Source organism: Heterodontus francisci, chromosome 41, assembly GCF_036365525.1.
Source record: "Heterodontus francisci isolate sHetFra1 chromosome 41, sHetFra1.hap1, whole genome shotgun sequence".
In the NCBI taxonomy this organism is placed as follows: Eukaryota; Metazoa; Chordata; class Chondrichthyes; order Heterodontiformes; family Heterodontidae; genus Heterodontus; species Heterodontus francisci.
In genome coordinates, this window is record NC_090411.1 from 15,952,335 (window position 1) to 16,096,513 (window position 144,179).

At 43.4% G+C, this 144,179-nt stretch overlaps 3 protein-coding genes across 6 annotated transcripts in view; 2 read left to right on the forward strand and 1 right to left on the reverse strand.

Moving 5' to 3' along the window:
* Nucleotides 1-19,545, forward strand: part of ddx59 (DEAD (Asp-Glu-Ala-Asp) box polypeptide 59) — a 43,362-nt gene extending 23,817 nt beyond the window's left edge. Inside the window, exons 4-9 of the mRNA XM_068019346.1 lie at nt 5,107-5,289; nt 10,278-10,367; nt 11,659-11,910; nt 14,731-14,883; nt 16,981-17,109; nt 19,005-19,545. Coding sequence (XP_067875447.1) covers nt 5,107-5,289; nt 10,278-10,367; nt 11,659-11,910; nt 14,731-14,883; nt 16,981-17,109; nt 19,005-19,274 — 1,077 coding nt within the window. The 3' untranslated portion in view covers nt 19,275-19,545. The remainder of the gene's footprint in view (nt 1-5,106; nt 5,290-10,277; nt 10,368-11,658; nt 11,911-14,730; nt 14,884-16,980; nt 17,110-19,004) is intronic.
* Nucleotides 19,546-34,070: 14,525 nt separating this feature from the next.
* LOC137353267 (putative RNA-binding protein Luc7-like 2) lies at nt 34,071-114,651 on the forward strand. 4 transcript variants are annotated; one of them, XM_068019347.1, is made up of 13 exons: nt 34,071-34,364; nt 35,569-35,657; nt 60,508-60,578; nt 67,406-67,500; nt 81,700-81,798; nt 85,482-85,592; nt 87,484-87,627; nt 90,448-90,486; nt 94,076-94,252; nt 99,009-99,097; nt 106,853-106,882; nt 110,681-110,893; nt 112,367-114,651. In XM_068019347.1, the coding sequence occupies exons 2-13, from the start codon at nt 35,572-35,574 to the stop codon at nt 112,506-112,508; spliced, it is 1,296 nt and encodes a 431-aa protein (XP_067875448.1). In that variant the 5' UTR covers nt 34,071-34,364; nt 35,569-35,571; the 3' UTR covers nt 112,509-114,651. The 4 variants fall into 4 exon arrangements, with proteins under 4 accessions (XP_067875448.1, XP_067875449.1, XP_067875451.1 ...); XM_068019350.1 differs by lacking the exons at nt 35,569-35,657; nt 60,508-60,578 and adding an exon at nt 65,100-65,154 and having other exon boundaries at nt 34,350-34,364; XM_068019348.1 differs by lacking the exons at nt 35,569-35,657; nt 60,508-60,578.
* Nucleotides 114,652-126,278: 11,627 nt separating this feature from the next.
* mb (myoglobin) overlaps nt 126,279-144,179 on the reverse strand; it is a 25,997-nt gene continuing 8,096 nt past the window's right edge. Inside the window, exons 2-3 of the mRNA XM_068019966.1 lie at nt 127,270-127,489; nt 126,279-126,667 (exon numbers count right to left, since the gene is read on the reverse strand). Coding sequence (XP_067876067.1) covers nt 126,521-126,667; nt 127,270-127,489 — 367 coding nt within the window. The 3' untranslated portion in view covers nt 126,279-126,520. The remainder of the gene's footprint in view (nt 126,668-127,269; nt 127,490-144,179) is intronic.

Below are 144,179 nucleotides of genomic sequence, written 5' to 3' on the forward strand. Positions count from 1 at the left end.
TATGCAGAAGATGTGGGCAGGGTTCTTAATGAGATTTTGTCTCTGTCTTCACAAAGGGTTGATGCAGACATTGTAGTTAAAGAGGAGGAGTGTGAAATATTAGATATAATAGGCATAATGAGAGAGGAAGTGTTTTGAGGGTCTGACATCCCTGAAAGTGGATAAATCGCCAGGGCCAGATGGATTGCATCCCAGGTTGTTCAGGGAAGTCGGGGAGGAAATAGCGGATGCGCTGAGGATCATCTTCAAATCCTCACTAGATACAGGTGAGGTACCAGATGATTGGAGGTCTGCAAACGTTGTACCGTTGTTTAAAAAGGGTGTGAGGGTAAGCCAGGTAATTATAGGCCAGTCAGTCTAACCCCGGTGGTGGGTAAATTGTTAGAATCTATTCTGAGTGACAGGGTAAACTGTCACTTAGAAAGGCACGGATTAATCAGGGCTGGTCAGCACGGATTTGTTAGGGGAAGGTCACGTCTTACTAACTTGATTGAGTTTTTTGAGGAAGTGACAAGGAGGATAGATGAGGGTAGTGCTGTGGATGTGGTTTACGTGGATTTTAGTAAGGTATTTGACAAGGTCCCGCATGGCAGACTGGTCAGTAAAATGAAAGCCCATGGGATAGAGGGGAAGGTGGAAGGTTGGATCCGGAATTGGCTCAGTGACAGGAAGTAGTCGACGGATGTTTTTGTGAATGGAAAGCAGTTTCCAGTGGTGTTCCACAGGGCTTGGTGTTGGGTCCCTTGCTGTTTGTGGTATATATTAATGATTTGGACTTAAATGTGGGTGGCATGATTGGTAAATTTTCTGATGACACAAAAATTAGCCCTGTAGTTAATAGTGAGGAGGAGAGTCGTGGACTCCAGAATGATATCAGTGGTTTGGTTGAGTGGGTGGAAAAGTGGCAAATGGAATTCAATCCTGAGAAGTGTGAGGTATTGCATTTGGGGAGGGCAAATAAAGCGAGGGAATATACAATAAATGGGAGGATATTGAGAGGGGTAGAAGTGAGAGACCTTGATATGCATGTCCACAGGTCCCTAAAGGTGGCAGGACAGGTGGATAGAGTGGTGAAGAAGGCATATGGAATGTTTTCCTTTATTGCCTGAGGTATAGAGTACAAAAGCAGGGATGTGATGTTGGAACTGTATAGAGCGTTGGTTAGGCCACAGCTGGAGTGCTGTTCTGGTCACCACATGACAGAAAGGACATAATTGCTCTGGAGAAAGTACAGAGGAGATTTACAAGAATGTTGCCAGGGCTTGAAGGTTGCATCTATGAGGAAAGATTGGATAGGCGAGGGTTGTTTTCCCTGGAACTGAGGAGGCTGAGGGGTGTCTTGATTGAGGTATACAAAATTATGAGGGGCCTAGATAGAGTGGACAGGAAGGACCTGTTTCCCTTGGTGGGGAAGTCAGTTACCCAAGGGCACAGATTTAAGTTGATTGGTAGAAGGAATGAGGGAAAACCTTTTCACCCAGAGGGTGGCGTGCGTCTGGAATTGCTGCCAGGAATGGTGGTGGAGGCAGAGACCCTCAATTCTTTTAAAAGATACCTGGACATGTACCTGAGGCGCTGTAACATGCGGGGCTATGGACCAGGTGCTGAAAGGTGGGATTAATTTGGGCGGATAGTTTATTCGGGTGGCGCAGAATGATGGGCTGAATGGTCTCCTTCTGTGCTGTACTTTTTCTATGATTCTATTTGTGGAGGAGTCCAAAACTAGGAGGACCATTAATGTAAGATCAGCACCAATAAATCCAAAAGGGATTTCAAGAGAAACTTCTTTTCACAGAAAGTGGGTAAAATGAGGAACTTGCTACCACAAAGTGTAATTGAAGTAAATACCATGGAGGCTTTTAAGGGGAAGCTAGATAAACACATTAGGGAGAAAGGAATGGAAGGATATGTTGGTCAGGTAGGTGGAATCTTGTGGAGGATGAAGACTGGTATGGATCTATTGAGCAGAATGGCCTATTTCTGTGTTGTAATCTCCAACCTACACCTATTTTAGCTCTCCCCTGGTGATTTGATATTTTTAGGATATCACTCAATATTTCTATTATTATATTGCTGAGGTTTCTGCTCCAGTAACCTGGGGTCTGTAACCTGGCTGTGCTGTTCAGTACTAACCTGGCTGGTACCTTTAAAATCACAGCTCTGGATCACCAAGTCCAGTTAATTGTAGCTAGTTATAAACTGATGAGGTCAGTCAGAGGGCAGTTGGAATTGGTTAGAAATTTCAAACTCCAGGTCAAAGACTGGCTCTCTCTTTAATTATTGATTTGTGATTAACAAAGTGAGAGACTTTGACGTTGTGCCCTGTCTGGGATGTGACAGACATGTGTTCAATGCAAAACCCTTTTTGGTCCAATGAAATACTTTTGAAGTGTAATCACTGTTGTAATATAATATAGCATGGTAAATCATCTTGCTTGTGCACGCAACAAGAATAACTTGTATTTATTATAGAAAAACACCCAAAGCAGTTCACTCACTTCTCCTGAAGTCTGATTCGAAGAACATTTTTGGGGCAGAGTAGAAGGGGTTTATTCTGCAATTCACATGTCAGTGTTAAAGTAATCAGAGCAATTAGCAAGGGTACAAATATACCAGGTAAATATACAAATTAAAAAATAGAATTCAGCAAAAAGGATGAGACAATGAAGGAATAAAGGAAGTAGAGGAAAATCAAATCAACCAGTTAAAAGCAGAAAAAGGCAGATTCAGGAAATGTTAGTTTTCACAAAAAAAAATCAAGGAATAGGGAATATCATTTTAAAAATATTAAGTTCATGGAATGGCTACAGCACAGGAGGAGGCCATTCAGCCTGTCGGGTTCATGCCAGCTCTCTGCAAGAGCAATTTAGCTAGTCCCTTTCCCCATGGCGCTAGAACATAAATAGAAGCAGGAGTTGGCCATTCAGCACCTCGAGCCTGTTCTGCCCTTTAATAAGATCATGGCTGATTTGATTGTGGCCTTAACTCCACTTTCCTGACTGCCCCCATAATCCTTGGCTCCCATGTAGATCAAAAATCTGTCTAATTCAGCTTGAATATATTCAATGACCCAGTCTCCACTGCTCTCTGGGGAAGAGAATTCCAAAGATTAACGACCCTCAGAGAAGAAATTCCTCCTCATCACCATCTGAAAAAAGAGACCCCTTATTTTGAAACTGAGCCCCCTAGTTCTAGATTCCTCCACGAGGGGAAAATTCCTGTCAGCATCTACCCTGTCAGGTCCCCTCAGAATCTTGCATGTTTCAATAAGATCACCTCTCCTCCTTCTAAACTCCAATGAGTATAAGCCTAACCTGCTCAATCTTTCCTCATAAGACAACCCCTTCATCCCAGGAATCAGCCGACTGAACCTTCTCTGAACTGTTTACAATGCAAGTATATCCCTTCTTAAGTGAGGAGACCAGAATTGTATACAGTATTCTAGGTGCGGTCTCATCAATGGTGTGTACAGTTGTAGCAAGACTTCCCTACTTTTATACGCCACCCCCACCTTGCAATAAATGCCAACATTCCATTTGCCTTCCTAATTGCTGTACCTGTATGGTAACGTTTGTGATTCATATGCAAGGTCACCCAGATTCCTTTGTACTGCAGCATTCTGCAGTGTCTCTCCATTTAAATAATAATCTGCTTTTCTAATAATATTCTGCCAAAGTGGACAACGTCACATTTTCCCACATTAAACTCCATCTGCCTATTTTTTTTCCCCCACTCACTTAACCTATCCATATCTCTCTGCAGACTGTTTGTGTCCTCCTCACAACTTGCTTTCCTATCTATTTTTGTATTGTTTGCAAATTTAGCGACAGTATGAACAGCCCCAGTTTCTCCAGTCCATCCATGTAACTAAAGTTCGTTATCCCCAGAACCATTCTCATAAGTCTTGTCTGCACCCGCTCTAAAACCTTCACATCCTTCCTAAAGTGTGGTGCCTGGAATTGGACACAATACTCAGTTGAGGCTGAGCTAGTGTTTTAAATAAAGGTTCATCATGTAATGTTCAGAGTGGGGGGAATTAGAAGCTGTTTTGCCACAAGAATTTTAATAGCACAATTTAATAGCATAATTGCAACTTGGCTGCAAACTTGGCAGGAATGAAAATAAACATATTGGTCACAGTAGATAAGAAACAGGTGGGTTTAGGAAAGAGGGAGTTATGGGGGGATTTGATAAAAGTGTTTAAAGTTAATGGATGGCTGAGAGTGATGACTAGATAGATAGAGATCAAGAGATACAGCACTGAAACAGGCCCTTCGGCCCACTGAGTCTGTGCCGACCAACAACCGCCCATTTATATTAATCCTACATTAATCCCGTATTCCCTACCACATCCCCACAATTCTCCTACCACCTACCTACACTAGGGGCAATTTACAATGGCCAATTTACCTATCAACCTGCAAGTCTTTGGCTGTGGGAAGAAACCGGGGCACCCGGCGGAAACCCATGCGGTCACAGGGAGAACTTGCAAACTCCACACAGGCAGTACCCAGAACCGAACCCAGGTCGCTGGAGCTGTGAGGCTGCGGTGCTAACCACTGCGCCGCCCACTGGAAACATTCCCGTTTTTGAGGAGCTAGAATAACGATAAATGAGATTAAATGCAGCAGAATTAGGACAGGGGGCATAAGAAACCTATTTTTTTTACATAGAGGGTTGTGAGGATGTTATTGAAACAGAGACTATGCCAATATTGAAAGGAAAAGGGTTAAAAAGATGTGGGAACAGTGCAGGGGTTAGGACTAATCCTGTGGATGATAAACATCAACATAGATTGGGGCGAACGGCCTGATTCAGTGTTACAATTTCTATGTAATTCTGTTTCTAACCATGTGATGCCTGACCTTGGAGTGTTTGACTCTGTGTATCTCACTGTTAGATTGACCTGGGAATGTTTGATGACACTGACTGAACATGAGAACATGTTTCTGTCTCCAGCAGTTGCAACCTCTAAATTGATGAGTTAAAAAAAAATCACAACGAAAAATTCAGAAGCGGACTTTTTCCTGTTGCACATCGTAAAGATGGAGTAACACTTCGACTCGGAGTTTGAATTGTCCCATCTTTTGTTTTCCTGTCTGTCAGAACAAGAAGACATCACCCCACCAGCCCGTGGGGTTAATACTGACTCCAACACGTGAACTTGCCATTCAGATCGAGGGTCAGGCCAAGGAGCTGATGATGGGTCTGCCCAACATGAGAACTGCCCTGCTGGTTGGGGGAATGCCCTTACCTCCCCAACTCCACCGCCTCAAACAAACCATTAAGGTAAGATGTGCAGCCCACACTACCCTCTCCAACTTGTTTCATCAATGATCTCTGTTCAGGGATACTTTTATTTGTACTGCAGTTTCTTTCAGTTTTCACCTCCTTGTTGCCCCTTCCCTCTTGAAGATATTAACTTTGTTTGGGATGGTGTTTCACAGGTGCTGGCTGCCCTCGTGGCCACAGGCTATTTAAATTCTTAGGGCATCACATCTGAAACTAATCCTTTCCTCGCCCAGATTTCGTACACTTTGTTTCCAACAGGAATGAGCAATAAATACTGGCCTTGCCAGCAATGCCCACATTCTATGAATGGATAAAGGAAGGAGTCATTGGATCAGAAGTGCTGGCTGATGTTTTTTTTCTTTTCTGTTTGTTTGTTTTCCTTTGTGCTAACGGAGGGTGCTGAAGCCAACTGCAGCCCTGGCTGAGATCTACTAACAGCACAAACCAGAGATCCAACCAGGACCTCTGGCCTGTATGGCTCAGTCCCACCCTGGTCCATTTAACCATGACACCATTGGGTAGCTCTGTTTGCATTGCTTTCAGATGTACAGTCACTATTTCAAGGGCATCGTGCCACAGCATTGGCAGTGAGCAGCTAATATACATGAGGCAGAATTAGAGGAGCACAGAGATCTCGTAAGGTTATAGGGCTGAAGGAGATTAGCTCCAGCATCCTGCCAGTCTATTTATTCAAATAGTCCATTCCCCCAGCCCCACCCCCACCCCAATAATCCCACAGTCTCTGGACCCCTCAATTCCATACTCTTTTCTGACTATGATCCCCTCCAATAGCAGCTCTGGACTTTCTTGGCTGCATGTCACTGCCTGGGCTCTTGAAGTGTTGCCAATTCCTAGCAAGAGTTGATGCTTCAAGGACACGGAGGACACCGGGTGGGGGAGAAATGTGTGTGTCATAGGTACAAGAGAAACATTACTTTGCTGTAGTTTGGGAATGCTGACTTGTCACATTTGGGATTGGTGTGCCAGCCACACAATCAAGGTCACTCTCCATTTCACTAATTCTACCCAACTACATTCCACATAGGTTTACAACCTTGCCTTTAGCTTCTTCACCACCCCGCTTGCTTCCTTCACTGCCTCTCGTGTCATGCTGTGCTTTGCTGACATACAGTAATGGATGGGCAAAAGTTTCCTCCAATTAAACATTGGGAAGACTAAAAGCATTGTCTTCTGTCCCCGCCACAAACGCTATTCGCTAGCTTCATGCCTCTTCCTGGCCACTCTCTGAGGCTGAACCTGACTGTTCCCAACCTTTGAATCCTGTTTGACCCCGAGCTGAGCTTCCGACCACATATTCTCTCCTTCACCAAAACTGCCTACTTCCATTTCCATAATTTCGCCTGTCCCCGCCCCACCTCAGCCCATCTGCTACTGAAACTCATCTATTCTTTTGTTACTTCCAGACTTGAGTATTTCAATGCTCTCCTCTTTGGCCTCCCATCTTCCATCCTCTGTAAACTTAAGCTCAGCTAAAACTCTGCTGTCTGTATCTTAACTCTCACCAAGTCATGTTCACCTATCACCCCTGTGCCCACTGACCTACACTGGCTTTCAGTCCAGCCATGTCTTTTTTTTTAAATTCTCATCCTTGTGTTCAAATGCCCCCCCCCACCCCATGGCCTTGCCCTTCCCTATCTCTAACCTCATCCAGCCCTACAGTATTAGAATTCTCCACTCCTCCAATTCCTCTTGTGCACCCCCAATTTCCTTCGTCCCACCATTAGCAGCCTTCAGCTGCCTCGGCCGTAACGTCTGGAATCCCCTCCTTAAAACTCTGTCTCTACCTCTCTGTCCCCCCCTCTTTAAAATCGACCTCTTTGACCGATCGTTTGATAACCTGTCCGAATATCTCCATGCAACTCCGTGTCAGATTTTTTTCTGATGCAAAGCACAATGGGTCATTTTACTATGTTAAAGGTACTATATAAATGCAAATTGTTGTAGTGTAGCAAAATGTTCTGGAGCGTTTCCCAATGGGGATCAGACACTGAGGAGGAGATTGGAAACATAGTCAAGGGAGATGACTGAAATCCGGGTGAAAGAGGTTGGTTTTGCAGCAGCTCTTGAAGGTGGGGAAGAGGTACATAGAAGGATGGGTTTAGGGAGAGAGTTCCAGATAGCAGGGCTTCAATGGCTGGATACAGTGTCACTAGTGGCAGAACAGGCTGGGAGGCTGCACAAACACAGGGAGTGAGAGTTGGGACAGGGGGCTAACAGCGATTGCAGAAGTAGCGATGAGCAAGTATGCAGGGTGGATTAATGCATTGTTCCGGAAGCATGAATGATGTCACAGGGTACTGGCCAGGGCGGCGCAATGGTTAGCACCGCAGCCTCACAGCTCCAGGGACCCGGGTTTGATTCTGGGTACTGCCTGTGCGGAGTTTGCAAGTTCTCCCTGTGTCTGCGTGGGTTTTCGACAGGTGCTCTGGTTTGCTCCCACATCCAAAAGACTTGCAGGTGATAGGGAAATTGGCCATTGTAAATTGCCCCTAGTGTAGGGAGGTGATAGGGAATATGGGATTACTGTAGGGTTAGTATAAATGGGTGGTTGTTGGTCGGCACAGACTCGGTGGGCCGAAGGGCCTGTTTCAGTGCTGTATCTCTAAACACTAAACACATTGCTGTTCCAAGGTAGTGGAGCTCCTGTGGCATCAGGTGGTGGGGTTGGGGTAACATAATGTCACTGAGACTATTGGGAAAGAAGGTCGTAAAATATAATGGAGACAGTGCAAAAAGTGTTTCTTGATTGTTTCCTGGGGGAAAAAAAGTTGTTCAGTTTTCGAGATGTGTTTATCATTGGCAAGGTTGGCATTTACCTTGAGAGGGTGGTGATTGGATTTCTTTCTAAACCACTGGTAGCAGTTTGCTACAATTTAGTGTCTTGCTGGACCATTTCAGAATGCAGTTAAAGGTCAACCACTTTAATGTGGGAATGGAGTCACAAATAGACCTAGTCCGGATAAGGACAGCAAGTTTCCTTCCCTGATGGACATTAGTGAACCGATTGGGTTTTTACTACAATTTGACAGTTTCATGGTCACTTTTACCGATACCAGCTTTTTGTTTTCAGACATTTTTTAAAAAGAAATTGAATTCGAGTTGAGAAGGCTGCTAAAGAAGCACATGGGATCCTTAACTTTATAAATAGGGGCATACAGTACCAAAGCCAGCAAGTAATGGTAGGCCCCAGCTGGAGTATTGTGTCCAATTCTGTGCGTTATACTTTAGAAACGATATCAAGGCCTTTGAGAGGGGGCAAAGGAGATTTACTAGAATGGTACCAGGGATGAGAGTTTTCAGTTATGTGGAGAGATTAGAGAAGCTGAGGTAAGAACAGAAAATATTGGAAATATTCAGCAGGTCTGGCAGCATCTGTGGAGAGGAAAAACAGATTTAATGTTTCAGGTCTATGACCTTTCATCAGAACATGGGTTGTTCCCCTTAGAGCAGAGAAGTTTAAAAACAGTTTTGATAGAGGTGTTCAATATCATGAATGGCTTTGATAGTTTCTTCTTCTTTGTACTATTTCCAGTGGCAGAATGGCCAACAGCCAGAAAACACAGATGATATTTTTCATGCAGCGACTTGTCATGATCTGGAATGCACTGTCTGAAAGGGTGTTGGAAGCAAATTGAACGGCAGCTTTCAAAAGGGAATTGAATAAATACTTGAAAAAATTTCCAGGGCTACAGGGAAAGAGCAGTGGAGTGGGACGAATTGCATAGCTGTTTCAAAGAGCCAGCACAGCCGTGATGGATCATAAGGCCTCCTTCTGTGCTGTATGTTTCTATGAAATTCTCAAACTGGGATTTGAAGTCCTGATCTTTAGATTACTCGTCCAGTAACATAACACTACACTACCAATTTAAGATTTACTTTGTGTCCTTCAGCTGTGTAATAAACGCTTGTAAACATGAAGTTTTCATATGTACCTACCACCTAAAGTACTGAATGTCTAGCATCCGGTATGCACTTCCTGTTTGTAACACTTATTTCCTGTGTCATGCTTGGATGTAACATCGTTTACTTTTAACTATAAGGCATGTTAGAAGAAAGGCCTGACCTCAGGGTGTCCCTAAGTCTTTCACAGCCAATGAAGCAGTTTTGAAGTATAGTCACTGTTGTAATGTAGAAAACATGGCAGCCAATTTGCATACTGCAAGCTCCCATAAACAGCAATGAGAGAATGACCAAATAATCTGTTCTCAGTGATATTGGTTAAGAGATAAACACTGGCCAGGACACCAGGGAGAGCTTGGTCTTGGAGTGGGACTTCAACCTATGACCTTCTAACTCAAGAGGCAAGACTGTGGATAATTCTATTGAGGGCCTCCTGCAGGCGTGACAAGGAAAGGCAACAGCCAACTGTTGACTGTTAAACATTGGAAAACCTAATAGGAGATTTTTGCCCATCTCTTGAATGGAGCATGCATCACACATATTGATTGTAATATATTATTCAAATTCTTTTACTACTCCAGGATGATCCTGGAGGACAACCCAAGCTTCCTTTCTAAACAACAAATAACTCCAGCCAACTGCAACCCCACCCATCTTGTTTATCCCTTCAACCACCACATATTGGATGGATCTCTTCATCTCAGCAATGGACACCACCTACCCAGCTGCCTCCTCCAACCTTGCCTTTCCTCCCCTCCCTCTCCCGTTCTCACACCCTCGCCAACACCTCACCACTCTCGGACTTCTCTCCCTTCCAGCCCAAAACAAGCTAATCTCTGTCAGATCCACCATATGTTCCCTTGACCCATCCTGACTCAACTCCTCATCACACACTTCCCCAATGCGCTGTCATGTCATCAATGACTGCCTCTTTTCAGGCTCTGTTAACCACCCCACACCAGCACCCATCCCCCGCCATCCCACACTGCCTCTCCTCTGAATGCCCTCCCTGCGGGGTATCGTCTGCAGTTTAATGAGACTTTGTTTGTTGTTCTATTCAACAGGTTATTATTGCAACCCCAGGGCGGCTGCTGGAAATTTTGAAACAAGAAGCAGTTAGCCTGTGCGGAGTGCAGACTGTGGTGGTGGATGAGGTAAGTATTAATGAGGAAGTAGCAGCATCCCTTTAAAAACACATCTGGATTCAATGTGATTGAAGGAAGTGTCCTCTGCTTCTCGCTTTCTAGCTAGAATGAGTTTGACCAGTATCAGTCCCATTCCCCGTGACCATGGCTGCACAACACCAAAGTGTTATCCTGAGAGAGGCCACTAGGACATGATATCAGGAACTGTCCTCGCGCAGTCGTGGCATTCTTCTAGGGTTGAACCAGTTAAAAGGAGTTTTACTCTGAATGTAACCCATGCTGTACCTGCCTGATGGTGTTTGATTAGTAGCATAGAGGGAGCTTTAAACACATAGAAGTTACAACATGGAAGCAGTTCATTCAGCCCAACCAGTCTGTGTTTACACACGAGCAAATAGTTCTAATCCAATGCCTTTTCTACTGTCCCTTCAACCCTTTCTCCTTCAGCCACCTATCCAATCTAATCTTCAATGTGGACAGTTTTTGCCTCAACTCCTAGCTCTGGAAGTGAATTCCACAATCTCATACCTCTCTGTGAAGAAGTTTCTCCTGCCCTCTGTTCTAAATGTCTTACATTTAATCTTGCATCTGCAGCTCCCCCCATTCCCCCATTCTTAATGCCTCAACTACTGGAAAGAGTCTGTTTCTATCTGCCCTATTTCATTCTTTCATCATTTGAAATATTTCTATCATATTTGGCCTGGATTCCTGCTTGAAAATGCATTTGTATAGACTTCAAAAGAGGACAGGATTAGCCTTGGCTGCGATGCTCCACACAGTTAAATAGCCTTCCAATCTTTCACTAAAGGCTCAGACATGCAGAATGAGCACCAGGGTGAGGTGGGGACAGCAATGTCCCCACCAGACCCTCACAGCAGCAGGGGTAAGCATCTTCAGAACAGGTGATCATTTTAATAAGTCAATCAGGCTTTTTGTCCTATCTGTTGATGGTAGCCTTTCGCTAACGCTCCTTTAGACAGAAGCTCCCAAACCTGCAACCTCTGCCATCTAGAAGGACACGGGCAACAGGCGCATGGGAACACTGCCTCCAAGCTCCCCTCCAAGTCACACACCATCCTGACTTGGAAATATATTTGCTGTAACTTCATTGTCATTGGGTCAAAGTCCTGCAACTCACTCCTTAACAATACTGTGAGAGCGCCTTCATCTATAAACGACAGCGGTTCAAGAAGGTGGCTCAGCACCACCTTCTCAGCTGCCCATTTCCCAAAAGTCAATAATTAGTGTGCATGTTGCAACATTGCTTACAATAAAACTAAAAGTTGTTATTTTTGTTGAGGTCGACACCATGCTGAAGATGGGATTCCAGCAGCAGGTGTTGGATATACTGGAGAAAATGCCCGAGGAACATCAAACAATTCTGGTCTCTGCCACAATCCCAGCAGGCATCGAGCAGCTGGCCAGCAAGTTCCTGCAGGACCCAGTCAGGATCACAGTCGGAGAGATGAACCAGCCTTGTTCCAATGTCCGTCAGATTATCCTGTGGGTGGAGGAGCCGTCTAAGAAGAAGAAACTGTTTGAGATTCTGAACGTAAGTAGAATTGGAGCTTTCTGTGTGAATGAAAAGTAGAAACTCTCCAAGTGGCCCCAGTACCGTGAACAGGGACGGGTGGAGCTGGAACTGGCTCGTAGTCACAATCCAGAGAGGCTCCCTCGTGAATCGGGTGTGAAGTGTGGAACTGAACCACTGCCAACAGGAAGGTTCCAGGTTCGGGCCCCCAATCTGTGCATTATTAGGTGGTCTCAATGGCATTAGTAATATGCAAGTTGTGAATTATCATAAGATCATAATCATAAGATCATAAGAACTAGGAGCAGGAGTAGGCCGTCCGGCCCCTCGAGCCTGCTCTGCCATTCAATAAGATCATGGCTGATCTTTTCGTGGACTCAGATCCACTTACCCGCGCTCTCACCGTATCCCTTAATTCCTTTATTGTTCAAAAAGATATCTACCTTAGCTTTAAAAGCGTTTACTGAAGAAGCGTCAACTACTTCACTGGGCAAGGAATTCCATTGATTAACAATCCTCTGGCCAGTTCCGAAGAAGGGTCGCTGACCCGAAACGTTAGCTCTGCTTCTCTTTCCACAGATGCTGCCAGACCTGCTGAGTGATTCCAGCATTTCTTGTTTTTGTTTCAGATTTCCAGCATCCGCAGTAATTTGCTTTTATTACTCTGGGTGAAGAAGTTCCTTCTTAATTCAGTCCTAAAACTGCTCCCTCTAATCTTGAGGCTATGCCCTCTTGTCCTAGCTTCACCTGCCAGTGGAAACATCCTCTCTACTTGTATCTTATCTATTCCCTTCATAATTTTATATGTTTCTATAAGATCCCCCCTCATTCTTCTGAATTCCAATGAATATAATCCCAATCTACTCAGTCTCTCCTCATAAGCCAACCCCCTCAACTCCGGAATCAACCTAGTGAACCTCCTCTGCACCCTCTCCAGTGCCAGTACATCCTTTCTCAAGTAAGGAGACCAAAACTGCACACAGTACTCCAGGTGCAGCCTCGCCAGTACCTTATACAGCTGCAACATAACCTCTCTGCTTTTAATTTCAATCCCTTTAGCAATGAAGGACAAAATTCCATTTGCCTTCCTAATTACTTGCTGTACCTGCAGACCAACCTTCTGCGATTCATGCACAAGGACACCCAGGTCCCTCTGCATAGCAGCATGCTGCAACTTTTTAACCATTCAAGTAATAATCCTTTTTACTGTTACTCCTACCGAAATGAATGACTTCACATTTATTAACATTGTATTCCATCTGCCAGACCTTTGCCCACTCACTCAATGTATCTATGTTCCTCTGCCATGTTTCACAGTCATCTGCACACTTTGCTCTGCCACTCATCTTAGTGTCATCTGCAAACTTTGACACCCTACACGTGGTCCCCAACTCCAAATCATCTATATAAATTGTAAATAATTGCGGTCCCAACACCGATCCCTGAGGCACACCACTAGTAACTGATTGCCAACCAGAATAGCACTCATTTATCCCCACTCTCTGCTTCCTGTTAGTCAACCAATCCTCTATCCATGCTAATACTTTACCCCTAACGCCATGCATCCTTATCTTATGCAGCAGCCTCTTGTGCGGCACCTTGTCGAAGGCCTTTTGGAAATCTAGGTACACCACATCCACTGGGTCCCCATTGTCCACCTTGCTCGTAATGTCATCATAGAATTCCAAAAGATTTGTCAAGCATGACCTGCCCTTCATGAACCCATGCTGCGTCTGCCCAACGGGACAATTTCTATCGAGATGCCCTGCTATTTCTTCCTTGATAATAGACTCTAGCATCTTCCCCACTACAGAGGTTAAGCTAACCGGTCTATAATTCCCCATCTTTTGTCTACCTCCCTTTTTAAACAGTGGCGTCACATCTGCTGTTTTCCAATCAACTGGGACTACCCCAGAGTCCAGCGAATTTTGGAAAATTACCGCCAGTGCACCTGCTATTTCTCCCGCCATCTCTTTTAGTACCCTGGGATGCATTCCATCAGGGCCAGGAGACTTATCAATCCTTAGCTTCATTAGCTTGCCCAACACTACCTCTTCCGTAATAATGATTGTTTCCAGGTCCTCACCTACGTTCGTCTCTTTGTCAATTACTGGCATGTTATTGATGTCCTCCACTGTGAAGACCGATACAAAATACCTGTTCAATGCCTCGGCCATTTCATCATATCCCATAACTAAATTCCCCTTCACATCCTCTAAAGGACCAACGTTTACTTTAGCCACTGTTTTTCGTTTTATATATTTATAGAAACTTTTGCTATCTGTCTTTATATTCTGTGCTAGTTTTTTCTCATGTTCTATCTTACTTTTCTTTATAGCTCTTTTTGTGGCTTTCTGTTGACCTTTAAAGTTTTCCCAATCTTCTAGTTTCATGCTGTTTTTGGCCACTTTGTATGCCTTCTCTTTCAATTTGATAGCCTCCCTTATTTCCTTAGACACCCATGGCAGATTACCCCTTTTCTTCCTGTCTCCGGGATAAGAGAATCAGCCAGAGCTTCTGCTCACTCTCTGGTGGTAACTGCTGCAATGGGCATGCATGTGTGTGGACAATTTTGGCTGAGGGCATCATTGGGCTCCAATGTGATGTATCTACAGTTAACTAGCCCGCTTACACAAATCAGGGCTCATACCTGAAAAGTATCTTTTGAGTGAGGGACTGGAGGTCCCTTTTGAACTGCAGGAATCCGTAGTTTCAGGATTGGAGGGAGAAAGGAATGAGTGGAGATAAATGCCTGTTTAAACTTCCTCAGCCTCTTTGTTGCATTTATAAACGCTTTCTAATGTGTAATTTTTAAATCCATTTTCTGTTTCTCTCATATAGGATGGCAAGCTCTTCCACCCCCCTGTGCTGGTGTTTGTGGATTGCAGACTGGGAGCTGATCTCCTGTCAAATGCCGTGCAGATGATCACAGGGCTGAAAACAGTAGCCATTCACTCGGACAAGGCTCAGTGTGAACGGAATCAGATTTTGCAGGTAAAAGGCTGGTGAAAACCAATGAGTGGGTACCTGGATCAGCCCAGTGTCTTACTGAACTGTACAGCCCAGAGTTCCCAGCATCTGCCTGTGCTCTGTACTATTTGAAGCCAGGGTAGTGTTTGGAATGCCACAGTTGGGCTCAGTACGACTGGGTTTGGGAGAGGAAAATTCACTCTCCTGACTGCTGTTCACACGTATTACAACACTTTCGGGTATGATGCCTGCTGTAGTCCAAGGGCCTGCCAGTGCTTGTCTAAGTTCACATCTTAACAAAAACAAATCGCATTTAAATAACACCTTTAATGTAAGAAAACATCCCAAGATGCTTCACAGGAGCTTTATAAAGCAAAATGTACCACGGAGCCACACCATGTGATGTTGTGGCAGATGGCCAAAAGCATGGTCAAAGAACACCTTAAAGGAGAAAGTAGTGATGGAGTGGTTTAGGGAGGGAATTGCAGAGTTTAGGGCCTTGGCAGCTGAAGGCACAGCCATAAGTGGTGGAGAATGAAAATCGGGGATGTTCAAGAGGTCAGAATTAGATGAGCGCAGATATCTCTGAGAATTGTGGGGGTGGAGGAGATTACAAAGATAGGGATGGGTGAGGCCATGGTGGGATTTGAAAACAAGGATGAGATTTTTTAAATCGAGGTGTTGCTTAATCAGGAGCCATTGTAGGTCAGCAAGATGGGTGAACAGGACTTGATTCAAGTAAAGATATGGGCAACAGAATTTTGGATGACCACAAGTTTAGAGGGTAGAATGTGGGAGTGCGTTGGAATAGTCAGATCTACAGGTAACAAAGGCATGAATGAGGAGTTCAGCAGCAGGTAGGATGAACAGAGGCTTGGGCAGAGTCGAGCAATGTTACAGGGGTGAAAATAGAGATCAGCCACTTGATAAGAGATACTGGAAAGACTTACATTTTTAACATGCGTTTTACAACCTCAGGATGTTTCAAAGCACGTTACAGCCAATTAAGTATTTTTGAAGTGTAGTTAGTGTTGTAATGTAGAACGTGTGGTCGCCAAGTGCACACAGCAAGATCCCACAAACAGCAAGGGGATAAATTATCAGATAAGGAGTTTGAAGGATAAATATTGGCCAGGACATGGAGGAAAACTCCTCTGCTCCCCTATGAAAAAGTGCCATGTAATTTTTACATCCACCTGTGAGGGCAAGCGGGCCTCTGTTTAATGTTTCATCAAAAAACCGCATCTCTGACGTTGCAGCACTCCCTTAGTACTGTACTGGAGTGTCAACCTAGATAATGTGGTCAAGTCTCAAGGTTGTCACTTGATCCCATGACCTTCTGACTCAGAGGGGAGAGTTCTACCTCTGAACTGCAACTGGAGGGCTGCCAATGCCCATGAATCCCTGTCCAGCAGGTAGACGTCCTACTGAAACCCCAAGAAAGACAATCGATGAGAAAGCATTGAGAATTGACTAGATACATGTAAGCCAGAGCAGGTAGGGGTGGCAGATTCTCTATATGTGATTCCAGTCTACTCTATGTAGTTGGTTCTTCACACCTTCTTGTTGAATGACTAGTATTTAATTCAATCCCTGAAGGACATGAATGGGTTTTTACACCAGATCAGCAACTTTCACCGCCATTTTTATTTCTGGGTGGGGCCAGCATGTAAACAATCAGATTTATTCAGTTCAGTTTCCCAGTTTCGTGGGAGCTGAACTCTCAGCCTCCAGTGCCGTAACCACAGCACCATCCTACCATCCTGAGGTTGCTGGGAGTGTGTCAGTATTTGCAGGAAATAAATTGCCCGACTTATCCTCAGTCACCTGAGGAACAAAAAGAAGCGAGGTTGCTGCGGCTCCAACAGTGTCCCCAATCAAACTGACCACCTTCGCTCCGTTGTGGATGCTGAGCCCTGGAACATGCCATTTTGGCACTGCCTACTGCAAACCTCGCCACCCCCATCAAAAGTTCAAAGAGCAGCAAGGCCGAGTCCCGCCCTTACCTGGGCGGGGAGGGGGAGTGGTCATGTAAATGATAGAGAAGAGGGCAGCTTTGTGGGGGAGCAATTTTTTCCCATCTCGTCATTACCCCAAGGCCTGTTGATCCTGTTGTTCCAGGGTATGCTTCAAGGCGACTACGAGGTTGTGGTCAGCACAGGGGTTCTTGGCAGAGGGCTGGATCTCGTCAACGTCAAACTGGTTGTGAACTTCGACATGCCATCCACCATGGACGAATATGTGCATCAGGTAGAGAAGTTTTACTCTCTGAATTCTTCGCCTCCTTTCGCTGTCTCCTGCTGCTGACACATACTTTGAAATGCAAAGCTGGCACAATGTGGGAAGAGCCTTCAACCCAACCAGTCTGTGTTGGCACGGATAGTTTGAGGGGTCCTCGTGTTAAATTATTATTGTTGATGCCATTTGAACTGTTTCTTTTCCTGATCCGATTCCCTTTTGAATGCTTCAGCTGACTCAGTATTTGCTTTTCTCGGTGGCATCCATTTCACTAATTCCTTTATTTAAAAACAGAATTGGGCTGAACGCTCTACCTTTGTGCTGTTCTACGATTCTTAATCATTTATCTCCTTGATCGTTCTTTCATACCAATGATTTGATCGTCTTTTCATAACTGAGTGACCTGAAACCTGCAATCCTCTCTTCCCTTTCTCCTGCTGTTGTACCTCTATACAGTGACCACAGCTGATACAGCACTCCAAGTGTGGGTTCCCCACTACTTTATGGAGTGTCAGTAACACTTCCTGGGGATCTGTTCACACTGCCCATAGTTCACTTGTCTTTGCAGTTGCTCCCATATGCTCTTAAAATGTTTCCAATATGTGGGGTAAAATTCTTCCCATTAATTGATTTTTGGCATAAATATACAGCACAGAAAAGGGGCATTTGACCCAACTAGTCTGTACTGGTGTTTTTGCTCCACATGAGTCTCCTCCCACCCTCTTCATCTCACTTATCAACATAATCTTCTATTCCTTTCACCCTCATGTTTATCTACTTTCCCCTTAAATGCCTCTATGATATTCACCTGAACTACTCCACATTATAAATTGTCACTAGTATAGGTAGGTGGTAGGGAAATATAGGGATAGGTGGGGATGTTTGGTAGGAATATGGGATTAGTGTAGGATTAGTATAAATGGGTGGCTGATGGTCGGCACAGACTCGGTGGGCCGAAGGGCCTGTTTCAGTGCTGTATCTCTAATCTCTAATCACATAGTAGCAAATTCCACATTCTCACCACTAAAGAGAACAATCCCAGCTTCTCCAGTCTCTCCACATTACTGAAGTCCCTCATTCTCGGTACCATTCTAATAAATATCCTCTGCATCCTCTATAAGGCTTTGATGTCCTTCCTAAAGCTTGGTACTCAGAATTGAACCCTATTCCAGCAGAAGCCTGTGATTAGTAAAGGATTAGAATAACTTCCTTGCTTCTGCACTCTGTGCCACTACTTATAAAGCCCGGGATCTCATGTGCTTTTTTTAAATAGCGTTATCAACTCATCCTGCCGCTTTCAGAGATTTGTGTATGTGACCTAGTTTGTGAAAAAAAAGACTTCTATTGCAATAGCATGCATCTCTTGTGACCTCAGGGCATCCCAAAGCAGTTACCACCAATGAAGTACTTTCAAAGTGTAATCACTGTTGTAATGTAGGAAACGCAGCAGCCAATTTGCACACAGTAAGCTCCCACAAAATGACCAGATAATCTGTTTTGTGATGTTTGAGGAATAAATTTTATCCAGGACAGTGGGGCTAACTCCCTTCTCTTCTTTGAAATAGTGCCATAGGATCTTTTACATCCACTTGAGAGAGAGCCTTGGTTCAATGTCTCATCCAAAAAACTTCACCTCCAACAGCATTCCTGCAGTACTGCACTAGAGTTTCAGCCTAGACTTCTGTGCTCAGGTTTTCTGGAGTGGGAATTGAACCCATAAATGTATAACTCGGGTTCTACCAACAGAGCCACAGCTGTGTGTGACTAAAGAGGGATATATCTTTGAATGAAACAGCAGCACGGACATTGGTCATGCTGTTGCGTGCTTTTAGTACAGACCAGGGCTACAGGCCCAGATCACGCTTACGTGGTGCTCTAATACAAGTTGTACATGCTTGCTTTTCCAGGTGGGGAGAGCGGGTCGGTTGGGCCACCGGGGAACAGCCATCACCTTTGTGAATAATAACAGCAGCAGGCATTTCCTGGAATTGGTGAAGCGGGTGAAGCCAACAGGTACGCTGCTGCCCCCACAGCTCCTTAACTCCCCCTACTTGAATGAGCAGCAACGCAGAGAACAGCAGAGGAGCAAGCAGCGAGCACAGCAAGACCTGGTGACTGGGAAGAATCTGATGGATATCATCAGGAAGCATGACCGCAGCGTGCTACAGAAACGCTAGTCTCTGACCTGTAGTGAGAGGACAGGTTGGATTCCTGGTCCTGGTTAACAGCAGCCTTTCTCTGCTGGGTTTGTTTTCCACTGAGCTCCTTCACAGTTGCCTTGTGTCAGAGTACAGGACATGAGAGTGGAGCATGGGGATGATTTGAATGCATACCTCATTGCAAGAAGCTGGGCAGAGGGATTTGAATTTAAACTATGAAGATTTTCAAGTATTCTGTATTGTGCATACATCTGTAATACTGTAAATACATTCTTGATCATTTGTAAAATGTTTCTTTTCGTCTTCATGGCAAAGATGGGTAGTGTCAGAACTTTTGGGCATATTTCCAATTCACCACCAGGATCTGTCTTCAGGAGGGAGTGTGGTCTGTCTGTGTCTCTCTATGTTTGTGTGTGTGTGTCTGAGTGTCTGTCTGTCTATCTGACAAGAGGCCACACTGGAGGGCTGTGTTGTATCATGGAGCCTGAGTCTGAGCAGAGCTGTACGCCTGCACATGCACACATAGATGCATAATTCCTTTGGTGGGGTTGCTGCAGAGATCTTACACTAGACCGTCCCCAAGTGCAGTGCACATCGCTGCTAATAGTGCTTGAGCCTGCCTCTCAGCTATGAGATGGGCTGTAGGGTTGCACTTCGGATGGTAGCTTGTTGTGGACAAGAAGCTACCCTGCGCTTCACTGACACCATGTCTGATTGTTGTGTTTTTTTTTTCCTTTTTTTGCACTGGTAAAGAATTGGATGCTTTCTATTTCAGGCACCTAGTTACCTATTGGCATCAATCACAACCTTGTCCAGGTAGAGTGTGGTGTGGTTTTAAACAGAGTAGATGCTTCTTCTCCTCTCTAACAATGTGTCTCCGTACCACCTCTGAAGTGACTGCTATTATTGCAGTTCCATTTCTCATACTCCCCATCTTGTGATCTCTCTGTGTGAGGTTGCCAGGTCAGTGCTGAACTGGAGCATTTTTTTGCTGCAGGTGGGCACATGTCCACTAGTACCTGGATCGGGTCAGCTCAAACTCATTTCATTTAGTTACTTATCACCGGCTGTTAGAGGAAACTTTCATCCTATCTGTGTGAGATTGTTTTGAATTCAAATCCTGAGGTGAAAGGTGTGGTCACTATTGGTGAGCAATAAATAACAAATACTATCCCTTTTTCTTTCTCTCTTCTTCCATCCATCTATCCCTCCATTCTCTTTTTCTATCCCTCCATTCTCTTTTTCTATCCCTCCATTCTCTTTTTCTATCCCTCCATTCTCTTTTTCTATCCCTCCATTCTCTTTTTCTATCCCTCCATTCTCTTTTTCTATCCCTCCATTCTCTTTTTCTATCCCTCCATTCTCTTTTTCTATCCCTCCACCTGTGTGTCTATCTACCCTGTTTCTATCTCTCGATCTCTGTATCTGTTCTTCCAACAATATTAATAAAAAGATTGTGGTCTCCCTGCAATTGTAGCAGATGAAATAATCAGTCCTGTGAAACTTCTGTTGAACATTTTGAAAAAGTAACAATAACCAAGCTAGCCCATAAGCTCTTTTAAATGTGGAGTCCAAAACTAGGGACCACAACAACAACTTGCATTTATATAGCATCTTTAACATAATAAAATGTCCCAAGGTGCTTCACAGGGGTATAATCAGACAAAAATTGATGTTGAGTCACATAAGGAGACATTAGGACAAGTGAACAAAAGCTTGGTCAGAGGGAGGTTTTAAGGAGTGTTTTAAAGGAGGATGGTCATATTGTAGTTATGTTACTAGACTAGTAAGCCAGAGGCCTGGACTAATGATCCAGAGATATGAGTTCAAATCCCACCATGGCAGCTGTGGAATTTGAATTCAGGTAATTAAATAAATCTGGAATTTAAAAAAAATCTAGTCTCAGTAACGATTACCATGCAATTATCAGATTGTCATAAAAACCCATCTGGTCCACTAATGTCCTCTCGGGAAGGAAACTGCCGTCCTTACCATGGCCATGGAGGTTAGCACCGCAGCCTCACAGCTCCAGGGACCCAGGTTCAATTCTGGGTACTGCCTGTGCGGAGTTTGCAAGTTCTCCCTGTGACCGCGTGGGTTTTCGCCGGGTGCTCCAGTTTCCTCCCACCGCCAAAGACTTGCAGGTGATGGGTAAATTGCCCCTAGTGTAGGTAGGTGGTAGGGAATATGGGATTACTGTAGGGTTAGTATAAATGGGTGGTTCTTGGTCGGCACAGACTCGGTGGGCCGAAGGGCCTGTTTCAGTGCTGTATCTCTAAATAAATAAATAAATAATAAAGTACTTTTGAAGTGTAGTCACTGTTGTAATATAGGGAAACACAAAGCAAGATCCCACAAACAATAAATAACCAGTTTTAGTGTTATTGGTTTAGAGGTAGATATTGACCAGGACACCAGGGAGAATTTCCATGGTCTTTGAAACAGTGCCATGGGATCGTTTATGCCTACCTGAGAGGGAAGACGGCACCTCAGTTTAATATCTCATCAAAAAGGGCAGCACCTCTGCCAGTGCAGTGCCTCCTGAGTAGGGCACTGGAATGTCAATCTGGATTTTATGCCCACGTTTCTGGAGTTGGACTTAAATTCACAACCTTCATGGCTCAGAGGCGAAGATACTACCCACTGAGCCACAGCTCACACCTTGCATTACTGTCTAGTTGCAGAAAAAATAAAAGGTGGCTTCAGTGGATTGGACACGTCCGCAGGATGGAAGGCAGTCGCACGCCCAAGGACCTTCTGTATTGTGAGGTAGCAGAGCCAGACAATCAGTGGGGTGCCCAAAGCTCAGCTTCAAGGATGCTTGCAAGCGTGACACAAAGGCCCTAAATGTCAACTATCACACCTGGGAGTGACTAGTTGACGAAAGAGTGAAATGGCGACACATTCTGTGGACCGGTGTGCACTACCACGACAACCAGTGGCTACAGCAGCTTGGCAACAGGCGTCAACGCCGAAAACAACAACTCTCAGCGCCACTTGGCAGCTTCACGTGCAGGACTTGTGGGCAGAACCTGCCTCTCAAGGATTGGCCTTCACAGCCATCAACAAAGATGCACCAAGAGAAGACACCCCACCAAAATGGATTGTTTGTTGTGTGTCCATCATCTTTCACAGATGGAAGGATGCCAACAACAACAATAGGTGAATTGATTAAGATCAGTGCTCAAATAATCGATCAGTGCTCAATTAATCAATCAGTCAAAGTTAAAAATTTAAATAATAGGGGATAGTAAAACTAAAGAAGTCTGATTTTTCTGAAAATTAAAATCTAAGGTTTTTAAATAATAAGAATTAGATTAGATTAGATTAGAGATACAGCACTGAAACAGGCCCTTCGGCCCACCGAGTCTGTGCCGAACATCAACCACCCATTTGTACTAATGCTACACTAATCCCATATTCCTACCAAACATCCCCACCTGTCCCTATATTTCCCTACCACCTACCTATACTAGTGGCAATTTATAATGGCCAATTTACCTACCAACCTGCAAGTCTTTTGGCTTGTGGGAGGAAACCGGAGCACCCGGAGAAAACCCACGCAGACACAGGGAGAACTTGCAAACTCCACACAGGCAGTACCCGGAATCGAACTAAATAAAAATGTTTCACTTAATCTCCCTACAAAATAAAGTGATATCAGGCAGGACCTCAAAGATAGTAATCCCCGGATTATCCTTTAACCAACATCACAAAAATAGATTATCTGGTCATTATCACATGCTGTTTATGGGACCTTGGTGTGCACAGAATGGCTGCTACGTTTCCTACTTTGCAGCTCTGAAGAACTTTGGGATATCATGAAGGGTTCATTTTATCAGCACTTACAGACCACGTGGAAAACACTTGTTCAGGAGAAACAGTGATAAGAACAGGAAAGAGAAATGAGAAAAACCTCATCTACTCAGTATCTCACCATCTCCCTCGACCCCACTTACCCACCATCTCCCTCGACCCCACTTACGCACCATCTCCCTCGACCCCACTTACCCACCATCTCCCTCAACCCCACCGACCCACCATCTCCCTCAACCCCACTTACCCACCATCTCCCTCAACCCCACCGACCCACCATCTCCCTCAACCCCACTTACCCACCATCTCCCTCAACCCCACTTACCCACCATCTCCCTCTACCCCACCGACCCACCATCTCCCTCAACCCCACCGACCCCACCATCTCCCTCAACCCCACTTACCCACCATCTCCCTCAACCCCACTTACCCACCATCTCCCTCAACCCCACTTACCCACCATCTCCCTCTACCCCACCGACCCACCATCTCCCTCAACCCCACCGACCCCACCATCTCCCTCAACCCCACCGACCCCACCATCTCCCTCAACCCCACTTACCCACCATCTCCCTCAACCCCACTTACCCACCATCTCCCTCAACCCCACCAACCCACCATCTCCTTCAATCCCACCGACCCACCAAATCCCTCAACCCTACTTACCCATCATCTCCCTCAATCCCACCAACCCACCATCTCCCTCAACCCCACTTACCCACCATCTCCCTCAACCCCACCAACCCACCATCTCCTTCAATCCCACCGACCCACCATCTCCCTCAACCCTACTTACCCATCATCTCCCTCAATCCCACCAACCCACCATCTCCCTCAACCCCACTTACCCACCATCTCCCTCAACCCCACTTACCCACCATCTCCTTCAATCCCACCGACCCACCATCTCCCTCAACCCCACTTACCCACCATCTCCCTCAACCCCACTTACCCACCATCTCCTTCAATCCCACCGACCCACCATCTCCCTCAACCCCACTTACCCACCATCTCCCTCAACCCCACTTACCCACCATCTCCCTCAATCCCACTTACCCACCATCTCCTTCAATCCCACCGACCCACCATCTCCTTCAATCCCACCGACCCACCATCTCCCTCAACCCCACCGACCCACCATCTCCCTCAACCCCACCATCTCTCTCAATCCCACCGACCCACTATCTCCCTCAACCCCACCGACCCACCATCTCCCTCAATCCCACCATCTCTCTCAATCCCACCGACCCATCTCCCTCAACCCCACCTACCCACCATCTCCCTCAACCCCACCGACCCACCATCTCCCTCAACCCCACCGACCCACCATCTCCCTCAACCCCACTTACCCATCATCTCCCTCAACCCCACTTACCCACCATCTCCCTCAACCCCACTTACCCACCATCTCCCTCAACCCCACCGACCCACCATCTCCCTCAACCCCACCGACCCACCATCTCCTTCAATCCCACCGACCCACCATCTCCTTCAATCCCACCGACCCACCATCTCCCTCAACCCCACCGACCCATCATCTCCCTCAACCCCACTTACCCACCATCTCCTTCAATCCCACCGACCCACCATCTCCCTCAACCCCACTTACCCACCATCTCCCTCAATCCCACCGACCCACCATCTCCTTCAATCCCACCGACCCACCATCTCCTTCAATCCCACCAACCCACCATCTCCCTCAACCCCACTTACCCACCATCTCCTTCAACCCCACTTACCCACCATCTCCCTCAACCCCACTTACCCACCATCTCCCTCAACCCCACTTACCCACCATCTCCCTCAACCCCACCGACCCACCATCTCCCTCAACCCCACCGACCCACTATCTCCCTCAACCCCACCATCTCTCTCAATCCCACCGACCCACTATCTCCCTCAACCCCACCGACCCACCATCTGCCTCAATCCCACCATCTCTCTCAACCCCACCGACCCACCATCTCCCTCAACCCCACCTACCCACCATCTCCCTCAACCCCACCGACCCACTATCTCCCTCAACCCCACCGACCCACCATCTCCCTCAATCCCACCATCTCTCTCAACCCCACCGACCCACCATCTCCCTCAACCCCACCGACCCACTATCTCCCTCAACCCCACCGACCCACTATCTCCCTCAACCCCACCATCTCTCTCAATCCCACCGACCCACTATCTCCCTCAACCCCACCGACCCACCATCTCCCTCAATCCCACCATCTCTCTCAATCCCACCGACCCACCATCTCCCTCAACCCCACCTACCCACCATCTCCCTCAACCCCACCTACCCACCATCTCCCTCAACCCCACCGACCCACCATCTCCCTCAACCCCACCGACCCACCATCTCCCTCAACCCCACCGACCCACCATCTCCCTCAACCCCACTTACCCACCATCTCCCTCAACCCCACTTACCCACCATCTCCCTCAACACCACCTACCCACCATCTCCTTCAATCCCACCGACCCACCATCTCCTTCAATCCCACCGACCCACCATCTCCCTCAATCCCACCATCTCTCTCAATCCCACCGACCCACCATCTCCCTCAACCCCACCTACCCACCATCTCCCTCAACCCCACTTACCCACCATCTCCCTCAATCTCACTGACCCACCATCTCACTATATCTCCTATCCCTTCTCCCATCCTCCTTCCCTCCATTTCACCTCTCACTATTCCCCTCATTCACACTCTCTCCCTTCTTCTGCTCCCCTTATCCTCTCCCCTCATCCTGCTCCTCACTCCTCTATCCTTCACTCTTCTACCCCTCACTCTTCGTGTTCTCACTCCCCCAGCCCTCCCTGTTCAATTCCTGTCACCCTCTCCCCCCCCCCACCCAGCTCACCCCACCGACCCCTCGCCCTACAACCCCTTGTCCATCATCCTCCCACTCCTGTCATCCACAGTATCCCCTGCCCTCTCTCACACCTCCCTTTCTCTTTCACCCACCCCTTCCCTCATCCTTCAATCTCGCCTCTACTCTGTCACCCCTCCCTTTCCCTACACCACCATGTTCCTTTGCTTTTCATTCTTCCCTCCTCCCTTTGCCACCTCTTCCCCTTCTCCTCTCTGCCCCCAACCCCTTTCACTCCACCCTCTCTGCCTGGAGCCAACCCTTCAAGCTATTTACACGTTGCAATTTAGGAATGATGTTTAGAAGTTATGGTTTGGTATTGGTGTTACGATTAATGGTCGGTGGTTAAGTTTTGATGTAAGGATGCATCAGGGAGGGGTAGTACCTCTGAAAATGGGGACTTATCGCATTCTGGACTGGTTCACCTTTCATTGGTCCTCACCAGCAGCCAGCTATCATCTGTGGCTCCCAGTAGTTGTTTGCATGCAACAGTGGCCACACTGGGCAAAACCAGTTGAGGTTATCCACTGTGTCTCTCCATCAGTCAATTTGGATTCGCCTATCCTTGCATGGAAAGTCTTATTCGGTATAGTAGGCGGAAGAGTACAAAACAAATTCAACAGTCATAAGAGTAACTAAACAAAGCGGTGTGGAGCACTAAAAGCATGATCAGGCACTCAAAGTACCAAGGTCATCCACTACATCCAGAATCATCTCCAGCCATCTCGACTTTGTCTTGCCACAGGACTCAGAGGTGACTGAACGAGAGAGTGAGGTTGACGCAGTACAAGTTTCCCCAACTATAATCTATTTCATGCACCAGTCATAACAACATCCACCAATTAATTCATCATACCTTTAAATCCTGTGGCATTGGGGGAATGATGAAGTAACAGGTGAGGATACATTGGAAGCCGTAGCCACAACCCTGCACAAATGCAACTCAGGCCATAGGGTCATCTTTCACCAGATTTAAGGTCACCAGCACCTTCTCAAGGGAAATAAATGCTGGCCTAGCCAGCAACGCCCACATCCCGTGAAAGAATATAAAAAAAGCTGCGGTGGACTTCGGCCGCCCCATGTGCAACTGAGCAGCTCTCTTCAGGACCGCACAGCTCACCTCCATGGCATGAAGAAGGGGCCAGAAAAAACGCCCTAAACATTGCCTGCTTCACTCACCCTGGCCAGTTTACCATGACCGATGGAGATCCCATTACAGCGGTGAAACAACAGTGCAAAGAAGACAAAGGTAACACTGCTTACCATTGGCACGTGGAATGTGCAAACACTCATGGACTATGCCACAGCAGACAGACCAGAAAAACGAACAGCCCCGTCTGGGAGAGAACTTGTCAGATACAACAACCACATAGCAGCATTAAATGAAACCTGTCTAGCTGAAGCTGCAGTTGGATACACTTTCTTTTGGAGTGGTCGCAGTAGCAAAGAGCTTCGTGAAGCAGGAGTAGGGTTTGCTATCAAGTCCAATCTCGTCTCCAAACATGCCAGCCACCCAAAAGGCACAAATGAACGACTCATGACATTGCGACTTTCCCTCGCGGGAGGAAAAATATCATACCACCATTGACAGTGTTCATGCACATACAATGACAAATCCTGAAGAGGTGAAAGACAAAATTTCATAAGAGCTAGAATCTTTGATTGCTGCAGTGCCAAGATGAAACAAATTTATCATCCTCAGTGATTTCAACGCTAGGGTTAGCACAGAGCATCAGACCTGGGAGGGAGTTAAAAGGAGAAACAGAGTTGGCAACGCAAGAGCAATGACCGCCTTCTGCTGAAGATGTGTACAGAGCATGACTTCCTCCTTACCGACACTGTATTCAATCAGCCAAACCAAAATAAGACAACTTGGATACACCCTCGCTCTAAGCACTGGCATCTAATTGACTATGTTATTGTCAGAAGGAAGGACAGGTGGGATATCAAAGTGACCAGACCAAAGCCACAGATTCATTGGGGGGAATTTTATGCTGGTGGTCGGGAGAAACCGACGCCAAGAACCTCGAGTTGCCTCCCTTTTTGGAAGGCCTGCCGAATTTAGTGCCAATCAGGCACTCAAGTGGACAGTGGCAGGCCTTTCATAGGATTTAGGACCCCCCTCCCCTTCCTGATGCTAGGTCCCTCGTTCAATCAAAGTGCCTTTGAACAAGAGAATGCCCCTCTGCAGCAGCGAAGCAGCCTGCACGGTTTTTCTTGTCATGCTTCCCGTGCAGGGACAGGGCTGCCCACCGCATGGGTAATTGTGGCTGCAGTGGGAAGAGGCCCTTAATTGGGGGTTAATTGCCCAGTTAAGGGCCTCAATTGGAAGCGGGGCAGGAAGGTTGTTCACAGGTCTTCCCGCCTCAGACTAAATTTCGACGGAGGCGGGATGGTGGCGGCAACCATCCCATCCAATTTTATGCTCTCCAAATCCACAATGGGGGAGAGCATAAAATTCCACCTATTTTCTCAAAGCTCAACATCCATATTCAGCCCAAGAGACGTCTCAGGGGAGAAAGGTCAGTAAGAGACTCAACATCTCAAGACTCAAAATGGCTACTGTGAGGCAAAACTTCCCAGAAGATTTGGACTGCCAGCTAGATGGTCTTAAATTTTCCTCTCACAAGGTGAAGGAAGACTGGAGAGGCTTCAGAGACCTGGTGCACTCCACCAGCTGTAAGCACCAGGACTGGTTTGATGAAAACAATGAGATTCAGACTCTGTTGAATGAGGAACACCATCTCCCCAGAGCCTACCAAAACGACCATTCATCTGTTCCAAAGAAAGTCACTTTCAACAACATCCATAAAATTATCCAATCAAAGCTTAGAGAGATGCAGGATCACTGGCTAAGCAAAAAGGCAGAAATCATACAATCACAAACAGAAACGATATTAAAAACTTCTACGATGCTCTGAAGACAATCTATGGTCCGCAGGCTTCCAGAAATTCTCCTCTCCTCGGTGCTGATGGAACCACACTGATTACAGACAAGACCAAAATCCTGAAGAGATGGGCAGAACATTTTAACAATGTTCTGAATCAGCCCTCAACAATCAATGAGGCAATTCAGGCTTCTGATGAAAGGTCACGGACCTGAGGCATTGGCTCTCTTTTTCTCTCCATAGATGCTGCCTGACCTGCTGGGTATTTCCAGAACTTTGTGTTTACATCAATTGTCTACCTTTACAAAAGGAAATTGCCGAGCTTGCGGCAGCCATCAAGGAATCTCCCTGCTGTGCATTGCTGGTAATTACTTGCAAAAGTCCTGCTAAACCGCTTGACACTGTATCTCGACCAGGACCTTCTACCAGAGAGTCAATGTGGCTTCAGAAAAGGTTGTGGTACAGTTGACATGGTGTACGCTGCACATCAGCTCCAGAAGAAATGCCAAGAGCAGAACTGCAACTTATACTCAACATTTGTTGACCTGACCAAAGCCTTCGACGCAGTTAATCATGAGGACCTATGGAAGATCATGGCAAAATTTTGCTGTCCAGAAAAGTTCATCATTATGGTATGGCAATTCCATGACGACATGCTTGCTCATGTCCTGGACAGTGGAGAGTCTTCTGACACCTTTCCAATCACAAATGGACTGAACCAAGGCTGTGTGTTGGCTCCTACCCTGTTCAGCATGATATTCTCTGCCATGCTTTCTGAAGCATTCTGTGTTGGCGAAAATGGCATCCACATTAGCTATCATATAGAGGGCAAAATCTTCAATTTGAGGAGACGACAAGCCAAAACCAAAGTGCTTGAAGCTATCGTTCATGGCTTTCTTTTCTCTGACAACTGTGTGTTCAGTACAAAAATAGCATGGGCTGCTTCTCATCTGCATGTCAGTCTAACCATCAGCACCAAAAAGACTGAAGTCGTGTACCAACCTGCCCCACAAAAGCAGTATGTGAAGCCAACTATTACAGTCAACGGTCAAAGGCTTGAAGCAGTCAATAAACGTGCCTACCTCAGCGGCACCCTCTCCAGAGCAGTTCACGTTGACAATGAATTCAACACCAAAATAGCTAAGGCCAGTGTTGCCTTTGGAAAGCTATGAAAAGCTGTCTGGGAGCGAAGAGGACTTAGTCTCTCAACAAAAGTGAAGGCATACAGAGCAGTCGTTCTTCCCATTTTCTTGTATGCTTGTGAGATGCGGACAGTTTACTCCAGGTACACAAACAAGCTACATCACTTTCACATGGCCTGCTTGCGGAGCCTACTCAAGATCAGATGGCAAGACAAGATTCTTAAAACTGAGATTCTGTCCCTGACTGACTCTGCTGTAGAGAGCTCAAATAAGATGGGCAGGACATGTTGCCAGAGTGCCTGATGAGCGCTTGCCAAAAAAGCCAAGCAAGCCACTCAGTTGTACCAAACAGCTACAGAAAAGTCAAAAAAAGAATAAAATCAGATGGGCCACCCAGCATTGACCTAGGCACTGGAAACGACAATAGCACACTCTGCCCAGTCGACCCTGCAAAGCATCCTTACTGGCGTCTGGGGATTTGTGCCAAATTTGAGAGAGCTGACCCACAGGCTCGTCAAGGAACAGCCTGGCATAGTCATACTCACTGAATCATACTTAACAGCCAAAGTCCCACAGTCCTCCATTACCATCCCTGGGTATGTCCTGTCCAAACCTGCAGGACAGACCCACTAGAGGTGGTGGCACAGCGGTATACAGTTGGGAAGGAGTTGCCCTGAGAGTCCTCAACATTGACTCTGGACCCCATGAAGTCTATTGGCATCAGGTCGAAGATATGAAAGAAAACCTCCTACTGATTACCACCTACTGCCCTCCCTTAGCTGATGAATCAGTACTCCTCCATGTTGAACACCACTTGGAAGAAGCACTGAGAGTAGCAAGGGCACAAAATGTACTCTGGATGAGGGACTTCAATGTCCATCACCAAGAGTGGCTTGGTAACACCATTACAGACCGAAATGGCTGAGTCCTGAAGGACATAACTGCCAGACTGGGCCTGCAGCAGGTGGTGAGGGAACCAACAAGAGAGAAAAAGCTGTTTGACCTCTTCCTCAGCAATCTACCTGTTGCAATTGGATCTGTCCATGACAGTATTGGTAGGAATAACCACCGCACAGTCCTTGTGGAGACGAAGTCCCAACTTCACACTGAGGTTACTGCTCATCATGTTGTGTGGCACTACCACCATGCTAAATGGGATTGATTCATAACAGATGTAGCAGTTCAAAACTGTGCATCCATGAGGCACTGTGGGCAATCTGCAGATGCATAATTGTATTCAACCACAATCTGTAACCTCTTGGCCTGGCATATCCCTCACTCTATCATTACCATCAAGCCAGGGATCAACCTGGTTCAGTGAAGATTGCAGGAGAGCATGCCAGGAGCAGCACCAGGCATACCTAAAAATCATGTGCCAACTTGGTGAAACGACAACACAGACGATGTGCTTGATGAACAGTGGAAGCAACATTCGATACACAGAGCTAAGCAATTCCACAATTAGCATAGCAGATCAAAGCTCTGCAGTCCTGCCACATCCAGTCATGAATGTTGGTGGACAATTAAATACAGGAGAAGGCTGCACAAATATTCCCATCCGCAATGATAGCGGAGCCCATATTGTCAGTGCAAATGACAAGGCTAAAGCATTTGCAACCATCTTCAGCCAGAAATGCCGAGTGGATGATCCCTCTCCTCCTGAAGTCCCCAGCATCACAGATACCAGTCTTCAGCCAAGCAGTATCAAGAAATGGCTGAAGGCACTGGATATAGCAAAGGCTATGGGGCCCTGACAACATCCCAGCTGTACTACTGAAGACATGTGCCCCAGAACTAGCTGCACCCCTAGCCGAGCTGTTCCAGTACAGCTACAACATTGACATCTACTCGACAATGTGGAAAATTGTCCAGGCAGGTCCTGACCACATAAAGCAGGACAATTCCAATCTGGCCGATTACCACCCCATCAATATATTCCTGATCATCAGCAAAATGATGGAAGGTGTTATCGATATTGCTATTAAGCAGCATTTACACAGCAATAACCTGCTCACCCATGCTCAGTTTGGGTTCCACCGGGGCCACATGGCTCCAGGCCTCATTAGAGCCTCGGTCCAAACATGGACAAAAGAGCTGAATTCTACAAGTGAGAAGAGAGTGACTGCCATTGCTATCAAGGCAGCATTTGATCGAGGAGTCCTAGCAAATGTGAAGTCAATGGGAATTAGGGGGAAACCTCTCCACTTGACTCCTGAGATACTGAAGCAATCTGTATCCACATGCAGAAAGGCCTGGCCAACATTTAGGCTTGGGATGATCAGTGGCAGATAACATTCATGCCACACAAATGCCAGGCAATAACCATCTCCAACAAGAGGGAATCTAACCAACTCCCCTTGACATTCAATGGCATTACCATTGCTGAATACGAACATATGAATTAGGAGCAGGAGCAGGCCACTTGGCCCCTCAAGCCTGATCCGCCATTCAATAAGATCATGGTTGATCTGATTGTAACATCAACTCTACATTCCCGCCTACCCCCAATAACCTTTCACCCCCCTTGCTTATCAAGAATCTATCTACCTCTGACTTAAAAATATTCTAAGATTATGTTTCCACTGCCTTTTGAGGAAGGGTTCCAAAGACTCATGACCCTCTGAGAGAAAAAAAATTCTCCTCATCTCTGTCTTAAATGGGCTACCTTTATTTTTAAACAGTGACCCCTAATTCTAGATTCTCCCACTAGAGGAAACATCCTTTCCACATACACCCTGTCAAGAACCCTTAGAATCTTATTTGTTTCAATCAAGTCACCTCTTATTCTTCTAAACTCCAGTGGATACAAGACTAGCCTGTCCAACCTTTCCTCATAAGACAACCCACCCGTCCAGGTATTAGTCTAGTAAACCTTCTCTGAACTGCTTTCAATGCATTTACACATCCTTCCTTGAATAATGAGACCAATACTGTACACAGTACTCCAGATATGGTCTCACCAATGCCTGAATAATTGAATGTTTCTTGCCAGTTTTCTCTCATACTCTAATTTTTCCTTCCTTATTAATCTTTTAGTCATTCGTTGCTGCTTTTTATTTTCTGTCATATCTTCTGACCTGCCACCCATTGGCACCCCATCCACCATTTGAAATATTCACTCCCTCCACCACCGACGCACGGTGGCAGCAGTGTGTACCATATACCAGAGGCACTGCAGCAACTCGCCAAGCCTCCTTCCAAAGCACCTTCAAAACACCCGAACTCTATTACCCAGAAGGACAAAGGCAGCATTCACATGGGAATAACATCACCTGCAGGTTCCCCTCCAAGTCACACACGATCTTGACTTGGAACTATGTTGTTATTCCTTCACTGTTGCTGTATCAAAATCCTGGACCTTCCTCCCTAACAGCACTGTGTTGTGCACCTACATCACATGGCTGTTCAAGAAGGCGGCTTACCACCACCTTCTCAAGGGCAATTTGGGATGGGAAATAAATGCTGGCCTTGCCAGCGACACTCACATTCCATGAAAGAATAAAAAACATCTTCAACTATGAAGGACAGAGTGGTTAAGACACCAGTCTGAACAATGACGCTAACACGAGACATCTTCATTAAAGAATGGCTGCTAACCTTTATTTTATTCAGTTACAATCTTAAGACGATTTCTTGTTAAATACTGCACTTCTTGCAAAGATTTAGTCACATTCCCTGATGCCATTTGCAGCCTCTTTGAGGGACTTTGTTAATATCAATAATTCAATGCCAACCATTTCCGGCTTTACCTTCAAGTTCCTTGAAAGTTGGGTAACATGCTATTGAAATGATTGGCCAAATAGTTTTAGGTTACACCATGAGGAATTTCTTGTTTACCAATCACAAATTCTATTGTGCTCGCCCCTTTAACTGGGCTATCCCAGGAGAAGGAATGTGCCACTTTCAGACTTCTGTTCGTTTCAGAGGAAAACACATCCCCAATGCACCGCAATGGTTGATTGAAAGTACCTTTTTAAAAACATATGCAAATATACTTTGACGAGCAATAATAATCTGAGGCTGCAGTAGTTTGATTGTTCATTTTCTCCCCTCTCCCCCAAAACCTCTGCAATTTTTGAACTTGGTTCACTCCAGGTCACGAGCCGGGGCCGTTGGCCATGACGTCAGTTCCGGCCGAGCGGCTCGAGACGAGGGCGCTGAGCTCGAGCAAAACAAGAAGCGGAAAATTGGAGGCGAAAAAAACCTGGATGCGAACCGGCGGCTTTTAATGTTTTAAAAACGAATAATTCTGTGGCGAATCGGATAACTTTAGTAGCTAATAGCGGTATCTGCTTTTAAATTGTGTGTCGGGTCCTCTAAAGCGAGAAAGATGTCGGCACAGGCCCAAATGCGAGCCATGCTTGACCAGCTAATGGGAACATCTAGGGACGGTAAGCGCGATATTGGTGAACCTTGTGCTTACTCTGTTTAAATCTAGTGTCGCTATTTCCTTATGAATCGAAGTAACATGTCCGTTGTGAGAATCCGGGCAATATGGTGGAAGAAGCTGAAAGCCTGCCTCTCTGGTTCTTGCCCCGCCTCCTTTCAAATAATTGACGGGCGCGTATGGCCAATCAGCAGTGACCCTTCCCGGAGTGATGGTGGGCATGGCCAATGAGAGCGTGCGCACAGGGATTGACTGCGGGGCTTGCCAATCGGTGGAGTGGACGTCACCGCTTGCCCGTACGAAGGCGGGTTTTGGGAACATGATTAGGCATCGTGATTGGTCATTGTGGAGGTGGAAGTGAGCCAATTGGTGTATACCTTTTTGGAGTGGGTGGGGCTTCGGTATTTTCTCAGTAAATAGGAAGTTTTAGATGTTCTTGAGGTTGGTCAACCAGTTCTCTGTGTGTTGGGGATTGCAGGCTCAAATAAGGGGAGTTTCTGTCAATCGGGTTCACCACTTTTCATTGCATACGCAAGTACGCTATGCATTTTTAAAAAAAGCACAAAATCCTTAGAAGGAAATCTGAAATAACTTCTGAATTGAGTAATTCTCACCTGAAACAGAATTCAGTTTATACCCATCTGCGTAGTTCCTATTTTACTTAATATATTCATTTCTCCCAGTGGTTCAGTTTAGAATTAAGCTCCACTGTTGTGATTTCATATAAACTTCATCCTGTACCAGTGATACAGGACACACTGGCCATTGGTCGCTGTGCTGAGAGCAACTCTGACAGCGAAAATAAGGATGCATAAAACACATGCAATGCGACTTAAGTACCCTGGAGTGGTTTCATGAATTGATACCAGGATTCGTACGATAGTTACAATCTGCTTGTTCAACAATGTCACCATTATGTCCTTTGTAATTATTCCTAGGTGATCATTATGCTATCAAATTCCATGCACCTGTCAAATGTATATTCCAGAAGTAGAATATGCGCTGGGTTTTTTCTGTGATATTTATCTTGCACTTTCTGCAACACTGTGTGTCATACTCAGTGTTTGATCAAACATAAAGACTATCTCATCATCAGGACCCTTAAAAATTAAAAATCAGCCAATTAGCAAGGACTAGGACCAACTTTGATATCCCTTTTGATTTTTTTTCTGTATTTCTTTTGTCTTTCTAAATCTTTGTTTAAACAGTGAATGCTGAAGACATCGGGGGGAAATGGCTTGGAGAGGAGTTACCAACGGTATGAGGGAACTAAATTAACACACAAACAGCTGAAGTGGTGAGAGTCCCTCTTTTAAAGTCACCATAACTCCATCTGTCTGTCACTAGTGAAGACAATCTAATAATTCCCAAGTAACATTACTTGATGTGTAATGAGAAGTAAATGGTATATTACGACTATAGTAGTGGTTTCTGACCAGGGATAATTTATGTCCTATTAATCACTTTGACCTAATTCACAGAGGGAACATGGAGATGTTTTGAAGATGCATTTGTCTATCAAAGTGCATAAAAAGTCAGAAAATAAGTTTTCTATGAAAACTTCATTTAAAATCAACTTGGATTACAAGATGTAGATAGGTTTCAGGATCATTGTTTGCCTAGTAAGTAATGGAAATTCTCATTTGTATGAGTTTGTAATTATAGGGATTTCCATTACTCACAGATGGGTGTGATCTTGAAAGGCACAGTCTAAATCTTGTAATTCAAGTTAGTCCGAATGAAGATACCAACACGCATCCTGTCCTGTTTTACTACTCAACTAATTGGCTGAAGTCAGTAATGCTTAAAGTTTTTATTGAAAAAGCAAGGTCATGGCAACCGTAGAGCTTGTTGCTTGGATCCAAAATCTTTAAGTTTCGGGTATATTGACATTTTTGATTTATTTGGATATATACTCCTTAAGGCATTGCTAGCATATAAAGTACTTGACAAAAATACATTTAATGATTGGCAGGTTAAGGATTAAGTCATTTAGGACTAAAGACTTAAGGTAAATATAACTTTGGCCAAAAATCTCTTGGTCTTGGAGTTAAATCCAAGCAATGACTTGTTAAATTGTCATGGCTTAATAGGTAATTGCATGTGACTGTCTTGATATTGGATTGACTCATACAAACTATGGTGCACTGTATTAGCAGATTCAGAACCTCAGATCTCCAGTCTATTTTTTTTTAAAGAATCCACACATGATATGTAATTTCACTAGTGAACATTACTAGCTTACAGTTTTGTCACTTCTCACCTTGAGATGATCTGCACCAATGAAGTGGGTGATGAGGCAACTGACCTCGGTGATGCATGTTGCATTCACAAAGCCAACAGCCCGATGGAATTTCTCTTATCGCTTACCCATCCATTAGCAATGTGTTCTGGGGGATGGGGGCAAAACAGACCTTCCACCTATATTTGTGTGTCATTTTTTTCATTTTGTTGACGAGCATTTACATCAAAAATATATTCTAAATATGATGGACATAATATCTACAAGAGTTCAGCAGGTTTTAGTGGTTCTATTGAGTGAGCTAGCATGGTAAATTATAAACTTAGTACGGTAATTTTATTTGGTTACTTGGGATTCATTTGTTGAATCCAGCATGAAAACAGTGTATTGAGGTATTGAATGCCAATAAATTGGCTTGTGAGGAGAACTGATTCAACTGTTAACAGTTAGTGATGGGGATTTTGCATTAGTATTGATAAGTGTTGATTCCTGTTTTTTTGTTACTGGAATTTTGTGTACCCTGAAAAATAACAATTATAATTACAATTTTTTAAATAGTGAAAAATTACAATAGAAAACTTTTATTATTTAGTTATTTAGTACTAGAAAAAGTCAATTAAAAGACTGTTTAATGATGCAGTATAGCATCACATGAACCTGTCAAAAGCTGAATTTTGACTCTGGAATGTTTGACATATTTAAATTTTAAAAAATATCATGCACTAATTGATAGAGATCGTGTGATCTTCAGATCACAAGTTGCTAATTGGGCCAGGGCACAGATGTAATTCATCCTCCATTTCAAAAACCATACATTCTGTCCTTATTTTTACATTATACTCTGATTTTATAATTTTTCTTATTAACGAGTGTAACTTAGGGCAGTTTCTGAAGCAAAAGAAGTCGAGTTGATTGGAGCATCGTGGTTTCTCTTCACACTGAGGAACTGGAGGATGCAAAAATGAGGTGATGTAGCGCCACAACTGGCAGGAGGATGTAATTACAGGGAGACAAATTTACATAAGCCATTTCAATTAAACATGTCAGCATAAGAATTTATAAGACATATAAGAACTGATGAAGGGTCACTGGCCTGAAACGTTAACTCTGCTTCTCTCTCCACAGATGCTGCCAAACCTGCTGAGTATTTCCAGCATTTCTTGTTTTTATTTCAGATTAACAGCATCTGTGGTATTTTGCTTTTATTAAAATGCTTGATGCTTCTGTGCTGTTTACCCTGACCTGACATTTCATGAGCTCATTCCAATCTACAAAGTTTTCTTAGCAAACAGCAGTTAAATTCAGTTGACTTGATTCTGTTTTCACCTGTACCTATTGCTAATTACAGAATGACTGCATTTAGCGCTAAATCTGCCTTTAAATATGCACGGCTGCAGAAACATGGTTGGAATATCATGGAGAACTGGACTACATTCCGAGAGCTCTGAGAAGTAGTTTTTGTCCTGCCATCCTTCAGTTCTTCTGGCTTGCTTCCCTCCAGTACTGCCAAACCAAGGGACCTAACCCTGCATTCTTCACTGCAAGAGCATAGACTGTCTCTGCTCACAGTGCCATGTCCTCCCCTCCTTCAATCTAGTAGTACTTAAGTCCTTACCATTCCCTGATTGAAAGCTGGTCATTTGGTACAGGTGGAGATTAAAACTGGGACCTTTATAGGTTACATGGTGCAACTACTCACTGGATAAAAATGCTTATCTATTGAGGGTTGTGGAATTAGTACTTTTAAGAGAAACAAAAAAGGTTTAAGTAGCTGGCAGCCTGCCCCCGCTTGAATTCTTCTACTTTCAGTGGAACTGACTTTCTAAGTAACACCTTAGCATTCAAACAGGAGTGAAGAAAAGTTGGGGAAAAAAATGCATGTACTCTTATGGTTTATTTATTACCTCCTTTTTTAATATGAATATCTGAAGTGGGTCTTGAAAAAGTTTACTATGACAAAAATGAGCAGGTTGCAGGTTATATTGCTTATTGCAATCCAGGTTAACATAGGAGTAGGTCATTCAACCCCTCAAGCCAGTTCTGTTGGTTTTCATGAGATTGGACTGTGGCTCGTGTTGTTATTTTAAAAAAAGAGGTTTCCAAACCCTGGATAGATAGGGGTCTGTAAATTTGACTTCAGCGGTACGAATTCTGTTGGAAAGCATTCTATGGAGTGTGATGTATGGTCACTTGAAGAGTTTGGTGATTAGGGTAATTGAGCATAGCTTTGGGTAACCTAGAACCTATGTCGCCAACTTGATTGATTTGAGGAAGTTACCAGAATAGTAGATGAAGCTGACCTGGTTGATGTATATCTGGCTTTCAAAAAGTGTTTGATAAAGTACGCATAGATAGGAAAAATATTTGGCGACTGAAATTAGATGTGGAATTAAAGGACAATAATTACTTTGGGTACAAAAACAAGAAATGCTGGATTCACTCAGCAGGTCTGGCAGCATCTGTGGAAAAAGAAGCAGAGTTGGTAGGTAACTAGATAAATTTTGTTTTATATTTTCACGGGATGTGGGTGTTGCTGGCTAGGCCAGCATTTATTGCCCATCCCTGATTGCCCTTGAGAAGGTGGTGAGGCGCGTTCTTGAAATGCTGCAGTCCATGTGGGGTAGGTTCACCCACAATGCTGTTAGGAAGGGAGTTCCAGGATTTTGACCAGTGACAGTGAAGGAATGGTGATCTGGTTCCAAGTCAGAATGTTGTGTGGCTTGGACGGAAACTTGCAGGTGGTGGTGTTCCCATGCATCTGCTGCCTTTGTCCTTCTGGGTGGTAGAGGTCGTGGGTTAGAAGGTGCTGTCAAAGGAGCCTTGGTGAGTTGCTGCAGTGCATCTTGTGGATGGTACTCACTGCTGCCACTATGCATCGGTAGGGGAGGGAGTAAATGTTGAAGGTGGTGGTTGGGGTGCCAATAAAGTGGGCTGCTTTGTCCTGGATGGTGTTGAGCTTCTTGAGTGTTGTTGGAGCTGCGCTTATCCAGGCAAATTCCATTATGCTTCTGACTTGTGCCTTGTAGATGGTGGACAGGCTTTGGGGAGTCAGGAGGTGAATTATTCGCCACAGGATTCCCAGCCTCTGACCTGCTCTTGTGCCACAGTATTTATGTGGCTGATCCAGTTCAATTTCTGGTCAATATTAACCCCCAGAATGTTGATGGTGGGGGATTCAGTGATGGTAATGCCATTGACTGTCAAGGGTTGGTGGTTAGATTCTGTCTTGTTGGAGATGGTCATTGTCTGGCACTTGTGTGGCACGAATGTTACTTGCCACTTATCAACCCAAGCCTGGATGTTGTCAGGGTCTTGCTGCATTTGGATACAGTCTTCAGTATCTGAGGAGTCATGAATGGTGCTAACACTGTGCAGTCATCAGCGAGTATCCCCACTTCTGACCTCAAGATGGAGGGAAGGTCATTGATGAAGCAGCTGAAGATGGTTGGGCCTAGGACACTACCCTGAGGAACTCCTGCCGTGATGTTCTGGGACTGAGATGATTGACCTCCAACAACCACAACCATATTCCTTTGCTCGGTATGACTCCAACCAGCAGAGTGTTCTCTCCCTGATTCCCATTGACTCCAGTTTCACTAGGGCTCCTTGATGCCACACTCGGTCAGATGCTGCCTTGATGTCAAGGGCAGTCACTCTCGCCTTCCCTCTTGAGTTCAGCTCTTGTGTCCATGTTTGGATCAAATCACATAAGCTAAAGGTTATTCATGAAATTTGATATGGTTAATGTTTTGTACCTAAAAGTTAGGTGGAATCAACAGTGTTATTCATTAATGTAATTTCCCTAAGTTTGATTATATTCAGGGTTGGGGAGGGTGGTGGGATAGGAATTTCTCAGTTTCCCACTTACACCCCCCCCCCCCCACCCCAAAAATAGGCCTAGTGTTATAATCTTCTGGAAAAGGCATAAATGAAGAAATATGATTGTTAGCTAGGTTGATGATGCAAGTCGGGTGCGCAATGTCTGGATGGATGAAACTCAGTGGAGCAGTTGATCTTTCCTTGTTTTCCTTCATGCTTTCATACCATGCAGGGTTAAAGGTAACTGATAAGAATGAGGTCTAGGGCTAATAGATTAGCAAATACAGTTTTATAACGTAACGCTAGGGCCATTGAGTATAAACTAGGACTTTGCTCCTGAAGTTGTATAAAGATTTATTGTGCCCAGTTTCTTTCCCTCAGTTATTAAGGACAAGTCTTTTGGGAGGAGGCAAGCAGGATGATGCCAAATTTCAGTACTTTCAGTGATGAGAATAGGCTCCAAGATTATAAAAGCAAAATACTGCAGATGCTGGAGATGAGAATAGGCTCCAAGATTACTTTGCTAAAATGCAAGCTCAGTGGGTGTATGATTGAAGTTTATAAATGAATGGGGAGTTGATAGTCCAGGTAGACAGGTTACTTGAAATGGATAAGGATAGTAAGGCTGGAGGTCATGCCAATAAAATTCATACATGAAGAGCTTGCTTAGAGGCTCGCAAGTACTTTCACGGAGAGCCATCATTTTTGTGGGAGTAACTTGCCAAGATCTTGTGCTGGGTACAGAATTACTGTGGTCCCATTAAGAGAACTTGGACAGGTTTCATGAGAGAAGAGAGCATTTCCAGCTATAGCGAATAAGTTGCGAGTTGGAATGAATCACTGACAAATATGGTTTCCTGGAGCCATTCTTTTGGAATTGGAGAGGAATTCCCAGAGTGTTTCATGAATTTGCTACAGTTTTTTTCTTGTATTTATTTTGCCTTTCTAAGAAGGTAACATTGATGAGAGGATAGATGAACAGTGTGATGTTGCATTGTTGAGTGACTGAGGCAGGCTGGATAGAGCTGGTTGTCTTCTTGTCCTTATTTTCATATGTCCATGTTTCCACATTATCCAAATTTAAAAGGGAAAATTAGAGTCGAATCAGTTGCATGTGTCTCCGCTTTTTCCCATCCGCTTCAGTGAAATATCAGCTGGTCAAACTTTAACCAAGTGGGGTCAGGCTTAAATCTCTGCCAATAGTATTTTGCATTCATATTTATCGGAAGAGAAAATAATTATGGAGAAAATGAGGGAAGTCAGTGAAGCTGCTGCTGCTTGTCTAATATCCAGCTGTTAATGTTTTTGTGTTCAGTGGATATTTTCACTGGTTATTTTTGAGTATTTTACAGTGGTGTGTTTTAGTATTAACAGGTGAACATTGGCACTGCAAGCTTAGAACCCCATCCAGCTGTAAAGTGACTGCCAGAATCATTTTAAATACTAACTTATTTAGCATGTTAATATGAGGATATTTCAAATTTGCCACAGGTTCATGTTCTGGATTTCTAAAATTGTGCCCAAATATACGGTATAGTAGTTTGCTGATTTAGATGCAGTAAAGTTGTAAGTTTTAAAGATTGGTGTCTGGCTATGCTATATATTTCCAGAAAAGTTAATGTTCTGAGTTTGTTATTTACAATGAAAAATTGTCTTCTATATCACTTGCCATTATCATGTTCATGAGGTAACTTGATAATTTCCAACCGTTCAAAAATAAATCCATAGGACATCTCAGCCTGGATTGTATTCCAAGTGAATTGTGGAGCTTGGACAGGGCTCTAGCTATATATTGAAATTAAGTTTTTGATTTATTGTGGTCTCAGTCTTTCTCAGGACTCCAAAACTGTTGAAAACTTTTTACTTCTCAATACTCCCTACATGTTTTGAAAACCAAGCTTGGCATATTATTTTCTGATTTACTTATTTCAGTCTTGTTGGTTTCTGCATTATGAGCTTTGACCCATTGTCATGGTTTCTTAATTTAGAAAATGGAAAAACAAGCAGAAGGTCAACAATATAGAACATTGCCAAATCTGGTTAACCATGATGAGCTGTACCCTTACTGTAGGCTACAGCTAAATTCTCATGGTACCTGAAGATCATTCTGGAAAGTAGCAATGACTCCAAAACCTTCTCTTCTCCAACTAACAGTCTCTTCTGACCTCCATTCTTACCTTGGACATCAAATTCATTGAGACTGAACTGGGCAAGATTATTACCAGTCAGGTTCAGATCTTTGGAGAGGTACAGCCATGTCATTGGATTCAACATCTGGCTTTGGTACTTTTTTAACAAGAAGCTCCACTTCATTGACAATTGAGATGCGTTCAGTGGACAAAGTAAGTTGTTTCGATGGGACGGGCCGGGCTCTGTCTAAACTTCCTGGGAGCTCAAAGGCTGGCAGAGGATGTTAATCTTGCTTTCAGAAAGCATTTAAACTGGTTAAGCAAGGGGGTAGTGCAGGTATGTTTAAAGGTAGCTTTACTGGCGATTTATTATGTAGATTCTAAATATGCAGTGAAACCAGGTGGAACTATACAGGAATAAATAACTCCAAGTAGACAAATTGTTATGTAACGGCATTACCCCTGAAATAATCAAGAGTGCCAAGCCTGCTATACTCTCAGCACTCCAAGAACTGCTTTGCCTGTGCTGGGATGAGGGAGCAGTACTACAGGACATGCGCGATGCCAATATCAGCCCCCTCTATAAGAACAAGGGTGACCGCGGTGACTGCAACAATTAACGTGGAATCACCCTGCTCAGCATAGTGGGGAAAGTCTTCGCTCGAGTCATTTTAACCAGACTCCAGAAGTTGGCTGAGCATGTCTACCCTGAGGCACAGTGCGGCTTTCGAGCAGAGAGATCGACCATTGACATGCTGTTCTCCCTTCGCCAGCTACAGGAGAAATGCTGTGAACAACAGATGCACCTCTACATTGCTTTCATTGATCTCACCAAAGCCTTTGACCTCGTCAGCAGACGTCTCTTCAGACTACTAGCAAAGATCGGATGTCCACCAAAGCTGCTAAGTATCATCACCACATTCCATGACAATATGAAAGGCACAATTCAGCATAGCGGTACCGCATCAGACCCCTTTCCAATCCTGAGTGGCGTGAAACAGGGCTGTGTTATCGCACCTACACTGTTTGGGATCTTCTCACTGCTGCTCTCACACATTCAAGCCTTCAGAAGAAGGAGTTTTCCTCCACGCAAGATCAGATGGCAGGTTGTTCAACCTTGCCCGTCTTAGAGCGAAGACCAAAGTACGGAAAGTCCTCATCAGAGAACTCCTCTTTGCTGACAATGCTGCATTAATAACCCACACAGAAGAGTGTCTGCAGAGACTCATAGACAGGATTGCGGCTGCCTGCAACGAATTTGGCCTAACCATCAGCCTCAAGAAAACGAACATCATGGGACAGGGCGTCAGAAATGCTCCATCCATCAATATCGGCGACCACGCTCTGGAAGTGGTTCAAGAGTTCACCTACCTAGGCTCAACTATCACCAGTAACCTGTCTCTCGATGCAGAAATCAACAAGTGCATGGGAAAGGCATTCGCTGCTATGTCCAGACTGGCCAAGAGGGTGTGGGAAAATGGCGCACTGACACGGAACACAGAAGTCCGAGTGTTTCAAGCTTGTGTCCTCAGTACTTTGCTCTACGGCAGCGAGGCCTGGACAATGTATGTCATCCAAGAGTGACATCTCAACTCGTGCCATCTTCGCTGCCTCCGGAGAATCCTTGGCATCAGGTGGCAGGACCGTATCTCCAATGCAGAAGTCCTCGACGCGGCAAACATCCCCAGCATATACACCCTGCTGAGCCAGTAGTGCCTGAGATGGCTTGGCCATGTGTGCTGCATGGAAGATGGCAGGATCCCCAAAGGCGCATTGACAGCGAGCTGGTCACTGGTATCAGACCCACCGGCCATCCATGTCTCCGCTTTAAAGATGTCTGCAAACGCGACATGAAGTCCTGTGACATTGACCACAAGTGGTGGCAGTCAGTTGCCAGTGATTGCCAGAGCTGGCAGACTGCCATAAAGGCGGGGCTAAAGAGTGGTGAATTGAAGAGACTTAGCAGTTGGCAGGAAAAAAGACAGAAGTGCAAGGGGAGAGCCAACTGTGTAACAGCCCCGACAACCAATTTTATCTGCAGCGCCTGTGGAAGAATCTGTCACTCTAGAATTGGCCTTTATAGCCACTCCAGGCGATGCTCCACAAACCACTGACCACCTCTAGGCGCTTACCCATTGTCTCTCGAGACAAGGAGGCCAAAGAGAAATGTGAGGAATGTTGGAAACAAATTGTTAGAACTGCAACCTTATATGTTGTGTTGGAAAAATAGACATTCTGTGCATTTTTGAGAAATAGATGAAAGTGTTTCAGTGCTGTATCTCTAAACTAAACTAAACTAATGGGACAGAAATTCACCTAAAAGACTACAAGGGATTCAGAAAAGATAGAGTAGGTCACAGAGGATGTGGGTTGCTATTTTTATCAGAGAATCTAAAAGCCAGAGGGAGACTTGATTTTGCCTCGTTATAGTTGGGTTCAAGTGGACCAAGCTCTTGGGCAGGGACTAATTATTGAATATTGTTATAGACCCTGCCCCAAACACACCTGAACATGATGAGTATGGAAACAGATTGCAAATACTTTTAGTATAAAATGCCACCTTTGTTTGATGGGTGATTTTAATTTTCCTGGACTTAAGTGGCATAATGGTTTACCCTCTTGTGCGAAGTGCAGCTGAAAAAGTTGTTAAAGATATACAAGACTGTTCCTTGACTCAGCATGTTAATGAAATAACAAGGGATAATCATATATTAAGATCTTGTATTTAGTAATGAGCCTGGCCTTCTATCAGGTCTTTTTGTAGGGAAACGTCTGGGCAAAGGCAACTGTGACAACATAATATGGTTCAATTGGGTGGAAGAACTAAAAGTACTGAGAATCTGCAATTCGTACCAGATTTCAGAAGAGAAAATGTCACAAAAATGACACTATTTGGAATGGGTAAATTGGCTAACCAGACTGGGTAGTGATGAGACTGATGCGGAATACAAATAGAAAGCTGGGAACAAGATTTTTAAAAAAGTGGAAGACCAATGCGTACCCAAAGTTAAAAGAGGGAAGTGTGGTAAATAAAAGCCAAGGTGGCTGACTAGTTCTGTACAAAGCCATAAGATGTAAACAGAAATGTTTATATATGCATTGGGACATTTTATTACATGAAAGGTGCTATATGAATGTAAGTTGTTGTAAATTAAAGGCACCTAATACTCGGCTAAACAGAGCTGAGTAGATCATAGCTAAACAAAACATAGGCTGCTATTAGATCAGCTAGCAGGCTAATGGAAAAGAGGATCACAGACAATTTTGGAAGTAATGAAGAAAGCTTTTTCAATTTTGTGAAGAGTCAGGGAGCTGTCAGAGACTGTTTTGGACCATTTAAGGATGTTCAAGGAAAGGTTACAAAAGGCTCTGGGTTTGGGCGGCGCAGTGGTTAGCACCGCAGCCTCTCAGCTCCAGCGACCCGGGTTCAGTTCTGGGTACTGCCTGTGTGGAGTTTGCAAGTTCTCCCTGTGACCGCATGGGTTTCCGCCGGGTGCTCTGGTTTCCTCCCACATGCCAAAGACTTGCGGGTTGATGGGTAAATTGGCCATTGTAACAGTTGCCCCTAGTGTGGGAAGGTGGGGATGTGAGAGGGAAAATGGGGTTAATGTAGGATTAATATAAATGGGTGGTTGATGGTCGACGCAGACTCGGTGGGCCGAAGGGCCTGTTTCGGTGCTGTATCACTGACTAAATGAGTATTTTGGATCATCATCAAACGTGAAGATGATGCTTGACTATTGGAATTGAATAATTTTAATAAAACTAGTAATAAATTAGATGAGCATGTTGTTTTAAGTAGAAATAAAAAATGAAAAAAGATAGAGCAGCCTGGCCAAATGATATTTACCCGAGAGACCTTGGAGATGGGACATGTGCTGAGCGAGCCCCTAGCCCATTCTTTTAATAGCTTTCTGCACCCTGGGATGGTTCCCCTAAACTGGAAGAAGCCAAATGTAGCTAGTATGTTTTTTTTTAAAAAACAGGTGACAAGATGGACCCAGGTAACTTATAGGCCCATTAGTTTGACATCAGTAATAGGAAAGATTATTGAAATTGTCATGGATGCAGTATGATTTCTTGGATAGAGAGAGACATATTAGGGACGCCCAACATGGCTTCATAAAAAGGTCCTGTCTTACAAATCTAACTTAGTTGAAGATGTTACAATAATTTTGAACATTGTAGATGTAGACATTGTCCACTTACATTTCATAAAGCTTTTGATAAGGTACTGAACAAGAGGCTTCTACACAGGTATTAGTGGTAACTGGCTGGCAGGATGTAGGCAAAAAATAGTTAGAGATGGATTGGGATCCGTTTGGGTACTAGTTGTCAGTGTCCTGCAATGATTGGTGTTGGGACCGTTGCTCTTGTACTTTTTTAAATTAATTATCTGGATGTACATGTTGAGGGCATGAACTGAAATTTGCAGGTGACAAGATTTGTGCAAATGTTAGGACGATGTTTCACTGCCTCAAGTAGATTTTAATGTGTTGGATGATGAGTGGTAGGTGATTAATATGTCCACTGTTGTGAATGTGGGTAGGCTGAATGCTCAACATACTTTTCCCTGAAGAATGTATGTATTAAAGAAAGTGGAGAAAGAAAAAAGCTCTAGGCTTCTAGGGCATAGATCTCTAAAGGTGCATGGGCAATGCTGTGAAGCAATTGCTAAATCAAATAGAATGTTGAAGTATATTCATAGGGCAGTTGATTATTCCAAATGAGGCCTCATTTGGAATACTGTGCCCAGTTTTGATCTCTCACAGTGGGTAATAGTGAGGCTTTGAAAAGGGTGCAGAGGAGGGCCACTTGACTAATTTCCAATATAAAAGTACCGTTAGTTATCAAGATAAGCTAAAAGAGTTGGGACTCTATACATAAGAGAAGGGTAGACTTAGGGTTGATCTGATTGAGGTTTACAATTAAATAAGTTAGGGAGGACCAGTGGTCACAATTTTAAGTTGTGTACGGCCAAATCTAGGTAAGACGTCGGGAGGCGGTTCTTTTTCCGGAGAATAGTGGATCTCTGAAACAGGCTGCCATTTTATGCAGTCGACACCAATTTTCTCAATTACTTAAAACGACCTGGATCTGTTTCTGGTTGGGGCAGACATCACCACTTACAGAAAGGTAGATACTTCAGGGAATTCAGGGTGAGTGATCTCCTGGGCTAGTTTTGATTGCCCTGATGGGCCATAGAGGAATTTCCCAAATTGGCCTGAGGTTTTAGCTCTCATCTTCCAGGAGATCACATGCTTTTGGGTGTATATATTGTGCTACATAAGTTATTGCAATTGTGTAGGACAGTCTGGATGGACCTGTTATAGGATCATAGGAAATAGGAGCAGGAGTAGGCCATTCGGCCCATTGAGCCTGCTCTGCCATTCAAACAGGTTATGGCTGATCATATACATCTACGCCACTTTTTCCCACTATCCCCTATCCCTTGATATCAGTATTCAGAAAACTATCGATTTCTGTCTTGAACATGTTCAATGTTTGATCTTCCACAGCCCTCTGGGCTAGAGAATTCTACAGATTCACCACTCTCTGAGTAAAGAAATTCCTCCTCATTTAGTCTTCATTGCTTATATGTTCGTGAGATCGCAAACAGAATCCTGTGTGACTATGATCATGGCCTTCAATCTCTCTGTCTCACTGCTGCCTACGACACAATCGCACCATACTCCTTGGCCATTTCTCATCTACAGACTGCTCAATGGCATTTCTGCCTTATTCTTCCATTCTTCCTTGATGCCTCATCAGTATTTTGTTGCCTCCAATGGTTTCTCCTTCTGTGCCTCCATTATGACCCCGATGTATATCAGGATCCATTCTTAGTCCACTGCTGTCCATTTGTAATGCTACTTCATGATAGCATCCAGACTTGTAGAGTCAAGTTTTCAACGTGCACTGATGCTTAGCTCTGCCTGTCTTTCTCCTTTGCTCTTATATGCCTATTCCAGTGGAAAGAAGAGATACCTTGCAGTTTTGAAGAACACAGTTTTCTTAAAATCATGGTTAACGTCAGATTAATGGATCAATCTATTCTTGCTATTTTATGTCTTGACTTTGCACGGATTGGCTGCTGCATTTGCCTGTATGACTACAGTGACTGCACTTCAAAAGTCATTCATTAATATTTGTATTGCCTTGGGTGTTTTAAGATGCTTCATCAATGCAAATTCTTTTTTGCTTCTTGGATAAGCCAAAAATTGTTCCAGCTAAATCTTGGTAAAACTGAAGCCATCTTCTTTGTCTCCTGCAAACACCTGTGTAGCACTGGCCTTTACTTACTCAATTTTTGCAACTTCGTCTAAGGCCAAAAGTGTCGAATCTTGATGTACTACTCAATCCCAGGCTCAGCCTAACCTCTCATCTGCCATCAGCATTGTTTTTTTTTTAGCTTTGTAACATTGTAGCCTCCATGCCAAATTGCCTTCCTCATGCAGAGACATTTATATATATTTTTTATGTATATGTATATATATAGAAATTCTCTAGCGGTCTCCTTGCCAGTTTCTTCACCATTACAACTATAGCTCATCCAAAATACCACAGCTTGTACCCTCATTTGCACCAGGACACATGTCGTCATCAGCCCTGTGCTTGCTGTGTCCCAGCCACTTGACTTTAATGTTTCTTGTCCTATCCTTCAAATCCCTCCATGACCTTGCCTTACTCCGTAATCTTTAGCTGCGTGTTCTTCCACACATCTCCTCTCCTCTAACTTCCTTGTTATTCGCTCTGCCATCTATTTTTGCCAATCCTCTTTGCCTTTGAAAGCATTCTTAAGACTCTTCCCTTCAATCTGGTTTCACCCTATCCCTCCTGTGCTTCCTAATCCCCACACATGACTTTTTCTCCCCCTTTCCCTCCTTTAGTTTGCTAGGTAATGGTAGCTTATACAATTTTGTTGAAAGAAGTATGAAACTTTGTGGTTAAAGTAGAGGGAAATTAGTACGTAGGTCACCCTGACCCCATACCTTCACACATCTGTTAGACAAGTCACAGACCAGCATTAATTGGTGCTTGTATACAGGTCGCTGATGTCTGTTATAATTTTTGTATACTGATCGAGGTCTTCCGGGACAGTGCAACTTAATTTTCTGCTGTATTTAAGTTAACAGCTTTAACGTAATAGCTACATGAGAACCTAAATCAGTACACAGGAGTTAATATTCCTCTTTAGGCAACTGCTTTTATATTGGTTTTTGAATTGTAGGTGTTGCTTTAGATAAATCAGCTGAGCCATCCCTTTTCAGTATGTAGTCCTCAGTCTTGCAATGTACCTTTTGGGATAAAATATTACACACACAATATCAGAGCTTCTTATATCCACACACTGCTACATTTTTGTTGGAAGAAAAGGCTAGCAGCCTAACCTAGAATGCTTATCCCATGAACCTTTTGATTCAGTTAGTAGTACTCTTGCCTCTTGAGTCAGGATTCTGAGTTCAAATTCAAAAACAAACTTAATCACATAATCTTGGCTGACACTTCAATCAGGACTGTAAGCTCTGCATTGTCTTTTGGATGAAATGTTAAACTGAGGCCTCAAAGGATCTCAAGAAGATTCAAAGAAAATCAGGGAGTTCTCCAGGTGTCATGGCTAACAATTTTCCCTCAAGTAACACCAGAAACAAATGATATTACTTATTCATTTGCTGTTTGGGCTTTTGTTATGTGCAGATTGGCTGTCATGCGTGCCTACATAACACCAGTGACTGCACTTCAAAGTCATCAGTTGATTGCAAAGCACTTTGGAATATCCCGACGGCACTCTATAAATCCAGTTTGGTTCATTCTTTTATGTAAAGCCATTTCATTTGAAGCAGTCAGGCAAACCGTGTTAAATCCTCGTGCTCAGCTAGATTGTGAGATTGCATCCTAGTCATAGTCATTACGGCACAAAAGGAGGCTACTCAGCCCATTAAGTAAATGCTGGCTGTCTGTGGGGCAGTCGAAACAGTTCCATTTCCCCCACTCTATGCCAGAGCCCTGCAAGTTTATTTCCCTCAAATGCCTATTCAATTTCCTTTTAGAAATTATTGTTCGTCTCCACTGCCACCATCTTGGTAAAAATTGTTTGTTTTGCATGCCCCCCTCCCTCCCTCTATAACTGATTTTACATACGAACATACGAATTAGGAGTGGGAGTTGACCACTCGGCCCCTCGCGTCTGCTCTGCCATTCAGTAAATTCATAGCTGAACTGATTACTCCACATTTCCACCTACCCCCGATAACCTTTCACCCCCTTATCAAGAATCTGTCTACCTCTGCCTTAAAAATATTCAAAGACTCTGCTTCCACCGCATTTTGAGGAAGAGAATTCCAAAGACTCATGGCCTTCAGAGAAAAAATTTCTCCTCATCTCTCTTAAACCATTTGAATTACATAGCTGTCTGTCAAATTCGTATCATTTAAATTTGAAACATGCTGCCTGCCATTATGCAACCTACCTATCTTCAATTTTTTAATCAAGCAAAGTAAACAGCCTATATTTAAACCTTTGAAGCTTGAAGCAATATAAAGCTAAGATATTCCGAATTTTCTTAGTCTTCCCTTGCTTTCCAAAAAGTGTGTCGCCTGTGAATGGGGTTATCAAAAGTTTTAATGTAGATTTGCAGTACTGAGCGAGTGCTGCACTGTCTGAGGTGCCACCTTTCAGATGAGAATTAAACCGAAGACCCATCTGCCCTCTCAGGTGGATGTAAAATGGCATTATTTCTAAGAACGGGGGCGCTATTCCCTGTCTCCTGGCCAATATTTATTTATTTCTCAATCAACACCACTAAAAAATAAATTACCTGATTATTATTACATTGTTGTTTGTGGGAGCTATACGCAAATTGGTTGCTGCATTTCCTGCGTTAAAGCAGTGACTACACAAAGCACTTCTTTTGGCTATAAAGTGCTTTAGGACATGGAGGTGAAAGTATGTAAATACGAGTCTTTTATTTTATAATGTCCACCCCGATTGGTGGAGTATCGTCGTTGGAACCAGGGGCCTAGATATCGGATGCACTGATCTGTTTGTTTGATGCACGTGCCAACCCGTTTGGAAAGTTCTTTGTGATCTGATTCCTTCCCTAGAGCGCTGTTACAGATAGATAACTGGGCATATGTAGTTTGAATTGGAAACAGCGAGGTAAGTGAGTTCCACAGAAGGATGAAGAAATCAAATTTCCACAGTTGTCTGAGACATTTTGAATAATTGTATGACCTATAACAGGATTGTCCAACCTTTTCACGTGGGGGGCCAGATTACAATTTTTGTCTTACATCAGAGGTCAGTGAGACAATTCTGGAAAAATAAAGGCATTAAAAATTGATCTTACTATTAATCAAAACAACAATGTGCATTTTTGTGAAAATGCTTTAAATGAGAAGGTTAATTTATTGACACTTTCTCATCATTATGTTGAACTCTGATTTAGTGAGTTACCTGGCATTTCTTTTGCTTGCACAAATAGTCAATGCTTGCCTGCACAACTATAGCGATGCGGAGTATTTTGGGTCGATGTCCATCAGTCAGGGCGCCACTTGATCGCGCTCTCTCTCTCTCTCTCTCTCTGTCTCTCTCTCGCTCGCGCCCTCCTTCCCGCTCGCTCGCGCCCTCCTTCCCGCTCGCTCGCGCCCTCCTTCCCGCTCGCTCGCGCCCTCCTTCCCGCTCGCTCGCGCCCTCCTTCCCGCTCGCTCGCGCCCTCCTTCCCGCTCGCTCGCGCCCTCCTTCCCGCTCGCTCGCGCCCTCCTTCCCGCTCGCTCGCGCCCTCCTTCCCGCTCGCTCGCGCCCTCCTTCCCGCTCGCTCGCGCCCTCCTTCCCGCTCGCTCGCGCCCTCCTTCCCGCTCGCTCGCGCCCTCCTTCCCGCTCGCTCGCGCCCTCCTTCCCGCTCGCTCGCGCCCTCCTTCCCGCTCGCTCGCGCCCTCCTTCCCGCTCGCTCGCGCCCTCCTTCCCGCTCGCTCGCGCCCTCCTTCCCGCTCGCTCGCGCCCTCCTTCCCGCTCGCTCGCGCCCTCCTTCCCGCTCGCTCGCGCCCTCCTTCCCGCTCGCTCGCGCCCTCCTTCCCGCTCGCTCGCGCCCTCCTTCCCGCTCGCTCGCGCCCTCCTTCCCGCTCGCTCGCGCCCTCCTTCCCGCTCGCTCGCGCCCTCCTTCCCGCTCGCTCGCGCCCTCCTTCCCGCTCGCTCGCGCCCTCCTTCCCGCTCGCTCGCGCCCTCCTTCCCGCTCGCTCGCGCCCTCCTTCCCGCTCGCTCGCGCCCTCCTTCCCGCTCGCTCGCGCCCTCCTTCCCGCTCGCTCGCGCCCTCCTTCCCGCTCGCTCGCGCCCTCCTTCCCGCTCGCTCGCGCCCTCCTTCCCGCTCGCTCGCGCCCTCCTTCCCGCTCGCTCGCGCCCTCCTTCCCGCTCGCTCGCGCCCTCCTTCCCGCTCGCTCGCGCCCTCCTTCCCGCTCGCTCGCGCCCTCCTTCCCGCTCGCTCGCGCCCTCCTTCCCGCTCGCTCGCGCCCTCCTTCCCGCTCGCTCGCGCCCTCCTTCCCGCTCGCTCGCGCCCTCCTTCCCGCTCGCTCGCGCCCTCCTTCCCGCTCGCTCGCGCCCTCCTTCCCGCTCGCTCGCGCCCTCCTTCCCGCTCGCTCGCGCCCTCCTTCCCGCTCGCTCGCGCCCTCCTTCCCGCTCGCTCGCGCCCTCCTTCCCGCTCGCTCGCGCCCTCCTTCCCGCTCGCTCGCGCCCTCCTTCCCGCTCGCTCGCGCCCTCCTTCCCGCTCGCTCGCGCCCTCCTTCCCGCTCGCTCGCGCCCTCCTTCCCGCTCGCTCGCGCCCTCCTTCCCGCTCGCGCGCGCCCTCCTTCCCGCGCGCCCTCCTTCCCGCGCGCCCTCCTTCCCGCGCGCCCTCCTTCCCGCGCGCCCTCCTTCCCGCGCGCCCTCCTTCCCGCGCGCCCTCCTTCCCGCGCGCCCTCCTTCCCGCGCGCCCTCCTTCCCGCGCGCCCTCCTTCCCGCGCGCCCTCCTTCCCGCGCGCCCTCCTTCCCGCGCGCCCTCCTTCCCGCGCGCCCTCCTTCCCTCGCGCCCTCCTTCCCTCGCGCCCTCCTTCCCTCGCGCCCTCCTTCCCTCGCGCCCTCCTTCCCTCGCGCCCTCCTTCCCTCGCGCCCTCCTTCCCTCGCGCCCTCCTTCCCTCGCGCCCTCCTTCCCCTCGCGCCCTCCTTCCCCTCGCGCCCTCCTTCCCCTCGCGCCCTCCTTCCCCTCGCGCCCTCCTTCCCCTCGCGCCCTCCTTCCCCTCGCGCCCTCCTTCCCCTCGCGCCCTCCTTCCCCTCGCGCCCTCCTTCCCCTCGCGCCCTCCTTCCCCTCGCGCCCTCCTTCCCCTCGCGCCCTCCTTCCGCTCGCGCCCTCGCCCTCTTTCTCGCTCGCTCGCTCTCACTCTCTGTCTCTCCCCCTGGGTTCCACTCCACCACCCCCTGGGCTCCAGAGCCACCCCCAACCCATAATTTCTCTAGTTTAGAAAGGCATGGCTTCCACTTCCTACTGTTTTGGTGCCCCAAAGAAAGCAGCAAATTCTGACTTTTTGCCAGGTGTACAGAACTTGAATTCATGTTTTTTTGAAGGAATGGTTGACATCACTGCAGTTTGGGCAATTCCTCAGGAGGAATCTTCTGGCAATTAATGAGCCAAAGGCATGTATGCCATAAACAGGATTTGATGAAAGTATTCTGGTTTCATGTGGAGCATGTCCACTATTTTTTTTACCAGTTTTTCATATTTGACCTGTCACAGTACTCATGAAGCATTTGTCATTTTGTACAGCTATGTTAACTTTGGCACTATGGCACAGATCATCGAGGTCCTATCCAGCATGTTGCACAGGTAAACCACAAACCAAAGCAAGTTCAGGATTGCACTTCATGCAGCCCTGATGTGAAACAATCCTTGACTTAGACTGGATGATGGTTGGGTTAGCTTAGCACACTGTCCTTGTACCTAGCTTCAAATCCAGGCCAGATTTACGTGATAAACATCACCTCTCAGTGTTGGGATATATGTGAACTGCATTTTGGCAGTCAAACCAGTAACTTGTGGTCACAACCTCACAGCATCAAACTGGCACTTGTCACTCAAAGGACTTGGGATGTGGAAAATTCACGCTTTTACTGTGAGATCTGAGATTAAGGCACACTATTTGGGTAGATAAAATGGGCTTTACTTTGGATTTGGGAGTTCCTGATCTCGATATTGGAATTCCAAAATAGAAAAGTTAATCCAAAATAATGTTGATTAACTTAATTTAGTGAAGTTTATAATTTTACAGCAAACAAGTAAGACCTCTATAGTATTGTTACTGGATTGCTAAAGGGCAAGGTCCGAGGAATGCCGCTTTTACAGGTAGGTGAAATGTTATGAATGGATCCTACAGTTGATGGTAGTAGCAATTTTCATAAGATACGATGCACAGATGTCTACGCAGTTGTAACAGAACTGGTACAGTAGTCCCTGAGCCACTAATAAGTAAAGATCATCTTGAGATACTTGTATCAAAACAGAACTCTTTGTTGTTTGTAAATGGATGATGTGCCCTGGTAACTGCTGCTCACGCATTTTCAGAGAGAATGGGCCAAGCCTCACAGCACTTTGACATTGTTAATTTGAGCAGTTTTTTTTTACTGGATAATTGTTCTTGAAGGAGCACATTGGTTTGAAATCAGATTCTGGACAGACAGTATTGTATGATGAGCATTTTTCCTGCTAAGCTGCATGCTGCTGTGCAGCAACCTGGAATGTACCGTGCAGGCCTTGTTCCGAGTTAAATGGCGCACGTGCACAGCAAGCCATGCAAAAATATAGGTTTCCCGCACAACGGTGAAGTTTTGAAGGAAACATTGGTAATGAGGTGGTTCTTGTCAGCGTACTGAAACGTTATTGACGGATGTTAAACCGACTGATGTTTCTACGCAGCATCTTGTCAGAATGCAGAATATGAGAGCAGACTCCCTGAACAAAATTAGGTTACTAAGAGGTAGATCTTTGTAAAGTAATTTGTAAGATCTGAGCATAGAAGATACCCAGTAACCCTGAACTGACTGAAGGAACAGTTATAGTTGTTGGGGCACATTTGATAGTTTTGTTCAGAGCATCCACTGACTGACTTGATCCTTGAATGCATCAGTCTAACCAAGCAGGTGTTTGTTCCATCAGTGGTAGATCCTTTTAGTTTACAGAAAGCTTCAGCATTAAAAAGCTTTTGTGCTAAATGAAAGTGCCTTGTCCGCTGATGACTGCTGGTGTGCAGCATTCTTGTTGTTTGGGTTTATTAACAATTACTATCTGCTCAGACTTAGCACTTGACTTTTTAGAGGGTCCATCGAGCATCATTCAAGCCTATCATTTCCTCTGGTAGCAAATTTAATTGGTAAGTATATGGGTTCATTTAAGTAAGCAGGAAATGAAATTTCTTTTTCAAAAAAGTACATCTAGGCCAATGTACGTCTGAGATATTTGCCTAAAGTGTCTTGAGTTTCTTTGATTCCTGAAATCAATTGTGCAAATTTGTCTTTCACGTCTCTTTCCTTCACCAACTACCTTTCCCCCCCCCTCCCCCACCATGCAAATCAAATGTCTTTTCGATGGAAAGAAAGCAAACATTGCAGCTTTTAAAGAGCCTAAACATTCTAGACAGATTGAGCCAAGCATGCTTGGTGCCTGGGAAGCTATTTTTTTACCCCATTGGAAACAAAAACATTACTGAGCACTAAGTGACCAAACTCTGATGTATTCCATCTATGCCTCCAAAACAAATGATTTTATCCAGGTATTTGTACTAGAGTCACCCAGACACCTAGGGTTGAAACTAGTCTGTTGGCTTTTCAATAAGATATGCTGGTCTGAACAATTGAAAATGGCAAATTCCTGCATCTAGATTTTTTTAGTCTTTATATGTGCAATGGGAGCGAATATAAGAAATGGATAACTTTCCAAAGTATTTGTAGCCCTGCATCTGTTTAGTTACCTTCTTCAGAAGGTTTGAACCAAAGTCACCACACAGTGATGAGAACTTTTCTTTAAACCAATGGTGTCCAATAAAAATTGCTGACTAGCTGTAGATATGGCTAATATGACACTGTTTCAGTATAAAACACCTTAACAAACACTCTTTATTTAACAGCCACTATACCACCAAAGAAGTAAAGCATACCATGCTTTTTGGGTTACTATTTTACCATCAAACGCACAAAAATGTTAACATGCATACGCCATGTAAATGAGTATTGAGATCACACCCCAAGGAAAGTGTCTGTTGCTAATTTTTAAACTTACAACTCTTGGAATCCAGATATGGATTTCGATTCGTTACATGTGGCTAGTGTATAGCTAGCATTGCTTTAAACTGACATGCTTTGTATACTTGGTCGAAATTCTTCTCTTATGTTAATTGATCTCCCATGGCATTGCACATGGAAAATCAAGACAGATGAAGCAGAGTTAGACATTGGGGTATATTTGGACCAGGGCACACCAAGTTAATTCAATTCCCATTTTAAAGTTGTACATTCTGTCCTTATTTTTATAATGTAAATTCTTATTTTTTTTATTCGTTCATGGAGTGTGCACATCTCTAGCAAAGCCAGCATTTATTGCCCATCGCCACCACTGGCGGAGGGGTATAATTACAGTACAGCAAGTTTACAAAGGCAGTCTTCGTATAAATGTGGGCAAAGGAATTAATGGAAAAAGTTGACAGGTATTGTGTGCAGATATAAAATTTTTAATCTAGATTTTAGCAAAGTTACTAACCAACTCATTAGTTTTAAAATAGCTCACAGCAATTTGATACAAATATGTGTTAACAGCTAAAAGTGCACAAAGGAATTACAATGCCAAAGTTACTTGTAATGTAATAGTTGGGTTCCACCTTGTTGGATGCCATGCATCTCTTTTTGGTAAGATTCAGTTTTGCTTTGTTGTCCATTTTTAAAAATCTCTTAAATTTTTCTAAATCTATTTTTAATTCACGAAATTGGTAAAAACACATGAAAATAACAGTGCAAGAGAATAATTAATTCTGAACAATAAATTAATCCATTTAGAGAAATGGAATGTTAAAGGAGAAGGGGCTGGTGTTGACAATGAATGTTTCAGGAGATTGTTCTAAGGTTATTCCTGTCATTTGTAGCACCTTGCTGCATCTTGACGGATAATATTAGAACCAATTCTGGTGTCCGATAATACAGAATCTAGACATCCTAAATTTAAATTTTTTTTAAATTAAGCTGAAAGTCCTTTGTTTTCACTTGGGTTGTTGTGGACTGACTCATTCATTGATGTTAATGAAGTGTTTTGAGAGGAACTTTTTATAGAAAGCCACATGATCCTGCAACTTCTATAAAGAATTTCTCTGCAACCTGTGTAAAGTATACATTGCACTGATGGTGCAGTTAATTTTTTTAAAATATAAATGATTGCATAGTGGGGGTAATGGCAATCCCATGCTACCAGCTGGGAGCCACACTCATAAGGAGTATGCATTTGACACTTTTTCCTCTTCAAATTGGTAATAAATTTGGAATTTCATTCCTTGACTGCAAGCAACTCTGGTGTAGGAAATTGAAATATTGATGTGAAGCAGTTGGAGTGATGCTCTGAGGCATGTTTCACAATAGATTCGCTTTACTCTGCAGCAAACTATACTATGTCTGGCCTGTGACTGCTTGGTGTTGACACTGCTGCCTAGAACACAATTACACTGCAAATAAAATGCTGCAGAAACTGGACTGAAGCATTAGCTTTATATGATTAGGTATTGTTTGAGACTTCAAGTTTTGTTGAACCTACTCAAAATTGATACGCTCTCAACATTTTAATCAACTTGCGGAAAGGTTCTGTTCTCCATAGCAGACTTTTTCCAGAATGTTGTTACAGTGACGGTGACAATCAAAAACAGATACTTAACAAATTTAATAGTTCCAAGTATCACTCCCAATAAACTGAATCTTAATCCTAAACAAAGCAATGCATTTTTTAAATTTAGTTTTTTAGTTTAGTTTAGAGATACAGCACTGAAACAGGCCCTTCGGCCCACCGAGTCTGTGCCGACCATCAACCACCCATTTATACTAATCCTACACTAATCCCATATTCCTACCACATCCCCACCTGTTCCTATATTTCCCTCCCACCTACCTATACTAGGGGCAATTTATAATGGCCAATTTACCTACCAACCTGCAAGTCTTTTGGCTTGTGGGAGGAAACCGGAGCACCCGGAGGAAACCCACGCAGACACAGGGAGAACTTGCAAACTCCACACAGGCAGTACCCAGAATTGAACCTGGGTCGCTGGAGCTGTGAGGCTGCGGTGCTAACCACTGCGCCACTGTGCCGCCCTCATTAGGATAGGTAACCAAAAGTTTGGTCAAAGTGGTAGGTGTTAAGCAGCATCTTAAAGGAGGAGAGAGAGGCACTTTATTTGATTAAGTTAATGTGTGCTGAACCAACAAGACTCGGTTTAACACCATTATTCTTAATTGCTAGAAGTTTTCGTGAAGTTGTTGGTTTCTTGCCTCACACTAACTGTTTTGGTATTAGCATGAACATTTTGCTTGGCCCTTAGAATTGTAGGTGAAAGGTAATATTTTGAATGCCAATTTTTTTGACTAAATCTGTATTTCACGGCCGATTTACAGTTTGAAATTGTTGCCAGTCCAAATTCTGACACCTGCAGAATAACATTTTGCTGGTTATAATTCCAAGCAATATCTTCCCAGAACTGAACCCGGGTCGCTGGAGCTATGAGGCTGCGGTGCTAGCCACTGTGCCGCCCCTGTATTGAGGGGGCTTATCTGACATACACAGCACAAATGAAAGGGTTTTATTTAAACTCTAATCTTAATGAATCTCTTGCATTACGGATGCTAGGATAACCTGATCTTGCTCAGTGGAATACAAAAGAAGGAATGGTGCTGAATCTTGGAGTGTGAATGGATGAGTTTACCAAGTGGGTGACAGGCTGTAATATGAGTACATGGATTGACAGGTTGTAATGTGAGTAAAATTGATTTTAGCCTGTGGCTACCTGCTAAAAATGTAGGTATAACTACTGAGCTTTTGATTTGGGACAACTATTTGAACACTTAAACTTTTCAGTCCTGGTCGCTTGAAGACTTTATGCCTCTGCAATGATCTAGTGTTATGTCTGCACTTGGTTTTTTCCCATTTGTCATCAACATCTGTACTGGAGTCACTGGAACAATCCCTGTCAGTTGACAAAATGAGGACTAACCAATTGTCAAGCATGTAGGTTTTCCTCTTTTTCCCTCCACCTCCCTCAAAAAAAAATCAAAATACTACATTTTACAAATTACAGACAACCTATGCAATGTGCAGTTGGCTAAACTAGGAGCAATTTTTGCAAGTCAACAGCTTCCTAGTTTAATGTCTGAAAACACTGAATACAAACTGAGTATTTGTTAATGCATGATTCAAACAGTGGCCATTCATAATTTTAGAAAGAAAATCTAAAAGCTCGATTAAAGTTGCTGATCGTATGTAACATCGAATATTGTTTTTCTGGTTTGGTGCTGGAACTGAACTTGTGTAGAAAGTGCGAACATTTCAGTTTATTTTTGAAAAGTCGAAGCATTTCAAAAGTCCAGTGCATTCCCAGTGGGCTTTTTTGGGTGGCAAAGAATCAGAATTTACCTAGAGATACTTAATAGTTCAAATAACAGGGGAAAAAATGGAACTATCTGCAAGGCTCTGTAAACTGGCAATTGTGGCTAGTCAAAATTTGATTATCTAAACTGCAAGGAAAGGACTCCTTTATATTTAAAGCATTTGGGTTGCATATAATTACAAAGGTTTTTTTTCTCACTTCCAGGACATGTAATATTGCAGTTAGATGCATTGTTGAATTTGCTGGGCGTTACTCTTTTTTTCCTATACAAACTGAACAATTTGGCCCCTTGTTTTATTTATAAAGGTTCAGTGTATCTTTGCCTGCCTACTTCAATCTGCAAGGGAGTTACAGAAACACCCCGCGTTCATCGAGCCGTGAGTCATGACTAATTTTTCCAGCTGTGTTAATAAATGTGGACAAGGAAACGGTCAATTTTAATAGCTGCAATATACAAAGATACAGTGTACACAACAATAGAAAATGAGTAAACTGCAATGCAGTAGCAACTCTGGCCAGACCAATTTGATATGTAGGTTTTGGGGGAATCAATAGAAAGGATACTACTGCTAACCTACAAGCAGCAATTTGAGACCACTACATTTAAACTCGGACCAGTATTTGCTGGACACATGCTGTGATTTAATTGCATTGTTTGCTCATATCAAGAACCAAATTCTGGAGCAGTTGGTCAAGATTTGCCACATATTTTATTGCTCTGGGCTTAAATGCAAATTTGTTATTTTATAAACCTTGGGTGATCAGAATTGGTTTTTCACTCGCTGAAACTTTTTTTTAAGGGTGATGGTGGTACCAAACAAGAATTGGCTTGGCTGTGCAGTGCAGCTATAGCTCCAGGTCTAGTGCCAGAAGCCCACATAATTGCTCTTTTCAGATTAAGAAATCATCTCTACTCAGGGTTGCTCTTTAAAAGTAATGAACATTACACTCGATGTGATGAACGTCACAGTGGTGGGTGATTGTGGCAAAAGGGAGAACCGCCACCAGTATTATCCAAACTGTTGTAATGAAGGCACAACCTTGAATCCTGATGCATATCTAAATAATCCTGCCATGTCATATCTGAGAGAATGAAGTATCCATACTTCATCAGATGCATGTGAAAAGAGTATCCAAGAAATGGTGATTTTATACCATATTATAGGAGCATGGAGACTTTCTTCTCTCCCTCAGAGTTAGCTATGTAGGATAGGGAAAGTTTTACAGACTAGCTCTATTCTCATGTGCTTCCTACTGGCATGTTTTTTTGCAGAGGGAAGGGCGAGGATATCTTTTGTGTCAAAACTTCAATCCTTTTCAGTCTTAAGTATCCAAACATAATTTTATTTCTCCCTAAAGTGTGAGAAGATATCAGATATGCCAAGGAGCAATGATCTGATTTGTTTCTGTAAACGATCTTTCTGGAAATTGCTAGTGGGCAGAGCTGCTTAGATTCATTAAAACATAAATGAGAACTTGACCCCTGTTGCAGAACTAAAGTTTGGCACGTTCATTGCTCCCATTAATCTGTACTGATGTTCTTGCTCATTCTTCTGGTCCATGAGGGAATTTCCTCCATGCTGTGCTTTCTCTTTAGTTCTGATTTTTATTTTTTGCTCCACTGAGCCAACTAGGATCTGGCATTCTGATCCTGGAATTGTCATTCTGGTTCAGTTTTTTAAAAATTGTGTATTGTGAATGTAAACCAGTGTAGAAAACTTCACAATAAATGCTTTGATCAATTTATTTGAGTAATGAAGAGAATGAAAGCTAAGCATGGTGGTCCATCAAAGTTTATATTAGCCTGTGCTTCCTCACCACAGCGCTGGAGTGTTCCTGGCTTAGATATAGCTGAAAATAATAGCATCGCTCCTGACCAGCATTTTTCACTCTGAGGAGTTGAAAACATTCACCTCTTTTGTTGTGCCTCTTTCTCTCCAGCTAGACAAGCAGGAGCTGTCCCTTTCTAAGACTCTGCAATCAGGAATGTGAAGCTCAGCTATTTCTGGGTAGAGAGTATGCTGGGGAGAGGAACAATTCACTGTCTTTTTAAAGACACACAACTTACATTTGAGTACATTCTATCCATGTATATTAAACTGCTCATCCAGTGCATCTAGACTGGTACTCAAATCATTGTATTATGAGCAATGAAATTTACTGCAGGATATCATTAATGATGGTTGGTGGGGGTGGAAAGACACTGTGATGCCTGACATTCTCCAGAATTTTTTTTTTTAGAAGTTCCTACCCATCTGCTGTACTTTAATAACCAGAATCAGTAACAATGCTTTTTTTAATCATCATGTATTGCAATAGCCCCAGCTTTAAATCAAGTGGCCTTAATTGCTACAATGTAGGAACTTAGCAGTAGATTTATTTCTGTAGTTAATGGTCTTAATGTCGTAGTCCACAAGATCATTTATTAAACATTAATAAAACTGTCATAAGGGCCAAGGGCATTATATACCCAAATTTCATTTGAAGGAAGAATATGTAAAACTGTAATATACAATAGCTTGGTACATTGGCATCAAACAAGGCTTGACATTGTGCTAATTTGATACAAGGTTATTGGGTACATTTGTTGGTTAAGTCCAACTAAAAGATTATTTCCCCCATTTCTTCCCCAGACCCTACAGGCCGTTCTTTGTGTGTAATGTTGGGATGCGCCTATGATTGTTTATGGGTAATGGACGTGTGTAAGTGAGTACCAATGCAGTTTTCACAGTAGAGCAGCTCTGATGGCTGAAACAATGAAAATTAAGTTGATCAACATTATCTGATCCCTGAAATGTGATTTTACTGTCCATTCACTTTAAAGTATGTTATGCTTCATAATTTGCCTGATGGTAAATTTACATTGAGTTGACTTTCTTCGTGTTGTAGTGTAGCTCGCCTGTTTGATTTGGCAATTTTTTGCATGCTGTTCAAAGATGAAAATCATGTTGTGTAGTTTACATTTACCAATTTGACACAGCTCCTGAAGGCTAGTGGATTTTGTATTTTCAGGCATGGATGATCAAGAGCCAATCTGGACATCCACAAAACATCTGTCAAAATGGAAAACATGGGCACTATGTTGTTGCAGTACCTAATCCAAACATTTATACCAGCAGTACCTACTGGCAGAACTTGTGTACTCCAGCAGTATAGTTCTGAGCAGACCTGAATATTTGAACATCAGTTTCTGAATGATTACAGAAACAGTCAACTCCACTTTCTCCCTTTTTACCCCTCACAAGCTGTTTTACTTTAAAAAGGACAGTTTCAGTAAGGTATTGGGCTTGCTGGTATTTTACAATAAGTACTGCCAAAATCAAGTGATCGTGCTGTCACTTCATTAGCAGGGGCATTTCACTTTTCTTTTGGGGCTTTATTTTGGGTTTTTTTTAGGCTAGCAAATATACCCAATAACTTTGTTAGGAATTAGAGCATTAAAGTCTTAAAAATGCACTTCAAACCCAGGTTTTAATTTCACAATGTCTATGGGTAATCGCGGTGAACTGAGCCGCATTCATTTGTGTAACTTTTTTTTGGAGAGGTAGCTATTGATTAGGCTCAGATATGCCTGATACATTTACTCTCTGCAAAAATGTCTATCCTACCTTGCTCTTGCTAGCTTTCTACCAAGGATCTGCAAAGTTAAGACTATGTCTGAAATACCTAAATTTGAGACCAGCTCTGAGCTCAGTATAGAATTTAATACTTCTGGCATTTATTTATCAAATAATTGATATAAAATTGACCTCTTATGCAAATGGATTATACCAATGCTCAAGGCTTGAATAACTGTTAGCCATACCAATCATGCATTGCATAATCATTCCAGAAGTCATAATTGGCCACATAGTCAAAATTGTGACCGTTGATCATTAACAATTCAAATTTTTTTTTGCAAATAAATATCTATGTCAAGGCTTGTTCAGAAAAGTATCAATCTATTGGGTGTGGAATTCTATATAAGATCAAATCAGCAAAGATTTAAGCAGAAGTGGTCAGAGGCAAAAGTTCATTCTATTCAAGCCCAAACCCCTCTAATTTTTCCTCTAAGGTCTCATTTCCTTATCTTCTAGTGCATGATTTAATCACTCATTAGGAAAAGGGCAATGTCTAGTTCATCTTGCATTTTTTTTATTTGTGGTTTCAAGGATGCTGAAAAGTCAAAACTATTGTAGTTAGTGTGTGAAACATAAATTATTTAATTTTAACAGCCTTGAGTTGAAATAGTGCCTGAAGTGTTTGAGAAATGATCTTTCTCAGTTGCGCAGAGCAGAAGTTTTAAACCTACATTTTAATTTGGAATGGCCTTCAGAGAAGTAAACTGTATAGTCAACCAAGTGTTTACTGTTATTATTTTGAAAACACTGTTTAAGACCAAAAAAAGGTAATTTCGTTTCATTTTGTGAACTGCTTGATGTGTGATTGGTGTAAGTCCCTTCTTGCAGGTGTATAACACTGAACACTCTCACCTTTTTAACTTCCCAACATCCAGGGTGTAAAACACTGTGCAGCTGAGGCACTAATAGTGGAAGAGATGGAAGCTGGTGTCCTGGGGGCACTCGCAGTGTGTATTCTCGCTTTGCAAGCTTTTTCAATCTATATTTTTGTTTATCCCTCTTTTCTGGAAAAATAAACAAGGATGCTTTGCAGTTGATTTCAAATGACGTTTGACTGGGCTGAAAGAATTCCAAAAGGTATCATGTCTTGGAAAAGAGTTGTGTGCAGAATCCTGAAAAGTAGATGTGGGATTATTGAAAACCATATAGAACAGACGAGTCAACTGTGCAGATTGGACTTATTAGTCTGTAAAATAATTTTTGAAATTAAATGTCTTTTATTCATGTTTTTGTACTCTGAGCAGTTTATATCCATTAAACAATGCTTTACTCTCACAGGAGTTCACCTGACACACGGTCTATGTTTGGACCACTACAACACAGCATCTGTAGGGTAGGGTGATGCAACTACCAAAATTATATTTGTGAAGATTTGCATTATGTTTGACGTGTGATCTTAATGGAGCTTACATTATTTCCCATGTTTTTTTTGTAACCGCATCCTGAATTTTGGCACTTGCGCACATGGATTTAGAATTAACATTATAACTGCTTTGGAGTAGTTTAGACCAAGTGAACGCACTGCACATCTGTGACATAATTGAGGTTATAAAATTCTGGACAGTGCTTTTTTTAATGTATTTATGACTCGTCTTATGAGTGGTGTTTTCATCTTTTTAAAAAAAATTTTTTTTTTTAGTTTTGTGATTTCAATGTGTTTTTCTCCTGTCCGTTATCGCTCACATATGTAATGGCTCCAATACAGCTAGATGAAAGAAGTGCGTGGGCAGGTGTATAAAGTGGGTTCGAATCAGGTCAGTATGGAGAATACTGTAAGTGACCACATCTGAATACCCTTACTTAAATTGGAACCCTAATTTTAATTTGGTTGTTTTTGGCATGATTGCTGTCAAAAATGGAGTTCGGACAGCCATTTTAGTTGCTTCAAGTGATGGTGCAACCTCTTTAAGTCTTTAGTAGGAGCCTCATTTGGAGGAAACATTTTCCCTTGTTTCTCTCAAAGTAGGTCAAGGAGCTCGGACCTCCTTTAACTGAATCTGTTGATATAGACTATTTTGCCCTTTTTCAGCAAGTTTGAAATTAGACTGTAGTGCAATGTTAGACACATCATTCGCAGAGCATGCACAGTCCAGGTAGACTGGCAGTTTTGTTGGTGAACTTCTTACCCTGCAGCCGGAGTAATTATATCCAGCTTTGTAGATATCACAAAGTTGATCTTTCTAAGGGTTTTATTTCCAAGACATGGTACTTGCCTGGAACCTTCTTCACGAAAGACTGATTGACCTCTTAAAATACAAGTTGCCCTAAACAAATGTGAAATCATCTGTGAGACTTGTAATACAATAAACGTACTTGGGTGAAAAAGTATGTTTCCGATTGCCACCTTGCCCTGCAAGTCCAGGCCCCAAAAGGAGTGTCAGTAGAAGACTACTGCCACATTTATGTTGTACCTTGGTTGAAACCATGAAAGCATATCCAGGTGTTTTTGGAAAAAAAAAGTTCTAGTAACTCATTGTGGGAAGGGAGGGGAGAATTTTAGGACTGGGGTGTGATGCATGCTTGATGTAAGAGTCCCCACTAATGCTGGTTTTGAGAGGTAATGAACAACCTTGCAGAATTGAGGTACTGGCTGCAGACCTGTTCATGTTAAATTATTTACAGAGTGAAGCCCACTCTTTTGAAGGGTCATGTATTTGATGCCAGTAGTCTCTGGAATGTTGTCCTACAACAATTAATCCACCTTGTGCACCATAGTCCTGCCTATTATGCACTCATTCTGGTGGTAATCTGCTGTGTTAGTGTGTACACAAGTTTGTTTTTGGAAAGTTGCCATTTTAATCTGAGGTAGCAGTGATATAGTCCATACTTCTAAACATTAACTTTGAAGCTCAATACTTCAGGTGTAGTCCCAACTGGAGAATCAGCCAACCTTTCAGAACATATCAAAAAGGCATCTTTCCCTTTCTATGTGGAGCAGTTCTCGTATTTGATCAAATCTTTACACGAGTGCACATTTATACAAAATGATTTTGCTTTTGTAGAGTCCTATAGTAGTGAGTAACTTAATAACAAGCAGCTACTGGATGTGCACAAAACAACTATCTTGATTTCCATAACTACCTGGAGACAGGCCATGTCAAATAAGCAATCAGGTAGGAGGAAGTTGGGAGCTAAACTGAACAAGGGGCTTAAACTCAATATTCAAAATTTTATGCTTTAGTTAATATTCCACATCTTTAGTTGTGGGGATCTGTTGGGTTGTAGGTAAACTGTTCATATGTATCTGGATGCAGCATTCTGCTTCATAGCGAATTTTGAAAGCTCATAGGAGTAACTTGATTTTCAGTGGCTTTAGTTGTGGTAATTTTACTGCACATGTCTTCAGACTGATCTATTAAATTAAAAATAGATGTTTTACTAAAACCTTCAAGCTACTGTTACTGGACTATTTTGCAGACACCACCGTGTGTATTTTTAATTGTGTCCATTTAATTTAGAAAAGGCACATGGTATTGGAAACATACTTTGTCAGAGGGATGGAGGCTGGGATTACTTGTTACGTGTGTGTATGATTCATAGTTTCCCGTCTAACCCTGTTTTGCACTATGACCTCTGTATTACAGGAGATGCCAGTCGGCAGCGAATCAGATTTACTGATGATCGGGTCTGCAAGAGTCACCTCCTGAGCTGCTGTCCGCATGATATTCTTTCTGGAACGGTAATATAGTTTGTTTGACATTTTTGTTTTGCTTGAAAATTGATCAAATCTGATACTGTATGGTTTCATACCTGTTACGGTGCTTTTTGTGAAAATAGGGACACTTTGTAATAAAGGTGGCGTCCGCTTAAGATGCTGAAAATACCTGAGTACAATCTTTCTTGTCACTTCAGTGTGAAATAAGCACAGGATCAACTTGTAAATTCAGTCCTATGCGTTTAAGCCAAACCATTTAAAAACAATTTTTAGTCCACTGTCATATAAGATGACATTTGCTGCTTTCTGTTACATACAATATATCTACTTTAATGCATCTTCATGACCTTGCTCACAGTAAATTGTGTGATGCAGTTTTATAATGACAGGCATATTATGGAATACAATGTGGCAAAGTATGAAGTTACACACTTTGGTAGAGAAAAAAAATGCAGAATATTTTTGAATGGTGAGAGATTGAGAAATGGTTGCATTTAGAGGGACCTGGGTGTTCTTGTACATAAATCACAAAGTTAACATCCAGGTACAGCAAGAAAATCGGAAGGCAAATGGTATGTTAGCTTTTGCTACAAAGCGATTTGGAGTACAAGAGTAAAGAAGTGTTACTACAATTACACACAACGTTGGTGAAGCCACACCTCTGTGTGGAGTTTTGGTTGTCTTACCTAACGAAGGACATACTTGCCGTAGAGGGAGTGCAACAAAGGTTCACTAGAGTGGTTCCTGGAATGAGGGGATTGTTTTATGAGGAGAGATTGAGTAGACTAGGCCTGTAATCCCTGGCATTTAGAAGAAGGTGGGGGTGATCTAAATAAAACACAAAATTCTTAAGGGGCTTGACTGGGTAGATGCAGAGAAAATGCTTCCCGTGACTCGGGAATCTAGAACACGGGGATTATAGTCTCAGAATAAGGAATCGTCCATTTAGGACTGAGATGAGAAATTTCCTCACTCAAAGGGTTGTGAATCTTTGGAATTCTCTACCCGAGAGAGCTGTGGATACTCAGTCGTTGAGTATATTCAAGAGAGAGGTCAATTAATTTTTGGAAAATTAAAGGATATGGGTATTGTGCGGGAAGGTGGAGTTGAAGTAGAATATCAGCCATGATCTTGTTGAGTGGAACAGGCTCAAAAGGGCCAAATGGCTTCCTCCAGCTCCCATTTCTTACGTTTTTATGTTCTTATCATGTTGGCACACAGCTCCACTGCAGCAGTTATACACTGTATTAGCCAGTTTGTCAATTTAAAGCCAGAAAGGCTAATTGCTGTTTAAATAAATGCAGCCTGAGGCTGCTCAGTTTAATGCAGTTTTGTCAGGAACCTGTTCATTTTGGAAGATGATCAGGTCATGAACGTTTCAAGATTTCTTTTGGAAAACCAAGTGTGGCAGCTTGTCAGTATGTACTGATGCACTGTTTTTGCTATAGGAGATCCATGTTTTTATATAATGTTACAACCATGAGAAAGGGGTCTTGGGGTTCCCTTTCAGCTTTCACCTGGTTTTATTTTTAAACACTGTTTTGAGCTCCCCTTTGGTGAATCCTTGTTCACTGCTTTACAATTTATAGGGCAAAGAAATGAGCACAAACAGGCTTTCTTCAGTTTAAAGAAGACAAGTGAAATTTGTTAAAACTTAAACTCTAATTTGGGTAACGCCTATGGATACACGCTGCGCCTTACGCTAGCATGCGTACGTGATACGCACATGCAAATAGAGATAGAAAAGAGCAGAAGAAAAATAAAGCAGCGAGGTTTGAGGTAATCTCTGAAGAGGGGTTTTTGTTACTGTGCTCCGAGATCGCTGTAGTCCTGGCTTGTAGGTAGATCTTGCTTTTCGTTGGGGCCCAGTATTCTTCTTAAGTCTCCTACAGTGAACAAGTTTTTTTCTCTCTTGGGGTTCATATGTCTTCAATGGATTCCGAAGCTGGTGAGAGAGGTACGAGAGCAGACAGGAGAGGCTGCGGCAAGCCTGCCACAAGAGGTCTTTTCAGTCCAGGAGCAAACAGCTTTCTGAGTTCAAATTCTCTGTGGCAAGTTTTTTTTTTTAAAAAAACCTCCAACAGCCAGTTAGTTATGTGACTAAAATAGTCTAACCTGGGCTGTTTGTGTATTCTGCCATCTTAGCAGTCAACCTTGAATGCGAGCTCCTCCAGCATCAATGTCTGGTAATCAAAAGTCCATTGTGGATTGAATGTGTCAGGGCATGGTCTTTTGTCCCTTTTGAGCACTGTCTGTAAATATGCAAATGTCTTTACAGTCAAGGGTCTGTGTTTTTTTTAAACAAGTTCTTTCTTTACTCCAGTAACAGTTTAAAAATCAATGTTCATGTGGCAAAATTAATATGCTTCATTCTTGCAGTTGGGGGCCTACATGACAATAAGAACTGAAAAGTTATAAAAGAGAAAGACTTGGGTTTAAATAGCACCTTTCATGAGCTCATGATGTCCCAAAGTGCAATTTTTGATTTGTAGTCACTGTTTAATACAGGAAATGCAGCAGCCAGTTTGTACATGGCAAAGTTTCTCGCACAACAATGTGTTAATCATCAGATAATCTATTTTAGTGATGTTGGCTGAAGGATAAATATTGGCTCCAGGACACTGGGGAGAACACCCCTGCTCCTCTTCGAAATAGTGCCATGTTATCTTTTATGTCCACTTGAGAGAGCAGACAGGACCTCAGTTTGACATCTCATCTGAAAGACAGCACCTCCAACAGTGCAGCGCTCCCTCAGTACTGAGCTGGAGTGTTAGCCTAGATTTTTGTGTCCAAATCTCTGGACTGGATCTTGAACCCACAATGTTCTGATTCAAAGGAGAGTGTATTACCAATTGATCCAAGCTGACTCTTCATATCATACAATGCAGAATGTATTATCCAATTACTACAGTGAAGCTGTGTCACTTTAAATATAAATTTTTTTTTTTTTATTTCCAAAATATACTTTATTCATAAAAATCTGTAAAAATTACATTGCCAAACAGTTTCCAAACAGCACGAAAAAATACAAACATTGCAAAAGAGATCAGTTTCTTTCAATAATGTCATGAGTTTCTTCCCAACCCTTCAGTTTCACAATTGTCATGTCAATTACAGTTTTACATTTACAGCAATTGAGAATATTAACGATACAGTTCGAGGGGTTTCCCATGGTTCCAGCCCCTCAGTCCAGCTTGGTGGGGGAACCTTACACTGTGGTCTTTCCCCATTGAGCCTTTGCTGCGGCTGCCCCAACCTTTAGTGCGTCCCTCGGCACGTAGTCCTGGACCTTGGAATGTGCCAGTCTGCAACATTCGGTGGTGGACAACTCTTTGCGCTGGAAGACCAGCAAGTTTCGGGCAGACCAAAGGGCGTCTTTCACCGAATTGATAGTCCTCCAGCAGCAGTTGATGTTTGTCTCGGTGTGCGTCCCTGGGAACAGCCCGTAGAGCACAGACTCCTGTGTTACAGAGCTGCTTGGGATGAACCTTGACAAAAACCACTGCATCTCTTTCCACACCTGCTTTGCAAAGGCACATTCCAGGAGGAGGTGGGCGACCGTCTCTTCCCCACCACAGCCAACGCGGGGGCACTGTGCGGAGGGGGCGAGACTTCGGGTGTGCATGAAGGATCTGACGGGGAGGGCCCTTCTCACCACCAGCCAAGCTACGTCTTGGTGCTTGTTTGAAAGTTCTGGTGATGAGGCATTCCGCCAAATGACTTTGACGGTCTGCTCGGGGAACCATCCGACAGGATCCACCGTTTCCTTTTCCCGTAGGGCCTTGAGGACATTCCGTGCAGACCACTGCCTGATGGACCGGTGGTCAAAGGTGTTTTTCCGCAGAAACTGCTCCACGAAGGATAGGTGGTACGGCGCCGCCCAACTGCATGGTGCGTTCCGCGGCAATGTGACCAGGCCCATCCTTCGCAACACCGGGGACAGATAGAACCTCAGCACGTAGTGACACTTGGAGTTTGCGTACTGGGGATCTACACATAGCTTGATGCAGCCGCACACGAAGGTGGTCATCAGGATGAGGGCCACGTTGGGTACATTTTTCCCGCCCATGTCCAGAGATTTGAACATCGTGTCCCTCAGGACCCGGTCCATTTTAGATCCCCAGACGAAGCGGAAAATGGCTCGGGTGACTGCCACGGCGCAGGAGTGGGGTATGGGCCAGACCTGCGCCACGTAGAGCAACAACGTGAGCGCCTCGCACCTGATGACCAGGTTCTTACCCACAATGGAGAGAGATCGCTGCCCCCACATGCCCAACTTTTGTCGTACCTTGGCTACTCGCTCCTCCCATGTTTTGGTGCACGCCCCGGCACTTCAGAACCATATCCCCAGCACCTTCAGGTAATCTGACCTGACGGTGGAGGGGACAAAGGATCGGTCAGCCCAGTTCCCAAAGAACATGGCCTCGCTCTTGCCGTGGTTAACTTTGGCTCCCGAGGCCAGTTCGAACTGGTCGCAGATGCTCATCAGTCTGCGCACGGACAGCGGATCCGAGCAGAAGACGGCGACGTCATCCATGTACAGGGAGGTTTTGACCTGAGTGCCTCCGCTGCCTGGGATTGTCACCCCTCTTATGCTCGCATCCTTCCTAATAGACTCAGCAAAGGGTTCAATACAGCAAACAAACAAGACCGGGGACAGAGGACAGCCCTGTCTGACTCCAGATTTGATCGGGAAACTTTCAGATTCCCACCCGTTGATTGACACTGCGCTACTGATGTTTGTGTAGAGCAGTTGGATCCAATTGCAGATTCCCTCCCCAAACCCCATTTTGGAAAGCACGTCCATCATGTAGGTGTGCGATATCCTGTCAAAAGCCTTCTCCTGGTCCAGGCTGATGAGGCAGGTGTCCACCCTCCTGTCCCGTACGTAGGCGATCGTATCCCTGAGTAGCGCGAGACTATCAGAGATCTTCCTGCCGGGTACAGTACAGGTCTGATCGGGGTGAATCACCAACTCCAGAGCAGACTTGACTCGACTGGCTATGACTTTGGACGGAATCTTGTAATCAACATTAAGCAGTGAGATGGGCCGCCAATTTCTGATTTCTGCCCTCTCCCCCTTTTGCTTGTAAATGAGGGTGATGATGCCTCTTCTCATGGATTCTGACATGCTGCCGGCCAGGAGCATACTCTCGTATACTTCCAGCAGGTCCGGGCCGACCCAGTCCCACAGGGACGAGTACAACTCGACCGGTAAGCCGTCGCTCCCGGGGGTTTTACTCGTCTCGAAAGACTCGACGGCCTTTGTCAGCTCGTCCAGAATTAGCGGCTTGTCTAGTCTCTCCCTCCTGCTGTCATCTAGGACCTCTGTGATAGATGACAGGAAGGACTGGGAGGCTCTGCTGTCTGTGGGCTTCGCGTCATACAGCCCAGCATAAAAGGATTTGCTGATCCTTAGTATGTCGGACTGCGAAGACGTTACCGAGCCATCTTCTTCCTTCAGGCTGCTGATAACCGAGCTCTCTCTGTGTACCTTTTGGAAGAAGTAACGCGAGCACGTCTCATCCTGCTCGATGGAGCGGACTCTGGACCGGAAGATGATCTTGGAGGCCTCCTTGGCAAAGAGCGAGGCCTGCTGGCTCTTCACCTCTTGGAGGTCCTCCTTGACCTCGACCCCCATTGACTGCAACCGGAGTAGATTTTGCATAATTTTCTGGAGTGGACTCTGGTATTTTCTGTTCATAGAAGATTTCTGTGTACATTTCAAATGACCACCATTTTTGATAACTTTTTTTAATCATTATGAACAGGAAATGTGGACCAGATGTACTTTTTTAGTACATGAAGTTGCTCATTGCAAGTCGGATGGTACTTTGTTTAATAAGGACCATGCTATAATATGAAATGTATATGTTTTATTCTGTTAGGTGATATTGTATTCTTTTAAGGTCACAAAGTCTAATTTCTATTAGCTAAAAAAGAGGTAGGGTCCAGAATTAATTGCTATTCAGTCTACTGGTCACATTCCTGACATTAAGGTCACTGGTAAGGTCGCTGAAGTGACACATTCTGACTCTTTTCAAACAAGGCCTTTGTTCCTGATAGCGATTGTAGCAAATGTCTTAAAAAAACATTTTAAAAATATAATAGGGAAATTTACTATATTGTCTAGAAATGCATGCCAGATACGCAGAGAGCATGTACATTGTCAGTTACAAAAGTATATTGGAGAAAGAAAGCCAACCACTTGCAATAGATAGGAAAAGATCCTCCAGCAATAATAAATGTCTTAGTGCAGTTAGAGGGACCGTAGTCTCTGATTAGCCTTATCAAACATTCTCTTTTTTTCCAAAAAAATGCTTGGCTGATCTACAGCCTAAAATTTGTGACCGTCTTCTGATCTACAAACTATCTTCAACAAAGCTATTAAACTCTGGATTCACACTGTGTTTACTCAACAGCAGTTGGAGTTATTGTCCTCTAAAGGATATAGTTTCATTTTAGAAGCACCATACTCTGTAATGCATGATGTTTTATTATACTACTGTCATTATACAATAATGTATTATCCAGCTTGACATGAACCTTGTTGCCAGAGGCCCTTGTTGCCAGAGGTATGATTCAACAGTTGCTAGCAACCCTCTGGTGCATTGAAGTAGCTACTCTTTCTGAAGTCAAACGGTCAAGTCAGGGTGCTTAAACGTGGAAGATCATCATCACAATCAAGTCTGATCTTGTCTTTATAGATGCTTTCATACATACACAAAATCTTGCTAGCAAGGAGGATTGGGGCCATCTAATTGTGTGCATTTTTCCACCTGTACTTAGCCCAGTCATGCCAAGGCCAATTGTAGTGCATATATGACTGTATTGTTTCCTGGCTGAAATCAGCTAGCCCATCACAGAACAAGGATCAAATATCTCATGGCACTTTGCATCTGTGACCCGTTTCACCTCAATTTTATGGAAACATTAATGTAGATGCCACTAATTATTTTAGCACGCTTACTAATTCTGTACTGCAGTACGTATTCACTGAATCAAAAACATCCAGCACACAGTAACATAACCATCTTCGGTTACTGCATTGTCTCATGAACTGAATCTATGTCTTCCAGTCATCCAATTTTTAACAAATAAGGTGCAGACTGTTTGTTACAGCTGCGTTAAATGATATGGTGGGTTGGATTTGGCTGGTTGATGTAATAAAGTAGAAAATTTGACATTTTGGATTTTAGATCTATTATTGACGCCCTCATATTCTCCCCTTTATGCTAACTTTTAAGAATTTTGAGTTGTGTGATGCTCATTTTAGTGGGGGAGGGGAAGTCCATAGCGCCAAGCTTTTATCTCATTCTTCAGTACCATGCTCTGCCATTTGGTGAGGCTTTTAATGTGTCCATTGTGGCAAAGGGATTTACCTCTTAATTTGGGGTTATATCACATGGTTAGCAAAGTAGGAGGAACTGTAATTTGCATTTAGTCCTCGCTGTGCTTAATTTGAAAGTGCTTGTTGGTTTGTCCAAAAGTGGAAAGATACTGGGTTTCCCAGCATATTATTACTTAAAAATAAATTGTCCTTTGGCCGTGGGTTGGTTGTACTGTATTTGCTCAGGTGCGTATTGTGCTTGTCAATTCACATACTCATGAATGTATATCATAAGGAGGCGAGGGTTGTAAAATAAGATGTGTAAGTTTGACAGTTTTCACAAGGTGTAAAATAAAAATATATTTGAAAATTCCTGTCCCTTCCCATCCCCTTATTTGTGTGTAGCATTTGAAGTCAAGTTAGTTCTAAAAACAGTGCCCCATTTAAATGTTTTCTTTCTCATGAGCTGAGCCCATCTTGCAGAACACCAAGGTTGAAAACAATACAAGAAAGACTGAATAAATCAAAATAGTGATTTTGCTGATGCCTAGTTTGGCTAACACTCAACTTGCAAAGTCAGGCAAAACAGTATCCAGATAATATAAATAGAGCCAGTATCTTAGCCTGGTTTACAGGTCTTCTACATGTCATTATATGTTTCTCACCAAGACCCATACATGCCAACCGTCAGCATACTTGGTGCAGGGTGTTGGGGGAAGAGGGACATGCTGGCACTAAGTCAGCATATCAACGTTTGTTGATTTTTTAAAAAACAGTACAGCTGGACCCCTCTTGCCTGCCTGTCCTTTCCTGTAGAACAAATCCAACTCTGCCAATTACCGCCTTATCACTCTACTCTCGATCATCAGCAAAGTGATGGAAGGTGTCCGCGACAGTGCTATCAGGTGCCACTTGCTCAGCAATAGCCTGCTCACTGACGCTCAGTTTGTGTTCCACCAGGGCCACTCAGCTTCTGACCTCATTGGTCCAAACATGGACAAAAGAGCTGAACTCCAGAGGAGAGGTGAGAGTGACTGCCCTTGACATCAAGGCAGCATTTGACCAAGTATGGCATCAAGGAGCCCGAGCAAAACTGGAGTCAATGGGAATCGGGGGGGGAAATTTTCTGCTGGTTGGAGTCATACCTAACACAAAGGAAAGTGGTTGTGGTTGTTGGAGGTCAATCATCTCAGTCCCAGGATATCACTGCAGGAGATCCTCAGCAGAGAGTCCTAGGCCCAACCATCTTCAGCTGATTCATCAATGACCTTCCCTCCATCATAAGATCAGAATTGGGGATGTTCGCTGATGATTGCACAGTGTTAGCACCATTTGCAACTCCTCAGATACTAAAGCAGCCCATGTTCAGATGCAGCAAGATCTGGACAACATCCACGCTTGGGGTGATGTGTGGCCCTGATGTTACTTGCCACTTAAGTGCCAGGCAATGACCATCTCAAACAGGAGAGAATCTGACCATCTCCCCTTGATGTTCCATCGCTAAATCCCCCACTATCAACATTCTGGGGGTTACCATTGACCAGAAACAGAACTGGACCACCCACATAAATACTGTGGTTACAAGAGCACAGCACAGGTTAGGGCGGCGCAGTGGTTAGCACCGCAGCCTCACAGCTCCAGCAACCCGGGTTCAATTCTGGGTACTGCCTGTGTGGAGTTTGCAAGTTCTCCCTGTGTCTGTGTGGGTTTTCTCCGGGTGCTCCGGTTTCCTCCCACAAGCCAAAAAACTTGCAGGTTGGTAGGTAAATTGGCCATTACAAATTGTCCCTAGTATAGGTAGGTGGTAGGGAAATATAAGGACAGGTGGGGGGGATGTGGTAGGAATATGGGATTAGTGTAGGATTAGTATAAATGGGTGGTTGATGGTCGGCACAGACTCGGTGGGCCGAAGGGCCTGTTTCAGTGCTGTATCTCTAAACTAAACTAAAGAGCAGGTCAGAGGCTAGGAATTCTGTGTCGAGTAATTCACCTCCTGTCTCCCCAATGCCTGTCCACCATCTACAAGGCACATGTCAGGAGTGTGATGGAATATTCTCCACTTACCTGGATGAGTGCAGCTGCAACAACACTCATGAAGCTTGACACCATCCAGGACAAGGCAGCCTGCTTGATTGACACCCCATCCACCACCTTCAACATTCACTCCCTTCACCACCGATGAACAGTAGCAGCAGTGTGTACGTACCATCTACAAGATGCACTGCAGCAACTCACCAAGGCTCCTTCTACAGCACCTTCCAAACCTGCGACTTCTGCCACCTAGAAGGACAAGGGCAGCAGATAAATGGGAACACCGCCACCTGTAAGTTCCCCTCCAAGCCACACACCATCCTGACTTGGAACTATATCTCCGTTCCTTTACTGTCACTGGGTCAAAATCCTGGAACTCCCTACCTACCAGCATTGTCGGCGTACCTACACCCCAAGGACTGCAGTGGTTCAAAAGGAAGCTCACCACCACCTTCTCGAGGGCAGTTAGGGATGGGCAATAAATGTTGGCCTAGCCAGCAACACCCACATCCCGTTACCAAAAACATCAGAGCAGCTGGGCAGGATAGAGACAGTTACACAAGTAAGAGTTATGTACATGAATGAACATAATGTAAGAAATAAAACAAATGAGTTAGAAGGACAAGACAGGACCACGTGTGTGCTAAATGGCAGAAGCAGCATGCTATTAAGAGGGCAAAGCGACAGTTCAGATCAAAGTTCTTCAGTCCTGCATGACATCCAGTCTTGACGAAAGAGCTGAATTACAGAGTTGAGGTAAGAGTGACTGACCTTGACATCGAAGCAACATTTGACCAAGTGCAGTGTTGAGGCACCCTAGTAAATTTGAAGTCAATGGAAATCAGGGGGTCATAACTAGCACAAAGGAAGATGGTTGTGGTTGTTGAAGGCCGATCATCGCAGCTACAGGATATAACTGGGAGCTTCTCCGGCGCTGTCCTAGACCCAACCATTTTCAGCTGCATCATCAATGATCTTCCCTCCATCATCAAGTCAGAAGTGGGGATGTTTGTACGTTCAGTTCCATTTACAACTCCTGAAAAAATGAAGCAGTCTGTGTTTGCACAACATTCAGGCTTGGGCTGATATGTAGCACAAATATTATTTGCCATTTAAGTGTCAGGCAATGGCCATCTCCAATAAGAGAAAGTCGACCTCTTCTTTTCATTCAACAGCATTACCATTGTCTAATCCTCCACCATCAACATCCTGAGAGTCACCATTGACCAGAAACTTAACTGGAACAGCTACATAAATATTGTGGCTACAAGAGCAGGTCAGGGGTTGGGTATTCTGCAGCAAGTAATTCATCTTCCTTTTACCACTGCTGGGTCAAAATCCTGCAACTTCCTACCTAACAACATTGTGAGAGTGCCTTCACCACATGGACTGCAGCGGTTCAAGAAGTTGGCTCACCACCACCACCTCAAGGGCCTTGTCAGTGACACCCACATCCCGTGAATATATTGAAGAAAGCTTCCCCTTAAAGGTTGTGATGTAGTAGCCATAATAGTGACCTTGGTTACAAGCTGGGCATGATTGAGGGCTAAATATACCAGGCTATAGGATCTTTACAAAGGACAGGGAAATTGGGAAAGGAGGAAGTGCAGCAATATCAATAAGACGCAATTACAGCAGTGAAAAGAAGTAATAGTGAACAGGCAGTGGAAACAATATTGGTAGAACTTATGAACAGTAAAGGATGCAAAACTCTTGTGGGAGTTGTGTACAGACCTCAATAGTGATATTGTGGATTGAGGTCTGTAGACAAATCCCACAAGAGTTTTGCATCCTTTACTGTTCATAAGTTCTACCCATACTGTTATACATATTGGGGATGTATAAATACAGGAAAGCATGTAGCAGAAACAATGTAGTTATAATGGCGTGGGCGGAAGGACTCTGCCAGACTTAAAGTTCCTTAACGTTGGAGAGGAGTATTCACTTAGTTTGAGGTTGTATTAGTATGGTGTCCTGCTCTGGGCTTCTTTCCCAAGTCAATGTTATACTAAAGTTAGTGTGAATGTATCATCTGTGGCTCAGTGGTTGGCACACCGCTTTTGAGTCAGAAGTTTGCGGGTTCAGGACCCAATCCAGATTCTTGAGCACATGATCCAGACTGACGTTGCAGTGTTGCACTGTCAGAAGTGTCATCTTTCAATGAGATTTTAAACTGAAGCCCTGTCAGGCCCCTTAGGTGGGCATAAATGATTCTATGGCACTATTTGAAGAAGAGAGGAGGTTTCCTGGCTAATATTTATATTACTCAACTAACATCACTAATAAAACAGATTATCTGGTCGTGTTATTTGTGGGACCTTGAGGTGTGCACATTGTTGCATTTCCCTACATTATAATGGTAACCACACTTCAAAAATACTTTTGGCTGTAAATCACTGAGACATGCTGAGATTGTGAAAGGTGCTTTTTGTCTTTGAGAAAGCAAACTGTAAAACCACCCTTGGATGTTGGGAACCTAATTGCTGAGTCCTAAAGTAGAATTTTAGGTCTTCTAATTTGTTACTGAAGGAAAGAGTCATCTTCACCTTCCAAGGCTGCTGCTGTTATGTTTTGTTGCTGTGACATAGGAGGTCTAAGAATAAGCAGGCTGCAGCCTGGATCAAAGATCACTCAGCTATAAAATAAATGTATAATTGACCTTTTTAATTGAATTGCTGTAAATTAGATTAAATATTTAATAAGGAGTCATTTAGAAGTTAGAAACTAGGGGTAACAGTCTCGGAAAAATGGATCGGCCATTTAGGACTGTGATAAGAAATTTCTTCACTCAAAGGGTTGTAAATCTTTGGAATTTTTTATGCTTGTTGGTTGTGGGTGCTCAGTCATTGAGAATATTCAAGACAGAGGTAGATAGTTGTTTGGATACTAAGGCAATTAAAGGTTGCACAGGTAGTGCGGAAAGGTGGAATTGAGGTAGAGCAGCCATGATCATATTGCATGGTGGAGCTGGCTCGAAGGGCTGAATAGCCTACACCTCCTGTCTGTTTATGTTCTTATAACTCCCTGAAGCAGATAGGGGAACAGTGAAGGTAAAGTTGTATTATGACCTATCACCCCTGTGCTCTTGGCCAGAATTTTACTGCCCCCAAAGAGAGCGGTGGTGGTTTGGTGGGGTGGGGGTGTAAAATTGAGTGGGAGAGCCGGGGGGAGGGGGGGCCGTTCCCACCCCGCTGCAAATTTACGTGGGGTGGTGGTGGCGAGAAACGGCCCGCCCAATCAAAGCCCTTAAATGGCCAATTAATTGCCACTTAAGGGCCTCTTCCCACTGCCACGGGTATGTTAACCTTGGCAAAGGCCCCAAGAACCCTGCCTAGTAAACCAGGCGACCTTCTGGTGGGGTGGGAGGGGTGGGGTGCGGGTCTCCTGACTTGGCGCCCTGTGCCCCATGGAGGGCTGTCCCCAAAACCAACTGCCCAACACAACATTTCTTTGCCACTTGCCTCGCCAGGGCCTAGCCAATTGTCCCTGGCGAGGCCCTAAAAACTTACTTCCTTTCCTGGGCTGTCCTGTTGTTTCTCATGGCTGGGTGTAGTCCGAGCAGTGGCCACTGCACCAGGTGGCACTGCTGAGACTAAGAGCTGCCGGTCCACTGATTGGCCGGCAGCTCCATTAGACAGGACATCCTGTCTCAAGGAGGTGGAAGTCCCGCCCAAGACCAATTAAAGGCCTGGCTCCCCAGGCCCAGAAGAGGCGGGCTCGCCACTGACTTTTTGGCCGGTGTGCAGGGCCTCCCTCCCAAAGCAAAATTGCAGCCCTTTTTTTCAAATCCCTCCATGGCTTCTCTCCTAATTATCTCTGCAATATCCTCCAGCCCCACAACCCTCCGAGATTTCCGCTAATCTAATTCTGGCCTCTTGGGCATCCCTGATTTCCATTTTTCCACAATTGGTGCCCACAGTTGCTTCAGACTTGAGCTCTGGAATTCCCTCCCTACACTTCTCTTACATTCCAGAAAGCCAGTTGGTGAAGGATAGTACTGGAGCCAATCTTCTAACATTTATTTACAGATGTAAATATTTACAAGTGTACAACTCTTAACTTGACCGTACCACAGTTTCAATAAGTGTCTCTTTTTTTATATATACATGAGAAGCCTCAATTAATGCCCTCCACCTGCATATGATTAAACACAATTGATATACAATTAACATCTTTACCTCGCTTTCCTCCTTTTAAGACACTTAAAACCTACCTCTTTGACTAAGCCTTTGGTCATCTGACTTTATCTCCTTTTATCTCTGGTGTCATTTTGTTTTATAATGCTCCTTGGGACATTTTCTTATGTTAAAGGTGCTATATCAATATAAGTAGCTGTAGTTGCTTAGTGCCTTCAAGTCATTGAGGGATGGATCTTTGTGAGTTTTGTAGATGGTGGGGTGGGCAACAGTTTTCCAGGTTAGTGAAAATTTTACGTGGTGTTCTTTATTATTAGCTTTTTCGGAGCAAGAGACCTCAACTACCCTGTGTGTCAGTTCCAGTGTCTAAATATGTTTGTGTACAAGGACTTCATTACGTAAAGCATTTTTGTAATGTTTTGATCTGATTAAGCATATAATGGAAATAAGCTTTTTTTCTTTAGTTGTAGTTCATTTTGTTTAGAATTGATATGCGTTGATTATTTACAACCTTGTCTTGCTTTGGAGGTTTCTCTGTCAGATCATGCTGATTTATACAATGCTGCTTGGGGATCCTGATATTTAATGATATAGCCCTTTCATTTTAGAGCACCTGTCCAATGCCATGTTGGTGGGTTGAAGTACTAATTTGGTATTTTTCTTTTGCTATTTCATTTAATATCATTCAGTACTGATTAACTAATCGGTTTTCTCAATTTTCTACAGAGAATGGACCTTGGGGAGTGCACAAAAGTTCATGACCTCGCACTGAGAGCAGACTATGAAATTGCCTCCAAGTTAAAGGACCACTTTTTTGAAATGGATGTAAGTGGTGTAATTACTGTTATGTAGAGTTGAAAAATATGGTGATACTTTAACATGAGTCTAAAAATGACCCATTTTCAATTTGGGTTTTTAGTTGCATACTATTTGAACAGTTAACTGGTGATTTAAAAGTGAATGCTGTTTAATTGAAAGCAAATTCACAGAGGGTTCTACAAATATAGCTGCATTTTCAAGGCATTTGGATATTTGTTGGAACGCAATATGCTGCAGGCATGAAAGAATATGCGATTGTAAGTTCCAGTAGACCCTGTAGGTTACACAACTGCCCTCAAATTCAACAGTAATTGGTATGGATTTGACGTTCTTGCTGGAAGGAAGCACATGATATTGTCGTTTTGAGTTTGAATATATAGTGTGCCTCTAAGCAGTACTGCACCCACGTACCTAGAAATGTTTGCTCCCACTGAAAGTAGATTTTTGATAATTTGTTCTTATAGACTTCTACACACCCCGATATGAGTTGTCACATCAATTACTTTCAAAATGCTAAACACCTCAACCGTATCACCCCTTAACCTATATTCCAGGAACTGTAACCCTAGTTTATGTAATTTGTCCTCATAATTTAACCCTTGAAACCCTGGTAACATTTTGGTCAATCTATGCTGTACTTCCAGGACAAAGATATTCTTTCTGAGGTTCATTGCCTAGAACTGTACACAGTGTTCCAGCTGTGGTCTAACTAGGGCTTTGTACAGCTGTAGTGAAACTGCCTTCTCTTTAATGTTATAGCCCTAAAGGTATAAAGGCTAACATTCTGTAAGGCTTTTTGATTACTTTTTGTACTTAGCAACTACATTTTAGTGATCTGTGTACATGGATCCCTGGGTTCCCTAAATCTCTTGGATCTTTACTGGTCCTATCTTTTCACTATTTAAAAAGCACAAGGATCTGTTCAATTTTTTCCAAAACATATGGCCTTACTTATCTGCATTGAAATCCATCTGTCACAATTTTAGCCCACTTGTTTAATCTATCAATATCTCTGTAATTTTATGCTCCTGTTTACTCTCTACTTACTATGCCACCAATCTTTGTGCCGTCGGAAAACTTGGATATTTGGCTGTCTATTTATTATTGACTTAGGTAACCCAATATAGTACATAGTTGGGGCTACAGCACAGATCCTTGTGAGACATCACTGGTCCCTTCCATCCAATTTGAGTACATATTCATTATCTCTGCTGTGTGTTTTCTACCGTCTAACCAATCTTAACCAGTTAAATAATTGTCTTCAATTCCATGAAACTTCATTTTAGTGAACATTTTTTTATCAAGCCTTATTGAATGCCTTATGGAAGTTTCTATAAGCTTAAGTCTATAGACATTCCTCTGTCTATTACTTTTAGTTACTTCCTTAAGAAATTCAATTGTGTTCATTAGACATTGTTAACCTTTGTAAATCCATGTTGTCTCTCTCTAATCAGCTCAAGTTCCTTGTAATTGTTCTGACACTGTCCTTAATTATAGATTACAATAGCTTCCCCACAGCAAATGTTAGACTAACAGGTCTATAATTTCCTGGTTTCTCTTGCCTTTCTTCCCATGCTCTACTATATCATTGATGCATTCTGCTTCAGTCATTTTATCTGTCCCCAACACCAGGCAGGTCCAGTTTTCTCCCACACAAAAAAAAGATGTTATCATTTATCGGTTTTCCATTTGCTATTTGATGGTTTTCGATTCCATTTGAAAAACGAAGAAGGCTTCAAGTTTTATCAGGTTTTCTATTTTTTTAAAGGATGTTAAATTTGTGTACTGTTCACTGGCATAGTCTATTGGGATTACTTCACTTGATGGTATATCTGTTTTTCTCTACTGCCTTGTGGCAAAGAGACCTGCATAGTTTTCTGTAGATGGTTGGTTATCGTCAGCAGGAACCCTAGAGGAGGTGTTCTAGATGTTTTTTCATTTTTATTTAATCAAGAAAATTCTGTTGTGATTCTGCCTTGAAAGGAACACGTATCCAGATAGAGGCAGGCACGTTTTGCTGCACGAGATTCATCTGTTACAGCTCAAATCAAATGCTTTGTAATTCAAGCAGGGTTTGGACCACAACATTGGATGTCCTTAGCTTGGTGTTATCTGCCATTTTTGTGCTGCCATACATGCATTTAACCCCTGACCCCCTCCACTTCACTATTGGTCACTTGAATATCTCATCTATTGTCAGTACCTGGAAGGCTATAAATCAGTTTTCTGCTCTAAATATATCCTTTTTCTTAATATCTGGAGACTTGAGTGCAAATAATGCAGCAACAGATCACCACTGCCAGTGATAGACATTTTTTTTTTGTACTCAACCCAGTAGTCATGTCTCTTTGTGTAATCCAGGGCCCAGGATTACTGGTTTATTCTCACATATTTTTCATATCCAACTGATTACTTTTTCATAAAGAATGTAGTTAGTTTGGTGAAAACAGCAGTAATGTTCACAGCAATATCCCACAAACAGCAAATGAACTGAATGATTAGTCTTAGTGCTCGAAAAAAAATGTTTCCCTGATTGCAAAATCATAACGGGGGGGCACAGACTAGGATACGGGGTCAGCCACTTAGGATTGAGATGAGAAATTTCTTGCTTGCAGGGTTGTGAATGTTTGGAACTCTCTACCCTAGAGGGATGTAGACTGTCAGTCGTTGAATACATTCAAAGTTGAGATAGATAGATATTGGCACGCTAAGGGAAACAAAGGTTATGGGGATTGAGTGGGAAAATAGAGGTTGAAGATCAGCTGTGGTCTTATTGAATGGTGGAACAGGCTTAAGAGGCTGTGTGGCCTATTCCTGTTCCTATTTCTTATGTTACACCTTTTCTTAGTTATGCTTTGGCCTTTTAGTAATGTGGCAAAGAAATTGGATAGATCTGTAGAATCTAAATTTTCTTGCCACATTTGTTTGGGATTACTGTAGAAATTTGCTTTTAGGTGTTGTAGACTTCTAGGGGTACTGTTTGTGTCCATCTGTTTGAACAGAAATCTTGATTCATTTTCCTTCCCTCCTGTCCCCAGTCCAGGATCTGAAGTAAAAGCAGAAAATATCAGCAACTTCAGGTAGCATCTATAGAGAGACAAAAACAGAGTTAAAATTTCAGGTCAACTTTTCATTGGAACCCCTTAACCATGGATCTTCTTTTTGATCTTCTTTCTCATTGCCAAGCAGCCAGAAAATGCCCCAACATTGTGGCAATCGCTGGTCAGTTGATGTAGTTTCCATTCTTTTCCCTCCCCCCGCCCCCCTCCCCAAACACGTTAAAGCATTTTATTCACTTTCAAAGATAAAGATTATGTTCCCAAGTCTGATACCGTCAACTGAGCTGTCCAGCCTTCAAAAGCAAGGGATCTAGAGTTCTTCCAATAAAAACAAAAAATTTTGGAAATACTTAGCAGCTCAGGCAGCATCCATGCAGAGAGAAACAGAGTTAATAAAAACAAAAAAAATGCTGGAAATACTCAGCAGGTCTAGCAGCATCTGTGGTGAGAGAAGCAAAGTTGACGTTTCAGCCTGAAAGGCATAGGATTCTGAAACATAATTCATGGATTGGAGTTTGACGTGTGTCCTTTTCTGACTGATAGTAAATGTTCCCATCTGTATAACAGCGTTTGCTCTAAACTTAATGATCATTGACTTCGGATCTTCCTGATGTTGCTTTTTTTTTGTAGGCGATGGATCACTTGCAATCATTCATCACAGACTGCGACAGAAGAACAGAAATTGCAAAGAAACGTTTGGCGGAAACCCAGGAAGAGATCAGTGCAGAGGTGGCAGCAAAGGTATCATCAATATTAGTCGTTAATCTAATGAATCAGGGAATAAGCTACAAAATAGGCTGACTGCACAGAAGTAGAATGTGTGTACTGCTTTTCCGATGTTAAAGCAAATGATGAGTTTGAAGTGGAAGATGCAGAATTTCCCCTGACATTTCTTGTATTGATAAGTTTACTGGTGTTTTTCTTTGACACTTTAAATAAAATGGACTATTGAAGTTCAAAAGACTGCAAGTTTAGTGCATACACCTGAGTGCAGCAGGCTGATCACGACTTGACTCTAATGTAATTATTTGTGCAGTTACAGTGTATTAGGAAGGTGCAACAGTATAATTGTAAAGGAGGAGATTTCCTGAGATCAGATGACCTTCAATTTTCTCACTCCATAAACTTTGAAATGCACCTTTTATATTTTTCCCTTATCAGCAACTCTCGTCTGAGGTTTTCTCCTCCAGCTATTTATTCATAAAGCCTAGTGATATCTCGTCACATCCTGTGTTTTTTTTTGTTTTTGTTTTGTAACCTATGGTGGTGTGTCTGCAAGTAATATGATTATTAAAAATGTTGACTTTTTTAACAGATCTGCCAAAATGTCACATTGCCCTATAAGTTTGATTTCATCAGTATGTTATAAAAAATCCAAGAGTGATTATATGTGCTTTTATCACTGCTGAATGTAGCACTTAAGCAATTCCAATTACTTAAGACAGCAGAGTTAAAAGGAATAGTATCCAGAATGTCAACCAGTGTTGAGGATGTTGATAAATATTTAGGATCTTCTGCCAATTCTTACTGATGCAGTGCAACATTTTCCGTTATATACAAAGGAAAATTGTGTAAGCTGTAATTTATATTTCATACATAAATGAAATTAATGAAAATAACAAATACATTTCCTTTATCTTTATTAAATAATGACATGAAAGATATTCTATAAGGTGCTTCCTTTTAAAAGAAAAAGCTTAATTAGCCCTCAGTCCTGACGAGCCCCAGCATTACAATTGCACTGATTGCCATGGAACATCTTTGCCACACAGAAAAATCACCTCTATAGTGATTGCCAGGAAGCTGATTTTTATGACATCCCAAATGATCATGCAAACCTGACCAGTCAGCACAGCCTGTGGGAAGTGAGAGATTATGTAATGTAGTGTGTATGGCTGGAGCTGCATAAAAACCAGGTGGTGGGTGGGTACTGTTAGTTACTAACAGTAGAATTATGTTTTCTTATTTTATGTGGTGGGTGCAACCAGCAGCCATCTCTTTAGCTCCTTCTTCTGTGACTCAACGGGATGTATTGATTTAGAAATTACAGTGTGTGAGTTTATCCATTGGCTGATGTTAAACAGGGACATCCAGGCAAGGAGAGCCCCAGATTCTGTCCTCATTCTTTATCGAATAATTGATTTCAGTAGCAATATGAATGCTACAGTTGCCCTTCATGCCCCATCAGCTAGGCTTCCATCATCCTAATCACCAGCTACTGACCCTGTGGGGCAGTACATGGACACAGTGCTGGGTGAAAACAAGATCTGATCCTTTTCCCCAATCACATAGCCAGCTAACAGTTACACATAAAGAATGGTCACTTGGTAGAGGTATCAAATAGCTGCTGGAACTAAAGAGAATGTACCACAATATGAGTTAGGCTAAAAATGGCCATTTAAAAAAAAAAAGATTGTGTGTTACAGCCCTTGCTAGATGCCACATAATTTGAGATTTATGATTTTCAGGATTATTTGAGGGAAATTTTTGTGTGTGGTATTAAGACAGCTGTCACAATGCTTACTTCAGGATAATCTCTTGTTCATAAATCTAAGTTAAATATTCATTTCCTTGTCTTTGAACACCAATATCAAGATTATATTGATGCCAGGCTATTTTTCATATCTCTCAGGCTGAGCGGGTTCATGAACTAAATGAGGAGATCGGAAAACTGCTCGCTAAAGCGGAACAGTTGGGAGCAGAAGGAAATGTTGAAGAATCCCAAAAAGTCATGGAAGAAGTTGAGAAAGCACGAGCTAAAAAGAGGGAAGCTGAGGTAAGTGTGGCTTATATTGATCATTACTTTCCCCTTTAGTTCCATTTAATAAGGCTTTTTGTATAGTATGAAAGTGTGCAACTCACCCACTTTGAATTCTTTGTTCTTTTTCCCCCCAAAAAACTTTAATTTGCTGTAGGTAGGAATGAAATTTGAACGCTTTTCAATAGATTGTCCCTTTTCTCCTGGTGGCTACAATTATTAGCAGCACACTTTGAAATACAGGCTGTGCAACAAATATAAGGTGTGAGTTTTTAGAGTTCTCCAAACCAGTATGAATTTAATTACAAGCCGTGGTCTGCATAAAAGAAAATGTAGAGCACTATTTACATCCACATTAAACTGAAATGTAACACCAAACATTTTTAAAAATGATATTTATGTATTATTTTACACTTATAGGCCCATTCGTCAAATGTATGGCAAATGATCAGTTTGTGAGCCTTGCTCGGAGACATTTGCCAGTAGTTAAAACAATGCTTAGTGTTTTATTTTGATAAAATTTGAGCACAGGTACAGGCAGCACCCATGATTATGATCAGAGCAATCCTGAGGAGAACTCTAACACTGTTAGTATCAGGCAGCCCAACCCAGTTGGATTACAGATTTGTATGCAATATGGAGAAAGAAATTACATCAAAAAGGAAACTGAGCCATCCCTGTTCGAAACCATTTAGATTAGGAAGCAAGCATTTGTTGTAGTTTATTTTGTTGCTTAGCTATGTTCTGGTTTACAATCTTTCATTGTAATGAAATGAAGGTTATGCACATCACTGTCTAGTTGCACTTTTCAATTACTCAATGAATTATCAAGTATCTCAGAAAATTGTCACTGGCAAAAGCTAATGGTGAACGTTAACCATTTGGGAAGAGAAAGAGGCTGGGAGGCAGACACATTTTCAATATAAAATATCTTGTACCTGCATTAGTTAGTTCATTATCAACCTAACGCATGCCGCACCCCCCCGCCCCCCCAACTTAATAAGAGAGATCTGATGTGTATTCTCTCTCTCCTTGCAGCTTTATAGAAATCTGACAAACACTCCGTCAATAACAGTTCCACTGAATCAGCTTTATATTCCTAGATATCAGTCCTATGATTAGTAATGTTTTAAAAATTTCTTGATTGGTTATACATTGGTACCCAATTCATACTAAAACTTGAAATTGCAATCAGCTTGGGATCGGGGTTTAGGACTGGAAGGATTACTGGTGGTTTACTGAAGGAGCTGAGCACCTTTTCAGCAGATGTTAGTTCCCTTTTTGGATACACGGAAGGGAATTAAAAAAATAGATCTTTATTTTAAAATAAAACATCTAGCCTGTGGTGTAATAATGAAAAAATATTAAAATATTTTTTCTAACAATGTTCTGTTCAAAGCATAGTGCTTAAAGTAGATCACAAGAAACCAGCTGCAGTAATTATTTGTTCATAGGTTGAAAGAAACTTTCTGCTCAGCCCCCAACCCAAATATGTTGACTCTTGGTTTCTGCTCCTATTCCTGTGCAGAATGCTTACATTTTTCCCCATTTGCTAATGAGTACCAATAGTTTTGCATGCATCTCTCTCCTAGTTACGTCACACAGTCAACACAGTACAGTACATTGTTCCCTGTTTCCTGAAGGTTAACTTTCCAATTGATAACTACATTTTCTGGAATAGATTTTAACTATGGATGGTTAATGGAATAAAAAAGGCTTGGAACACGGGATCTCAGGTTTATCAGTAACTCCTTTTATCAGACTGAAATACCCATGTGTGAAAATTGCATGTTTTCCCCTTTTGGGTCATCCAAATGTTGTTTGATTATCTAGTTGTATGTGGCGTGTGTGTATGTTTGTTTGTGTGTGTGTATGTGTGTTTGGGGTCCTCTATACAACAGAGCAGTTTAGTAAATACCACCCAGTTTCCTGAAAGACCAGACTTCTGTCATTAGAGAGATATGGATGCTTCCTTTACTAGGCAGCTTTTAAACACCTTGAAGGGTTTGATGTAATGCAAAACCTTTTTGTCAGTATACAGTTTCAACCAATTTAGAACCAGCTTGCTGAGGATTTTGTGAGTGTTCCAAAGTGAATAAGAGGAATGCATCCCTTACAGAACAGAAGTTTTCTGAGAAATTGCATAAATGCAGCTTAGCATTTTCTTTTTCAACATGCAGATTCACTGGGCCATTGAGAATCATCAGACCATTAGAAGAAAGCTTCGAATTTAGTCAGAAACAATGCACCCTTTTGTTGTAGTTGAACTTCCTGTTTCACAGGAAAGGTTAACTGTAACTAATTTAGGAGTTCATAAAGTAACTGGTCAGTCAATCAATCAGAAATCAGAGCAGCTTAAGTCACTTCAGTAGCTTGGCTGTCTTTGGAAAGTGATTGCTCACATAGATTGAGGGTTCTCCCTGGAAATTGTTTTGGAAGTGGTGCTGCCTATATGCACCATCATCATTTTTATGAGGTTGGGTACCCACCATCATTATTTTTGAGAGGATCGGCACAAAAAGAATTCAAAGTGAGTGAATACCCACTTTAGGTAAAATGGGGAGAACCCTATATGAATTACATTCCAGATAAATGTAATAAAAGTGTAATATATTTTAATACTTTTTAAACTTTGTGTGTGCAAATTAGGGAAAATTGTCAATCATGTAACTCCCTGGCTTACCCAACATTGCTGGTAAAATTGTAATTGAACTCTACCCTGTTTTTTTAAAAAAAAAGATAAATCTCAATTGTTAAATCACAGTCCTCTGTTCTCAACAATGTACTACCGTGTTATGGAGAAATACAGCTTGTAACATTGCATTTTTTCACCACCAGGGGGACACCATTGCTTCTCCTTCCTCCAGTGCATTCTGGGTAGGATGACTTCACTGTGGCTGACTTATGCTCTGTAACCGTGTTATATAACTTCCACAGAATTTTGGCTCATTAATATACAAACATTTTGCTGTAAAATTATAGATGAATGCTTTGTAAGTTATAACCAGCAATCCTAGATAAGGGTACAGTTTTTATTTAGTAGATATATACCAGATTTTAGTGAGTTTCTTGCCACCACCGATCAGAATCTTCTAACAGACACGTGCGTAAGTAGCTACTACAAGAATACCGTAGTCAAGATGTTGTCAATGTGAGTGTGTGTATGTGTGTGTATGCGTGGGTGAAACAAATTTTCAATTCAGTCTGCAGTTCATAGCTAAAATCTATATGTTAATGAGGCTATAGCATTTCAACTTGGTTCTATGTTGACATCTTAAATTTGATCTTGTAATTGATTATTGAGATTGAAGGAAGGATTTGTGCTTGGGCTTTTCTTGAAGTAACAACATCACGCAAACACAAAGTAAACTCCTCAGATTTTGTAACCTTGCCAATGCATGGAGAAGATACATAACCACTTCATGTTGTAAATCACCTCTCTAAGATTTGACTCGCTGGTAGCACTCTCGCTTATGAGGCAGTAGTGTGCTCAAGCCCCAACCTATAGACTTGAGCATAAAATCTAGGATGACACTTCCGTGCAGTACTGAGGGAGTGCTGTGCTGTACTGTTAGAGGTGCTGTCTTTCGGGTGAGATGTTGAACTGAGGCCCCATCTGCTCCCTCAAGTGACCTGAAATATTGCACAACACTATTTTTTAAAAAAGGAACTTCAGTCGGTGTCCTGGCCAACATTCTTCCCCAGCTAACACCATTTATCTCACAGCTGTTTGTGGGGCTTTGTTTGTGCAAATTTTGTGCACCCTATGCCTTACGATAGTGGCTACATTTCAAAAGTATTTCATTGCCTGGAAAGCCCTGAAGACATGAAAGGTACTACAGAAATGTACTTTTTCCTTTCTTGCAGCAGAATGTCCTTGTCATTGATCTGGAGTTAATTTTATTTCAGATAAATAGTTCCCATGCAGCCCCTGTGTTTGCTCAACACAAATTAATAGCATTTCTAAATGCGCTGTCAGGCTGGAAATCCTGCAATATCGATCAGCTCAATTTGAGTAAAGGTGCTGGTGACAGCTTAGGGGTGGCAAGAGAAAGAGGAGGAAAAATGGGCAAAATCAGCTAGGTACAATAAGGAAGAGAGCAAGCCCAAATGGAAAAACAGTGACAGAATTGTAAAGAGGCTGAAAATATCAAATGTTTGAAAGACAAAGTAGAAATGTTTTCTTTTGGGGGGAGGGTCTGTATTAGCTGCAATCGCTCCCTTTCCTACCCCAAGTCACTTCACCAGTTACAGGAGAGGAGAAGTGCTACTTTTAACTTGAGTGGGCACTGTTACACTACACCGTCTTGTTTTAAATTTTTGGCCTCAACACTGCACCGTATGTATTCAGTGACAAATGTTTGCATCCTGTTGATCCCAAGAGACAAAAAGCTTGCATTTATTACTGTTCCCCAATGGTTACATGAAATTTGCTTGAATTCTATTGTTGCTCAAGATATTCATGATTCCAGCATGATGATTGTGTGCTAGTGAATGACCAGGGATCAGCATGTGGATTCTGCCTTTTCAGTTCCACTGTTTCCATAACAAAGCAATTGAGCTGGAATGGAAGAACTTGCAGCTGATAAAAACCTGCACAAGTCTTGAAGAAGCCAAAGCTAGAAATTTTTGTTGATAGTATGACTGTTGGGTGAGAGATCAGTAAACTGGTAAATGAATTGCGAAGTAATTACTAAGTAACAAGCTTAAGTTAATTTTACATAGTGAAAGCTATTAAGAGTCCATGGTATCTCTTAAAACACCCGTTATCAGGATGTCCAGTTTCAGCCAGCTGCTTGGAATAACTAATTTATGAAAATAGCAGCAAGCATGGACAGGAGATTTGCATTCTACTGACAACATTGCAGTTAAATGTTTTCCTACTGCACTATTATGTTGTTTCATGTGCTGTCAAATTTTTAAAAAGTGTAAAGCAATTTGAACAATATAAACATAAATCATGGTTTTCGTGAATACTCAGCATTTTAAATGTTCCTAGCTGTTATCCACTGTCTTCCTAATGCATGATTAATTCAATCTACAGTTGAATTTCTATTCAGTTATGCGGTTCGCTTGTTTTAGCCCAATGCATAACAATGCCCACAAACATTCTAAATTACAGTGCTCTGAAAGTGAAAGCAGTCATTGCTGATGCTATTTGTTTTGAAGTACAGACTGGCAGTAGTGGTTTCATTAATATTAATTATAGGTTTTTTAACAGACTGTCAAGTACAATATTCTTTTTGTCTGTGAAACATCTCTGCAGACCGAATCGTTGGTGTTCCTTCGTTTTCCTGCCAGAAAGTATACTTGAGCAATATGTAAAGTGTCCCTTAAATAAAAGCAAAATACTGCGGATGCTGGAAATCTGAAATAAAAACGAGAAATGCTGGAACCACTCAGCAGGTCTTGCAGCATCTGTGAAAAGATAAGCAGAGTTAACGTTTCGGGTCATTGACCCTTCATCGGAACTGTTGCCCATTCTTAATTGCCCTTAAAAAGGTGATGGTATCTTGTAACAAGATGATGTCCATGCCTGCTTGAAGCCAGTTTTGTCCAGGAAATGTTTGGGCCATTCTGCATAGCAGAGGGTTACAATAGAAACCCTTTCAGACTTTGTCATGCTTTATGATCAGGACAGATTATTAGGAAATTTGAGCCTTCTGTATTGTTATGCAGTAGGGTATGTTGACCTATTAGGACATTCCCCACTAGTTACTTGGAAAACTTGGCAATGTCCAACAGATCATTGCTAAATCAAGATAGCCAGTGACATAGTGAGGCCATGGCTGCCATTTTATAATTCTTTTAACCTGGCTCACTCTGTCTCTTCAGCTTTTTGTTTAATTTGAAAAGTTATATTTTCAGGATGCCCTTAGCAAAAATAGGTTAAAAATTGGATGCACAATGAGCGAAACTATTCTACAGTTCTGCTGCCGTGATAGTGGCACTGCAGTAGATCAGTGGACTCCAGCATGGCTCTCAGATGTTCAGTATTGGTTAAAGTGAACAATTTTTCACTTAGAGGCATAGAGAGATATAGCACTGTGACAGGCCCTTCGGCTCAGAGTCTGTGCCAACCAACAACCACTCATTTATACTAATCCTATATTAATCCCATATTCCCTACCACATCCCCACCATTCTCCTACCACCTACCCACACTAGGGGCAATTTACAATGGCCAATTTACCTATCAACCTGCAAGTCTTTGGCTGTGGGAGGAAATCCACATGGTCACGGAGAACTTGCAAACTCCGCACAGGCAGTACCCAGAACCGAACCCGGGTTGCTGGAGCTGTGAGGCTGCGGTGCTAACCACTGTGCCACCCAAAAATGCTCTCTTTTGAAAGGAAACGTAAATCTGGCTAGGCAATTTTACTTTATCAGGACCTGTCTTTTATACTGACAGCAAATCAGCCAAAGGAGAGAATGTTACATGTCTTCTTTCTGTTCCCTTTTTCAGGAGGTTTATCGGAATTCCATGCCAGCCTCCAGCTTCCAGCAGCAGAAGCTGCGAGTTTGTGAGGTATGCTCAGCGTACTTGGGTCTTCATGATAATGATCGGCGCCTTGCAGACCACTTTGGTGGAAAACTTCACCTCGGATTCATTGAAATTAGAGAGAAACTGGAAGAGTTACAGGTAAGGAATTTTGCAGTTTACAAAAATTTGGGAAATGGAAGCTAATCATACCTTGCTTTTTGTAAGTTCACTCCAGTTTGCTTTAATGGTCACTGTAGGATGTAGTTCAGAAATGTACAGACCAAGCTGCTGTTTCATCTGTCTTTAATTGGTCCACCACAATAGGATTATTTGGAGGCAAACTTGTAGAAGTAGTTCCCATATAGCCAACTTGTGACACCTCTGGTCAGTGTTTGGAGAGGGGCAGTTCATGGCAAAAATCAGTATACCAATTAAAACTTTTGCTGTCAGTTTAGATTATCTACTGGGAAGGGAAAGTGTTAAAAATACAAATAAACATAATTAATTCCCAAATAATGAGTATAGAAGTTTTCAACAAAATTAAGTAAATGCCCCTTTCTGGATGAAAAAATGCATTGCTCGTGTTCGCTGTAGGTTTCAAGATACTGCAAAATTCTCCAAATGAAGTCGTCAAAAATCAACATATGTTGTAGAAAACAAATCCTGAGCCTTCAACGTATGTATTTCCCTGCAGGCTTTCTTGTGAAGAAATGTTAGGTATACCTACAACTTAAGTTACAAGCCAGTATCCCACTGCATTTTCAGTGTAATTACTTTTGATGTGTCATAGGCACTTATGTTTTTGAGTTGTCAGTTTGCTTGGGATTGTTTGCTTTATTGAAACTGTTGGTCAGTTTTCTTCTAGTTTTCTAGGTGGCATGTATAGTTTTATACACTCTGTTCTTCATTTCCCTACCCACCTTCCCTTTTCAAATCCTCTCGTTTCCACCAGCTTCCTTCAGTGAATGAATTCCTAACGTATTCCTGGCAAAATGGGCAGGAAATTGCTAAACTGCAATCCTGACAGCTCAGTAAAGAACTAAGATTTTAATGTTCTAAAGATAGAGAGATATATAAAAGAAAGTAAGTTCAGCACACAAGAGGTAAGTAATGGATCTAGTTTAGTAGAATGAAGTGAGGTTGGTAGATGATATAAAGGGAAATATGTAGGAAACTGTGATTTCAGCATAATTAGTTTTGATATAAATATTGGAAAAGAGAGGGAACATTCAAACAAAAAGTAATTAACAGGAAAAATCAATCTTAGTGACTTAAAAGGAGAAGTAGCCCAGAGCAACTGGGAAGAAAATGTGCTAATTCAGACAGTGCACGAACAATTAGAAAAGATCAACCAGGAGCTGATTAGGCTAGACATCCCACAAGAAGTAATGGTGGTGCAGCAGAAGAAGCTGGGATTGTTGAGATGAGTACGGATATCAAAGTGAGACTTAGTGACGTATGACAAATCTAGTGCTAATAATAACAAAAGAATATCGAGCCAAATATAGAAGGGAAGCAAGAAAGGATAGGAGGAGATACGTAGACACAGGCATGTAACACAAAGGGAAATAGTAAAAGACTTAATAAATAAATTAATTAATTTATTAAGAGTTAAAAAGAGCGACAAAAGACAGTCTTGCCATGGGATGATAAAGGAATGACGAAGTTGTATAAAGAGTGTTTCATTTCCTCAGAAGATATAGTGAGAATGAGATGATAGAAGAGGAGGAGGTGGAGGAATTAAATAGTTGTAAATGAGCAAGAAGTATTTAACACGTTGGTGGAACTGGGTGAAAAGGACACCTGGCAGAATGGTAGACATCCTAGAAAGCTGTTCGAAGTCAAGAAAGGAAATAGTAGAGACTGTAATTGTAGAGGCTTTGACTACTGTCTTTCAAATGTCCTTTAAATATGAATGCCTTGTCTGAGGATTGGCAAGTTGCCAATGCAAAAAGGGAGCAAGGGATGAACTATGCGTAACATACTGGGATTGGTTGTGTCTGACCAATTACTGCTTTGAGGAAATCATAATGTGCTAGTAAAGGAAATATCGTGGACATTGTATGTACAGATGTACAAAATGCATTTAATAAGGTGCCACATAAGAGGCTTCTTGACAGAATTGTTCTACAGTATTAAGGGGAGTGTACAAGAATTGGTTAAAGAATAGAAAACAAGAGGAGAGTAGTAGCAGTTAATGGATTTTTTTTGATCTGGAGAGATGTAAACAATGATGTTCCCTGGGGGTCATTGTCTTATACAAATTATCTGGACTTGAGTATAGAGGCATAGTACCAAAATTTGCAGTCAACACAAAAATAGGGAATGTGATTCAATGTGAAGAGGATTGTAAGAACATAGGAGCAGGAATAGGCCATTCAGCCCATCGAGCCTGCTCCACCATTCAATAAGATCATGGCTGATCATCCACTTCAATGCCTTTTTCCCCCACACTATCTCTATATTCCTTTACGTCATTGGTAAGGGATGACAGGAGAACATAGGTTGGTGGATTGGCCCAGTAGATGTCAGTGACTGTAGCGAAATGTGAGGTAATCCATTTTAGAAGGAATAACCAGAAGAGGCCATAGTCATTGAATAGTGAAACTCTAAAGAGGCTAGAAGAGTAGAGCTCACAGATATCAAATCCTGAAAAATAGGAAGAAAAGTTGATCAAGCTGAAAAGGGTGCAGTAGGTTCCTAGATTTTTTTTTAAGAGTTCTAGAGAGTAAAGTTTTTTTTAAAAAGTAACGTAATCATTGGTTAGACCATCATTAGAATATTGTATTCCATTTTGGGTGCCTTACTTTAGGAAGAATGTCAAGGCTGTGGGGGTTGAAGAAGGAATCAATTAAGGTGACAACAAGAACAGTTGAAACTGATGCTCTTTTCATTAGAACCAAAAATGATTAAGATGTGATCTGAAGGTATTCAAAATTGAGGTTTTGTTGAGATAAGTCTAAGAATCTACTTCCATTCTCCAGTCAGTGCATTGTAGAGTTTAAAAGCAATGAAGGGAGGAATCCTCGGTTTGGTTGTAATTAATGGGGAGACGCGCCGTGAAGTTTATAGGCATTTTGGGGGTGGAGGTTGTCAGAACTGAGGAAGAAATCCTGGGTTCAGGGACAGTTGAGGGGGCTGGTGCACAGCTCAACCATAGCGTCTCAGGAAGCATTTACAAGGACTGCAAGTGCGATAGAAGATAGATAGCAACCACTCTGTGAGCAACATACCAGCTCTGTGAAAGGAGCAATATTCAGTACCTCCAAGCCCCTGAAAAGGGGAGCTCAGACAGGGTGGAGGGGGTGCAAAACCTGCATGTATTTCCAACCAGTCTTGGACAATTGGATGAGTCTAAATATTTTTTGCAATATTTTTCTTCCACTAAACTATAAATTATTTTTTAAATCTGTGTATACAGGATTTTGAGGAAAAAAATCTTGATTTAATTGGTTCCCTTGGTAGTATTTATTAATTAGTAGCTGTTTGGTCATTAATTTTTGATAATTTTCATGGCCTGGATCTTGTGAACCCAATAGCAGTGAACACTGAGACTTTTGCCACTGTTGATGGCCGCAACGGCACTGCAGCTTCCGGCAATCACACTGGCGCTGAAAACCAGAACTTGTGGCGTGTGTCAGTGGGCTCTGGTGGAGTGCATGCTTATAGTTCAGCCGGGCTGGTTTCTAAAGCAGCTGGTACCTGCAAATTGGGAACTTGGGCTGATTGCCCAGAAATTACACAACTTTTTAAGTAGATTTTTTTAGGGCTGATACTAGCAGGCGCAGAGCCTGCTCAGGAGCACATTCTTTTAAACCTGCTCCTGCTTCCCTGGCTCCTCTTCTCTGCACCTCCTCACCCCCTTCCAAAACTCTGGTTTCCACCTCCCCCGGCTCTGGTTCCCCACCCCTGCTCCTATATTATAACCTAGCTATCTGCAGCCAAATAGATGTTCATATAATGATTTGGTTTTTTTTTCCCCATTTCTTCATCCTACCAATATTTTGAGGTTCTAAAACTATCTACCATTCTTTTTTTCTCTAGAAATCTTCATGAAATGCAATTTCTGCAGCATGTTCTTGCTATCCGGCACAGTGAAAATCTTAAATAATTGCCGCTATCAAATTAGAAATAATTTCAACCCCAAAGAGTCAAGAAACATTAATTTTACTGACTTGTACTATACATTTATCTGCTGATCTTGCTTTGTTGCCAGATACAGTCCTCATTGCTTAATATTAATTTTTTTTTTAAACTTAGCTGTCATTGAGCTGAACACAGACCTCAAGGGGCTTGTCTTCAGCTTGTGATATCAAAAGGGGGTGTTGCTTTGCCGGCAGTATGCCGCGCTAGAACCCCACGCTGCTTGTCCTGACGGTAGGCCCTGCTGCAGGCAGAACAAGAAGTTCTCCCTGCGAACCTGGTAAACCTGGATTTTTGTTTTGTATAGTCAGCGGCGTAAGCCACAGCTTTGCTACTGACAGGAAGATCTGGGCCCATATCTCCTTGCTAATTGTATAGGTTCCATACCTATTTTGATCTGTTTTATGAGTATACTAGCCAGTTGGGCAAGTGTGGTGCATGCTCTGTGTGTAGGGTACATAACACAATGTAAAACTTTCATTTGTGCAAATCTAGAATTGTCCTTTCTTGCATGGCCACAATCAAAGCTAGGTTAGTCAACTGTCCAGAGCGTTTGTTTGGATTATAATTTTTTTTTCATTGCATGTTATCTAGTTTATGCCATCAGTTGATGAACTTTTTAATTAAATCTTGCCGCGGTGCTTGCTACCTTGAGAATCAGTGGTATTGTATTCTGAAGCTGAGCTCCTTGCCGCATCTTCACATTCTTGATTTAATCCATCTGTTGAGTAATTTGGTACTGAAGTGCATCCTATTTTTCTTTTTCCTGCAGAAACTTGTTGCTGAGAAACAGGAGAAAAGAACTCAGGAACGTCTGAAAAGAAGAGAGGAAAGGGAAAAGGAGGAAAGAATGAAAAGAAGGTTAGTGGCTCTTGTTTTATAAATACTTCAGATGAATAACACTGCCATGGACTATTTCTCTGCAGAGAATCTTTGCTTTAACTTGCTCCATAAATGTTGGTATCCCTTTGTTTTTTTAAAACTATATTGAAATATCACCAGTGGACTATATTATCAACGTAGCTGTATGTTGTCTTGCTCATCTGTCAGTTTAGTCCTATTGCCTCCTATTTCACCCTGATGGTGTGACTCTTCTTGCTCTCTAGTCTGATTCTAACGTTCCTGCACCATCCTGTTCCATAATTATGACTACCCTTCAACGTCTGTTAATTTCCTGCACTTCAGAATCTGATGAGGTCTTTGTTCTTGATGGGACTGACTGGTGGGTTGTGACAAGTGCTGTTTCCAAGGGATCTGTGCTGGGGACTCAGCTTTTCATTTTATATGTTCATTTATCGATCCAAGAATGGCAAATTATAAAATGTTGTAAATGGCAACAGATTTAGAACTGTGGAGAAGCAAAGAGATTTGTGTGTCCATAAAGGCTAATGCATAGGTACAAAGGTAAACATAAAGGCCATATTCCAAATGGGGTCAGATCAAAGCTCTGTACAACTGAAGCATCACATCCTCACTTTTGTATTTAGACCTCTTTGAGATAAAGGCCAAAATTCCATCAGTCTTTTTGATTGATGAGTTGCTAAACATTGTGTTTTATTCATTTAAAACTCTGATGCTGGACCAGGGATTCAAAAATTTATATCTTTCATTATCATCTGGGGTGTGAGCAGAGTAGAGATTTAAAAAGTGCATCAAAAGGTTGGAGGCCGGAAACGGAGCAGCAGGAGCAGAGTGGAAATCTAAAAAGCACGCCAAAAGGTCAGAGGCCAGAGAGAGAGCAGCGGGAGCAGAACAAAGATCTTAAAAAATGTGCCAGTAGTTCGGAGGTCGGAGAGAGCAGCGGGAGCTGGGGGGTAACAAATCGGAAAGTGACATCAGAGTGACGTCACAATCAACACAGTGAGCGGGGAAACAGAAAGCTAGCTGGGGTGAGTATACCACTAAGCATTTAATTTAATCTAAATCAATCAAATATGAAATAAGACTTGATCGATTAATTGGTATATAAACTAAAAACTAAGGCGGATTTTATAATTTATCATACAAGATGAGAGAGAGACCAGCAGGGAGTGTATTGGTGCAAATTAGGACCTGGGAAATTAAAAATATTCAATTGGATAGTGTAACAGTAAGTGTCGTAATAAGGGTATAAGCACAGAGCAGGACTGGAGGTTTTCATTAAAATTGATCGTTTAAACTGTGGCGGCGCAGTGGTTAGCACTGCAGCCTCACAGCTCCAGGGACCCGGGTTCGATTCTGGGTACTGCCTGTGCGGAGTTTGCAAGTTCTCCCTGTGTCTGCGTGGGTTTTCGCCGGGTGCTCCGGTTTCCTCCCACATCCAAAGATTTGCAGGTGATATGTAAATTTGCCGTTGTAAATTGCCCCTAGTGTAGGGAGGTGATAGGGAATATGGGATTACTGTAGGGTTAGTATAAATGGGTGGTGGTTGGTCGGCACAGACTCGGTGGGCCGAAGGGCCTGTTTCAGTGCTGTATCTCTAAATAAATAAATAAACAGTTTACTAATTAGATTGTTAAAAAAGGGACTGAGTGTGACTTGAACAGAGTGCTAGGGAGTTTGGTGAGTTGAGTGAGGAGGGGAAGGAGCTGCTCCTTTGCTTTGCTCTTTTAAACTTTTTCACCCTGTAGGATTTGGTTCTTACTCTACTGTAGGGGAAGAAGCTAGCTGTTTGGTGAGGATCTGGTAAGTGGTTAAGGTCTATTCTGTTTCTAAGGTTTAAAATAGTACAGGAGCTGGTGGTAAAGTTAATAAAGTATATGAAAAAGGAAAATAAATATTTGAATAAAATAATTAAGTAGCTATTTAAAATACATTAAGGATGGCAGGATAGGTGATGTGTCATAGCTGCAGCATGAGGGAGCTCCTGGATACCAGTGTGATCCAGGGCAAACATGTCTGCAGTAAGTGTTTGCGGCTCGAGGAGCTTTGGCTCAGAGTCATTGAGCTGGAGGCTGAGCTGCAGACACTGCGACACATCAGGGAGGGGGAAAGTTACCTGGACACTTGGTACCAGGAGACGGTCACACCCCTTATGATAGGGTCTTCTGATTTGGCCAGGGGCAGGAGAATGTGGCAGGTAAGGGGACCCAGAGGGCAGGAGTGCAGGAGCCTCCGCCTTCGTGATTGTCCAACAGGTTTGAGCTTCTTTCAGCTTGTTTGGATGAGAGCGGGGGCTGCAGGGTGGATGAGCTAACTGACCATGGCACCATGGTACAGGAAGCCATTCAAGTGGGGGGAACAAAAAGGAATGTAGTGGTAGTAGGGGACAGTATAGTGAGGGAAATTGACACTGCTCTGCAGCAAAGAGCGAGAGCCCCGAGGGTTCGGGACATCTGCGTAGGGCTGGAGAAGAACTTGTAGTGGAAGGGGGAGGCACCAGTCGTCGTGGTCCATGTAGGTACCAACGACATAGGCAGGACAAGGAAGGAGGTTCTGCAAAGTCAGTATGAGGAGCTAGGCACCAAATTAAGAAGCAGAACCTCCAACGGTGGTAATCTCTAGATTATTACCTGAGCCATGTGCAAATTGGCATAGGGTGAATAAGATTAGAGAAATGAATGCATGGCTCAAACACTGGTGTGGTAGAAGTGGGTTCCGGTTTGTGGGGCACTGGCACCAGTACTGACGAAAGTGGGAGCTGTACCTTTGGGACGGACTACACTTGAAAAGTGGTGGGGCTGGTGTTCTAGTGAGCTGCATAAATAGGCAAGTAGAGAGAGTTTCAAACAAAATATTGGGGGTCAAGGGATCAAATTTGGGAAGGTGTGGTAAATCTAACAGTAACGACATGGCAAGAGGTATTAATATGGGAATTGATAAACAGACTGTGACAGGAAGGGATAGAGAGTACAAATCTAAGAGTAAATCAGCTGTCAAGGCTAGACGTTACAAAAATAATAAAAGGACAAAACTAAAGGCTCTGTATCTGAATGCACGTAGCGTTCAAAACAAAACAGATGAACTGATACGCAAAGTGAAATAAATACGTACAATCTGATGGCCATTGCAGAGACATGGCTGCAGGATGACATAGATTGGGACCTGAATATTGAAGGGTACACAACATTTAGGAGGGACAGGAAGCTAGGAAAAGGTGGAGGGGTGGCTCTGTTAATTAATGATATTAGCACTTTAAAGAGGGATGACCTACGTTCAGGAGACCAGGATATAGAAGCAGTTTGGGTAGACTTGAGAAATGATAAAGGCAAGAAGTCAGTCGTGGGAGTGGTGTACAGTCCCCCTAATAGTAACCACACGGTAGGACAGAATATAAAGGAAGAAATAATGGGAGCTTGTCAGAAACATATGGCGATGATCATGGGGGATTTTAATCCACAAATAGACTGGAAGAATCAGATGGACTAAGGTAGCCTAGTTGAGGAGCTCATAGAATGTTTTCAGGATAGTTTCTTAGAACAGTACGTTCTGGAGCCAACCAGAGAGCAGACTATGCTAGACCTGGTATTGTGCAATGAGATAGCATTAATTAATGACCTCAAAGTGAAGGCACCCCTAGGCAGCAGCGATTATAATATGATTTGAAGTTTACATTCAGTTTGAGGGAAAGAAGAATGGGTCCAAGACTAGTATTTTAAAGTTGAAACAAGGGCACATATGAGCGCATGCAGGCATGCTAGCTAAAGTGAACTAGAAAATTAGGTTAAGGGATAGGTCAATAGCGATGCAGTGGCAGACATTTAAGGGAATATTTCAGAATTCACAGAATAGATGAATTCTCATGAGAAAAAAATAACCGTGGAAAAAAAAAAGTTAAAAGATAATATCAAACTTAAAGCAAAAGTGTATAATTGTGCAAAGTTGGGAGCCAGGTAAGACGATTGTACAGAATATAAAAACAGCAAAGAATGACACAAACATTGATAAGGAGGGAAAAATTAGAGTACGAGAGAAAGCTAGCTAGAAATATAAAAACAATAAGAGTTTCTGTAGATCTTTAAAAAAACAAGAGTTAAGGTGAGCATTGGTCCGATAGAAAGTGAGTTTGGGGAATTAATAAGGGAAAATAAGGAGATGGCAGATGAATTGAACAGGTATTTTGCATCGGTCTTCACCGATACTTGTAGATACAAGTAACATCCCAGAAATAGCGCTAAATCAGGAAATGGAAGGGAGGGAGGAACTCGAGAAAATTATAATTACCAGGGAAGTGGTACTGAGTAAATTGTTGGAGGTGCGGGCTGATAAGTTCCTGGGTCCTAATGGACTTCATCCTAGTGTCCTAAAAGAAGTGGCTAGTGAGATAGTTGATGCATTGGTTTTCATTTTCCAAAATTCCCTAGATTCGGGGAATGTTCCATTAGATTGGAAAATAGCGAATGTAACTCTCCTTTATTCAAAAAGGGAGGGAGACAGAAAGGAGGAAACTACAGGCCAGTTAGCTTAACATCTGTCTTAGGAAAAATGTTAGAAACTATTATTAAAGACGTTCTAGCAGGGCACTTAGAAAAATTCAAGGTAATCAAGCAGTGTCAGCATGATTTTGTGAATGGGAATTCATGTTTAACCTATTTATTGAAATTCTTTGAAGAATGTGGCGCAGTGGTTAGCACCGCAGCCTCACAGCTCCAGGGACCCGGGTTCGATTCTGGGTGCTGCCTGTGCGGAGTTTGCAAGTTCTGCCTGTGACCGCGTGGGTTTGCGCCGGGTGCTCCGGTTTCTTCCCACAGCCAAAGACTTGCAGGTGATAGGTAAATTGGCCGTTGTAAATTGTCCCTAGTGTAGGTAGGTGGTAGGGAATATAGGATTACTGTAGGGTTAGTATAAATGGGTGGTTGTTGGTCAGCACAGACTCGGTGGGCCGAAGGGCCTGTTTCAGTGCTGTATCTCTATCTTGGTTGCCAAGATATAACAAATGGTGTGCTGTAGGTATCAGTGCTAGGGCCTCAACTTTTTATAATTTATGTCAGTGACTTGGATGAAGGGACTGAAGGTATTGTTGCTGAATTTGCTGATAACACAAAGATAGGTAGGAAAGTAACTTGTGAAGAGGACATAAGGAGGCTACAAAGGGATATAGCTAGGTTAAGTGAGTGGGCAAAGATTTGGCAAAAGAAGTATAATGTGGAAAAATGTGAAGTTGTCCATTTTGGCAGGAAGAATTTTTTTTTTAAAAAGCATATCTAAATGGTGAGCGATGCAGAGGGATCTGGATGTCCTAGTGCATGAATTGCAAAAGGTTAGTATGCAGGTTCAGCAAGTAATTAAGAAAGCTAATAGAATGTTATCATTTATTGTGGAGAATTGAATACAAAAGTAGAGAGATTATGCTTCAGTTATACAGGGCATTAGCGAGACCACATCCAGAATACTGTATACAGTATTGGTCTCCTTATTTAAGGAAGGATGTAAATGCGTTGGAAGCAGTGCAAAGAAGATTTACTAGGCTATTACCTGGAATGGGTGTGTTGTCTTATGAGGAAAGGTTGGACAGGCTAGGCTTGTATCCACTAAAGTTTAGAAAAGTGAGAGGCGACTTGATTGAAACATATAAGATTTTGAGGGGTCTTGACAGGGTGGATGTGGAAAGGATGTTTCCTGTTACATAAGAACATAAGAAATAGGAGCAGGAGTAGGCCATTTGGCCCCTCAAGCCTGCCCCACCATTCAATAAGATCATGGCTGATCTGCCCCAGACCTCAACTCCTCTTTCATGCCAGCTCCTCATAGCCCTCAACTCCCCGCTATTTCAAAAATCTATCTACCTCCTCTTTTTAAATACTTTCAATGATCTAGCCTTCACAACTCTCTCTGGGTTAGAGAATTTCAGACATTCACTACCTTCTGAGAGAAGAAATTCCTTCGCGTCTCAGTTTGAAGTGAGTGTCCCCTTATTCTGCAGCTATGTCTCCTAGTTTGAAATTCCCCCACTAGTGGAAACATCTTCTCAACATCTACCCTATCAAGCCCCCTCAGAATCTTGTACATTTCAATAAGATCACCCTTCATTCTTCTAAACTCTAATGAATAAAGGCCTAACCTGTTTAGCCGTTATGCACACGAATATCCAGATCCCTCTGTGCTGCACTTTTTTGAAGTCTCTCTCCATTTAAATAATAGGCTGCCTTTTGATTCTTCCTACCAAAGTGCATGACCTCACACATCCCTACATTAAACTCCGTCTACCAAGTTTTTGCCCACTCACTCAACCTATCTATATCCCCTTGCAGATTCCTTATATCCTCATCACAGCATTCCCTTCCACCTATTTTTGTATCATCAGCAAAATTGGATATATTACACTCTGCCCCCTCCTCCAAGCCATTAATATAGATAGTAAATAATTGAGGCCCTAGGACTGACCCTTGTGGCACTCCACTAGTTAAGTCTTTCCCACCTGAAAAAGACCCATTAATCCCGACTTTCTGTCTTCTATGAGTTAACCAATCCTCAATCCATGCTAATACATTACTCCCCAATACCGTGAGCTCCTATCTTGTGCAATAATCTTTTATGTGGCACCTTATCAAATGCCTTCTGGAAATCTAAATGCACTACATCTACCGGTTCCCCTTTATTAACTCCGCTTGTTGAGAGAATCTTGAACTAGGGGTCACCCATTTAAGACAGAGATGAGAAATATTTTCTTTGAAGGTCGTGAGTCTTTGGAACTCTCTTCCTCAAAAGGCAGTAGAAGCTGAGTCTTTGAATATTTTTAAGATAGATTCTTGCTAAGCAAGGGGGTGAAAGGTTATTGAGGGTAGGTGGGAAAGTGGAGGTTACAATCAGATCTTATTGAATGGTGGAACAGGCTCCTAATTTTTATGTTCATGTTTTCCAGTTAGAAATTGCTTTATAATGTCTAATGTTTATCATGTGAAAATGAATCAAAGAAAGGAAGGACTTAAAATTGTATAGCACTTTTCATAACCTCTCTCAAGTTACTCCACAGTTTATGAAGTACCTTTAAAGTGTAGTTACGGTTGTAATGTAGCAGAATATGGCAGACAATTTATGCACAGCAAAATCTCACAAAAGGCATTGAGTTACATGACCAAATATTCTGTTCTAGTTATGTTGGTTGAGAGTCGGGCAACAAAGAGAACTTTCTTGCTCACAGTGCATCCACCCTAGAGGGCAGACAGAGCCACAGTTTAACATCTCATCTGAAAGATGAAATCCTAGCAGCCATTTCAGCCTCCCTCACATGTAAACCAAATCCAGGGCAACACGATGCACCATCACTGAGATACTTTTACCAGGAGTTGAAGCGTTGCATACAACATTTTACAGACTTGTGCAATAGGGTCCATTTATCCCAATGTTTGGCTTTATATTCTTGTCATGAAAGACGTGAATTTATTATCTTAAAATATGTCCATGAAATGCTGAATGCACCATTCTACTACTGTTACAAACTTAGGCTGTTTTCTTCATTGCTGTTTTATCATCAGTCTGCAGCTTCATTTTCACTTCATACAGTAATTTGATGAACTCTGTTATGATGTGCAAAATATAACAATTAAGTATGTTCCCTGTCTTGAGTGGGCATATTAGCTTAGAAATTCCCATGTGCTACATGGGAATGGAACACTTTATTATACAGAATTTGAATCGTAGATACAGGCAACAAGGTTCACTTGTATTCATTGTTAATTTTCTTCTTTAATGTTGCAGGACCCGGTCTCGCAGCAGGGATCGCAAGAGGTAAGTTTGTTTGTGTCCTTGCTAGTATAGTTACATTCATAACTACTAGGGTTAAGGAATGAAAAGAAAAGAAAGAACTTGAATTTATGTAGCACTGTTCGCAACCTCAGGACCTTCCAAAGCGCTTCACAACCAATAAAGTACAAACATCTACCAAGACCACCTTCATTCTGAAATAGACACAGCCTAGCCAGCATGGATTGGGCTGGACAGGTGGAGGTAGTATTTATCTATCTTCACACCATAAAGTTCTCGACATTTCAGACATTGTTTCAATTTTTACACAGTCCTCTGTTGCTGAGTTCAATCATTATAACCTGTGCTATTGTGATCTAGTTAGAATATCCTTAGTGAGAATGAACTGTTGAGTTACTCACTAGAAATTGAAACCATGAAATAACTTAGTGTATGCCCTCAATGAGTGTTTAAACAAATGTAGAACTTCTTTGTGTATATAGAGCAGGGAACAGCAAGTAAATATAAGAGATAAGAGACAGGCTGAAATGTTTGCAAGCACCTTTAGCCAAAAGTATTACGTGGATAATCCACTTTGTCTCCTCTTGAGGTATCCCCCACCATCATAGATGCCAATTTGGTTCACTCCAAGTGACCATATCTAAGCAGCTGAGTGCATTTAACACATCAAGGGGTATAACATCTCAGTCATAATGCTGAAGCCCTGCATGTCAGAACTAGCCAGCCCCTAGACAAGCTATTTCAGTTCAACTATGGCATTGGTATCTACTGGACTCTATGAAAGTCTGCTCGGGTATGTGTTATCCACAAAAGCAGGACTTTTTTTTATTCATTCTTGGGATATGTGCGTCACTGGCTAGACCAGCATTTATTGCCCATTCTAATTGCTCTTGAACTGAGTGGCTTGCTAGGCCATTTCAGAGAGCATTTAAGAGTCAACCACATTGCTGTGGGTCTTGTGTCACATGTAGACTAGACCAGGTAAGGACAGCAGATTTCCTTCCCTAAAGGGCATTAGTGACCAGATGTGTTTTTACAACAATCAGCAATGGTTTCATGGTCACCATTAAACTAGCTTTTAATTCCAGATTGAATTCAAATGTTACCATATGCCATGGTGGGATTCGAACCCATGTCCCCAGAGCATTAGTCCGGGCCTCTGGATTACTAGTCCAGTGACATTACCACTACACCACCACCTCTCCGACATTTCTGACATGAATCAAAATTGGCAATCATTAGGGCCATCAGGGCAACACTTACTCGCCTGTTTGCAAATTCTACGCTCAGATTCTCCCAGAAATATTGGACTCTGACCTCCTCACATTTCAATTCCAACATGGACATGAGCTGAATGTCAAAGATGACAGTAACTGCCTTGACATCAAGGCAGCCTTCAACCAAAGACCCTTAATAAAACTGAGATCAGTGGGGAGCAGTTGCTGGACTCACAGGAAGGGCTTTGTAATCAAGAATCATGATCATTGGAATCTCAAGACATCACTGTCTGATTCCTCAGGGCGGTGTCCATGGCCCAACCATCTTCAGTGCTTCATCAGTTATTTTCTCTCTGTCCTAAGGTCAGGAGTTAGGCTGTTCGCTTTGACTCAATAGTGTTCAGCTCCATTCACGATACTTCTGATAATTAAGCAGTTGATGTCAGCCTAAAGCAGGACCTGGACAACATCCAGGCTTGGGCTAGCAATTGACAGGTAGCATTCATGCCACGCAAGTACTAAACAATAACTGACGTCAACAAAAAACCCAACCACTTCCCTTGACCTTCAATAACGCTGAGTGTCCTGCCATCAACAACCTGAGGGTCACCATTGAACAGAAGCTTAACTAGACCAAACATATTGATACTGTGATTACAAGAGCAGGGCAGATGCTGGATGTACTCGGATGAGTAGTTCATCTCTACTCCTCAAGCCTCTCCACCATCCATGAACTTCAAGTCAGGAGCATGTTGAATGGGTGCAGATACAAAATCACTCAGGAAGCAGAACACATTGCAGGACAGCACCCCTATCATTGAACTTCACTGGCGCACAGTTGCAGAAGTGTGTATTATTGACATGATGTGCTGCAGCAGTTTGCCAAGTTTACTTCAATGGCTCCACGCAGTTTTGTGACCTGCACCGCTAATAAAGGCAAGAGCAGCAACACTGTGGGAGCACGATGACCACCACCTAGTCATGTACCATCCTGACGGGCATATATCACTGTTCCTTCATTGTTGCTGGGGCGAGTTTCATACCTAAAACCATTATGGAAAGCAGCAACACAACAAGGACTGCAGTTTCAAGAAAACCCACTAGCCCTAACTTGGATCAAAGAGTTGCACAACAAATGTGACGTTGCCAACATCACTGATATCCCAAGCGCAAATGTATATAGAGTGCAAAATAGTTGCTCTTTAAGATGCTGCTTTTCTACTGTTTAACTGAGTTCTGGGTAGGTTTATAGGGATATTTTTACATTCTGTATTAGTGTGTTAATATTCTAGCAAGCAATACTGTTAGTTTATTATAAAGATGGGATACATAAAATCTAGAGGGAATGGAGGTGAAGCTGAAATTTTCTAGCTTTACCAGGTCTGTTGCACTTCTTATAACAAAAAATTAATATACTTAGCTTTAGAATACTTTATATTGGTGTACTTTTCAAAGAAACTGGGAAAAACTCTGTTTCTTTTATTGCAGTTCTTTCTGCACTGTAATAAGCTATGTGTCACACTAGATCCCAAGATGAAGAAAATTATTGAGCCTCTCTTAGCTGATCCACGTCAAATTTTTCAAAATTGGCACTTCTTTACTTAGTTATAATGCTGGTAGAATTTCCTGCTGTTGCATTTAATGTCTCTGGCTGATGTGTCTAGAGGGTGTGTAAATGGGAATAGCAGAATCATCACCAACAACTGTCAACAACATCCAAAACAAAAATGGGGGCAGAGGTTATGATCTGAAATGTTTGAACTCAATGTTTCAGTCCGGAATGCTGAAAAGTGCCAAATCAATATATGAGATGTTGTTCCTCAAGTTTACATTGAACTTCATTGAAACATTGTAGGAAGTAGAGGTCAGAGTGGGGCGAGATTTAAAATAACAGGCAACCAGAAGCTCAGGATGTGGACAGGACAGAGGTGTTCAGCAAATTGGTCACCCAGTCTGCGTTTGGTCCCTTCAGTGTACAGATCACATCATGAGCAGCGAATACAGTTTACTAAATTGTAAGATGTACAGTAATTAATTGTTTCATCTAGGAGGAGTTTTTAGGGTCCTGGACAGTGAGAAAGAAGGAGGTAAAAGTGCTGGTACTTGTCTAGTGCTTGCATGGGGAAGGGGTGGTGGTGTTAGGAGTGATAGAGGAGTGGACCAGGAGTGGTGGAGGAAACTGTCTTTTCGGAATGCTGAAAGGAAATGGGAGGGGAAGATGTATTCGGCATCATGATGGAGATGGCGGAGGATGATCCATTGAATCTGGAGGCTGCTGGGATGGAAGATGAGGGCAAAAGGGACCCTATTGTAGTTCTGGAGGGAAGGGAAAGGGTGAGAGCAAGAGTGTAGGAAATGGAATGGACACAGTCGAGGACCTTGCCAACCACTCTGGAGAAGAAAGGAAGAAAAATGAGAAGCACTGGTATGAGCCAAATGGAGACTCTTTACAGTAATGCCTGTAGAAGATGCGGTTCATAAGCATTGTAGTGGATAGGGCAGAAGGGAAAAATTGGCTAGTTACTGTTGGCAATTCTCTCAAAACTATCTAAAGAATGAATGATGAAAGGGAGAATAATTGTGGGGGGGCAAATCTTTTTTACAGATCAAGATCAAGGGAGCGCCGCCGACATCGATCCAGGTCTGCATCCCATGACCGCCGCAGACGTTCCCGCTCCAGGTCTCGGGACCGGCGCCGTCGGCGCAAGTCTCGATCTGGAAGTAGAAGCAGAAGCCGAAGTCACCACCGAAGCAGGCATAGCTCAAAGGACAGAGAGCGAGAGAGAGATCGGAGCAGAGAGAAAAGCTCCAAAAGAAAGTATGTAGCTTAATGTTTCCAGATTACTTTGTCAATATGTCTGAGATCAAATAATGTCATAAAAGTCTGGCATCACTGTCTTAAATATGAAATTATTGGGTCGCATTAAACAACCAAAGCAGAAAAGATCATATATTCTTTTCCATTGGCTGAAGTAAGAACTTTAACCGAGTTAAGTGTTGATCCCATGTAAAAGCATATCTTCTGAAAGACTTCTGTTCTGACCAGCCACAATTGTTCAATTCCTTTTATTTTCCAAAACTGGTTCTGGTTACTCTTTTTATTTATGACTTGCATGAATATATGAGGTATAAATAACAATGTAAGACATAAAGTAATATATAATTCTCCTTAAAAATCATTATTTACCCATAAATTCCCTTGCCACATTTCATGTAGGTATTATAGCATTTTTTGGAATCACTATCATCTTCCTTCTATTTTCATTTCTTCATTTGGTGTCTCTCCTGTTCTATTTCCTTGTCAGTCCACCAAATCATGCATGTATTGTCTTCTCACGTGGGCAATCCAATGCGTTATCCACGCAGGTTGTCTCTCTTTCCCTTCCCTAACTGCTCAATGTACTTAGTGACTCCACAAGTGTACTGCTGAAACTTAATTGCCTAAAATAGGACAGCCAACTGCACAGGTAAGCTTCCTACTCCATGTTCAGCTGGAACCACCTTAATGTTAGACATTGCCTTCCAGACACCTCAGGAGTAAGTAGAATGAATCAATCACAGCCCTCTGTTGACAGGTGTAACCTGCCCAAAGTTCCAATCGTGAGCTAACCTAGCAGGTTGGTTACCAACAGCACCCTAGAGTACAGTCGACCTGTGGTGGGAATTGGCTCCCACTCCTCCAAACTAACTTCAACAGCCATATGGCTTTGTTGAGAACTGGTATGACACAATTGTGGAGGGACACAAGGTATGAGAAGATGACATATGTTTGAGCTTTCTTTTTCATTAATTTGGAAATTTGTTGGAAAAACTATCGTCTGTTCAAAAAATGGTAAACGTTTCCAAAATACTGTAGGCTGTTATAAAAATGGTAAATATTTCCAAGCAAAATAACTTTAGGGAGGGAGCATGAGCTTCTCATTCTCGCCTTTCTGTGCAGATTTCCCAGTTACAAATTCTTCTCCTCAGATTACTTTGTATTACAGTATTTGTTTTCAGCTTATGCTTTGAGACTCCGTTATTGTAGGGTAGGGGTACAGAACCATGGCTCATATTGGTTCTAGGTTTGTTAACAAAGTGAAAATTAATCTGGAATGGCCCCATCAGTGTAGTTTGCAGGACAAGCACTGAATGAATCGATTATAGAAACCCAGTGCTTTCACCACCTTACTCGCCACCCACACCCACCCCGCACCAATTGTGGAATTTAAGGTACTGTTGATCGGCAATATGTGTTCTTGTACAATTACTTTGGTAATATGCCGAAGCTAAGATTATCCCATTTTTCTAGGTCGAGAGACCGAGACAGATCCAGAGATCGTGACAGAGAAAAATCAAGGGAGAAAGATCGCAAGGAGAAAAAGCGTTCCTATGAGAGTGCTAATGGCAAATCAGAACACAGCTCTGAGGAACGAGAAGCAGGAGAAATCTAATGGACAAAACATTTTTGGAATTGGGGCAGAGATGCCTTTCTGATTGTTTAACTCAACTAGGGGAGCTCTTATTTTGTTTTCGGACTTAGAAAAAAAATTCCAGCGGCTAGGTGACCGATAACTTAAAAATATTAGATAGTTGAAGATGTTGAGGACGTTTTGTCAGTTAAACCAGCTGGTTTTGAAGGCAGCAGCTGGAGGTGCCTAGAATGTACTGTGTGTGCATGTACTGGTGCTGTTGTGCCACTAACGTTAGGGTTCCTCCTTCCATTTGCACAAGGGTGCTATTTTGTTCTGAATAATGAAGTTATTTGTTGCATTTTTTTAAAATGTGGAATCTGAAATCCATGGTAAATTTTTACTGGAGCCTAAATTAAAAAGTAAATCTGGTGGTTTGGGGGGGGGGGGGAAGAGAGCTTTGTCAGCAGGCAGTATCATATTGACTTGTTTCTGTTGGCTCACAGTCTTTGATCCCCATGTCTGTAATGGTATTTAGTGCAGAAGTTGCCCTAAAATTGTAATGTTTGTCTTTGTCACAGTTTCGCTGTTTTTTGACAATGGCATTGACTAGCAACTATTTGGCAAAATCGCTCAGAATCTCTTGCAGATAGATTGGAGAAACAGTCCAAAGGTAACTTAGCATTTGTTTCTCAACAGTAGAATAAGTTCCCCTTCTCATTCCCAAAGGAATTGCCCTCTCTCCCTCTGCACCCTCTCCCTCTGCACCCTCTTCCTCTGCACCCTCTTCCCACAAGGTTAACTGTTTTTGTTTAAATGTTAATCCGAAAGAACCTTGACTGCTGGATTTTTTTACGCCCACAGAAGCCCCTTTGGTTTGGTTGGAAAAAAAGTGTATTTTTTTTAAATTAATTTATGTGGTGGAACAAATTTACTGCCCATTTCTTGCTAAACCACCAAATAGAATTCATCAGGAGAAAATGCAACTGCTACAAATAAACCTGGCCCCTTCATCACCTTAATTTTCCCCCCCTACCCCCACCCCACCTCTCCGCCATTTATTAATAAGATACAAACTTGATTTGGAAGAATTTCCTTTAAGTAAGTCTGGAAATGCACTGAGACATTTTTGGAAACCAGAAACCTAAATTGCCAAGTTTATAATTTGTCCGTAAATGTACTTTTTAATATAATTAAGAGGGCTTGATTTTATTCTTATAGTTGCGATAGAAGTTCAGATAGAAACGGCCCAAAACTGAGGTGATGAGTTAGTGTGATTTCAGTAGCTTTTTAGGATCGTGTGTGTCCAGAATCACTCTCGTCAAAAAAGGACCTTACTGGCTTTGTGCGCATGTAATCCTTATTAAAACCTTAGCATGTCTTCAGAATACTTCTGGAATACACGCGCATCACTGTTATTTTGGATCTTTACTCATGAACTTTTATTTTTTGACAATGAAATCGTGCCCATAAAATAAAGTTTAGTGTTTATTATTCACAAAAATTGATTCATTATTTACCCAAGGAACAGAAGGTGATTTTCCGCACAAAAAAAGACTTACAGGAACTGTTTTATTGGAATTGAGAGAACCCAGGGTATTCCACACATTGTGACATACGCGGCACACTCCAGGCAGCTCAGGGTGTTGTCTATGGCGGGCACCAGGGTGCCACAGATCTAAAATATACCAATGTATTCCATGATGGTTATATTGCTTGTTTATGTTAGCTAATTGTGGTAATTCCACAATTGCTGTGATTTTATTTTTTTTTAAATGTGGTCAACTTTACTTTGAGAAACTGACTTCTGTGCTATAAGAATATTCCAGTGTGATGTTCCTCAGTATCCACAGTGGCATTATTTTTCTGCACCAGATACTAGCTGTTACACTGCTTGCCCCCATCATTTACTAAGTTCTTCATGGTCATTTGGTCAGTCAGATTTCTGAGTTTACAGTTTGTTTTAAGACCCAAATAACAAGGTTTTATTTTATTCCCCTTTGAAATCTTTTTTTTTTCCTTACATGACTTTTTGTCTATACTTGTATTGTTAATTGAAAACAATTGAAATAAATTTTCTGAAAACCATTTAATAAGATTTACGAACAATTTAAGTTTTCCTGTGTTGTATGAAATTGTGATGAATACTTGTTTGCTACTTTGCGATTAAAACAAACCAATATTATGTCTTCCTCTGCTTGCTTGGTGAGTCTGTTGGAACCCTTGGCCACTTGTGCCTTGTTCCCATTCCACTAATGGGGAGTCGCACTGGTTCCACTGTTCAATTCTACTCATTTGCAAGTGGCAGACTCAATTCTTATAGAATTAGGATGTGGACCCAGCACTGCAATAGGGATGCTTTTGTTATGATTTCCATGTGGTTGAAAATCAATTTGAAGTGGTTGACATTTATTATACTGTGTTCAGATATACTCCATTTTAATTACTAAGATGAGAAATGGCTACTCGAGTCCTATGTGGTACAATGGCAGTATTGTTGACGCCAACTTATGTGAGGGTCCAAACACATTAGTGCTATTCAGGAAGTCAGAAAAACTCAAATTGGGTTTTAATAAACTGAACTGGCTTTCTTGCAATCAGTGAGTACATCCTACCATTAAATCAGGCCATGGTATAATCACTATCCTTGAAAGAAATGTGCAACAAGTTAGCTCTGGGTCAACCTTGGAAGCTTGAGAATTTTCTGGGAAGGAGAAATTTCCTGCATCATGCATCCTGGTTCTTCCTATGGGCAGTTGGTATTGCATCCAACAGACCAACTAAAAGTAGCTTCTGCCTTATTTGTTGATTAATCTAACTTAGTGATGTCTTTTCATTACACCCTCCCTGAATAAGAACCTAAAAGTCAACTTTGACAGAATGATATTGCTTGACATTCATGTGCCATGTGGATTCTGCTGCAGTCTAATGGACGTGAGCTATCCAAGTTACGCCTTTGAAATTTGAAACAGTTTCAGACCTGGCACCAGTTGAGAAGGAATTATTTTCTTTGCAAGAGACCTCAGCAATTGTCCAGTTTGAGAAGCAAAGGATACCTCTGATTCTGATAACAATGACTTGAGGATTAGAGTTTACCCTGGAATCCTAGCTCTCCCTGCTATTAGTGAGGATAGCCAGGCTCTCTCTAGAATCATTGCTGATGCCTTGCTGCTTTTTGAATTGTGCTACATATGGTCCCTAGGGTCTTGGCTGTTCCTATATTTAAAAGGCCGCCCTGGGATGTTTTGCAGTCATTCTGGCTGAATAAGCAACTGAAACAGTAATTGTGACTCATCATAACCACCTTACTGCACTTTTTACAGTGCTTGAAGATTCCAGACATATTTTACTGAAATCACAAGGATTGAGACGATTGCCCTGTACTGCACCTATTCTCACACTACAGTTTGATGGTACTGGAATGGTTTCTGCTGGATATCAGATTATCTAACATTCTACATTTCACCACAACAACCATGATTTTAAATTTAAAACAAACGCAAGCTTCATTCATCAACCTCTACATAGATTGAGAGTGCTGTCCTATTAAGTTTTCAGATCAAATCTGCTGCTCTTTCCTTAGTAGGTTGACATTCCAGAGCACGGCCGAGTAAATGCTCTGCTGTTGGAGGTGCTATCTTTGGGATAAGATGTTAAACTGAGGCCCCATCTGCGTGCTCAGGTGGATGTAAAAATCCGTGGCACTAGTTTGATGAAAAGCAGAGGTTCTGTGTCCTGGCCAACATTTATCCCTCATTCAACATCACTAAAAATAATATCTGGTTGTTAGCACATTGCTGTTCGTGAGAGTTTGCAGTGCACAACTTGGCTGCTGCGTTTCCTAAATGCAAATCTGTCTGTCTTTCAATAATGACTCAATTTGTGCAGATCCTCTGGTCTTTGTTATGCGTTCATGAATCACTTGGGCAGTGAGTGCCCTTTTGTGCCCCTATAGTATGATACTGGAGTTAGTCAATAAATGTGAGGTGGTGCATTGTCATAGAGTTATACAGCACAGAAACAGGCCCTTCGGCCCATTGTGTCCATGCCGGCCATCAAGCACTGAACTATTTTAATCCCATTTTCCAGCACTTGGCCCGTGGGCTTGTAATCTGTGGCGTTCTAGGTGCTCATCTAAATACTTCTTAAATGTGAGGGTTCCTGCCTCCACCACCTCTTCAGGCAGTGCGTTCCAGATTCCAACCTCTCACTGGGTGAAAAAAATTTTCTTCAAACCTCCTGCCCCTTCCCTTAAATCTGTTCCCTGGTTATTGACCCCTCCGCTAAGGGAAAACACTTTTTTTTTCTTCCTATCTAACCTATCAATGCCCCTCATAATCTTGTACACCTCAATCATGTCCCCCCTCAGCCTTCTCTGCTCCAAGGAAAACAACCCTAGCCTTTTCAGTCTCTCTTCATAGCTGAAATGCTTCAGCCCAGGCAACATCCTGGTGAATCTCCTCTGCACCCTCTCCAGTGCAATCACATCCTTCCTATAGTGTGGTGCCCAGATCTGTGCACTGTACTCCAGCTGTGGCCTAACTAGCATTTTATACAGCTCCATCATGACCTCACTGTTCTTATATTCTATGCCTCGACTAATAAAGGCGAGTATCCCATATGCCTTCCTAACCACCTTATCTATCTGTGATGCTGCCTTCAGTGATCTGTGGACAAGTACACCAAGGTCCCTCTGACCTTCTATACTTCCTCGGGCCCTACCATCCATTCCTTTGCCTTTTTAGTCCTCCCAAAATGCATCACCTCACTTCTCAAGATTAAATTCCATTTACCACTGCTCCGCTCATCTTACTAGTCCATCTATATCATCCTGTAATCTAAGGTTTTCCTCCTCACTATTTATGACACTACCAATTTTCATGTCATCTGTGAACTTATCGTACCTCCTATATTCACGTCTAAATCATTACACTACAAACAGCATGGGACGCAGCACCGATCCCTGCAGTACATCACTGGTCACAGGCTTCCACTCGCAAGCACAACCCTCGACCATCACCCTCTGCTTCCTGCCACTAAGCCAATTTTGGATCCACTTTACCAAATTGCTCTGGATCCCATGGGCTCTTACCTTCTTAACCAATCTCCCATGCGGGACCTTATCAAAAGCCTTACTGAAGTCCATGTAGACTACATCAACTGCTTTACCCTCATCTACACATGTAGTCACCGCCTCGAAAAATTCAATCGAGTTAGTTAGACACGATCTCCCCCTGACAAAGCCATGCTGACTATCCCTGATTAATCCCTGCCTCTCCGAGTGGAGATTAATCCTGTCCCTCAGAATTTTTTCCAGTATTTTCCCAACCACTGATGTTTGGGAAAGTTTGTAGTTTTTAAAGCTTATTGTACTTGGGCAGAAGGCTAGGTGATGTGGAAGAGCTGAGGCATTTGGGGTTGACATTCAAAGGCATTAAAAGCAGTACCTTCAGATCCTTAATGTATAAAAAAGGAATGTTGGATTTTCTGGTAAGAATAGAATACAGTATAAATGTCAAAATGTAATAGTAAATCCTCCAACCACAGTTGGATTGCCATGTACAGATTTGGTATCCACAGCATAGGTAGGATGTTGAGTCAATAGAGGGTGCAGAACATAATAACAGGAATAGGCTATTCAACTCTTCGGCTGTTCTTCATTCAGTTAGATCATGGCTGATCTATATCCTTGCCCAACAAAGTTCTGCCAAACTCCATTTTTAAATTTTAAAGTGACTTAGCCTCAACAGCTTTTTGTGGGAGAGTTCCATATTTTCATAACCCTTTGTGTGTAGAAGTGCTTCCCGACATCACCCCTGAACGGCCTAGCTCTAATTTATGCCACTTGTTCTGGGCTTACCTACCAGAAGAAATAGTTTCCAGCTATGCTATCAAATTCTTAGCGGGTTAGGGAGAGGAGGGCAAAGCTGAAAGCAGGAGAGGGGGTTCATTGACAACAGCAGAACAGGAGAAAGGACCGAGGGCACGTTGTCAAGTTGGTCATGGACACCGACAGCAGAGCAGGAGAGGAGATTGGTGGGCGGATGCCAAAAGTGGGGCATTGAAAAGAGTGAGGCCAAGAGTTCCACTGTGTTAGCATTTTTGTCTAACCACGTCCAAGTGAAAGTCAGCAACCCAGACACCAACAGTGTCTCAGAAAAAATGCTGTTCAACTTTTAAAGAGGAGTAGTCTGCATTCGTTAGCTAAGCACTGGTTTCTGCCAGATATGATTATGGTATGGCAAAGGTATGTAAACTTGTTTGCAAGTACCAGGTAGCCTTAAACCTACCAGTGCAAACTGATGCATGAATAACCAATCACATCTGCAAGCAGTTAATAAGGCTGTGGCCGGAATTTTACACCCTCCCTGCAGGAGGGTTGTAAAATTGAGTGGGAGGGGGGGGATGTTATTCCTGGCGCCTTCCCACCCCCATTGCAAATTTACGAGGGGCAGCGGTAGCGCAAAACGGCCCACCTGCCCCAGGCCAATCAAAGACTTTAAGTGGTCAATTAACTGCCACTTAAGGGCCTCCTCCTGGCAGGCGGCTGAAGTCCCCCTGGTGGCCTCCTTGTGGGCCGGGGGGACCCTCCTGATCGGGCAACCTGTGCCCATGGAGCTTTGGAGGCTCCCCACCCACGGATCAACCGTCCCCACTGCACAACACTCCCAGGTGGCTCTGCTTGGACTGAGAGCTGTTGACCCAGTGATTGGCCAGCAGTTATTGGAAGCGGGACAACCTGCCTCAGAGGGATGGAAGTCCCTCCCGAGGCCAATTTATGGCCTGAGGCATGTAAAATCCTGGTGTGGCTCCCAGGCCTGGCAGAGGCGGGCTCGCCCCCGACTGTTTGGGTCTCGCACCCAATGTAAAGCTCCAGCCTGTAAATTTATCATTGCAGATAAAATGAAAACAAGTGTAATTAGTGTATTTGCCAACATGGTAACTTACACCCTGAAAGTACAGCAGTTTACAGATGTGACTGGGTTGGTTGTACACCTGATGCCTTTCGAGCCTTCAGTGCTGATAGTGAGCATAGCTTCAGTTTAATGAATCAGATGAAAACCAAGTCTCGCAACAGACTTGAAGTTATCCCTCATAAGATGGACAGGATGGGTAAAATTCTACATCGTAGAAAATGAAGATGTCAACCTTGACAGAATGTTCCATTGTTGGAAAATGGAGAATGACGAGAGAAATTTCCAGCATAATTTAAGTCCTGTTCAATAAATATCAATCTTATTTACTTGCATTGTTGTATATATGCTGTTAGTGGTCATTATTGTTCTAAAATGTAAACTGCCCATGGACAGAGTTTGTAGCCCACCTGGTACAAATAACATTTAGAGGGAACATTAGTCTCCTCTCCAAATGTATCACTGCCATTTCTCCTGGATGTTGGCGAACCGCTTGTGTGTTTCCAGCATTTGCTGGCATTCCTTTTTGGTTTAGTCTACTAAAACCAGCATGTTCTACTGAAGAGCATCTGTTTCAGGGATACTTCACTTTGGAATTAAAAATTGTACAGCCAGACAAAATGGACAGCTACCTTGGATCAGTTGGAGGATGGTTGCTGAATGTCATTGAAAGGGATTTTTATTTTTTATTTATTCATTCTTGGACAAGGGCAGCATTCATTGCCCATCCCTAAATGCCCTTGAAAAGGTGACGGTGAGCTGCTTTCTTGAACTGCTGCAGTCCATGTGGTGAAGGTACACCCACAATGATGTTGGGTAAGGAGTTTTAGGATTTTCACCCAGTGACGATGAAGAAATGGCCATGTCTTTTTCAGTCAGGATGACGTGAGACTTGGAGAGGAACCTGGAGTTGGCGGTGTTCCCATGCACCTGCTGCCCTTATCATTCTGGGTAGTAGAGATCATGGACTTGGGAGGTGCTGTTGAAGAAGCCTTGGTGAGTTGCTGCAGTGCATCTAGTAGATGGTACACACTGCTGCCACTGTGCACTGGTGGTGGAGGGAGTGAATGTTTAAGATAGTGGATGGGGTGCCAATCAAATGTCGTCCTGGATGGTGTCGAGCTTCTTGAGTGTTGTTGGAGCTGCACCCATCCAGACAAGTGGAGAGTATTCCATCACACTCCTGACTTATGCCTTGTAGATGGTGGACAGGCTTTGGAGTCAGGAGAGATGAATTACTCACTGTAGAATACCCAGTTTCTGATCTGCTCTTGTTGTCATGGTATTTATGTGCCTTGTCCAATTAAGCTTCCGATCAAAGGTGGCCCCCAGGATATTGACCGGGGGGGGGGGGGTGGGGGCGGTGGGGGGGTGGGAGGTAGAGACGGGGGTGGGGGGGTGTTCAACAGTGGCAATGCCATTGAATGTCAAGCAGAGGTGGTTAGACTGTCTCTTGAGGACGGTCATTGTCTGGTATTTGTATTTGTGTGGTGCGAATATTATTAACCACCTATTAGCCCAACCCTGGATGTTGTCCAGTCTTGCTGCATGCGAGCATGGACTATTTCATTATCTGAGGAAATGCGAATGGAGCTGAACGCTATGTACTTACCACTCTGACCTTACGATGGAGGAACGTCATTGAAGCAGCTGAGATGGCTGGGCCTAGGACACTACCCTGAGGAACTTCTGCAGCGTTGTCCTGCAGCTGAGATGATTGGCCTCCAACAACCACAACCATCTTGCTTTTGTGCTCGGTATGACTCCAAAAAATGGAGAGTTTTCCCCCTGATTCCCATTGACTTCAATGTTACTAGGGCTCCTCGGTGGCACACGCAGATCTAAATGCTACCTTGATGTCAAGGGCATTTACTCTCACCTCATCTCACTTCTGGAATTCAGCTCTTTTGGAATGTTTGGACCAAGGCTGTATGAGGTCAGGAATCAACTGGCCTTGGACAAAACCAAATTTAGCAAGTTATTAGTGAGTGCTATTTAATAGCACTGTCAACGACACCTTCCATGACTTTGTTAATCATTGAGAATAGGCTGCTGGGGCAGTAATCGGCCTGATTGGATTTGCCCTTTTTGTGGACGGGACATACCCGGGCAATTTTCTACTTTGTTGGGTAGATGCCAGTGTTGTAGTTGTACTGCCACAGCTTGGCTAGAGGCGCGGTTAGTTCTGGAGCAGAAGTTTGCAGCACCACAGTCTGTTGCTGTAGGGGTCCATAGTATTTGCTGTTTCCTGTGCATGCAGCCATTTCTTGATATCATGTGGAGTCAAATCGGATTAGCTGAAGACTGGCTTCTGTGATGCTGAGGACCTCAGGAGGAGGCTGAGATGGATTACCCAGTTAACATTTCTGGCTGAAGGTTGCAAACACTTCAGCCCTGTTTTTTGCAATCGTGTGCTGGGCTCCACCATCATTGAGAATGGGGATGTTCATGGAGCTTCCTTCTCCCATTTGTTGTTTAATTGTCCACCAGTATTCACGACTGCATGTGGCAGGAGTGCAGAGCTTTGCTCTGATCCATTTGCTGTGGGATTGCTCAGCTCTGCTGTTTAGCATGCATGGAGCCCTGTGTTGTAGCTTCATCAGGTTGGCATCTCATTTGTCAGTATGTATGCTCCTGGCATGCTCTTCTCTCCTCATCGAACCAGAGTGGGTCGGCTGGCTTGTTGGTAATGGTAGAGTGAGGAATATGCTTGGCCAAAAAAAAAACGTGTGGTGGAATACAATTCTGCTGCTGATAACCCACAGCCCCTCCACGGATCCCCAGTTTTTTAGCTGCTAGTTGTGTTCTGAATCTATTCCATTTAGCATGTTGGTAGTGCCATACAACACAATGGAGAGTGTCCTCAGTGTGAAGACTGGACTTCATCTCCACAAGGACTGTGTGGTAGTCACTCTAATATTGTCATGGACAGGTGAATCTGCAACAGATTGGCGACGACGAGGTTTTTCCCTTATGTTGGTTCTCTCCCCACAAGTCCAGCCTGGCAGCTCTGTCCTTCGGGACTCAGCCAGCGGTGTCAGCAGTTCAGGTCTGTACTGTAAACGTGGAAAAATGTGCTTCAATTTGGGCAGTAAAGGAATCAGGGAATATGGGGATAGTGTGGGAAATTGGAGTTGATAAAAAAAGTTCAGTCATGATCTTGAGGGGCCATTTGGCCTACTCCTAATCCTATTTATTATGTTCTTATGTGCTGTGGTTTTTCACCATTTGCTCCTTTGGTTTTCAGCTTTTTGTGAGATCAGGACCTTACAACAAATGAAGTATTTTTGAAGTGTAGGACAGAATTTTCCCACAGGCTTCGGGACCCCGTCGTCGGGTCTAAATGGGGAGTCCTGAGCCTGCACTTGCTGGCAGCGAGACTGACTTAGCAATATTCCCTCTTCATTGGCTGCCTCTGAGCTCGCCATGCTTAATAGGATGGCAGGCGGACTCTCGTAGTAAGGCCCGTCAGAGGGCCAGCAGCTCTACAACCTCGGCAACACTGAGAAAGGTGGGTGCTGCTAGTGCAGGTCAGGGACTGCAAGGGTGCCTCAACATGTAGGCTTACTTGCTGACCTGCACATGCAATACTTAAAAAGCCACGATCTCGAATGGTAAGTGAGTCGTTATGGAGGGGAAACCCTTCCGCTTCAGCTGGCTCGGCTTGCAATTGCGGCCTTTCATGCATGTAACCCCCCCCCCCCCATTAGAGGTATGGAACCTCCAGCTCAATGACCACCAACGCACCCCACCGCCCCCACCCCAGACTGCTACAGGGATGCCACCTCTATTAAGCTGGAAGCCTCATCAGGCAGCAGTTGGCCGCTCCACCATTGGCAAAATGCCAGCAAGCCCTCTGAATCGCCCCTAGTTGGGGTCTTAAATGTGCAAATTGGCTGCCCGCCTCCATGCTGCAGACAGCCAATCCGTTTCCCAGGCGACCCCGGGAAACCTCCCCGGCTGTGGGACTGCATCGGAGAGCCGCCCAATGAGGCTCCCCGCTATTGGCCCTCCTCCCCTCTCCAATCTTGCCACGATGGGGCCGGGAAAATTCAGCTTGTAGTCTCTGGCATAATGTAGGAAATATGGAGCCAATTTGTGCACAGCAAGCACCCACAAACAGCAATGTAATAATGACCAGATGATCTGTTTTTAGTTGGTGGTTGAAAGATAACTATCTATTTTTTAAATCATTCATGAGATGTGGACGTCGCTGGCTAGTGCAGCATTTATTGCCCATCCCTAATTGCCCTCGCGAAGGTCCATGTGGCATAGGTACACCCACAGTGCTGTTAGGCAGGGAGTTCCAGGATTTTGACCCAGTGACAGTGAAGGAACGATGATATAGTTCCAAGTCAGGATGGTGTGCTTCTTGGAGGGGAACTTGCAAGTGGTGGTGTACCCATGCATTTGCTGCCCTTGTCCTTCTAGGTGGCAGAGGTCACGGGTTTGGAAGGTGCTGTCGAAGGAGCCTTAGTGAGTTGCTGCAGTGCATCTTGTAGATGGTACTCACTGCTGCCACTGTGCATCGGTGGTGGAGAGAGTGAATGTTGAAGGTGGTGGATGGGGTGCCAATCAAATGGGCTGCTTTGTCCTGGATGGTGTCGAGCTTCTTGAGTGTTGGAGCTGCACCCATCCAGGCAAGTGGAGAGTATTCCATCACACTCCTGACTTGTGCCTTGTAGATGGTGGACAGGCTTTGGGGAGTCAGGAAATGAGTTACTCGCTGCAGAATTCCTAGCCTCTGACCTGCTCTTGTAACCACAGCATTTATGTGGCTGGTCCAGTTCTGTTTCTGGTCGATGGTAACCCCTAGGATGTTGATAGTGGGGGATTCAGCGATGGTAATGCCATTGAACATCAAGGGGAGATGGTTAGATTCTCTCTTGTTGGAGATGGTCATTGCCAGCCACTTGTGGCAAATGTTACTTGCCACTTATCAGCTCAAGCCTGGGTGTTGTCCAGGTCTTGCTGCAGCTGGACATGGGCTGCATCATATCTGAGGAGTCGCAAATGGTGCTGAAAATTGGGCAATCATCAGCAAACATCCCCACTTCTGACCCCTTCCATCACTTTGCTGATGATCAAGAGTAGATTGATAGGGCGGTAATTGGCCGGGTTGGATTTGTCCTGCATTTTGTGGACAGGACAAACCTAGGCAATTTTCCACATTGCAGGGTAGATGTCAGTGTTGTAGCTGTACTGGAACAGCTTGGCAAGGGGTGCAGCAAGTTCTGGAGTCCCAAGTCTTCAGTACTATTGCCAGAATGTTGTCAGCGCCCATAGCCTTTGCAGCATCGAGTGCCTTCACCCGTTTTTTGATATCACGTGAAGTGAATCGGGTTGGCTGAAGACTGGCATCTGTGATGCTGGGGATGTCAGGAGGACGCCGAGATGGATCATCCACTTGTCACTTTTGGCTGAAGATGGTTGCAAATGCTTCAGCCTTGTCTTTTACACCGATATGCTGGGCTCCCCCATCGTTGAGGATGGGGATATTTGTGGAGCCTCCTCCTCCTGTAAGTTGTTTCATTGTGCACCACCATTCACGACTGGATGTGGCAGGACTGCAGAGCTTAGATCTGATCTGTTGGTTTTGGGATCACTTAGCCCTGTCTATCGCATGCTGCTTTCGCTGTTTGGCACGCAAGTAGTCCTGTGTTGTAGCTTCACCAGGCTGACACCTCATTTTGAAGTATGCCTGGTGCTGCTCCTGGCATGCCCTCTGCACTCTTCATTGAATATTGGCCAGGAACCAGGGGAAAACTTGCCTGCTGTTCTTTAACATAATGCCATGGGATCTTTTACATGCACCTGAGAGGCTTCAGTTTAATGTCTCATCTGAAAGACAGTGCCTCCAACAGTGCAGTGTTGGGAGTGGTGCCTAGATTTTGTGCTCAAGTCTCTGGAATGGGACTAAAATCCACAACCTTCTTGCTTAGATGCAAGAGCACTACCAACTGAGCCACAGCTGTACACAGTCTTGTGCAGAAATGCTGGCAGCATCTTGCTGTGGAAAATAAAGCCCCAAAATTTCCTGATACACAGGAACTGGGATTGTTGGGGAATTTGACAACGTCCAAGCAAATATTGGTGGACTCTCCATTCAGTCCTCGTGAACTCGCAGAGTTAACATTTTGGGAAATGACACAAGTGTAAATGGAGCACTGTCGTGTTCTCAGCTCACTCTTCCTAGCTCATCTAAATGGAGGCAAAGGTTGGGCCGAGAAAGTATTTCTTTCCGTTAGCGACTTGTTCTGCCTTTTATTGTAAATGCAAGAAGTTGCACAAGAGGCCAAAATTGGAGGAGTGCAGAGTTCATGGTGAGTTGTGGGGATGGAGGAGGTTACAGAGATAGTGAGGGATGAGGCCGTGGAGGAATTTGAAAACAAGGATGAGAATTTTAAAATTGAGACATTGCCAATGTAGCTCAGCTAACGCAGGGGTGCTGGATGAACAAGCATTGGTGCGAGTTAGGATGTGAGCAGCATGGTTTTCAAATGAGCTCAAGTTTACAGAGAGTACAAAGTGGGAAACCAGTCAGCAGAGCCATTAGTTAAACCATTACTTCTCCCAGCCACCATTAATCCAATAGGCCTCTCAGCCTTTATGTGTGAAATATAGTGGCCCCACATATATTCCACAAGGTAAGTTGAGGTTTTAACTTCATGGCATGCTGTGGAGAGCACGGGGATTAGAATTTGGCTGCATTGTAAATGCTAGACTGGGTGAATATTCTGGTGTGGACTTTCACTCCGTGTTTGAATTTCTAATGTGGAATCACAGCGTTGAGCCCTGGTCCCAGCTTTGGAATTCAGTGGCACAATATCTAATACTTTGGGCTGAGAATTTCCTGCGAATCTTGGCTAAAATGAAAGAATTGGCGAGGATTCAAATGGAAGCATGGTATTATATTTTAATTATCGAATTGCATCTGCACACGCTCATTACATTGTGAATTCATTCACAAAGAAAATGTTACATTGCGATAAAGGACGGACAATATAATGAAGCCAATCAGTAATTAAAAGCTGAATAGCCACCTCTACCGAGCTGTTTATAACAGACTATTCATTACAATTTCTGTGCTGTTAACTGTGAGCTTGACTCAGGAGTGGTTCATTTTAGGCAATGTCCTCTTTAACCCTGGAAGTTAGCCTCCTTGTACAATGTGTCAAGGTCAGAGCAGATGACCGTAAAAACCTTTGAGAATGACTCTTGCACCGGTCCAGTCATATCACTTGGGTACATCTCAGTCAAAACTTTCACAGCAATATTGGTGATCAACTAGGAGAAAATATAAAGGGAACAAAAAGAATAAGTGTTACTGGCATAAACAAAGGGACATGTTCAGTGTAAGATCTCAGTTGTTGCCTTGTTCAGCTTGGCATTGGTTTCTTATGGGACAAGATCTGAACAGTTAATTTTATGTGTGGGATAGTCATATCAAGGGCTGCTAATCGCGGGGATAGTTACATTTTGCCTCAGCACTGCTGCATTGATGAAAACAAAATCAGCTATTGTCCCTGCTCCTGATGGCTCTCCAGTGCCTCCTGCTGGAGAGCGAGAGTGTGGCTATCAGACAAGGATGCCATCGTGCCCACCACAGTCAAATAGCCCATCAACAAGCAATGCATAGAGTCACAAATTAGAAATGATTATATCATCGCCAGGGGCAGTGGATGCTGTGACTTGTCATTTGAAAACGCCTGGAAAAGCACTTGAGGTGCCGTAACCTATGGGGCTATGAAGCGAGAGCTGAAAAGTGGGATTAGGCTGGATAAGTCTTTTTCGGCCAGCATGGGTTGCTATGTTTCTATATGAGAACAGGAAAAACCAAACATTATCAAGCGCTTTGGGACATCCTGGTACAGTCTTGTTGTACTTACAACAAAGTTCTTGGGTGGGATTTTGTGTTTGTTAATATGAGTGTCTGCAAGTTCCTTCACGTTGGTGCTATGCTTCCCCTTTTGTTTCAAGATGTTCCCCAGAGCTCGGAGAACAGTGACGCCATGTTTGCGTAGATCCTCATTGTTCCCCAGTTGTTCCAGGGGGATTTCCTTAAACTTGGGGAATAAGTCTTTGGTTTCTTTGTGGTCCTTGAATAATCTGGAGAGGGGATAAAGAGAGAGACGGAGACAGGTTAAAGTGACAATTGCCTACTTTCTAACCATGAGGCTCAAGAGTTGGGGAGGAAATTAGAAACATAGAAAAATAGGAGCAGGAGTAGGCCATTCGGCCCTTCAGGTCTGCTCCGCCATTCAAAAAAGATCATCGCTGATCGTCTAATTCAGTACCCTGTTCCCGCTTTCTCCCCATATCCCTTGATCCCTTTGGCATTAAGAAATATATCTATCTCCTTCTTGAATGTATTTAATGACTTGGCCTCCACTGCCTTCTGCGGTAGAGAATTCCACAGGTTCACCACCCTCTGAGTGAAGAAATTTCTCCTCATCTCGGTTCTAAATGGCATACCCCCTGTCCTGAGACTGTGACCCCTGGTTCTCGACTCCTCAGCCAACGGGAACATCCTCCTTGCATCTAGTCTGTTAGAATTTTATAGGTTTCTATGAGATCCCCTCTCATTCTTCTAAACTCTAGTGAATATAGAAACATAGAAAATAGGAGCAGGAGTAGGCCATTCAGCCCTTCGGGCCTACTCCACCATTCAAAAAAGATCATGGCTGATTGTCTAATTCAGTACCCTGTTCCCACTTTCTCCCTATATCCCTTGATCCCTTTGGCATTAAAAAATATATCTATCCTATATAGCCTAGTCAACTCAATCTCTCCTCATATGTTAATCCTGCCATCCCAGGAATCAGCCCAGTAAATCTTCTTTGCACTCCTTCCATCGCAAGAACATTCTTCCTCAGATAAGGAGACCAAAACTGCACACAATACTCCAGATGTGGTCTCACTAAGGCCCTGTATAACTGCAGTAACACATCCTTGCTCCTGTACTCGAATCCTCTTGCAATGAAGGCCAACATACCATTCGCCTTCCTAACTGCTTGCTGCACCTGAACGCTTGCTTTCAGCAACTGGTGTACAAGGACACCCAGGTCTCGATGCACCTCCCCCTTTCCCAATCTATCACCATTCTGATAATCTGCCTTTCTGTTTTTACAACCAAAGTGGATAACCTCACATTTATCCATGTTTTACTGCATCTGCCATGCATTTGCCCACTCACCCAACTTGTCCAAATCACATTTGTATCCTCCTTGCAGCTCACTTTCCTCCCCAGCTTTGTGTCGTCTGCAAACTTGGAAATGTTACATTTAGTTCCCTCACCCAAGTCATTAATATATATTGTGAATAGCTGGGGCCCAAGCACTGATCCCTGCGGTACCCCACTAGTCACTGTCTGCCACCGGGAAAAAGACCCATTTAATCCTACTCTCTGTTTCCTGTCTGTCAACCAATTCTCAATCCATGCCAGTATATTACCCCCAGTCCCATGTGCTTTAATTTTTCACACTAACCTCTTATGTGGGATCTTATCAAAAACCTTTTGAAAATCCAAATACACCACATCCACTGGTTCTCCCTTGTTTATTCTACTAGTTACATCCTCAAAAAATTCCAGTAGGAGTTTCCCTTTCGTAAACCCATGCTGACTTTGTCCAATCTCATTTATGCTTTCCAGGTGTTCTGCTATCACATCTTTTATAATAGACGCTAGCATTTTCCCCACTACTGATGTAAGGCTAACTGGTCTGTAATTCCCTGTTTTCTCTCTCCCTCCTTTTTAAATAGTGGGGTTACATTTGCCACCCTGTAGGAACTGCTCCAGAGTCTATAGAATTTTGAAAGATGACCACCAATGCATCCACTAGTTCCAGGGCCACTTCCTTTAGTACTCTGGGATGTAGATTTTCTGGCCCTGGGGATTTGTCAGCCTTTAACCCCATTAATTTCCTGAGCACTATTTTTTTTCTAATACTGATTTCCTTCAGTTCCTCCCTCTCATTAGACCCCTGGTTCCCTAACATTTCTGGGAGGTTATTTGTGTCCTCCTTTGTGAAGACAAAACCAAAGTATGTGTTTAATTGTTCTGCCATTATAAATTACCCCATTTCTGACTGTTTAGTTTTTTTTTAGTTTAGAGATACAGCACTGAAACAGGCCCTTCGATCCACCTAGTCTCTGCCGAACACAACCACCCATTTTATACTAATCCTACATTACTACCACATCCCCACCTGTCCCTATATTTCCCTACCACCTACCTATACTAGGGGCAATTTATAAAGGCCAATTAACCTATCAACCAGCAAGTCTTTGGGCATGTGGGAGGAAACCGGAGCACCCGGAGGAAACCCACGCAGACACAGGGAGAACTTGCAAACTCCACACAGGCAGTACCCAGAATTGAACCCGGGTCGCTGGAGCTGTGAGGCTGCGGTGCTAACCACTGCACCACTGTGCCGCCCACAGTAAGGGACCTACATTTGTCTTCACTAATCTTTTTTTCTTAATATATTTATAGAAGCTTTTAAAGTCAGTTTTTATGTTTCCTGCAATTCTGCAATTTGAAGTAAGGGGGAAAAGTGATAAATTGATGACAAAAAAGCTTGGGCATGAAGAGAGAGAAAAGTGACCTGTTAATAGCCCTCCAATGACTGTAGTCAAAACTAACACTAGCTCTGCCTTTGCAAACTGCACATCAAAGGGCAGACTTCTTTGTATAGACGAAGAAAGCACCTTTTTAAGAGAAATTGAAAGAAAGACATGCATTTATATAGCAGCTTTCACAACCTCAGGATCTCCCAAAGCACATTACAGCCAATAAAGTATTGACAAACTAATGGGACTAAAGGCAGAATTTGACAAGCTAATGGGACTAAAGGCAGAATTTGACAAACTAATGGGACTAAAGGAAGACAAGTTGCCAGGACCTGATGGCCTACGTCCAAGAGTTTTAAAGGAAGTGGCTGCAGAGATAGTGGAGGCATTGGTCGAAATATTCCAGAACTCACTGGATTCCGGGAGGGTCCCAGCGGATTCGAAAACTGCTAATGTGACACCCCTGTTCAAGAAGAGAGGGAAACAAAAAGCAGGAAACTATAGGCCAGTCAGCCAAACATCGGTCATTGGGAAAATGCTAGAGTTTATTAAGGAAGAAATAGCAAGACATTTAGAAAAGCTTAACACAATCAAACAGAGTCAACATGGTTTTGTGAAAGGGAAATCATGTTTGACAAATTTGCTAGAGCTCTTTGAGGATATAACAAGCAGAGTGGATAAGGGGGAACTGGTCGATGTAGTATATTTAGATTTCCAGAAGGTATTTGATAAGGTGCCACATAAAAGATTATTGCACAAGATAGGAGCTCACAATTTACCGATTAGGCACACTACAGCCTGCCGGACTCAACACTGAGTTCAATCATTTCAGAGCATGACGGGCCCCCCATTTTACTTTTATTTTTAGTTATTTTTTCTCTTTTTTTAAATCTTTTTTACATTTTTTACAATCTTTTTTTTTGTGTTTATTTCATTTCATCTTAGTTTGTTCAGTTTGCTTACCCACTGTTTATTTTCATGTTTGTACTTGCTGTTGTGCAGTCTTCAGTCCATTAACACCCTATCTGTACTAATGCTTTGTCTTTCAACACACCATTAACATATTGTTTGCCTTTGCTCCATGACCTTTTGGTCAGCTATGTGGCCTTGTCCAAGCTACACCTTCTCCTTTGTTATCTCTTGCCCCACCTCTGCCTCACTTGCTTATAACCTTTGACATTTCTAATGTTTTCTGGTTCCGAAGAAGGGTCACTGACCCGAAACGTTAACTCTGCTTCTCTTTCCACAGATGCTGCCAGACCTGCTGAGTGGTTCCAGCATTTCTTGTTTTTATTTCAGATTTCCAGCATCCGCAGTATTTTGCTTTTATTATAGGAGCTCATGGTATTGGGAGTAACATATTAGCATGGAATGAGGATTGGTTAACACACAGAAGACAGAGAGTTGGGATTAATGGGTCTTTTTCAGGTTGGAAAGATGTAACTAGTGGAGTGCCACAAGGATCAGTCCTCGGGCTTCAATTATTTCCTATCTATATTAATGACTTGGAGGAGGGGGCAGAGTATAACATATCCAAATTTGTTGACGATAAAAAAATAGGTGAGAGGGCATGTTGTGATGAGGACATAAGGAATCTGCAAGGGGATATAGATAGGTTGAGTGAGTGGGCAAAAACTTGGCAAATGGAGTTTAATGTAGGAAAATATGAGGTAGGTAAACTTTGGTAGGAAGAATCAAAAGGCAGACTATTATTTAAATGGAGAGAGACTCTAGAAAAGTGCAGCACAGAGGGATCTGGGTGTTCTTGAGCATGAAACACAAAAGGTTAACATGCAGGTGCAGCAAGTAATTAAGAAGGCAAATGGAATTGTGGCCTTTATTGCTAGGGGGCTGGAGTGTAAAAATAGAGCTGTCTTGTTACAACTGTACAGGGTGTTGGTGAGGCCGCACCTGGAGTACGGTGTGCAGTTTTGGTCCCCGTATTTAAGAAAGGATATACTGGCACTGCAGGCAGTTCAAAAGAGATTCCTGGGATGAAGGGGTTGACTTATCAAGAACGGCTAAACAGATTAGGCCTTTATTCATTAGAGTTTAGAAGAATGAGGGGTGATCTTATTGAAATGCACAAGATTCTGAGGGGGCTTGACAGGGTAGATGTTGAGAAGATGTTTCCACTAGTGGGGGAATCTCGAACTAGGGGACATAGTTACAGAATAAGGGGACACTCATTTAAAACTGAGATACGAAGGAATTTCTTCTTTCAGAGGGTAGTCAATGTCTGGAATTCTCTACCCCAGAGAGTTGTGGAGGCTAGATCACTGAAAGTATTTAAAGAGGAGGTAGATTAGATTAGATTAGAGATACAGCACTGAAACAGGCCCTTCGGCCCACCGAGTCTGTGCCGAACATCAACCACCCATTTATACTTTCTTTTGGGCCTCCTTATCTCGAGAGACAATGGATATGCGCCTGGAGGTGGTCAGTGGTTTGTGAAGCAGCGCCTGGAGTGGCTATAAAGGCCAATTCTGGAGTGACAGGCTCTTCCACAGGTGCTGCAGAGAAATTTGTTTGTCGGGGCTGTTGCACAGTTGGCTCTCCCCTTGCGCCTCTGTCTTTTTTCCTGCCAACTACTAAGTCTCTTCGACTCGCCACAATTTAGCCCTGTCTTTATGGCTGCCTGCCAGCTCTGGCAAACGCTGGCAACTGACTCCCACGACTTGTGATCAATGTCACACGATTTCATGTCGCGTTTGCAGACGTCTTTATAGCGGAGACATGGACGGCCGGTGGGTCTGATACCAGTGGCGAGCTCGCTGTACAATGTGTCTTTGGGGATCCTGCCATCTTCCATGCGGCTCACATGGCCAAGCCATCTCAAGCGCCGCTGACTCAGTAGTGTGTATAAGCTGGGGGTGTTGGCCGCTTCAAGGACTTCTGTGTTGGAGATATAGTCCTGCCACCTGATGCCAAGTATTCTCCGAAGGCAGCGAAGATGGAATGAATTGAGACGTCGCTCTTGGCTGGCATACGTTGTCCAGGCCTCGCTGCCGTATAGCAAGGTACTGAGGACACAGGCCTGATACACTCGGACTTTTGTGTTCCGTGTCAGTGCGCCATTTTCCCACACTCTCTTGGCCAGTCTGGACATAGCAGTGGAAGCCTTACCCATGCGCTTGTTGATTTAAAAGTATTTAAAGAGGAGGTAGATTAGATTAGATTAGAGATACAGCACTGAAACAGGCCCTTCGGCCCACCGAGTCTGTGCCGAACATCAACCACCCATTTATACTAATCCTACACTAATCCCATATTCCCACCAAACATCCCCACCTGTCCCTATATTTCCCTACCACCTACCTATACTAGGGACAATTTATAATGGCCAATTTACCTATCAACCTGCAAGTCTTTTGGCTTGTGGGAGGAAACCAGAGCACCCGGAGAAAACCCACGCAGACACAGGGAGAACTTGCAAACTCCACACAGGCAGTACCCGGAATCGGAGTTGAGGCCTGGAGCAGATCAGCCATGATCTTATTGAATGGCAGGGCAGGCTTGAGGGACTGAATGGCCTACTCCTGCTCCTATTTCTTATGTTCTATGTTGACTCTTGTAGGAAACAAAGTAGTCAATTTGCACACAGCAAGATCCCATTAACTGCAATGTGATAATGACCAGATCATTTGCTTTTAGTGACATTGGTTGAAGGAGAGGTATTAGCCAGCATTGCCCTGGAGTCTCCATGAATTAAAGATTAACCTCCCTGGTACTGCTGTAAGGAACCCAGAAGGAAAATTATAGGGTCATGGGAACAAATGTGTGTTTTTTGTATTTTCTTTCAACAGTTGTGCTTATTAATTATAAAAATATGGGCGATGGGGGATAAAAAGCTGATTGGCAGGACAGTAGGAGATAGGAGATCATGTGATGAAACCTTCAGGAATACGTCCAACTAGAGTTGGCAACCCTGACATTGGGGTAAAACTCCTCAGATAGGGCTTCGGTTTAACGTCCCGTCCAAAAGATGGCAGCTCCAACAGTGCAGCGCTCCCTCAGTACTGCACTGGGAGTGTCGGCCTGTATTATGGGCTCAAGTCTCTCGAGTGCGACTTGAACCCACGACTTTCTGAGTCAGACGTGCAAGTGCTACCGCTGAGCCAAGGCACAAAATGTTATTTTTAGCTTTCATTTTATGTCTCGGCATCTAAATATAGAAGCTTGAAAAGATTCCAATGGACTGGGTTGTGTTAGTTAATTATGGACGTTGTCTCACTCCCACATCCTGACTGAATCCTCTCTCTCAGGAAACAACACTGTATCCAAGTCACAATGACCTTGACTTACCAAATGACTTCACTAACTATCAGCAATCCAGCGTTCGCTGCAGAATCTCATAGAATTTACAGCACAGAAACAGGCCATTTGGCCCAACTGTTCTATACCAGTGTTTATGCTCCACACAAGCCTCCTCCCACCCTTCTTCATCTCAGTCCATCAACATATCTCTCCATTCCTTTCTCGCTCATGTGTTTATCTGGCTTCCCTCTTAAATGTATCTATGCTATTTACCTCGATCGCTCCTTGTGGTGACGAGTAAAGAAGGATAAAGAAGTTTCTCTTGAATTCCCTAATGGATTTATTCATGACCATCTTACATTTATGGCCACTAGTTTCGATCTCCATGCCCCCCCCCCCCCACAACAACCCAACCTCACCTCGCCCCCTCCCCCCAACAACCTTTTCTTATTTGTTTTTATGGGATGTGAGCGTCTCTGACAAGGCCAGCGTTTTATCCCATTCCTAAAGGCCCTTCAGAAGGTGGTGGTGAAGCACCTTCTTCCATCGCCAGAGGCCATGTGGTGTGGGTACACCCACAGTGCTGTTAGGTGCGGAGTTTCAGGACTTTGATCCAGTGACAGTGAAGAAATGGCAATATATTTCCAAGTCAGGAAGGTGTGTAACTGTGAGGGAACTTGGAAGTTGTGGTGTTCCCATGTTCCTGTTGCCCTTGTCCTTCTAGGTGGTAGAGGTCGCAGGTCTGGAAGGCGCTGTCGAAGAAGCCTTGTCAAGTTGTTGCGGTGTACTTTGTAGATGGTACACACTCCAGCCACAGGATGACAGTGAATGTTGAAGGTGGTGGATCGGGTCCTCAGTCAAGCGGGCTGCTTTGTCCTGGATGGTGTCGAACTTCTTGAATGTTGCTGGAGCTTCACTCATCCAGGCAAGTGGAGAGTATTTCATCACACTGACTTCTGCCTTGTAGATGATGGACAGGCTTTGGGGAGTCAGATGAGTTATTGGCCGCAGGATTCTCACCTCTGACCCACTTTTGGAGCCACAGTATTTGAGGTTGATCCAGTTAAGATACTGATCAATGGTGACTGTCAGGATGTTGTTGGTGGGGGATTCAGCAATGGTAATGCCATTGAATGTCAAGTTGCTTTAACTCTGTCTTGTTGGAGATGGTCATTACCCACCACTTGTGTGGCGTGAATGTTACTTGCCACTTAGCAACCCAGTCTGAATGTTGTCCAGGTCTTGCTGCTTGTGGGCATGGACTGCTTCATTATCGGAGGAATTATGCATGCAAATGAACACTGCAATCATCAGTGAACATCCCCGCTTCTGACTTTACAATGAAAAGAAGGTCATTGATGAAGCAGCTGAAGATGGTTGGGCCTAGGACACTACCCCGAGGAACTCCTGCAGCAATGTCCAGGGGCCGAGGTGATTGGCCTCCAGCAACCACAACCATCTTCCATTGTGCTCAGTATGACTCCAGTCAGTGGAAAGCTTTCTCTACGTCTACCCGATCAAACCCTTTCATAATCTTCAAGACTTCCATCGGGTCACCCCTCAGGCTTCTCTTTGTGGGAGAATATTCACTTCCCTTGCATCAACAACCCTGACCTCAGTAAACAGATTGTTGAAATGTATCACAGTGTGTGAGGGGGAGGCTCACTAACAGTGAGTCATAACAGACAATCCCCATTGTACAGTCATCACTTCACAAGAGTCACGACTGTACACCCTGTACACGCATCACTTCACAACAGTCATTTGGTACACACACAACTTCACAACAGGCAGTGGCTGCTATACAGATAGTCGCCACTCTACATGCTGTACACTCAGTGCTTTGCAACAGATAGTTAACACTGTACACCTGGTACATACGCAGCTTCACAAGAAACAGTCGTGACTATACACACCCCACTTAACAACAGTCACCTCTATACACACTGTGAACATGCAACTTCACAACAATCTCCACTGTTTACACACCAGTTCACAATAGACAGCTCCAATGTACAACCTATACACTCACCACTTCACATCAGACTGTACATTCACCCTGTCTCTACACAGTGGTCAGGGAGCAGGTGGTCATAATGCAGGTTTTTTTTATTCTTTTGTGAGATGTGGGCATCACTGGCAGGGCTAGCATTTGTTGCCCATCCCTAATTTCCCTTGGCAACTCAGTGGCTTGCGAGCCCATTTCAGAGGGCAGTTTACAGTCAACCACATTGCTGTGGGCCTGGACTCACATGTAGGACAGACCAGGTAAGGCTGGCAGATTTCCTCACCTAAAGGACATTAGTGAACCAGATGGGTTTTTACAATAATCAATGATAATTTCATGGCACCATTACTGAGACTAGCTTTCGATTCCAGATTTTGATTAATTAATTGAATTTAAATTTCACCAGCTGCCGTGGTGGGATTTCAACCTGTGTCCCCAGGGAATTAGCCTGGGCCTCTGGGTTACTAGTCTCCCCAACAGTGGTCATGAGCAAGAGGCCAGTGAGCAGGAAAAAAGAACTAACTATACACTAGTGAGACGTATTGGATGAATTAAGACATAAGGGAACAATTGAGAGTTAGGATAGACACATAGATTAATTACATAGCAGAGTGCCTGATAAGAGAGAATACGAAGAGATTAGGAGAGAAGTAAAAAAAAAACAATCAGGAAAAGAGGAACAATGAAATTAAATTATCAAGGAATGTAAAACAAAATAGTAAAATATTTTACAGGTACTTCAATAACAAAAGGAAGGCTGGGATGGGAATAGGACCATTAAGGGATACACCACAGGTAACAATAGAGAGATGGTATAATTAATTAATTAATATTTCATTTCGGTATTTACCAGGGATATGGCAGGTAGATATGACATTGAATAATGAGATGAGTAATGAGATAAGTGCATTTAAATTTTAAAAAGGCGATGTATTGAATATGTTAATCAAACTCAAAGAGGATAAAGCCCCGGGTCTGGATGGATTGCATCCATGCATTTTAAAAGAATCTGGGGAAAAGTTATCAGAGGCGTTACTACACATATTTACTAGTTCTTTAAAAAATGGTGTAATGCCAAGGACTGGCAGATAGCTAACTGTTACGACCAGGTGAGACAGGGGTCTAGGGTTCCCTCTCAGCCTTCACCTGTCTTACTGTAACAGGGCTCTATTTTTAAACACACTGTGTTTTTAGCTCCCCCTTGGTGAATCCTTGTTCAATGCTTTCCAATTATAAGGCAAAGAAACCAGCACAAACAGGTTTTCTTAGGTTTAAAGAAGAAAGGTTAAGATTTATTGAACTTGAACTTAAACTCTCATTCGGTTGACGCCTCAGGATACACAACGCGCCCATGCTAGCATGCATACGCGAGACACACATGCAAATAGAGACAGCAAAGAGCAGAAGAAAAATAAAGTGGAAAGGTTTGAGGCAATAACTGAAGAGCTTTTGTTACAGTCCTTCGAGCTCACTGTAGAGTCCTTCATTGCAGGTAGATCTTGCTTTTCGTTGGGGCCCAGTATTTCTTCTTACACCTTGTTTGTTGTAGAAGACTTTTCTCTCTTGGGGTTCATGTGTCTTCAGTGGGTTCAGAGGCTTGTGAGAAAGAGATGGGAGCAGACAGGAGGGATCTTCTCAGTCCAGGAGCAAATAGTCTTTCTGACTCACGCTCTCTGTGGCTAGTTCAAAAAACCCTGGAACGGCCAGTTAGTCATGTGACCAGCTGGTCCAACCAGTCCTGGCCCCTGTGGACTGCATCACCCCAGTAGGCCCTGGAATATGCTTCCCCACCCCCTCACTGTCCAGTGATAAACATCCATACTGGGTTGATTGTGTCAGGGAATGGTCCTTTGTCTACATAAGCACTGTCTGCTGTTAGTATGTAAATGTTTTCTTCCAGCCACGGCTGATCTGTTCAACAAGTCATTTCCTTGCTCCAGCAACAGTTCAAAATCAATGTTCATGACAAAATTAATGTGCCTCTTTCTTGGCAGGTGGGGGTCTAGCGTGACACCTCCACACCCAACGGAATGACATGCAATTTGAGAAAAGCACATTTCATTAAAAGGATCGAGAGAAAATATAAGATACAGAAATAATAACATGCATTTCTCTCATTCATTCATAAATTCTAACTTATTAAAATTGCCCCTTTTTTGGCATCCCAATAAATATGTAGTTCTTTGGGGAAGTTTTTCTTCAGTTTGCCCATTTCCATGGCTGCCTTTTTTTTGTTCAGGGGACTCAGTTGCAGGCAGTTCTGAAGAAGGGTCCCTGACCTGAAACGTTAACTCTGCTTCTCTCTCCACAGAAGCTGCCAGACCTGCTGAGCATTTACAGCATTTCTCATTTTTATTTCAGACTTCCATCATCTGCAGTATTTTGCTTTTATTACAGTAATGGGCGGGTCAATCCTGAACTCTCCTTCAGTGCTTTGCTGAGTCATGCAAAGGTTTTTGATTTTAGGGGGATGGGTGGGTTTCTTTTCAAAGTGATTTCTGACAAGGCAGCGGCCCACTGACATCATCAGAGTGCGCCAAGCTGCTCAGATGCGCAGCTACATCTTGCAGGGACTGAGTGGCGCATGCGCGGGATGACGTCGCTGCGCAGCGCCAACTTCATCGCGTTACACGCCCCGTCCATCTTCATGCATGCGCAATACGTCGTCATCAGGTATCCAGCAACCCCCCCCCACTCAGCTGGAGGAAGCAGCTGAATGGGAGACTTTGAGGCTGGAGCTCTCCACCCCCCCCACCCTCAGCCGCTCGCTCCGGACCTCGCTGCTCCCCTCCACTCCACTTCCCTGGCCAATTGCTCCCCGCTCCTCACTTCGCGCCACCCCGCTCTCCAGCGAGTGGCTGTGGGGGGGGGCCGGGGGGAAGTAGGGAGTGAGCGACCGGAGAGGGGGGGTGCCAAGGAGAGGGGAGTCAGGGGGAGCAGCGAGGTCTGGACCGGGTGGCTGAGCGGGGGGGGAAGCAGCTGGTGTGGAGGGGGAGGAAGTGAGTTGCTGGGGGGAGGGGGCGGGAGAGCGGCCTCTGGGGCGAGAGCTAGTAGCTGCGTTCGGGTGGAATCAGTCCTGGTCAGTCATATAAACAAATCTCAATAAAGAATTGGCAGCACATTTTATACTCTGCCTGATTTCCAATGGAAATTCAATAATAAAATTCCTTTTGCATTTAATAAGATTACTGGAATGTTAAATGATTCTGAGGATTACAGTTAGTATCCTATAACTACATAGTAGGATTTTACTGGGCTTTCATCCAACTTAGTGTAAGGTTAGTTTGCTAGAACAATCTAACCGTTAGCATTTCCTGTGATAAATAGAGCAGCACCATCTTTAATCCTGGCAGCTGCCTGAACGTTACAGACGCTGACGTTCCAGTTGAAGAGCCTGCATTTACGCATGTGCACATACTGCGCCACCTAGTGGTTGTGTTGTCAGCAAATGCAGCCTTTTCTTTTTTCTGGCTGTGGGGGAGGATTCTTTGCTAATCTCCCCTTTGTCCTCTGGGACACTCCTTCTTGCAGGTATTTGTGCAGACTCTACTACACCCCCTGCGGCACTTCAACTACATGAGGCATCACCCTCATGGTTTCTCTGCCCCCTAGAGATCTTTCTTTGTTTCTGCAGGTTCCTGTAAATGCTGTTAGCAACTCTGGTGGGGTACTTCTAGTGTCTGCATTTATGTAGGAGGATGTGGGGTCTAACTTTTCACATTCTTCGGGGGTTGGCTGACTGGACAGTAAAGGTTTTCATCCGGGACTCCTCCCAGACTTCCTTTAACCTGCCCTCTTGGCAACTTTTTCCCCATCCCTGTGTAACTTTTTGCCAGCCTTGTGCCTGCCTGTCCCTTTTTGTTCTCGGCAGGGGTCCCTTGCAGTTCACCAGCCCTCTGCTGGAGGGTCCTCCTAACACTGGTACAGGACTTAAGGGTGCAGCTTTCACTGTAGGTTGGGGTTTCCGCTCAACCTGGCACATGTGACAACTCCTGCAGTACTCCACCACATCTTTGTGGAGTTTTGGCCAGTCAAGCTGCTGTCTTATGCGGGCTTTGGCCTTTTGTATACCAGCATGTACAGGCACTGTAATCTCATGGGCCCTTCTTAATATTTCTCCCAGTACCTCTGTGGCACCACTAACTGGTGAACTACTGTCCACTCCTTGCTCTCAGGTGTGTGAGGAGAACTCCATTTCCTCATCAGGACCTCATTCTTTAAATAGTAGTAATCAGGGACTCCCTCTGCCTCACTTTCAGACTGGGCAGCCTGTGCTAACTCTCAATACTGGGTCAGCTCGCTGAGCCCCAGCCAGGGAAAATTCATTTAATCCATTCCCTGGGTCTCCTAACTTTCCAAAGAAAGTCTCGAACAGGCAGACCTCATGGTCATCTGCCTGCAGTGCCAATGCAGTCTCCTCTGGGGGAGCTGGTTTGACCAAGGCCTGATCCACTACACAGTCAGGGAAACTGCAGGGGACCATCTCCTGCCATTGCCCTGAGTCTCTGACCTCCTTCAGTCTCTCTTTCACTACAGGGGAAGCTACCACCTTCACCCCCACCAGATCATTACCTAGGAGCAGGTCAACCCCATCCACAGGCAAACTAGGGACCATCCCTATGGTCACCAGTCCCGAAACTAGGTCACACTCCAGGTACACCCGACCACCATTCTGATGTTCACTGCACTGTCTGGGTAAATGGGATCTAGTGGCCCCTGTGTCCCTGAGAATTACTATGGGCTTCCTTGCCCCATTCCAGGGGTATGGGGTTACTTTCCCTTCAGATACAAAACCCTCATAATCTTCAGGAATCCTATTAAATTTTCCTGCACTTGCAGCCGTAAGCTTCCTGGGTCTCACTCTTACTGCAGTTAAAGCCATAGCTTGCTCTGTGCTTTCCATCAGGTTCACTTCTTCACTGAGCGGGTGTGCCCTGATTAACCCTACAGGTTTTCCTTTTAGTTTCCAGCAGTCAGCTTTTAAATGCCCTGCTTTATTACAATGGAAGCACACAGGTCTCCGGGTCTCGCTCCTGCACAGAGCACTTTCTTTTTTGGCTGGAGGAGGAGCCCTGTGTCTCCTGCTTTTCCTTCTCTCCCAGGACTGCTTGGGCTTCTATCACCTTCCCACCCTTTTTCCTTTTCGGATTTGTGGGGGTGACTAGGAAAGATTCTCCGCTGGGAAACTGACTTATAAATTAAAGCAAACTCAGCTGCCAAAACGGCCGCTTGCTGGGCTCCCTGAGCCCGCTGCTCCTCTACATGTGTCTTTATTAAGAGTGGGAGAAAGTTTTTAAATTCCTCTAACAGAATTACTTCTCTGAGATTCTCATAGCTGAGCTGTACTTTAAGAGCCCTCAGTCACTGGTCAAAAGCCAGCTGCTTTACTTCTTTCAAACTCCAGATAAGTTTGATTAGCTTGCTTCTTGAGGGTTCTAAACTTTTGGTGATAGGCTTCGGGTACTAAATCATATGCCCCGAGGAGAGCATTTTTTGTCAGTTCATAATTTGATGAACTCTCATCTGGCAACAGAGAATAAACCTCATGGGCTTTTCCGGTTAGCTTGCTTTGTAATAAGAGAGACCAGGTCTCAGCTGGTCATTTTAGCTGCCTTGCCAGTTTCTCAAGAGACACAAAAACACTTCTACATCCTCCTCATTGAATTTTGGAATTAGTTGAGCTAGTTTTAACAATTTTGTACCCAGCCCTGAATTACGCTCCTCCATATTGGCCATGCTTTCACTGGGGTTACTCTGTCGCCCCCCCCTAGTTCAGTCAAGCCACTTCAGCTCTCTCTCTTCACATTCCTTCCGGAATATCCTTTCACTTTCTCTCTCCTGTCTCTCCCTTTCCCTCTCCTCTCTCTCCTGTCTTTCTTTTTCTTCACGTTCCTTCTGGAAGGCTCTTTCTTTCTCCCTTTCCTGTCTCTCTCTTTCTTTTTCTTCTAATTCAAGTTTCCTTAGTTCCAATTGTATCTTTACTAACAATACCCTGTCTGGGTCTGCTTCTAACCCTGTTTCTGCTTCCTCAGATTCAAGAGAAAATTGGTTGCCTCAGGAGTTCAGACTTCCTAGCCTTGCCATGTACAGTGATCCCACACTGCTCAGCCATTTTCCTCAACTCCTCCATAGACAGTGCTTTTAACTTATCCCAATTTACTTCACCCTGGCTTGGAGAGCTACTCGCTTCAGTCCCAGACAGGTTAGTATTCAATCACACACAACCACAAGAAAACCTGTATTGAAATCTTGTTCTTTTTTGATTGGGAACAATTTGGCTTCCCAGTTTCAATTTCTCTCGTTTGTCTGTGGGTAAAATCCAGGACAGTAGCACCCAAATTTCTGTTAGAACCAGGTGAGAAAGGTGTCTAGGGTTCCCTCTCAGCCTTCACCTGGTCTTACCGTAACAGGGTTTAATTTCAAACACACCATGTTTTTAGCTCCCCTTTGGTGAATCCTTGTTCACCACTTTCCAATTATAAGGCAAAGAAACCAGCACAAACAGGTTTTCTTAGGTATAAAGAAGAAAGGTTGAAATTTATTAAACTTGAACTTAAACTCTAATTCGGTTGACGCCTCACGATACACGACGCACCCATGCTAGCATGCATGCACGATAAACACATGCAAATAGAGACAGAAAAGAGCAGAAGAAAAATAAAGTGGAAAGGTTTGAGGCAATAACTGAAGAGTTTTCGTTATGGTTCTTCAAGCTCACTGTAGAGTCCTTGATTGTAGGTAGATCTTGCTTATTGTTGGAGCTCAGTATTCTTCTTAAACCTTGTTCACTGTAGGAGACTTTTCTCTCTTGGGGTTGATGTGTCTTCAGTGGATTCAGAGGATTGTGAAAAAGAGATGGGAGCAGACAGGAGAGATCTTCTGAGTCCAGGAGAAAACAGTCTTTCTGACTCAAACTCTCTGTGGCTAGTTCAAAAAACCCTGGAACTGCCAGTTAGTCATGTGACCAGCTGGTCCAACCAGTCCTGGCCCCTGTGGATTGCATCATCCCAGCAGGCCCTGGAATATGCTTCCCCACCCGTCAACATCCATTGTGAGTTGAATGTGTCAGGGAATGTTCCTTTGTCTACACAAGCACCGTCTGTTAGTATGCAAAAATGTTTTTTTCCAGCCACGGCTGATCTGTTCAAGTAATTTCCTCGCTCCAGCAACAGTTAAAAATCAATGTTCATGACAAAATTAATGTGCCTCATTCTTGGCAGGTGACATAACACAATTCCTATATTTAAGAAGGGGGAGGGAACATGTCTGGGGAATTATAGACCAGTCAGCTGAACACCAGTGGTGGAAAAAATAACAGAATCCCTACTAAAGGAGAGAATAGAAGACATCTAGAAAAGAAAACTATAACAATGAATCGTCAACATGGATTTCAAAAGGGAAAATGTTGCTTGACCAACCTTATTGAATTTTTGGAGGAGGTAACAGAGAGAGTAGACAATGTTAAGCAATAGATGTAATGTATCTAGATTTTCAAAAGGTCTTCAATAAGATGCCCCACAATAGACTAATGAATAAGCTCAGAGAATGTGGAGTCAGGGGACAAATGGCAGAATGGATTGCGAGGTGGCTTCAAGACAGAAAGCAGAAAATGGGAATAAAAGGTGAAGAGTTATTCAGAGTGGCAGAAGGTGGGAAGTGGTGTTCCACAAGGACCAGTGCTGTTCACAATTTACATTAACAACTCATACTTTGGAATCAAAAAGACAATTTCTAACTTTGCGGATGACGCCAAATTTGGGGGGATAAGGAGAACTGCAACAAATTACACAAGGACATTAATAAACTTGCAGAATGGGCAAATAATTGGCAAATGAAGTTTAACACAGATCAATATGAAGTAGTACATTTTGGTAGGAAGAATAGGGAGGTCACTTATCACTTGGAAGGTGCGAGTCTTGGTGGGATAGAGGAACAAAGAAACAAAGAGATCTTGGAGTATAA

Coding starts and splice junctions, on each gene's coding strand:
- LOC137353267 (XM_068019347.1), top strand. CDS start 35,572: ATGCTGAAGACATCGGGGGGAAATGGCTTGGAGAGGAGTTACCAACGG. Junction 87,628..90,447: donor CTAAAAAGAGGGAAGCTGAG/GTAAGTGTGGCT, acceptor TTTCACCACCAG/GGGGACACCATTGCTTCTCC. Junction 90,487..94,075: donor CTTCCTCCAGTGCATTCTGG/GTAGGATGACTT, acceptor TCCCTTTTTCAG/GAGGTTTATCGGAATTCCAT.